Source organism: Homarus americanus, unplaced genomic scaffold (genome assembly GCF_018991925.1).
Source record: "Homarus americanus isolate GMGI-L3 unplaced genomic scaffold, GMGI_Hamer_2.0 scaffold9847, whole genome shotgun sequence".
Taxonomy (NCBI): domain Eukaryota; kingdom Metazoa; phylum Arthropoda; class Malacostraca; order Decapoda; family Nephropidae; genus Homarus; species Homarus americanus.
In genome coordinates, this window is record NW_024721178.1 from 878,172 (window position 1) to 1,022,350 (window position 144,179).

General features: G+C 40.9%; 3 protein-coding genes and 1 long non-coding RNA gene across 4 annotated transcripts; 2 read left to right on the forward strand and 2 right to left on the reverse strand.

Annotated features, from left to right (window-relative positions):
• Nucleotides 1–21,390: 21,390 nt before the first annotated feature.
• LOC121861641 lies at nucleotides 21,391–35,621 on the reverse strand. Its single transcript, XM_042359537.1, has 10 exons — nucleotides 35,487–35,621; nucleotides 34,945–35,254; nucleotides 32,478–32,627; nucleotides 31,562–31,675; nucleotides 29,147–29,248; nucleotides 28,038–28,103; nucleotides 26,197–26,328; nucleotides 24,991–25,107; nucleotides 21,896–22,069; nucleotides 21,391–21,659 (listed from the first exon to the last, which is right to left on the reverse strand). The coding sequence occupies exons 2-10, from the start codon at nucleotides 35,192–35,194 to the stop codon at nucleotides 21,391–21,393; spliced, it is 1,374 nt and encodes a 457-aa protein (XP_042215471.1). The 5' UTR covers nucleotides 35,195–35,254; nucleotides 35,487–35,621.
• A 3,313-nt stretch (nucleotides 35,622–38,934) lies between these two features.
• Nucleotides 38,935–45,771, forward strand: LOC121861631 (CD209 antigen-like). The gene is made up of 5 exons (XM_042359521.1): nucleotides 38,935–39,577; nucleotides 40,198–40,353; nucleotides 42,585–42,704; nucleotides 43,391–43,558; nucleotides 44,169–45,771. The coding sequence occupies exons 1-5, from the start codon at nucleotides 39,238–39,240 to the stop codon at nucleotides 44,411–44,413; spliced, it is 1,029 nt and encodes a 342-aa protein (XP_042215455.1). The 5' UTR covers nucleotides 38,935–39,237; the 3' UTR covers nucleotides 44,414–45,771.
• Nucleotides 45,772–48,623: 2,852 nt separating this feature from the next.
• On the reverse strand, nucleotides 48,624–54,531 carry LOC121861635 (lithostathine-like). Its single transcript, XM_042359531.1, has 5 exons — nucleotides 54,358–54,531; nucleotides 51,732–51,949; nucleotides 51,226–51,357; nucleotides 50,933–51,103; nucleotides 48,624–50,338 (listed from the first exon to the last, which is right to left on the reverse strand). Exons 2-5 carry the CDS (start codon nucleotides 51,925–51,927, stop codon nucleotides 50,076–50,078), a joined length of 762 nt encoding a protein of 253 aa, XP_042215465.1. The 5' UTR covers nucleotides 51,928–51,949; nucleotides 54,358–54,531; the 3' UTR covers nucleotides 48,624–50,075.
• LOC121861636 lies at nucleotides 52,960–119,272 on the forward strand. The gene is made up of 9 exons (XR_006088052.1): nucleotides 52,960–53,392; nucleotides 55,572–55,748; nucleotides 64,089–64,175; nucleotides 79,944–80,102; nucleotides 80,196–80,374; nucleotides 96,790–96,927; nucleotides 99,799–100,030; nucleotides 115,274–115,402; nucleotides 119,052–119,272. It is a non-coding gene; the product is annotated as an uncharacterized LOC121861636 (long non-coding RNA).
• Nucleotides 119,273–144,179: the final 24,907 nt, after the last annotated feature.

Below are 144,179 nucleotides of genomic sequence, written 5' to 3' on the forward strand. Positions count from 1 at the left end.
AGGAGAGGGGAGGTGAACCAGCCTGCAGGTTGAGGGGAGGTGAACCACTCAGCTGGGTGTGGGGAGGGGAGGGGTGAGCTCTCCAGGGTAGGAGTTATAAGGAAGAGTTTCAAAATTCATAACTTTTATTTCCCAAAGTTTACAGACTAGATTTTAAATGACTTGTGGCCGGTGTGTCCATGAAACATTCTGATTCCATTACTTTATACTGTGTAAGGCCCAGTTGAGTTGTTTTTATGCACTTCTCCTATCAGTGTTAAGACGCCGTCGCCTCTGTAATACTGTCACCAGATGTCTCAGAAATGGCGGACATAGGGCTACATAACGCAACCAAAATGTGGCCATTAAACTGTCACTTTTTAATGTAGGTCAGAATGCGGATTCTTAAAGGTTCGTACGTTAAGCTTTTTCCGTCTAACTGGTTATGAGAGAATGCATTTAGTTCCGGTAAAGTCTCAGCCCAATTTTACACCATTTGGGCAGCAATTTTTGAGTTGCAGTTGCTAGCCGTTAGATACCTGTGAACATACACTCGGCTGTTGTAGGTCAAGTCTTAATAAACCACAGTCCTACTTGGCTCCACCTTCGCCTAATTTAACTTTTAGGATTAGGGTCCAAGGTTAATGGTTAGGTTAATGCTCAATACGATTATGGAGTATTTAAAGGTGGGGCCCATTTGACTAAACCGAATTCCTATCAAGGGAGCATATAGGGTGTCTCAGAATAATGTCCCTGTCTCCCTGCCTCCCTCCCTCCAACTCACTGTGTCTCAGGGAGCAAGCCCTGGAGGGAAGGGGGCAGGAACCTTTTCTTGACACCCTATATTAACGTTAGCATCCTTGAGAAGTATAGTCGGGCCTTGCATACACTTTAAATGGAGTAACTCACAGATCACTAAATGCCTAAATGTGAACCATGACAGAATCGAATCCCATTTTAAACAATTAAATTCCATAAATCAGATCTGATCCCTTTCTCAGACGATTAAATGACAGTCATATTTTAACGATGACATGTTATAGATCCTCAGATGCCAAGTACTAGATCACAAGCCCTTAAAGACGATTACATTCCATATATAAGACCGCCTGAGCTTTTAGACGATCAGATCTTGGATACTCAAACATTCGCACGTCTCTCTCTCTCTCTCTCTCTCTCTCTCTCTCTCTCTCTCTCTCTCTCTCTCTCTCTTTGTGAGGATATTTGACTTCAGCTAAAATGGTGTCGCCTTTTCACTGAGACTATACGTAAATAGAAGCCTGCCCCTCTCTCTCTCCCTCTCCCTGAAGCTTTGAGAATTAGGACCAAAATGTATTCTTTTGCTCGATACAAATTTCCTTTAGGTTTAAGACAAATAAATTGATAATGGAAGAAGCTGGTATGTAGTCTAGGATCATTGAGAAAGCTAAAGAAAAAGCTACACCGTTGAAGCTAAGAGGGCAGCTGAAGGATCTCTGTGATCAGTAGAATCATTTAAGAGAGCGAAGTGGATAGTTAAGAATGATAGTTCAGCCATTAAGGGAGGTTTAATAGAGGCAGTTCAACCATTAAGGAAGTCTAATAGAGGCAGGCTATTAACGGGGAATAAATCACCAATGGGGACCAGACCACTAAGGGAGCTTCATCCATTAACAAGGGGGAGGAGACAAATCCATTAAAGGGGGAGAAGAGACACATCCATTAATGGGGGAGAGGCGACACAACCATTAACGGGGGAGAGGAGGGGGAGAGGAGAAACATCCATCCATTAACGGGGGAGAGGAGAAACATCCATTAACGGGGAGAGGAGAAACATCCATTAACAGGGAGAGAAAACATCCATTAACGGGGAGAGAGACACATCCATTAACGGGGGAGAGGAGAAACATCCATTAACAGAGAGGAAAACATCCATTAATGGAGAGAACACAACCATTAACAGGGGAGAGGAGAAACATCCATTAACGGGGGAGAGGAGAAACATTAAGCCCCCTCGTGTAAAGGAGACAAAGAAAGGAAGCTTTAAGGGGAAACTTTACCGAAGTCTTGATTCTTGGTAGACCTTGGAGAGAGAGAGATATATATATATAAAAAGGAAGGAGATAAAATAGTGATAGGAGTTGTAAGGCGGGGTGAGAGAGAGAGGAGAAGAGAGAGAGGGAGGGAGGGAGGAGGATAAAAGAGAGGGAGAATTGTGAGCCTGAGAAAGAGAGGTGAGGTAGGAGAGAAGGGGGAGAAGAGAAGCGAGTGATAAGAGAGAGAAAGGGAGTGTTGAAAGGCGTAGAGAGTGATGGAATGGGGAAATGGTTGGAAGGAAGGGATGGCGGAGAGAGAGAGTAGGAAGGAAGGAAGGAAGGGGAGAGAAAATACGTCACGACACATAGGAATCAATTCGTCAAGTAATAACGCTGAGTGAGGGAGGTAGTTGATTGGTGGATGGTTGAGGAGGGTGGTAGTTGATTGGTGGATGGTTGAGGAGGGTGGTGGTTGATTGGTGGATGGTTGAGGAGGGTGGTGGTTGATTGGTGGATGGTTGAGGATTGGTGGTGGTTGGTTGATTGGTGGATGGTTGAGGAGGGTGGTGGTTGATTGGTGGATGGTTGAGAGGGTGGTGGTTGATTGGTGGATGGTTGAGGAGTGGTGGTGGTTGATTGGTGGATGGTTGAGGAGGTGGTGGTTGATTGGTGGATGGTTGAGGATGGTGGTGGTTGATTGGTGGATGGTTGAGGAGGATGGTGGTTGATTGGAGGGTGGTGGTTGATTGGTGGATGATTGAGGAGGGTGGTGGTTGGTTGGTGGATGGTTGAGGGTGGTAGTTGATTGGTGGATGGTTGAGGGTGGTGGCTTATTGGTGGATGGTTGAGGAGGGTGTTGGTTGGTTGTGGAGGGTGGTGGCTGATTGGTGGATGGTTGTGGAGGTGGTGGTTGGTTGTGGAGGGCGGTGGCTGATTGGTGGATGGTTGTGGAGGGTGGTGGTTGGTTGTGGAGGGTGGTGGTTGATTGGTGGATGGTTGTGGAGGGTGGTGGTTGGTTGTGGAGGTGGTGGTTGATTGGTGGATGGTTGTGGAGGGTGGTGGTTGATTGGTGGAGGGTGGTGGTTGGTTGTGTAGGGTACAAAGGTGGTTGAGGAGGGTGGTGGTTGATCGAAGGAAGGTAGATGGTTAAGGATGATTGGTTGATGAATAGGGTTGTGGGTGGTTGGTTGAAGGAACGGCGATTGTGGTTGAGATGAAGGAGGATGGGGTTTGAGGGAGTTGATGGTGATGGATTGATGGAGGGCGGTTGACGGGGAGGGCACTGGCACGAGGGGATTAATTTACTGATAATGATAAATGCAATTGTGGTTTTAGAGGTGTCATATTTTGCTTGTGTGTAGAGAGAGAGAGAGAGAGAGAGAGAGAGAGAGAGAGAGAGGTTATTTGGGAAGTTGGGGGAGGGAGATAAGAGAATTGGTGAGAATGGAGAGGTGAAAAATGTGAAGGAGGGAGAAGCATGGGGGAAGAGGAGAGGGGAGAGGTAAAAGGATGGAGTAGTGAGGCGCAGATGAGGAAAGAAGGAAGGAAGGAGAGAGGTGTGGGGGAGTAGGAGGGATGAGATGGGATTCGAGGAGGTGGCTGAGTGGGATGGATGGGCTGGGATAGAAGAGTCCCTGGGGATTGGTGGGGGAAGGAGACGGGGATAGGTGGAGGAAAGAGAGGGGGTATGTGGAAGGATGGGGGGGGGATTGGTGGAGGAGGGGAGGTGAATAGTGGTGGAAGGTAGTTGGGAGGGGGGGGTAGTGGTGCGGTACAAGGGTGTAGTGTTCACCCCGTCACACACTCCTGTAACCACAAGAAAATTTTCACATGGTTATGGCCACACTTGCAAACATTTCACCATAACGTAAATTGGTTTTTATTGATTTACCTGAAGAAAAACTCTGCTTACAGCGTAAATGTAATTTAAATTTAATAAGCTGTAGAAATGTCAAAAAACTCACATCACCGTCAGTTTTAACCATAACTTTCGGACAAGGTCTCTCTCGGGTGTTACGCGCTGTGTTTATTTTCACCGTATCCTGGACCCTGCGTGAGGTACAGCATTGTTATCCACGGAGATAAAACAATAATAAACGACCCCGAGGATTATACCCCTATTACTCTTATGACACAAAGATGGGAAAAAATACTTAAACTTGAGAAAACGTGACCACAGGAGAAGGTTAAAACTGGGTAACGCTGTCTCTGCGGTCCTGGTTTGTTGTGATTACTTTATCCGTATCCTCTCCCCTGACTCTGGCCTTGGCTTCCTCTGTCCCTCTTAGTTTATGTTAAGAGGATCTCCAAACATAACTCAATCAAGACTTGTAAGAATTTGTTGAATATGGGAATATGATTATTTGAGGCGTTGTTCGTAGCCCCTGGAGGCAATATGTAAATGACAGTATCAGAAACCTATACCGGATGATTTAATATGGACGAAATTTGATGCGGTGAACACGAAGTTTTAGATTTTCGTTCAAAGTTTTGTAGCCGGTCTGTCAATACGTCTTTCAGGCCACTTTTGTTTTCGAGAGTCTTGTTTATCGACGTTTTAAGGGCGAGGAAGGTGGAGTATAACGCGGCCAGGAACTTTTTATCTTATTGAGGAGGATTGTAAGATTCACCAGAGGCAGGAATTAATACACACTCTTGGGTTGGCAACAGCGAGAGAAGCCACATGAGGATTAGTTGTTAATCCCATATATGAGACATAACCAGTCGATCAGTCAAATTCTTGGGTGTGTTTAATCAGATGGTTGGGTTATTATCAGTGTTTGTTTGTATTGTTGTGTTTAAAACGGCAAACACCCGTCTAGTTTGGAATTTAATAGACGTTAACCATGAACATTGAGTGTGTGTGTGTGTGTGTATGCGCGAGTGACAGTAAAGTAGTAGTAGTAATAGTGTGTGTGTGTTGTGTAGTGTAAATTTTTGAAACGTTTCTATATGTGTGCGTCATTTTTTTTTTCATGTATACTGTATGTGTAAGTATATTCATGTCATTCCATTGTTGTATATGACATGAAGATATTCTTGGCGTGTTACATGACTCATATTAAAGCCACTATAAGTGAAATTGAAAGGTGTAAGTCAAAATGACTCCCCAGTCTTAGTCTTAATCTGATCTAACCATTGGGATTGAAGTTCATTAGGATTGGGGTTGAACATAATTAGATCTCATTAAAACTTAATCCCATTAGATTTGATGATCATTAAATTGGAACCCATTAAATTTTGGGCCTATTAGAGTTCGAGGTCATTGACATTGGGACCCATTAGACTTGGAGGTCGTTAAGATTAAAAACCCATTACAATTAGAACCCATTAAGGTCTTCTAAGACTGGGACCCAATTAACCAGTCCTTAATTTTGTACACACATAGTACAGGTCTGTGTACTGTATTCATTGCGACCCAGAACGATTCGTTGGCTCCTAAAACCACCCTATGTTACCCAGAAAGACCCAAGGTGACCTAGAACGAACGGCTCTTGTCTCCCAGAACGACCCAATATGACTCAGAACGACTCCCTGTCTTCAGAATTACTCCGTGTGACCCAGAACGACCCAATGTGACCCAAAACGACCCAATATATGGCCTAGAACGACTTAGTGTGATCCAGAGCGAACCAGTGTGTACCAGGTGTGTGGTGTGGTGTGTAGCCGGTGTGGTGTGGTGTAGGCGTGGTATACAGTGGAGTGGTGTGGTGTGTAGCAAGTGTAGTGTGATGTGTGTGTGTGTGTGTGTGTGTGTGTGTGTGTGTGTGTGTGTGTGTGTGTGTGTGTGTGTGTGTGTGTGTGTGTGTGTGTGTGTGTGTGTGTGTGTGTGTGTGTGTGATGTAGGTGTGGGTATATATACATGGATAGATGTACACATAAACCTCGCCTGGATTTATGGACCTAAACCCAGACATTAACATCTATCTTGGTGACACACGGATGGTATTGCCTCTCTCTCTCTTTTTCTCTCTCTCTCACTTCTCTTTTATCTCCCTCTCTCTGTTTCTCACTCCTCTTTTCTCTCTCCCTCTCTCTGTCTCTCTCTCACTCCTCTCTTTTGTCTCTGTCTCTTAATCCTCTCTTCTGTCTGTCTCTTAATTATCTCTCTCTCTCTCTCTCTCTCTCTCTCTCTCTCTCTCTCTCTCTCTCTCTCTCTCTCTCTCAGTTCCTTCTTCCTTCCCTCGTATTCACTTCTTTCCTATTTCATCTTCTGATGATCAACTCTCCCCTCATTCCTCCACTTGCCTGTTCCTTCTTTATTGGCCTTGCACCCTCTCCCTCCCTTCGTCTTTAATGCACATATTCTTAATTGAACATTCTTGTCTTGTTCTTTCTTGCATATTCTTTTTTTTTTTTAGTCTGTTCTTTAACCTAGTTTTCGTTTACTAGTTATCTTCCGCGTTTACTGGAGGGTGGGGGCAGGAATGCATGTTTTCCACCTGTCCTTGAGCTGTGAATATGTGACCTGGGGTAAATACAGTAGATATTACCTGAAGATTAGACACCCTAGTTTATATTACCTGAAGATTAGACACCCTAGTTTATATTACCTGAAGATTAGACACCCTAGTTTATATTACCTGAAGATTAGACACCCTAGTTTATATTACCTGAAGATTAGACACCCTGACGTTACTTGGGGGATTAGGATAGATTATGTTAGGTTTGGTAAGGTTAGGTTAGATTAGGTTCTAACCAAAAGTCCTACATTCGTTTACCGTAAGCAAGCTCTCCTGTATTGTGTTAATGCACTGAGCTAAATTAACCAAACACACACACACACACACACACACACACACACACACACACACACACACACACACACACACACACACACACACACACACACACACACACACACACACACACACACACACACACAAATCTTTCCTCTTTAGCATATCATTAAGAACTGCCGTAAATATTAGGTTAAAGGTAAATGAAGACTATGGATCATAACCAGTACAGACAAACAACAAATGAAGGCTTTAATTGGCAGCGTTAATTAGGTGAGAGATTTTCACGTCGAGTAGAAAGAAGGGGCTGAGGGAGAGAAGGGGTCGAGGGAGAGAAGGGGTTGAGGGAGAGAAGGGGTCGAGGGAGAGAAGGGGTTGAGGGAGAGAAGGGGTCGAGGGAGAGAAGGGGTTGAGGAGAGGAATGAGGAGAAGGGGTCGAGGAGAGAAGGGGTCGAGAGAGAAGGGGTTGAGGAAGAGGGGTTGAGGAGAGAAGGGGTCGAGGGAGAGAAGGGGTTGAGGGAGAGAAGGGGTCGTATTCCTCTGAAGTATTTCCCTTTATCATCTCGGTAATATCATATTTATTTATTTGTCTTCTGTAAAATATTTCTCTCATAATTTCAGTAAATAGTTTAATCAATGTCTTTAAAATCCATAAATTCTGAAGATATTTCGTAAAGTTTAATCAATATCCGGTATATACAATACCGTACAGAGATATGATTGATGGGCTCTCACTCCTAACGATAACAGGTATATCAGGACCTGTTATGAAATTTTGATTCTAAATTCGTATCCTAGCAGAAGTCATCATTTTATTGCGTCTCTCTCTCTCTCTCTCTCTCTCTCTCTCTCTCTCTCTCTCTCTCTCTCTCTCTCTCTCTCTCTCTCTCTCTCTCTCTCTCTCTCTCTCTCTCCTCCACACACACACACACACACACACACACACACACACACACACATGACCTTTTCTACTTGACCTTTCGTTTCCTCTCCTCACAGCCAACTCATTGTTACTATGACGACACAGGAAACTCTTCTCGTCTCTCCCTCTCTCTTTCCCTCTCTAACTTTATCTTCGTTTTCCCTCTCCTCCCTTTCCCCCCTTTCACCTCCACCCTCTTCTCCTCACTCCTTGTCTTTCCCTCTTTTCCCTTTACCTCCCCCCCCCACCGACTCCTACCAGCTTCACCCTCTTTTCTGTTCATCATTTTTCCCTTTCCCCTCACGTTATTTCCTCACTTCCCTCCTCACCTCTTCTCCCTTCCTCCTCCTCCTCCTCCCTTTCTCAGCATAGTCTCCCCCCTTATTTAATTCTTCTTTCTCATCGCTCTCTCATTAGACCCCAATTTTCTCCCAATTCCCTTTAATTTTTCTCTCTTCCTCATTTTCCTCTCCATCTCTCCTTTATCTCTCCCCCCTTTCCTTAGTTATTAATTTTCCATTTTCTTTCCCTTCTTCTCCTTTTCTCTCCCTCTGCTTTCCTTTACCTATCTTTTCCTTCTTCTCTCCTCTCCTCTTCTCTCCTTTCCTCAGTTCTCTCACCATCTGTTACGTCTCCCCTTTCACCCTCCCCCCTTTTTTTCTTACATGATTCCCTTTAGTTTTCTCCCCCTTTGTTTCCCCTCGTCCCGGTCTCCTCTTTCTCCCTTTGTCTCCCCTTGCTTCCCCTCTCCTTGTTTCTTGTCTCTCCACACACCCCCTCTCCCCTCTTTCTTTGTCTTCTGTTATTTCCTCTCCCTTTTCTCCCCTCTCCCCTTTCTTTCCCTATCCTTATTCCCCCACGCCCCTCGCCCTTTTCTCCCTACCCTTTTCCCTGCCCTCTTCCCCCATCAACACCATCTCCCCTGGCAATTCCCCTCCCCCCCTCCAATCGTCGTTCGTGACATCCGCCTCCTATAATCCCCCTGTGATGTCACGCCCTAGCCTAGACGAACCCCACAGCGACGAGCCAACTGGATGCTTCGTATCCTTGTTTCAGTGTATGTTTGTTTTAGTGTTTTTATAGCTTTGAGTGTTTGTATTATGTTTGTGTGTGTGTTTGTATAGATTTGAGTGCTTGTTTGTATTGTGTTTGAGTGTGTTTGTATATGTGTGAGAGTATTGTTTGAGTGTATATGTGTGTGTGTGTGTGTGTGTGTGTATGTGTATTGTTTGTGTGTTATGAATGTATGTGTCATGTTTGAGTGAGTGTATGAATGCTGTTTGTATGCCCCAGACTAGAGAGTAGGTTATTTTGTATTAGTATAGTTTTTAGTTTGTTTGTTGTGTGTGTGTGTGTGTGTGTGTGTGTGTGTGTGTGTGTGTTTTGACTGATTTTGGTGTCTGTTTGTTTGTTCAGTATGACCCTCATGGCTACATAAGCAAATGAGTTAGCAATTTCTATTACGATTCAATTTACTTCAATAAATGGAAAGGTTGGGTCACTTTTAAGAGTAGACCTCACCTTATTTCACCTGATGATTAGAATACCTTGTTAGGTTATGTTAGGTTAAGCTAGATGAGGTTAGGTTAGGTTAGGCTAGATGAGGTTAGCTTATGGTAGGTTTGGTTAGGTTAGATTAGGTTAAGTTAGATGAGGTTAGTTGAAGTTAGGCCAGACTTGGTTAGATTATGGTTGGTTAGGTTAGATTATATTAGCCAAGTTTGAATTAGCGTTAAGGGGGTTACTCATCAGGTAAAACAAGCTGGGGGTGTGTAATCTTCAGGTGTTCCGAAAGCGTAAAGGGAAAAAAACTCAGATGGAAGAAAAGACAAAAAAAAACCTTAGGTAAAAAAAATGGGTAGAAAAAAAACCTTAGATAGAAAAAAAAGGTCAATAAGCCCTGAAATGATAGAAATGGCACCAGTGAATTCTCCTCTGGCAATGCTTCCTTGGGCGACTCACGTGAGGAAATTTATTCACGGTTGGAATTTTCTTAGTGACCCTTGTGTGAATCTCTCTCTCTGGCAATGCTTCCTTGGGCGACTCACGTGAGGAAATTTATTCACGGTTGGAATTTTCTTAGTGACCCTTGTGTAAACCTCTCTCTCTCTCAGGGTATGGGGGCTGGGGGTCGGGCTATGGTTGCAAGAATGGGTGGGGAGGGGGTTGGCAAGGTGGGGATGGGTATGAGGAAGGGCGGTGGGAGTGGGGGAATGAGGGCAAATGTGGGGTGAGGGATTTGGACATTTGATGGATGGGAGGGCAAAGAGCGTATTGGAGAGGTGAGGGATGGATGGGGGAGGGGTATTAGAGTGTTAATTTCAGCTTTTACTGACTTATGGAGGCAATAAATGAAGGTGAATAAATAAGAGCAGGTGATTATTGCCCAAATCGTATGAAATATACCTTCTACTGTAGAAAAACATCCATCATTCGTTTAAGAAAGACACACACACACACACACACACACACACACACACACACACACACACACACACACACACACACACATGCACACACACACACACACCAACTTAAAAACAAATCGAGATGGTTGCTTTAACAATATAATAATAGGTAATTATATAGACAAGGGAATGTACACAACTCCAGACTGACTACGGAGAATATTACAGGATATTCCAGACATTATTAAGTGTGGTGGTGGTGGTGGTGGTTGTTGTGTGTGTGCTATTGTCTGTGTGTCTGTTTGTCTCTGTGGTGTGTGTTTGGGTGTTTGTGTATGATGTGTGTTTTTGTACGCGTGTGTGTTCGCGACAGAGAGAGCAGACGAAGAGAGAAAAGGGAAATAAAGGAAGGGGACAAGACATGGGAAGACAAAAGAGAAAATGACGGATAAACAGAGAGAAAACAGGTGGGCTGGCAAAGAGAGAGAGAGAGAGAGAGAGAGAGAGAGAGAGAGGTGGCAGCCAGACGGGAGAGAGAGAGAGGTGGGCAGCCAGACGGGAGAGAGAGAGAGAGGGCAGCCAGACGGAGATAGAGAGAGAGAGAGAGAGAGAGAGAGAGAGAGAGAGAGAGAGAGAGAGGTGGCAGCCAGCACGGAGAGAGAGAGAGGTGTGCTTGGGACGGAGATAGAGAGAGAGAGAGAGAGAGAGAGAGAGAGGTGGCAGCCAGACGGAGAGAGAAACAGAGAGAGGTGGCAGCCAGACGGAGAGAGAAAGAGAGAGGCGGCTGCCAGACTGAAAGAGAGAGGAGACACCCAGACGGAGAGAGAGAGAGGGGCAGCAACTAGAGAGGTAATGAAAACGAAATGGGAGAGAGAATTAGAGAAAGAGGTTAGGTAGAAACAGACAGAAAATTATGTAGGCAGACAGGCAAAAAAAGACAAACAACTAGACACCCAGACAGATAGATAGACGGGAAGACAAATAAATACATGGACAGGCACACAGACAATCATACAGTGAAATACAAATAAAGTATCAGACAGACAACTAGACACAAACAGAGATTCAGACAGACATATACAAAAAAGCGAATGAGGATAAAGAGTGAGACAGATGGAGAGACAGACATAGACAAACAAACAAATAGAGAGAGAGAGAGAGAGAGAGAGAGAGAGAGAGAGAGAGAATATTGATCGCCTCTCTGCTCTTTCAGGTCACGGCGCGCGTAGCCAGAATGCTTCGCGGTATCCCAGAATGATTCGTCATTTCCCGAAAGGTAAAATACCGGAAGTTTTCACGCCGGCCCCTCATTCTTCAAGTTGATGTTTATACACCCATGAATGAAGACGACGATTCATTTTACATTGCGGATGAAGAATGGATGTGTGTGGATGTATTGTGTGGGTGTATGTGTGTAAGTGAGTGTATGTTGTGTGAGTGTGTATGTCTATAGAGAGGGTTATTCACTATTTGGGTTAAATGAATAATGTCCGTGAACAAAAATGTTTTGAGGTGGGTGGGTGGCCGGGGGGCACTAAAGCTAGAATGACATCCATACTGTGAGTGGGCTAGAGTGGGACAAGGGGGATTGAGTGGGCAAGGGAAAGGGGGGGTTTGATGAATGAAAGGGGTGGGTGAGGGGTGTGGCCAAGAGCGGGCAGGATGGGTGGGTTAGGTGATGTGGACAAGGGTAGGTAGTGGATGAGTATGGAGTTGTGGCCAGGTATGGGTTGGGTGGGGGGTAGGGAGGATGTGGGCAGGGTTGAGGGAAGTGAGCAAGTATGGGCAGGGGTAAGGGAGATGTGGGTAGGGTGGGGTGTTACAGGGTTGTGGGCAAGAGGGTGAATAAGTGTAAACTGGACTGTTTGGTAATGAGTAGGATGGATGAAAGAATGGGCAATGTGTGTGCGTGTGCGTGTGTGTGTGTGTGTGCGTGTGTGTGTGCGTGTGTGTGTGTGTCAAGATAGGTCAAGGATAATAAAGGAGGGGGACTAGGATGGGCCAAAGGAGTGTTAGGATTGGACAAGAGCGATGATTAATGTCCAAATGGGGTAAAAATACTAAGCAGTGAATAGAAGTGAGTATTACGTGCAGGTAAAGACAACAAATGTGCGACAAAGGCAGGCAGACAAAGCATATAACACAGTCACCCCTAAAATAGAATAAAAAATAAACACGCAGGTTAAAGAAAACAGAATATTCGCTCTTTGCAATTTTTACAAGTCACCTGTTTTGGAATAAGTGGTTGAGGGAGGGTGGGGGGGGGAGGGATGTCTTAACCTGGTGTGTGTGTGTGTGTGTGTGTGAACTCATTTATCTTATAGACCTGCATTAGTCAGCTCTATGAACGTCTCTGAACGAATTTATTAACTGACAGGTAAATTTCCCAGCTCTCATGGCCCAGTCATGCCATGGACTTACTCTCTGCAGCTCCCGCCCAGCAAACACTAACCTCACTACCGCAGCTTTGAGTGACTTTGTTTTATTTACTTGATTACTTTTTTGGGGGGGGGGCAGTAAAACATACATACGTTTCCTATATTATTTTCTGCGTTAGGACATACAGATATAGTTTTCTTGGATTATATTATGACATACAGACACGCCCGTGATTTGCGTTGGGTCATAAAGATACGCTCATTATATTGCGTTAAGACTTCAAGACATACTGAACGCTCCAGCCTCTATTGCGTTAGGACACCCAGGCATACAGACACACGCTCCCTGAATTGCGTCAAGACATACATACTGTACATACATACATACATACATACATACATACATACATACATACATACATGCATACATACATACATACTTGGATACGTATACGTGGCAATGATGGGAGTCTTGCGTGCTAGACTGACTTACTTGCCTTGTAATCATTACCTCTTATTTACACGTGAGTATATAGCGTGTGTGTGTGTGTGTGTGTGTGTGTGTGTGTGTGTGTGTGTGTGTGTGTGTGTGTGTGTGTGTGTAATGTTTGTGCCACTATGGGCGTCATGTAAGTGTTTTAGCTTTGAGGCAGCCATTTAAATGCGTCCAACACCTCCACTTACGAGGAAAATTCAACGTAGGAAACTTGGAGTATATTATTTCACCTGAAGATTAACCTAACCTAACCTGAACTAACCTAAGTGAAACGTGATTACCTTAGCCTAACCTAACTTATTCAGACCTAAGTCAAACCGGATCTAACTTAACTTAACCTAACCTAAGTAACCTATTCAAATCTATTCAGACATAGTCAAACTTGATCTACCTCATTCAAAGCTAACCTAACCTAACCTGTGGGACTAATCTTCAGGTTGATGGAAACTTGTGCCAGGAATATAAAAACGTACGGACTGATCAGAAATTTCAATCAGTCAGTCAGTCAGTCAGACACTTAATCAGTCAATCGTTTATTCAGTCAAGCTAAGCAGTCAATCACTCCCTCCACCCCCCAGGCCCTGTCTCACTCCCTCCACCCCTCCCATGCCCTGTTTCACTCCCTCCACCCCTCCCATTCCCTGTTTCACTCCCTCCACCTCCCATACTCCCTCCACCCCCATCTCCATCCCCCCCAGGCCCTGTTTCACTCCCTCCACCCTCCCATACCCCACCCTCCACCTCCCATGGCCCCACCCTCCACCCTCCCATGCCGTCTCACTCCTCCATCCCTCCCATGCCCTGTTTCACCCTCCACCCTCCCATGCTGTCTCACTCCCCCCTCCACCCCCAGGCCCTGTCCACCCCTCCACCTCCCATACCCTGTTTCACCCTCCACCCTCCATCTCACCTCCACCCCCCATGCCCTGTCTCACTCCCCTCCATCCTCCCATGCCCTGTTTCACTCCTCCACCCTCCCATGCCGTCTCACTCCACCCCCCAAGGCCCTGTCTCACTCCTCCACCTCCCATGCCCTGTTTCCCTCTCCACCCTCCCATGCCGTCTCACCCTCCCCCCCATGCCCTGTCTCACTCCTCTCCATCCCTCCCATGCCCCCAGTTTCACTCCCTCCACCCTCCCATGCCGTCTCACCTCCTCCACCTCCCCAGGCCCTGTTTCACCCCCTCCACCCCTCCATGGTCACTCTCCACCCTCTCATGCCGTCTCACCTCCACCCCCAGACCCTGTCTCACCCCCTCCACCCCTCCCATGCCCCTGTCTCACTCCCCTCCACCCTCCCATGCCCCTCTCTCCCCCTCCACCCCTCCCCATGCCTTTTCTCACCCCCCTCTCACACCTCCCATGCCCTCTCACTCACCTCCCACTCCCTCCCAGTCCTCTCACTCACTCCCCGCCACACACACACACACACACACACACACACATAAACATACAAACAAAACAAAATTACGCTTATCACGCCGCTCCCTCTTCAAAATAGCAAACTAAAAATTCATCCATTTGTGTGAGCACCTTCAGGCTGGGGGCGTTATAATTATCAAATTGTTACATCGTTTTAACAATTTAGAACATGAGACCAGCTGGAGCGAGAGTAGGTCACGCGTACGAGGGCAACAAACCCACTGAAGGCCAGCCCAGGGTGCCAGCCAGGCCAACTTTCAGTGGGATGGAGATTCGTGTCATGACGTCACTGATTAAGTCTCCGCCCCTTCTTTGTACCGTCATATAGCTGCGATGAGCATGTGTGTGACGTCACGGATTCTGTGGTGAATTTGGAGGAGAGAGAGAGAGAGAGAGAGAGAGAGAGAGAGAGAGAGAGAGAGAGAGACACGAGTCATTGGGAAGTGAGGGAGAGGGGGAGGGCGGGGTAAAATATGGCACCCTGTATTGTGCTTCATTTGCTGACGCCATTAAGATCTCCGTAACGTAGTGATGATGGAGTTGATGAAGTAAGGCCAGACACATTCATAATAGCAAGTGTTAGAAATTACTTTAAAATTCAGATCCATAAGTTTAAGTTTTTAATTTTTTTAAGGGTATTAGCCCAAACGGGCACAGGTCACTGACCCACATTGGGGCCTGGGGGGTGGGGGTGAAATGTAATAATTATTCACATTAAATAAAATTTATAATAAAAAGTAAAATAATAATGATAACAATGATAATAATAACACTGTAATAATAATGATAATAATAATAATAATAATAATAATAAAGAACTATAAAGAAATACAAAAAATAGTGAGAAACGTTATATGTATATTGTGTTGTCAAAGTAAGAGAAACAATTGAGACCCTGCAATTGTGTGTAAATGAGGCAGAAATTCAGATCAGCAACCTGGGACTTGGTCACAATTTTCGTGGTGCCATATGGCAGCAGGGTCTACCATTAGACAATACATTATGCTTCCAATATCTTCCCAGGCGGTAGTACCTCCCTGTTTAGTAGCTGCCTGCTGGCAATAGTTAAAAGTCCAGACCCATAGTTTAAGTTATAGCTGCACAGTATTCTATACCAAGAGACCATCAGCGGTATGCCGGTATTAAATGTTCAACAAGAGAATACCGGCAACATACACAAGCTTATAGAGTGGAACCTTTCTTGAGAGCGTGTAAATCTTAATAATGATAAGGGTAAGACTAAATAATGATAATATATAAATTTAATTACATGTACAGTATATTCTCTCTTATGTGTAAATAAAATACTTGTTTTTTTAATAGGTTTTATTCTTTTGTTTGGTTATCCACTTATTAATTTCTTTGAGTATCTTCAAATTTATATTTTACAGTTTGCTTGATAGAAGTTTTACCAATAAAAAATATTTCAGGTGTAGTTCCATCTCTAATTGAAAATTGTCAGAACAGGTAGTAAACTGGTATGGGCAGCACAGTAACCGAGCCAGACAGTGTGGTGTAGCCGTTGGCAAGATCGGGCCAGAATATAGGCAGACTGAGGCTGCACCTACAGTATAGTGGAACTCTTAGCCTGTAAACTCTGAACATTTTGGTGCTAAATTTGAGCAGTTATACGAGTCCAACCTCCTGGCCTTGTGTTTCATCAAATAACTTCCTCATTGACCGGTGTACTTCAAGACATCCTAACAATTTCCTTTAACTAGCTTCTCCAGATTGATGTTTCGAACGTCCGACTCGTAGTATTCTTCTCTTATATATGTTGATATTGATATTGAAACAGTTTATTTAGCCAGAAGAACACAGATACAGAGTCGATTAAAAATCTTAATATTAACATGGCTGAGCCAGTTGAGAGCCTGAGCTCTCTTGTAAGCACCTGATAATTATATATTGTACATTTATCTCAAGGAAGTATTATGTAACATTTAAGAACATAAGAACATAAGAATGGAGGAAACTGCAGCGGGCCTATTGGCCCATACTGGGCAGTCCCGTTTACACCCAACCCCTATTGCTCATATGAGCATCCAACCTATGTTTGAAGCAATTCAGCGTATTCGAGTTAATGATGATATTTGGTAACTTGTTCCATTCATCCACTACTCTGTTTCCAAACCAGTATTTACCTATTTCATGCCTAAATCTAAATTTGTCTAATTTAAAACCATTGTTACGAGTTCGCTCCTGGTTGGATAGTTTGAGTACCTTTGTAATGTCCCCTTTGTTTAGCCCTGCCTTCCACTTATACACCTCTTATCAGGTCGCCCCTCGCTCTACGTCTCTCAAGGGAGTGCAAATTAAGATGCTTTAACCTGCCTCTATACTCAAGGTTCCTAATGCCCGGGATTAGTCTTGTCATTCTCCTCTGAATTCTTTCCAAGGATTCAAAATCCATTCTGTAATACGGTGACCAGAACTGAATTGCGTAATCCAGGTGTGGTCTCACAAGAGCAAGATACAGTTTTAGGATGACCTCGCTAGTCTTGTAACTAACACTCCTTTGTATGAACCCAAGTACTTTATTAGCCTTGTTACGAGCAAAAACACATTGTTTACTTGGCTTAAGGTTCCTACTTATCATTACTCCTAAATCTCTCTCGCAGTCGGATTTCTTTATGGCATCGTTGTTCATCTGGTATCTGGTTTCCCTGTTTACATCTCCTATACTGAGTACTTTACATTTGTCGACGTTGAATTTCATCTGCCATTTTTCAGACCATTCGAAAAATTTGTTTAGATCTTCCTGTAGTTTTGCCGAGTCCTCGTCAGATTTGATAACACGTCCTATTTTAGTGTCATCAGCAAATTTACTTATGTTGCTGTCAATGCCGATATCTATGTCGTTTATGTATATAATAAATAATAATGGTCCAAGTACTGAGCCTTGGGGAACTCCACTTGTGACGTTGCTCCAATGGGACTTAGTGCCGTTAATGCTCACTCGCTGTTTCCTGTCCTGTAACCACGCCCTAATCCATTTAAGGATGTCACCTTTGATGCCATGAGCTTCTACCTTTCTAATTAGTCTTTCGTGGGGGACTCTGTCGAAGGCTTTGCTAAAGTCGAGATATACCACATCATAATTGTGCCCCTCGTCCACCTATTCGAAAACTGATGAAAAGAATGTTAATAGATTAGTTAGGCAAGAACGTCCACTTGTGAAGCCATGCTGGGAATCATTGATCAATCAGTGCTTCTCCAGGTGATTTCGAATAGAGTTTGAAATGATTGCTTCCAGTAATTTGCCTACTATTGATGTTAGACTGATTGGGCGGTAGTTAGAAGATAGTGATCTATCCCCCTTCTTGAAAATCGGTATTACATTCGCTATCCTCCAGGATTCTGGTACTACATCTGTTTTTAATGACATGTTAAACAACTTTGCTAAGGGCATACTAAGCTCTTCCTTACATTCCTTTAATACTCTGGCAAATATCTCATCGGGCCCAGGTGACTTATTAGGCTTTAGTTTGTCTATTTGCTTACTAACATCGTTACTAGTCACTACTATCTCACTTAATTTGTTTTCTTCACTATCTCTGAATAGAGTCGGTGCCTCGGGTATCATGTTTAAATTTTCGGTGGTGAAAACTGTTGAAAAATATTTATTCAAATTATTGCTCATTTCTCCGTCGTTATCAGTGAGCTCGCCGAAGTCTGACCGTATTTAGTATCATCTGGAATAGTACACATAGCATGGTGGTAATAAGAACATATCAGAATGGTACCACGGTTATCACTTCGATATTTAATTATTTTATTTTATATATTTTTTTACATTTATATTATAAGTACAGTATATACATAATTTACAATGGAAATTGAAAAACATAAATATGATAAGGGAGGGAAGCAGTACAACGTGGGTTGTATTAAGGCGGAACAAGAGGACCGAGCTGTCAGGATTATGTCTAGTTGGCAAATATATTTTTCGAAATGTTAATTTCTTATCTATCTACTTGATAGATAGGAAGGGAGCGTAATATTTGCTCGGATGGGTGGGGGTAAGTTGTTCCACACCTTCACACCGTGATATTTTATGGAGGGCCGGGACTGGGAGGAGCGCATAGAGGGTGGCCTTGGTAGCTCTAGGTGCCTTAAGTTGTATCTCTGATTATTCCGGAACCGGAAATAATTGTTGTCAAGCAAGTGCTTAACAGATTTGTAAACAAATGGGGCACAGCAGTAGGTGCTAATATCCTCAAATTTTAAAATTTTCAATTTAGCAAATTGTTCGTTTGTGTTTTTTTTTTCCCAAGTAGGTCATTGTCGGCACAACTCTCTTTTGTGCAGTAACCAGGGATTGGGCTTTTGAAGAGTCAGAGGCCCCCCATAGTGTGTGACAGTGTATCAGGTGTTGGTAAACAAGATCATAATAGATGTCTTTCATTGCTGTGAGAGTGAGTGACTGTCGAGTGTGATACATGAACCTGTGTTGCTTAACAGCAAACAATGACATAGTCCTCAATGACAGTACCTGCCTCAACTTCTTCAGATTGGGCAACTTTTTTTCTCCAACCTATTCAGTATTTTTTAAAAACTAATTGAACTCTTTCTCTTACAATAATTGTAGGAGAATTATTCTCCATATCACCTTAAACTCATTCACCCACCTTCTTCCTTACCCAACCTTAAGACTGGCCAATCTATACCATAATTCCTCTTCTTCCCGATACAAATATACTGAACTATATATACAGTTACTCTTTTTCATCCAGATCTAGATGAACATCATCATACAGTTTTCTTTCTCCTCATTTTTTTCTGCTGATCCTGCTGGACAGCTTCAGCCCAGTGTTAGTTTGGCCTCCACCGCCTTCAGCAGTCTGTAACCAACACTTGTGTAGTTGATGAGACTATGTCCTCACACTACATTCAGCATCCAAGCCTCCAGCGACTTTTCGGCTTCAGGGCAAGGGAGGTTGTTTAAATTCTTTGTCTTCCTCCTGTTCAGATATGCCCCATGTGTGCCACTCCGTGGATTCTCCCTGAAGTTCAAGTTTGTCCATATTTTAACGAAAGGAAGTACTTAACCCCCCGTGTGGTTCATTCTCTTTTCTTAGAGAATGTCTCCTCTCAGAGGGACTATCCCTGTTTACACTGAAGGCTGTAAGTCGGATGCAGGGAGTGTGTTTTACGGCAGAGCTGTTGGGTGTTTTACTTGCCCTCAAGTTTATTCTCTTCCAAGCTCATAGCGATTTAATTTTTTTTAGCGATTTTCGTAGTGTTCTCCAGGCCTTAGATAGTGTCTCATCGCCACATCCCTAGTTATAGATATTGTACAGTGGCAGTTTCTCAGCCAACGTCGGGGCCAGAAAGTCAGTTTTTAGTGGGTTGCGGCCCATGTGGGGGAGAAGGGGAATGAGCATGCTGATGCTGTGGCAAAAGCAGCTGCTTCTCTTCCTGTAGCACATCATTCCCCCTATACCTGCTTCTGATATGAAGCTAGTAATAAGAGCTGTCATCCACTCAAGTTGGTAATGCAGGTGGGATGTAGTTGGAGCAAACAAGCTCTGTGACATCCAGCCTGCACTGGGTGCCTGGGTACATCAAGGACTATCATGCCGCCAAGAGACTGCTTTGGCCCGCCTTCGTATTGGCCACATACGGCTGACTTCTGATTTTTTAATGGGGAGGGCGCCCCCTCCCCATTGTTGCTTCACGCTCTCTCTTTTACAGGTATTTTAACGGGCAATGTTCGGTGGATTTGGCATCCTGTGTACCACCGACAAGGCCATGGGCTCGTAACACACGTCTTTCCCGCCAGCGCCCACCGTTTCTCTGTGGATGTCGGTCACACGAGAGTAACACGTTATAGTACCTCCTTCTTTCCTCACACAGCCAACTGTGGAATGCTCTGCCTTCTTCTGTGTTTCTATACTTATACAATCTGTCTCATTTCAAAAAGCTGGTTTTCCGGCATCTTCGTGGTGTAGATTAACACAGTACAGTATAACCTTTTTCTTCTCTATTTTCAATTTGTTCTGTTTTTTTTCGCCCCCCAGGCCCCGTTGTGGGTCGTTTGACCTGTGCCCGGGTTGGCTAATTCCGGTAAAAACTGCCTGGTCCCATTGACTGTTCGACACCTCCTGGTGGAGTGTCCCAGTCTCAGAGATCTTCTTAGAAAGCGCCTCTCCCAATGCCCGGTGGGGTCCATACTAATAATAATAATAATTAACGGTTTATTGAAAGAGCTTGGCAGCCAGAAGGCTGAAAATATACAGTTACATATTTGGGGAATGGGTTTCGAATTACAAATAATATACAAGTAACATAAGTGATACAAATAAGATATATAATAACTAGATGGGGAAAAGCTCAAACTACAGTGCATTTCGACATAGTGACAGTGCAAGAAGTAGTATTTACTGGGAGTGAATACACTGGTTTATTACAAGTTATTGATAATTTTTACAATGGTTGGAACTGGGCTGTTCTTATAGCGATCAGTTCGTGCACGTATGGGCTGGATGCGTTGTGGTGTCGAAGAGCAATTCTCGGGCTGGGGATCTCAGGTGGTAGTAGGAGCCGGTGTCGAGGATGGTGTAGAAGCTTCTTACCAAATTTGCAGATGAGGTCGTGGTGATGGTCAGTGAGAGTCGAAAGGGTCAGTGTGTTGAGCTCTTCTTGATATGTGGAGTAGGAAGGGGAGAGAATAATCTTGCATGCCCTCTTTTGCACTTTTTCTAGGTGTTTACGTTGTGTGGCATTTAGGGAGGAAGACCAGGTAGGAGAGGCACAGGTGAGCTCTGGTGCAGGCGGGGAGTGGGTAGTGTGGAAGGGGACGTCCTCTTCTTCGTTGAGGAAGCCGGCTCTCTACACAAGGTTTGAGTTTTATCTCTTAACGTGAATTTTTTTTTTTTTTATGAAAGTTCTGTTATTTGTTACTTGTGTTTTTTACCTTTGCAATACAGTATTTGATTTTAGTCTGTTACGCCTTTAATTTAATGCGGCGACATATGTCCTAAGCTGTTATGTCGCCAGGGATGTAATTACCACAATACCACAATCAATCAATCAATCTCACAGATGAAGCCCAAGTTCAAGCCACAATCGGCGTCGTCCAAGCCCAAACCTGAGACGGTGAGGCAGTTGCTTTCTCCGGTGTTTCCTGAGGGTTGGCCCTTCAGCCAGCCGTGATCCACCTCGACCTCTGTCAGCCAGTACCAGGGGGCACCGTTCTGCAGTTCGGATTCGTAACTCGTATCACTGCGAAGTGGATCTGGGGTTGCCTCCACCTCGTGTTCCCTCCCGCCCACCCACAGTCTGTCTGCACGCTCACCTGTTCACCAAGGTGGGTGTTAGTGCTGGTGGATGGCAGTTGTGTTAGTGGTGGGTGTAGATGTTAGTGATTAAAGCAGGAAAGCAAAGATTTTTGACCGGGTGAATCATTTCATATAAACATAAGAGATCCAGAAGTACTGTACTGCTTAAAAAAAACACCCACATGAACTCGAACTTAAATCAGGACCATGTGACTCACTAAGGTAACTCACCAAAACTGTTCAAGTGACTCACCAACATGATTCCTAACGGCGAGGATGAAGGTGAGAACATTGCTGGGTACGGCCAAGTCCCCGCCGATATTCCTGCAGAGCTTCCTGCCTTGATCCCAGTACAGCGTTTCTCCTGGCTTGCTGATGTAGAAGCATTCTTCCTCTACTTCGATAAAATATTCAGGACACCGTGATGCTGAAGTGAGCAGTGAGGTGCATGAGTTGGTGGTTAGATAGCTCAATTTTTTTATATATTTAAAGATCAGTTTACTGGTTCAAAATTGGTATTGCACTAATTCTTGGGCCCATAAACGTTTGAAACATCTTCTTTACACACACATACTTAATACTACTACTACTACTTTTTTTTTATAACATGACCTCCAGTCTCCCCCAATCCACACCTTCGCCGCCATTTTATTACCTTAAAGTTAAATATCCTAATACATAATTAGCTACCCGAGCTGTGTTGAGTTAGTTGAGCAGATCTATGCGGCATTCAGTGACTGTTGCCTCATAGTCATTATCTGGCTTTGGGGCAGATGCTTTCGTTCCCGTGAGACAGAGCAAAGCAGACCTAAGGAGAGAGAAGGACAGTCGACATCTTATCCAGGCTGTAACATAACTTCTGGGCTGCTGCTTCTGTTCGGATAGCACCTCCGCGAGTCTGGCGTAGAAGCATCTTGAACTTGATCCCATCCCACCAGAGGAGTGAAGCTGCCCTAATCAACGTTCTGAATTCTCTCCCCATATCCCCTTATCTTGTATTTCTCGTTCCTCCTGTGTGCAGGATCGAGAACTAAGTTACGGTGACATGCGGCCATGGGATAAAAAATCCTGATGTCGAAGAAGGCTCGCTGTCCCAGCATCCAGAATCCTCGAGCACTGACGTCAACACGGGCTTCGTTGGATGTGTTTGAAATCCTTTGTTGGAAATTCTCACCGTCCAATGGAAGGAGGGTCGGTTCTACCCTGACACCACGACAGATTTCCTTCAACATATTTGCTGTGAGATCCCTTACTTCGTCATGCATATGAAGCCCCCTTTCTTGCACACTATGGCGTGATCGACGTCAAAGGAAGAGCCACACACGCACTTGGGAGGGCAAACCTTCTACTGGCCTACCGCACCTTAGAGCATTGGCATCTGTAAATTCTTGTTTATTGAGACAAACTATTTGCCCTTATCAATAACGCAGTTAACCAGTTTGAGGCGCCCACCTCCTGAGCTATAGCTACTTTTTTTTTTTTTAATTCTCTGGTACTTGCAGCTCAGTTGCTGCAACTTATCACTTTGACCGTGCTGTTGTTCTGTCGTAATGGACCGTTGAATCTTGTTTACTTGGCTAGTATCACGCTATCTTTGGCTGGTACTGTAGATTTTCCTTTTTAACAGCATTTAACGACTCATCTTGAATAATATCTACACATGTTACATCACAAATATTTAGAGCTGATGATGAAACAGATTTTCTTTCATTTTGCCACTCATCTAATGCTTCTATTGTCCTGTTAGGCAGGGAGGCAACACTTGCGGCTTTAGCCCATTTGTCTACCAGTTTATTAGCTTCTTCCTGTGGATGAGGAAGATTAATAAAATTACTCTTTTTTCTTCTAATTTTGTTAATATATCTGAAATTTTTACTCTCCCCAATGTACTGTGCAAAGTCTTGCCAATATTTCTCTCTTGCCTGCCCACATACTTTGGCTATATCCATGAAGATTGCCCTATCTTCTTCTCTTCTACCATTATTTATCCACTCTTTATGTGCTGCCCTTAACATTTGTGTCCATCCCTTTAACATTTTGTCATTAGTATAGAAGTGTTTCCTAGCCCCATGTGTCTTATCATTTATCTTTGTCTGTGTTGACTTCGTTAAATATCTTTCTATCTCCCCAACTAAGTCATTATAAAAGCTATCCATACAGACTGGTGTATAATTTTTGTACCATTTCCCTATATTTTGGGTAAACACTTCTGTGTCATCATTGTTTAGTTTCAACCTCTTCCTCCTATATCTCACCTGTCTCTTCCCTAATGGTAATTGAACATACACAACAAAATGATCACTGACCAGCTCCCTCATTATCCCACATTCTCCCTGGACTCCCTGACTGCTGATAAGGAAAACTTAATTTAACCTTCCTCCTTTAATATGAGTCACTTCCTTATTTCCTAACAAGTATGCATCTACATGATATAAAAATTGCTAAAGTTGTACACATTTACTATTAACTCTCCATTGTTTCCAGTCTTGGATGTCGAGCATTAAAATCTCCTACAGCCAAAGTTGAGTCCAAAAACATGCAATCTGGTAGAGAGTTGAGGTCAAAACAGCCTCCAGAAATATAAACATTTGATATGTTCAATTCTCCTTCCTTCAAATATTTTATATAGACACTTTCTATTCCTTGTACTCTACTCGGGTTTCCAACTAGTTCCGCTGGTATGGCCTTCTTAATGTATATTGAAACCCCTCTTATTCCTTCACCCTAATAGAGATGAAATCCCTTAGATCCAGACAGCATCTGATAAATAAGGAATAGTGCTTACCTACAATGACTGAGACACTAGGTGATGGGTGTGTTGTCACTCAGTACTCAAAGTATCACTGCATAACATCAAAGCCCTGTATGACAATGTTTTACGCAGTACCAAGAGGGGTGGGGGTTATATCACTTCTTAAAGGTTCTTATTTATTGAACATCTTCTATTAAGATTGACAATTATACTTCAAAACAATAAACCTATTTTCCTAGCTAGTCAAACAGGGGTCACATAAATTACAATACATTTCGTGAAATGGATAAAACCTTAAGTGTACTCACTGAGATCTATCCTGCCATGTTGGGGACCCGACCACACTCACGTCTGTCCTTCACTAACTCTAACCAGACTCTGTCCTAAAGCAAAGACGACTTACAGGACACCACATGGTCATGATGTCAAGTCTCACAGGTTCTTCTAATTGGTTTAGGCTTAAGGCATTCACACTCACAGGTCATTGCGATTGGCTCACACTTGGTGGGAAATACTCACTAACTCATAACATTGTTACAGTAGTAGTAGTAGTATTGCAAAAATCATTACCATTGGTAATATTAACCATCACTCACCAGGTGCGTCGGGGGAGATTTTAGCGGTGGACGAATTTAGTTTCTCCATTATGCTGTAGAGGTCCGCCTGAAGCTGCATGACCCCTATGGCTGTGTTCTGTGCCAGCTCCAGTGCCTCTGTCACCAGGGAAATAAAGAGGTAAGAGTTGGCGTCAGTGTCGGTGTGAGCTGGTTAAGTGGGTTCCAGTCCTAATAACCCATAACAGAACCTAAACCATTAGGATTAAGACCCAGTCCTAATGGTTCATAATTGAAATGGTTAGGTTGATGGGTGGGAAGGAAACTCAGGAAAGAGCTAAGTTTCCTTATTTCTCTAACATTTTGGGCAACACAGAGCAGGGGCGGATCCAGGAATATCAAAGAAGTTGTGGGTGTGGCGAGCACAGTGAGTCCACCCATCTGGGTTTTTTTGGGGGGGGGGGGGCTGTAACCACCCCCCTCCCAAATGTTTTTTAAATTCTTACCAGTATCATGGGCATTTTGAGGCCATTTTGAAACTATGTGCACTTGATATTAGATATTCTGAGATCAATAGTAATTACAATTACTATACAAAAATGCCTGAGTACAAGACTACATTAAAGAAAAAGTATTGGAACTCCCCCTACCCCCTCGGATCCGACCTTGTCAAAACCTATCTTCAGACAGAAAACATCCAAAGCAATGTTGCATGACCCTTCAGTACTGTGTTCATCACTCTTAGGTCATTATACTTGACCGTAACCTCACTGAACTTCACGTTACACCGGTACCATGTTGAGACGCGTTTGTATCTTACCCACCACGAATTACTACCTAGAGCCTACCTCCTACTCACTCCACCAACTATCACTACGAACTTAACCACCACTGCTCACCACTTGGCGCGTCTACCGCCCTTCATTGAAATGTTAATGTTTATGTTTAATCGTAATAGTGACTCAGTTGAACCAATCCTTCAGGGCATGTTGTATTTATACATTTGTCTAGCTGGGATTAAACCTATCTGGGTAGTAGACACATATTTCAGTGGTGTTAATACGCGTATGCTGATATGTTCTTTAAATCATGCATTTGGTGCCCGTTTATATGCATGTATCCCTCCCTTGAGAATTTCATTGAATAATAACCATAGCAGATGGAGCATGAAGAGGCAACAATAATAGACTCATACAGAAGTTCCAGAGAATAATAGAACAAACATTTGAGTTCAGTAATGAAAGTTACCTTCAGACTGTTTGGTGGCGGTGTTGGAGAAGTTTTGGACGTAGTATGTAAGGTTGTTTAAGTCCTCATTGATGGCGGTCCTGGTCTCGTTCACCATCTGCACGACTTCCAGCCGCACTGTTGTCATCGAGTCTGCAGATGAAGTTCTCAGTACAATTGATGTTAGTAAATTATCTGTCGGCCACCATATCTATAACTAGACCAACTTGGGAAAAGAAAGTTTGTTTTTCGATTGTTCAAAGTTCTGAACTGGCTAGATAGAGGCGTATGGGGTAGGGAACTTGTCTCAAATTACCACCTTTCGGCAATTTTTATCCGTCTTTGATTATTTTCATCAGTTGTTTGGGTTTTTTTTGTAATTTTCACCCAAATTTAAGTATTGTCAACACGTTTTTTATTACAATTGTTTATCCTGTTTTGGCTTGGGTAATTCAGTTGATGTTTTACTGTACAGTATATCAAACGTGATGTCAGAATGTCCTTTACAATACTCGGCGGTTTCAGGCAGTACTATAGCATTCATAATCTGATCTTACACAATATTTTAAAGTTTATATCTGCATTTCAGTAATTCTCCATCTGATCTAATACAGTAGTATATTAAGGTTTCAGACTGTACTTGAGGATTCCTTGTCTAATCCTATTCAGTATTTTAAAGATTTCGGGCTGTACTTTAGCATTCGTAGCCTGATATTATATAGTACTCCAGGCCTCATCTGACTAGACAGTAAAATATACCACAGCATTCCCAGACTGTTGAAATACAATATTCCAAGACTTCAGCTGATCTTACATAATAGTCCAAACTTTTCAAGTGATCTTACTGAAGACTTCAACTGATCATAAACAATATTTCAAGGCTTCAGCAATACCTCAAGGACTTCAGGCAACTTTTTTCGTGGTAACTAGCGAAGACAAGCAGTTTAAGATCATCAAACGAAAATCGACCTTTAATTTTGTGACGCAAAGTTCTGTCTCACTTTTAAAACGTTTCGGTTACTTGGGAACTTTTTATTCCTCAACTACTCCAAAATTTTATGTCAAGACAAATCTTTCCGCCAAATGAAAGTTTTCTTGGCTTTCTTAAGAGGGTATGTCCTCTGGGCTATACATTTCCTGAACGTTAAAAATGATTTCCGTGCGGCTTACACTCTTTTTCACTTCCAAAGTTGTTTGCACATCGTTAGAAGTATATGTTTATTGTCGTCCTTAATTATTCATGGTTAAAATTATTATATTTATTGATGTATTCAGTTATTCATAGACAAGGTTTTGTACTCGTTAAAATTATTTATTCATCAGAATCACTTATATATCCTGAAAATTATTAAATCGTCGTTCGTGTTTATTTATGCATTTCCAGATTATTTATTAATAATCAAGTTATGACTTATCCCTAACTTCACACACCCAGCCTTGACCTCCCCTAACTTCACACACCCAGCCTTGACCTCCCCTAACTTCACACACCCATCCTTGACCTCCCCTAACTTCACACACCCATCCTTGACCTCCCCTAACTTCACACACCCAGCCTTGACCTCCCCTAACTTCACACACCCAGCCTTGACCTCCCCTAACTTAACTTCACACACCCAGCCTTGACTCCCCTAACTTCCACACCCAGCCTTGACCTCTAACTTCACACACCCAGCCTTGACTCCCCCACACAACCCTCACCACACCTACTTCTCCCCTTGCCTTCCACACACCTCCAGCGCCACACCCAGCCTTGACCTCCCCTTTACTTCAATTGCTAAGCGTTGACCTCTTCCTGGACTCCAAGGATTAATTAGGTCACTCTTGACTTCTCCCTGAACTCACATGTCCTTTGCCCTCACCTGCGAAAAGGTCATTCTGCTGGTTTAACATCTGGGTGACCACCTTTGTCGTTGCTTCCTTGACCCTGCGGGTTATAAACACACGTGTATACGATTGGTTCTCCAGTTAAAACAGTTTTAAGATCTTCTGGAACATATTAACTGATAATGATATTGTAAAACACTTGATGAATTGGAAAATGATATGGTAATTGACTTTATTTACGGGTATTTTTCATTATGATTATAATCGTTGTTATTGTTGTTATTTTTAGTGGGTTTCAGCAACTATGGGTTTTTGCCTGAACAACAAACAAGATCAATGGTTTTAAATTTATGAAGATCTGATGTTATTTTCTATGAGCAAACAATAATTAATTATTTTGACGTTGAAAATCTCCCGTCTATGAAAATCGAAACAAATATGTCATTAGTTTCGTACAAATTATAAGGGAAATATAATAGGTAATTTAATGGTGGCATTTTTGAGGAAAGATTTTGCACTTTCTAGCGTGCTGTAAGTTAGAAGAAGAGTTATGAGTAAAGGAAATAAGATTAGTGGACAGGTTAATACATGATCAATCTGCTACAAGATGTTGATAAGGGAATACTGTGTGAGTTATCTGGTAAGGGAATAGGTTGAACGTTTTAGAGAGAACAACTTTTGAAGATGTTGGAGAGAGAACACCTTGCAAGATGTTGATAAGAGGATACCTTGTAAGATGTTGGAGAGAGGATACCATGGAAGATGTTGGAGAGAGGATACCTTGTAAGATGTTGGAGAGAGGATACCTTGCAAGATGTTGATAAGAGGATACCATGCAAGATGCTGGAGAGAGGATACCTTGCAAGTTGTTGATAAGAGGATACCATGCAAAATGTTGGAGAGAGAACACCTTGCAAGATGTTGATAAGAGGATACCTTGTAAGATGTTGGAGAGAGGATACCTTGCAAGATGTTGATAAGAGGATACCATGCAAGATGCTGGAGAGAGGATACCTTGCAAGTTGTTGATAAGAGGATACCTTGCAAAATGTTGGAGAGAGAACACCTTGCAAGATGTTGATAAGAGGATACCTTGTAAGATGTTGGAGAGAGGATACCTTGCAAGATGTTGGAGAGAGGATACCTTGAAAGTTGTTGGTGCCAGAGGTGGTGAGGTTGAGTGTGAGGCCGCCCAGGTCATCACTCACTGCTTCCAGCGCTCCCATCTGCAGCGCCACCACCAAGTCTGTTGTTTGCAAGGAAAACTCTAAATTAAGCGGAATACCGACTAGTTTGTATTCGCTCTCGTTAGTCTTGCATGTCCGCCTTCAGTCGTTACAAATTAGCACTACAGTAATTATCATCCATGAAATCAACCAGCATTATTTTTTTTTCTCATTATTATAAGACTTCAAGGTGAGGCTTACTTTATCTTGACCGTTTGACCAATTTTAGCTTTTCTACATTATCGGTCTTCATTATTTACAGGTAAACTTCCTGATCAAATATGACCAATCCTTGGCCACGTTTTACACAACTTTATCCTGATACCATTATGATCATAACGAGGCTGTGTTTATCGTCAATGGATTTGTGTCTATCTTACTTGACCTCTATCTGACTTTACTTAATCTCTGCTTGACTTCACTTAACCTTTACTTGACTTCACCTAACTTCTACTTGACTTCACTTGTACTTAACTGTTACCTGACTTCACTTAACCTCTGCTTGACTTCACTTGACCTCTACCTGACTTCACTTGCTCCCCCGTGACCTCACCTATAACAAGGTCGAGCTGGCTCATCATCAGTGTCTCCTCGAGCCGTGAAAAAAATTGCAGGTATAAATTTATTAATTACGGTAACCAACTACAGTAACACTAGTACAGGGACACACAGATAAGTGCTGGTACAAAGTTGTAAACAATAACACTACACTCATGCGTGCTACTGAATCATTGTAGATTATTCTGTGATATTACGGAAACTAATAAAAGTACCGTATATGTAAAGTTGAATAAATACTTTTAATGTAACCGAACACAAATCAGGATAGTTATGCATTATTATATCAAATATTTATGCATAACAAAATTAAAGGTACAACAGCAACTACTCATGATGAATGTACTGTACGTTGTGCAGGGAATGAAAAAAAAACTCTTAACCTCTGTCCTATCCATGAACCTTGAGACTCGTGAACCTGTGAATCCGAGACATTTACACAGTGCGCCCAACAATGTGTGATGTCTCGGATTCACAAGTTCATGAGTTGAGCTCAGGGTTCATGGATGGGACGGAGGTTAAGAGTTTTTTTCATTCCCTGCACAACATTTGAGCGATGGGGAAACTATCGAAACCTGCTATCAGGCTGCCAACACCAAGAGGATAACCAAAAACACAGAATGGCAAATAGCATGAATTAAATAATTCCTCGGGAGGGACGCCCTCTGGCTTATATAACGAGGTAAGTTTTTCCTCAGCATCATATCAATAAAATCAGGAGCACCTCGAGCACATGTGTTCTAAGTTTAGGTATAATCTATTTATAAAATGAATATGGTAGGTGACAGTTTTTAACCCAAAACATGAAAAAGAGCATTATTCCAAATATGATCCGATTCTATTAAGGAGTTAATACAGCGTGGGTTATTTTTTTTATCAGTAAACCCAGGTCTTTTTTTTTTTGTGCCAACGATAATTTTACTAAATATCACGTTCTTGTACAGTCGTAACATTTGTGAGTTTCTTGATAAAAGAAAACAGTAAAATGATCACAGCAATAAAGAAAATGTGTAAGGTTGAAAACTTGAACCAAATGTTGCTGTCTAGACAAACGTAAAACTCAAAATAATTTAGACGAAAATGTAACACTGGGAATAGTACTTAAGGACTCAAGAGGGCGATGGATTCTGATGTTTAACAAAGAGGCAGGAACAGAGTCCAGATGATCAAAGTTTTGGTCGTTGAAATTTCTTGGTAAATGAAGATAATGCTTAAGAAATCACTTCATTGGTTGACTGAGGATAAAGTACACAAATAACATCTAAAATATCATTTAAATTTCACTTAGACTTTCCCTTAACTAGATATGTTGGTGAAATTAACTTACTGTACTGTATGTACAGATTTTCTCCGATAATTTTGTCTTTTATGTGAACGTCTTTAGTAAGGGTTGAATCAGTAAATCAGATGTCAATACAGGACCTTACTTTAGTACTTATCCACAGTCAGTCTGTTAGCATTTTCATCTCATTTCTTCAGTAACTATGGCTGTCTATCATACAAATCATTGAATATCTAGAACATGGTTGATTACATTACTGTGTGTACGGTTTATTACTGTACTGGTGAGGAGCATTTCGATACATTTCTATTCATGTCTGGATTAAGGTGCTACCAGTACTGGGTGTATGTAACTAGGTTCAAAAGTTCATAGACACATTACTCCTGAAACTATAAGGGGAATTACTAGACCTATCCTTTATACAGTACTTAAATTTATACTCACCCTTTTAGTCGAGGAAAAAACCCTGATTTTTGTGAGACATAGTCATTACCTTGTAAGCCGCAGGTGTGGGAAAAGTTTAGGTTATGAAGTTCATTCCGTAGAGAGGTGACGTTCAAGCTGGCGTTGACTAACCTCTCACCCACTGCCTGTATCGCCTGTTCCACTGCAGAGGACACATCACTAAACACCTGAGACCGAATTCTCAAACACTCTTAACTTAAAAGTAGTCTTGTAACTGAAGATTTAAAGAAAAATATAATTAAACTGGTTCACTAACGGCTAAAATCACGTCCAAATTACAGTCTCAGTGTAATTTGGACGTGATAGTAACCTTGCAGGGGGTGAACAGACCACAAAACTATCTCAATCCTTTTTCTTCTCATAATCAAAGTAGTCATCCTCATCCCCCCCCCCCTCCCTCCTCCTGCATCTTAAGTATTCCCCCGTTCCTCCACAAAACCTCATTCTTAACCAACTTTAATCCATTCTGTCAATTCCATCATATCTTTAGGTATGCATTAAATCACCTCAAGCTGTTTATCTCTTCTAATCTTTGTTTCCTCTAAACGTCCATTTTTCCATACCATTCATTCTTCCCTATACACCCTTCCATTATACGGGTATTTTCCTTATCCTGTTCCTTTACCAAACATCTATAAGCTCTTCCCAACATCCATCTCTTCTCTTTTCCCATATACAGTACCTTAAAAATCATCCCTATTTCCATTTTCTTTTCTCAGAAACATAATCCAGACCCACACATGAACCATTCAAGCATACTATTCTTCCTCCTTCACTTCATTTACCGTATTTCATCATTGTTCTTCAGTTCTTCCTCAAAATCTTTTCTGTCCTTTCCTAGTACCAAACCCTCCTCCTCTAGATAACTTAAAACTTCCCCGATTAATCTATTTCCTCCCAAGATACTTCATAACCCACCCAACTAGGAGACGACCTATCCCTACCTTCGCCAGAATCGGTGATGTTGGTGATGAGGTTATTGTTTTTGTTTATTTCTTTGCTGAGAAGCTTGAAGCCTTGTTCCAGCTGATTCAACAGTTTTACCTGGAACTCCATCTTCATCTGTTCTTCCTTCTGGGACTTATTTTCTTCCTCTGAAACATATAGTGTATTAAAAATTTTCTTCATCCTTCCAACCATTGAACTTGTGTGGGTGGAAGAATTATTCAGGAGTAAAACACTGACTCCTACAATCTCTGTCATGTAATCTTTCAAAGTACGTTTCAAATGTTTTCTGGTCTGGTGTCCCTTAAAGTATCACTTAAAGTCTATAGAATACAATTTGGAAGATGGGAACTGAAGAAGATTTTAATTATAAATATAAGAACATAAGAGTAGAGGAAACTGCAGCGGGCCTATTGGCCCATACTAGGCAGCTTCGTTTACACCCAACCCCTATCACTCGTATATCTGTCCAACCTATACTTGAAGCTACCCAGCGTGTTCGAGTTAATGATAAATTTCGGTAACTTGTTCCACTCATTCACTACTCTCTTTCCAAACCAGTGTTTATCAATCTCGCGCCTAAATCTAAATTTGTCTAATTTAAAACCAGTGCTACGAATTTGCTCCTGGTTAGATAGTTTGAGTACCTTTGGTTTATCACTTTTGTTTAACCCTGACTTCCATTTATACACCTCAACCACATGGTCCCCTCACTCTACGTCTCTCGAGGAAGTGCAAATTCAGACGCTTTAATCTACCTCTATACTCAAGGTTCCTAATGCCCGGGATTAATCTTGTCATTCTCCTCTTGAGTGCTTTCTAGGGATTCGGTATCCATTATGTAGTATGGTGACCAGAAATGAACCGAGTAATCTCAAGTGAAGTCTCACAAGCTCAAGATATAGTTTTAGGATAACCTCGCAAATCTTGTAATAAACACGCCTTTGTATGAACCCAAGTCCTGTACAGTACTTTGTTAGCCTTGTTTCGAGCAAATATGCATTGTTTTCTTGGTTTAAGATTCCTAATTATCATTACTCCTAAATCTTTTTCACAGTCGAATTTCTCTTTAACAACATTGTTCATCTGGTATCTGGTTTCTCTTTTTACATTATCCTAGACTAAGTACTTTACATTTCCCACATTAATTTAATCTGTCATTTTTTTAGACCGTGGGAAAAATTTGTTTACATCTTCTTGTAGTTTTGTGAAGTCCTCGTCAGATTTAATTACACACCCTATTTTAGTGTCATCAGCAAATTTACTTATGTTGCTGTCTACGCATATATCTATGTCGTTTATGTATATAATAAATAGTAATGGTCCAAGTAATGAGCCTTAGAGTACTCCACTAGTGACGTTACTCCAATCTGATTTAGTGCCATTAATGCTTACTCTGTTTTCTGTCCAATTCCATGAGCCTCCACTCTACGTATTTGTCATTCGTGGGAACTCTGTTGAAGGCTTTGCTAAAGTCGAGGTGAACCACATCATAATCGTGTCCATCATCCACTGATTTGAAAACAGTTGAAAAGAATGTTAATAGATTTGTCAGACATGAACGCCCACTTGTACTTCTCGAGGCGATTTCGAATTGAGTTTGAAAGTATTGCTTCCAGCAATTTGCCTACAATTGATGTATAACTAATTTGACTGTACTGTAGTTAGAGGATAGTGATCTATCTCCCTTCTTGAAAATCGGCATCACATTCTCTATCCTCCAGGATTCCGGTATTATACCCGTTTTTAACATGTTAAAAAAGTTTGCTAAGAGCGTACTAAGTTCTTCCTTGCCTTCCTTTAATACTCTGGCAAATATCTCATCAGAACCTGGTGACTTATTAGGTTTTAGTTTATATATTTGTTTACTAACAGCGTTACTAGTCACTACTCTCACCATTTGTTGTTTACGTCTCGCGGAGAAGCTCTGACCACCTCCGCCCCCCCCCCCCCAGTGCTCCGTTACCTCCGTGTTCACTTCTTAAGCATCTACAATGGGAGTTTCTTATTGGCTATAAGCGAGAGAAGAATTATTATTGGGCAAGAGTTATTTGTCTTAGCAATGAACAATGCGTGGGTGCTTCGGGGGCGGAGATTTGAATTTTCAGTACCAGATATGGCTGAACAGGCTGAAAAACTGTGTTGACATTGTGATAGAGATTATTTTACGTCAATTGCTGAGTTTCATCAGAAAAATAGTGAGGCCATTTCATTTTTTTAGAAAACACGGTGTATTACCGAACAACGTTACTTGTCCAATCAGTGTACACTGCGTGAAGAACACATTTGGCTTGATTCTTCTTCAGATTAAGGTAAGATGTGGGGGCATAAACAAAGTGCTTTGGCACTCATATCCTTGCTACTAAACTTTCGCAGCTAAACACTTTGCAACAAATTTCCCTGCAACCAAACTCCTTGTAAAAATATTTCTCCTGACGACCTTAGAAAACTCAGTCGATCACTCACCTTTGTTTTCGCCGTCGACAAGTTGTGTCACCAGTTTGTTGAGTTGTATGATTGCCAGCTGGTTAGAAAAGGACGTCATACGGAGATAGTCGTCGAGATCGCGAATGCCAGCTGTTTCAAGAGTCTCCTCTACGATGGTGTTGTCACTGTTGCCTGGCGGCGACGTCATCGGCAGGAGGAGACTATTGAGCAACAGCTGGTACTGGAGGAGTGGGTTCCCCAGCATTTGGTGTGAACCCGGTAAAGTCATGGTGAATGGGGTGCGTATGTGCTTGTCTTAGACTTTCCTGATGTTTGGCTTCACTAGAGACTTGGGGTTGAATGGTTTTAGGTATGTCAGGTATAGTTGTGCATTTATTGTTGAAGAACCTCTTTTGTACTCATGTTATTAATGGCAAATGAATTTAGATCTAGAAATTGTTTTTTTTACCTGGAGTATATATCTAAAGAGTCAGATATTTGTTGATGTGCAGTGTATAGAAGGGTATTTGGTAAGTGTCTAGATGTATGTCTTGTATGTCTGAACTCGGAAACATGCATACCTCGAGACTGTAGATGGTCTGTAGTTTGGAGTATTCCCGGGTGATGTGGCTAGGGTATGTGACTGGAGGGTAAAGGGTGCCAGAGTGGGTGTGCGGAGTGTCATTGCACAACCGCAAGTGCCACACCGCGCACAGTAGTCATATATCAGTGCCATTGGTACACAGGAAGCTTATGCTGTGGCATGATAGGAAGACTTAGTGCAACTCTCTCCCTCTCCCTCTCTCTCTAGTGTTTCTAACAGTTTTTCACTACCTTCAATAAAATACGTTCTCTTTTTGTTTAAACTTTATCATTCTGTTCACTCATTTTCTCTCGCCTTTGTTTTTGTAACAGTCTTATTATTCTGCCATTTTCTATTTTATCTCTTAAGATATAGTAAAGGCTTCCAATATTGACTTCTATTATTTTCTTCAACTAAAAACTTGGGAATAATGTAAGACCTTTATCTGAAGAGAAATATACTGTATAGCCTAAATCATTTCGAAACTGAAACCGATAACAGAAAAATTCAAGTTAAAAGGTGAAAGTGTTGTTCATTTAGATATTTTATCGGGGTAACATTTTCGTTCGTGTACACTGTTTATTACGTTTGGATATTCCCGCTTTTGTTTCCACACATCGTCTTGTATTGCATTCCCTATTAATTCTCCCCTACTTTGAAGCGTCTCTAATCCTTGATCTACCCCACACACCAGATGCATAGGAGTAAAAATCAAAGAATAGTTGTTGTTTTTATAAGTCGTATTTGGTCTCTCACACACACACATACTCACGCTTATAAACCCTTCCTCTGTATGGTACAAGGTGGCCGGATTGGAGAGCAACACTGACTATTATTTCGCGTCATTGATTATTTCTGTCTCATCAGGTTTGTTGTGTAAATAAAGGCATAAATAGAGGAATTTACCAGGATAAACATTGATCATTACCTTTGAGTTTGTAGGTTTTCTTTTCAGGACACATCAGGTAAGGCAGTGAGAAAGATTAATTGAGAACGACTGATGAGAGTCTTGTGTTGTGCTGAGTCGTAACGTGCGTGAGAAAAGACTTACAATAATTATTTATACCTGTACCTTAATTTTCTTGGTTATGTTTCACTGATGAAGCAAAATAAAAAATAGAAGTTAAATGACATTTCAATAAAGCGGTAGAGGGTTGGGGATATATATGATATTCTATTGAAGAACGAGTGAACTAGATTTTTTCCTGTAGATGTGGTGAGGGGGAAGGAGAGAGAGAGAGAGAGAGAGAGAGAGAGAGAGAGAGAGAGAGAGAGAGAGAGAGAGAGAGAGAGAGAAGAATAGAGAGAAGGTGGGAGAACTGATATTTATGAGGAAGACCAAATGAACTGGACTGTATATCCTGGTGTGTGGGGCGGGGAAGGAGGCTCAGAGGTCGAAAGGAATAAAAAACTGAAAACTTATTCATAGAAAATACCCAATGAATGGGATTTTTTTTCCTTGGATGAGAAAGAAAGAGATAAAATTATAGGACGAGAATGAGAAAGAGAGGAAAAGAAGAGGGAAATAAGGAAAGACTTAATAATCGGATTTTTGTTTGATGGGGGCTTGGGGACCGTAGTCAGTTGGCGGGGAGGTTTTGGTGCGTATTACGAGTCATGTAGGCGTTTGTATGTTGGAACTAATACACCCTCCCTCCCTCCCTCCCTCCCTCGTCCTTCTCTCTCTCACATTACCTCGTCATTGCTTCCCCTTCTTGCTTCTCCACCCATCCCATTTCCGCCATGCCCTCACTGACCTATTATTGACCGAACCCCCTCGCTGAGGATATTGGGGAAGGAGGGGATCACTAAGGACATGGAAGGAGAAGGGGTTCGCTGAGGACATGGAAGGAGAAGGGGTTCGCTGAGGACATGGGGGGGGGGGGGCAAGTAGAAATTTTTTCAATGGGTTTTTACTGAGATTGTTGTTGGTTATGGTGGTAATATGAATAATGTCATTTATTAACATTCTTTTCATCAGTTTTCGAATCGGTGAACGAGGGGCACAATTATGATGTGGTATATCTCGACTTTAGAAAGCCTTCGACAGAGTCCCCCACGAAAGACTAATTAGAAAGGCAGAAGCTCATGGCATCAAAGGTAACATCCTTAAATGGATTAGGGCGTGGTTACAGAACAGGAAACAGCGAGTGAGCATTAATGGCACTAAGTCCCATTGGAGCAACATCACAAGTGGAGTTCCCCAAGGCTCAGTACTTGGACCATTATTATTTATTATATACATAAACGACATAGATATCGGCATAGACAGCAACATAAGTAAATTTGCTGATGACACTAAAATAGGACGTGTTATTAAATCTGACGAGGACTCGGCAAAACTACAGGAAGATCTAAAAAAAATTTTCGAATGGTCTGAAAAATGGCAGATGAAATTCAACGTGGACAAATGTAAAGTACTCAGTATAGGAGATGTAAACAGGGAAACCAGATACCAGATGAACAACGATGCCATAAGAGAAATCCGACTGCGAGAGAGATTTAGGAGTAATGATAAGTAGGAACCTTAAGCCAAGTAAACAATGTGTTTTTGCTCGTAACAAGGCTAATAAAGTACTTGGGTTCATACAAAGGAGTGTTAGTTACAAGACTAGTGAGGTCATCCTAAAACTGTATCTTGCTCTTGTGAGACCACACCTGGATTAGGCAGTTCAGTTCTGGTCACCATATTACAGAATGGATATAGAATCCTTGGAAAGAATTCAGAGGAGAATGACAAGACTAATCCCGGGCATTAGGAACCTTGAGTATAGAGACAGGTTAAAGCATCTTAATTTGCACTACCTCGAGAGACGTAGAGCGAGGGGCGACCTGAAGAGGTATATAAATGGAAGGCAGGGCTAAACAAAGGGGACATTACAAAGGTACTCAAACTATCCAACCAGGAGCGAACTCGTAACAATGGTTTTAAATTAGACAAATTTAGATTTAGGCGTGAAATAGGTAAACACTGGTTTGGAAACAGAGTAGTGGATGAATGGAACAAGTTACCAAATATCATCATTAACTCGAATACGCTGGATAGCTTCAAACATTGGTTGGATACTTATATGAGCAATAGGGGTTGGGTGTAAACGGGACTGCCCAGTATGGGCCAATAGGCCCGCTGCAGTTTCCTCCATTCTTATGTTCTTATGTATATAGACAATGCAGGTACTTTATAATGTTTAGCATGTGTATAAACAGTAGGTAAACTAGGTATACGGACCGCGGAAGTATACCGTTTCCAATGTACCTGGACAGTGTAGGTATGCAACAATAGTAAACAGTAAAGTAATATGACCGAGGAAAACCACTCCATTACCTCCTCTTGTCACTCCGCCTCTTTTTATTAGTTGGATGTTAATTCTTAGCAGTGTGTGTGCACTGAGCGAGGTCGTTGGCGTGTGTGCTACGTCACTGTTTTTCTCGGTACCACAGCAGAGCCAGCCGGTTGGAGCACTCCGCCTCCCAGCTACTATTGAAACTCCACGTCTGCTACCACTTGCCTGCTGCTTGCTCCCTGGCACACATTTTGAATCTGTTTACACGTACCCATTTGAAACATGTGAAGACGCATTTGGAAACTATGTAGACGTACGACTTTGTTTGCTGTATCAACGTAGGCCTTTATATGCAATGTAGGCGGAGACCTTTGGATGCTGTGTAAATCAGGCATTTGGAAACTGTGTTAACTTTCTGCAGGTCGTTGCAAAGACTTGAGTTGTTGTTTTTCCCTGTCTGCCATCATGAAAACCCGTGTGATACCTCCTCCCAGGCCCCAGTTTTTCGTCCAACCCTCCTTCAGTCAGATTCCTTTCACTCCTTCCCCCTACAGTCAGATCCCTTTTGTCCAAAGCCCTTTTTTGACTGAAGCGTCACACCTGCACCCTACTTTTCTGGACAACCCGCTGCTGTTGCCGAGCCTTCTGCTGATTCTAGGCTTTACCGGCCGGCACCTCACCACCAACCTGACCACCACCCTCGCCGACAAAGACAGCTTCCAGAGGCTCCTCTTCAACAACCGCCGTACCGTCGACGACATCAAGTACAACCTCACAAATATCAACTATCATCACCGACACAAAGGTACGCGTGGGTTTTAAGATTCACACACACACACACACACACACACACACACACACACTTACGGTATTCTCTTCCCCTATCCCACATATCAAGAACAGCTCAACACACTGACCCTCTCGGCTCTCTCTGATCATTGCCATGACCTCATCTGCAAGTTTGGTGAGAAGTTTCTGCACCACCCTTGACATTGGCTCCTGCTTCCACCCGAGATCCCCCGTCTGCAAATTACTGTTCAACACCACAACTGCTTCCGGCCCATACGAGCACGTACTGATCGCTAAAAGAACAGCCCAGTCCCAACAATTGTAAAAAATTTCAGCAAATCGTAGTCAACCATTGTGTTTTTTCCCAGCCAATCTTATAATTATTATTATTATTATTATTATTATTATTATTATTATTATTATTATTATTATTATTATTATTATTACAGTATATTTTCGCCTCCAGGGCCTTGATGTGGGTCACTGACTTGTGCCCTGGCGGGCAGATCTCGAAAAAAAGTGATTTATTCCACATTTATGTTACTGTATATTTTCAGCCTTTTGGCTGCCGGGCTTTTACAATAAATCGTTTATATATATAAATATATTATATATATATATATATCACACTTCTAGGAGCCAATTGCGAAGAAACCCCGAATTTGTGTAAAACGCAACAAATAAGAGATGAGCCAGACAGCCTTTCCTCCGGGTTCTTGTCTCTTCAGGAATCTGTTCTCGACCTTCAGAAAACTTTGACCCGCCGCTTGCACAGGAAAGTGCCCCAAAAAGGTGAGTAGATGTTTGTTAGGGAAGTCCCGAGAAAGTTAATTAATTTTTATGAAGGGGCAGAAGATTTCGTTGATATTTTGAATGTTTGCCTTCTTGAGGGAGCTAAGGAGAGAGGACAAGGTTAACCAGTGACTCAAAGTCAGTTATTATATAATTTAAAGTATCAACCCTCAATTTCCATAAGCGGGAACAGTTCATACTACTGTACAGTATACTTACAATTGATTTGTTGGTCACTTGCATTTTATTCCTGAATATATCCCTCAACTCCTTGGAATATTTGACCGTTTTTCCTTCTCGTATTTGTCAGTCAATATGTTTATCAGTCCGTCTGTCTATTCAATTATTAATTTATTTATTCATCAATCCATAGATCCATCCATCCATTTATCTGGCCATCCATCAACCCATCCATTCATCTGTATATTGGTCCAATCATCAACTCATCCATTCATACATTAACTCATCCATTCATACATTAACTCATCCATTCAAACATTAACTCATCCATTCATACATTAACTCATCCATTCATACATTAACTCATCCATTCATACATTAACTCATCCATTCATACATTAACTCATCCATTCATACATTAACTCATCCATTCATACATTAACTCATCCATTCATACATTAACTCATCCATTCATACATTAACTCATCCATTCATACATTAACCCATCCATTCATATATTAACTCATCCATTCATACATTAACTCATCCATTCATATATTAACTCATCCATTCATACATTAACTCATCCATTCATACATTAACTCATCCATTCATATATTAACTCATCCATTCATATATTAACTCATCCATTCATACATTAACTCATCCATTCATACATTAACTCATCCATTCATACATTAACTCATCCATATATATTATCACAGTATTTATCCATGCATCTTTTACACTCCGCCCTCCACATTCAATACCCGTAGGCAAGATTTTTATTCCCATTCAACAATTACGGGAAAAGTCGCTCTCTTCACCTCTGAGAATAGGAATTTTTCATGTGAGCTTTCTCTAATTGTCTTTAAGCTTTCTTTAATACAGTATCTTTAAATTTCTTTGACGTACAGGGGACCTTGGTTATGAAAATTCCCTTACTTAGAAAAAAGCATGATTTCTTTTTTAGTTTTTTTTTTTTAAGAATTGTATTGAATTTTTATTTTAAATTACTTTTTTATATATTGCAGTCCAAGAGGTTTTTGTATTCAAGGGTAGAAATTGTCTTAGATATTTTTATTTACTTATTTATTTATATTTTATTTTTTTATTTATTTTTTTTTACAGCAAAGATGCACCTTGAACAGATATACCTTAGGGTTTTATATTTTGGATGGAGAAATTAAAACTTTTTATTCTGGAGTGAAAATTTCTGTGTATTTTGGCTTTGCTTTGGAGGGAAATATGTTGTGTCTGGTTTTGCCGGTAAAAAAAGTCGAGTCAAGGGATTTTGTGGATTTTATGTTTTAAATGTAAGTGTCTCAAGTGATTTTTTGTGCTGAACGTAAAAAAAAATTCTTATAGAGGAAATTTTTTTTTTCTTTTAGACGGTTAAAAATGTTAAAACAAACGCCTTTTGTTTGATGAGAAAAAAATTTTCATAATTTTTTTTCTAAAGGTTAAATGTTTAGTACTTGTTGTTCTGAAGAGAGAAAAGTTAACCATAAAAATTTTAATTTTTTGTGAATTTTTCTTTTCTTTCATTTCCGTGTAGGGACTAGCCAGGCCAGGCAGAGTGATGTGTGTGTGTGTGTGTGTGTGTGTGTGTGTGTGTGTGTGTTCATGCTTTGTTATGTCTGTCTCTCCGTAAGGAAATAAAATATTTCACACACACACACACACACACACACACACACACACACACACACACACACAGAGAGAGGCTCCTTCACTGGTGGGTTTACAGGGGCTCGTCAAATAAACATTTCACAAATCATTACATTAAGATATTTTAGCATTGTTTTACTCTGATTCCATAATGTGTTTACTATTGTGAGTTTCCTTCTGTCGAATGTAAACAAACACAGGGCTGCCACACTACACAAAACCTGACGAGCCCCTGTAAACGCACTAGTGAAAGGGACTGTACGTATACTCAAATACTGTCTGATTATTCTAGCATCTCCAGTCACCATCCCCTTATCTGATTATTCACTCATTTTCTCTACACCACTTCGGGACCCTCTTGATGTGTCTTGCCTGTGAAGGTGGAGACATGAACGAAATCCTCGACCACATGTTGCTAGACCTGGAGACTCGGAGTAAGGATCTGGAGAAGCGACAAGCAGACGGGATGACAAGGCACCTTAGACACTCACAGGAACACCGTCAGTATTATTATTATTATTATTATTATTATTATTTTACTCTTCTCGGGGTTCATGATAATAGAGGTACAGGTAATAAGTGGGGTTGTAGGAGGGTGAGGAAAAGAAGAAGAAGTAGTAGTTGTAGTAGTTGTTGTAGTAGTAGTAGTAGTAGTGGTGGTGGTGGTGGTAAAAAGTTGGTCTCGTGTACGATAGAGAGCAGGAGTGATAGCTGAAGTAGTAGTTGTAGTATTTATTTAAAACAAATAATGATATTAATATGCACTTACCTTGGCTACAGCATCATTTTTTATATTTGTAACCATATGGGAATAATTGTACCATAGTGTACTTTTATTTTGCGCCTACATATTTATTTGTACTGATATCTTTAAATAAGTAATCTTGTCTGATTATGGGACAATGTATGATGATTATGCTAGTGAAAGTGAAATAAATTAAAAAGAATTGATGTTAGTGAAAGCATTCAGAGTAGTGCCTTAATTATTATTATTATTATTATTATTACTACTACTACTACTACTACTACTACTACTACTATAGTACTATTATTCCTGTTAATATTATCGTTGTTTTTATTATTGTAATCATTGTTACTATTATTATTATTAACCTTCTTTGTTCCCCTAACTGAGATGACCTCTACCTGTCTCCCTTACTGAGGTAACTTCACGGTCTTCCCACAGTGAGAGGCTGTAGAGAACCATTCTTTGTGTTGGGTGGTGAGTGCTTCTACCTGAGCTACAAGAACAAGCTGTCCTGGCACGACGCTAACTCATCTTGTACCATGATGGGCGCTCACCTAGCCGAGCCCGGTAACCTCCGTGATCTGGCTGCCATTCTCCAGAACCTGCGTGAGTACCCTCTGTCCCTCCTGCCGGGTGCCATTCTGAAGGATTTTCATCAATATACTTGTTCTAGAATTTTAGACTGTCAGTCTCATCTAAACAGATAAGTGTAGATCTGGCGCTTAATTACTTGTTGAACTAAACTTTAATTGGCAATTCTTAGCTTTACTAGTGCACGAATGGTAGTCTTTAGCTCTACTAGTGCCTATAGTGTAATTCATAGACCTAATATTGCCTAATTAATTCATAACTGTTAGTGTCTAATTTGTAAATAGTTCTTCTAGTACCTAATTGGTAGTTTAAAGATTCCTTTTTTGAATTGGGAGTTTAACATTGTCTATCTCCCTAATTAGTAGTTCACAGCTCTTATGTATTTTAATTGGTAATTATCATCTATATTTCTCCCAATTTGGAAATTAATGTACCGGATGTATCTTCAGTAAATCTCTGATTGGTATGAAACATCTAACCTTCGACCTGATTGGTATTTAACATCTGTATAGGTCCTCTCTGTTCAATGGGTAGTTTAGAGTTCAGCCCCCCCCCCTCCCCCGTGGCTGATCATAAAGGTGGTACAGTACAGTTATATACAGTACGTGGTACTTGTTGTCCTCAGCTACCAAGTTAAAGCGGTGGTGGGTGGGAGGTTCTGACGAGGCTCAGGAAGGAGACTGGCGGTGGTTGTCGGGTCGACCAGTGAGTAGCAGTGACTGGAGGGAAGGTCAGCCCAGCAACATCAGTCTAACCAATGACGTGCAGGATTGTCTGGCCCTGGCGATGGTGAAGACCCAAAGCCCTCCCCTCGATGATTACTCCTGCTGGAAAAAGAGGGCCTTCATCTGTCAGCAGGACCTGGAATAGCTTGTGTTTTCTTCTCATTGCTTAACGTCTTTCCCTCTTTTATTTTTTCCATTTTATTATCATCTTCGATGACTGTTCCTGTTGCAGGTAGATGGATTTCATCTGTCAGTTCACTTCGAGTGTTGACTTAAAAAAATATTTCCTCTTTTTCATTTCTTCTTTTATTATTATTTACTTGAACTACTTTTCTTGTTTGAAGAAGACGATGGTCTTCGTCGGTTATCCAGATGCCCATTGCTCACCTGGAATAACCCTTTCTTTTTTTTCCTTTTTTCTTTTCCCTTTTCATTTTCTTCCTCCATAATTTCTCCCGGTGAAAGGGAACTTTCATCAGCGAGCTGTATAGTGGCACCTTTCCTTTCCTCTGCGTGCTGATGCTGTGGCAAAAGCAGCTGCTTTTCGTCCTGTAGCACATCATTCCCCTCTACCTGCCTCTGATATGAAGCTAGAAATAAGAGCTGTCATCCGCTCGAGTTGGTAATGCAAGTGGGATGCCGTCGGAGCAAACAAGCTCCGCGATATCTATCCTGCATTGAGTGCCTGGGGACATCAAGGACTGTCACAGCCGGGAGACTGCTTTGGCCTGCCTCCGTATTGACCACACACAGCTGACTCCTGATTTTTTTTTTTATGAAGAAGGCACCCCCTCCCCATTGTGATAACTGCCTGGTCCCATTGACTGTTCGACACCACCTGGTGGAGTGTCCCAGTCTCATGGTTCTCGTAGTAAGCACCTCTCCCAATGCCGGGTGGGAGACGGGTCTTAGCGTCTCTGGTTCTGGCGGAGGAGTGGGTAGTGTGGGAGGGGACGTCCTCTCCTTCGTGGAGGAAGCCGGTCTTCTACATAAGGTTTGAGTTTCATCTATTCACGTGTTGAAATGTTTTTTTTTACGAAAGTTCTGTGTTATTTGTTACTAAGTTTTTTACCTTCCAATACAGTATTTGATTTTATTATTTTAAGCCATTATTTTTATCCGGCGACATATGACCTAAGCTGTTGCGTCGCCAGGGATGTAATTGATCAATCAATCTGCCTCTTCGCGGTATTAGCCAAGAAAAAAAAAACTTTATTTCATAAATAGCGTATTCGACTTTACTTTGATTTTCCAAATGTTTTAGCAGGTATTTCTTGAAGTCTTAGGAAAATAGACATTCGTTTATTTGAAGATACGATGCAAAGTAGCCAGTATACTTTTAAATCTTAATTTAAGAAAAGAATAAACAAACGTCTTTATACTAAGTACGTGTTGTAGAAGACTTCTAACAGAAGAAAGACTATTTTAGTTAGTGTTTAAGCACTTGAGTGAACTGCCATATTGTAATTAGCTGGTAAGAAAGTAAATAAAAATAAATAATGATTAGTTTATTTATATCCACGGCCTATATGGCAGATAATTTTTTTATTTTTTTCCGTTATTTCATGATGACCTCTTAGCCTTGGCTTTACAAGTAAAGGTTGCCGGGTTCCAGTCCCGTCTCTAGTGAAGGACTGGTTTCTCTCTTCTAGTCTTACAGTTCCACATTCATCATTATTAAAAAGACTATACTGTCGGGTGCACTTGTCCATGGTGGAGCAACCCTGGGGTGGATTAGGGGTAACTCACTAGCTGCTGAATGATAAGAATTAGGAGATCAGCACCTGTTCGGCCATCCTGCTTGATTACAAGGAAGTACTTAGGTGCAAGAAGAGGGGTTATTTCTACTATGGTTTGGAATTAATCCTGGGCTGGAGGCAGTGATAGTATGGTCGTCGTGTTTGAAAGCTGAATGAATAGTGGACGGGGCAAACTGGTGTCTGGTCCTGCCGTTAATGTGCTCTTCCCTCCCACCAATCCTACCGTTAACCTGCTGTTCCTCTCATCTGCCTGTTGACTTGTTGTCTTATCATACCGTTAACCTGCTGTTCCTCTCACCTGCCTGTTGACTTGTTATTTTATCATACCGTTGCACTTGTCTAATCCTGTCGTTGACCTGTTGTCTCTGGCCCTAATGACTCCCTGAGTCTCCTTCCCTAATGCGTCTCGGTATGATTTTTTTTTTACGGGGATTAACCCACCCAGGCACAGGTCACTGACCCACATCAGGGCCTGGGGGGCGAAAATGTAATAATAATAATAATAATAATAATAATAATAATAATAATAATAATACAGTAATAATAATAATAATAATAATAATTATTCATAGTAAATTAAATTTATAATAAAATAAAAACAAATTTGAAAATAAAATAATAATAATAATAATAATAATAATAATAATAATAATTATTCATAGTAAATTAAATTTATAATAAAATAAAAACAAATTTGAAAATAAAATAATAATAATAATAATAATAATAATAATAATAAAGAACCATAAAGAAATACAAAAATGAAGAAAAAAAAGATCAAACTTGAGAAACAATATATGTATGTTGTGTTGTCAATAGTAAGAGAAACAATTGAGACCCTGTAATTGTGTGTAAATGAGGCAGAAATTCAGATTAGCAACCTGAGACCTGGTCAAAATTTTTGTGACTCCATTTGGCAGCAGAGTCTACCATTAGACAAAACATTATGCTTCCAATATCTTCCCAGGCGGTAGGTATAGTACCTCCCTGTCTGGTAGCTGGTTACTACCTACTACCATTGCGTGTGGAAGCCACAGCAACGTGTCTAGGATGTTACATCATAAAGAATAGATTCTTATATTGCCAAGAACTCGTAATACTGCACCAAAAGTATAATTACTAAAATCTTGAAAATTCTTATTTGTACCTAAAATACTTAATTATGTAGCTTAAATTTGTATCTTTACTAATACTGTATATCTTGTTCATACTATGTAATTTTTATACTGTATTCATTAACTCTCATATATCCATATAAACTTTTAACTGTTCAGTACAGACATCAGTGTTGTTAATATGTAAATTCTTACCAGTTATTACTAATATCATTTAGAGTTACGTATCATATATATATATATATATATATATATATATATATATATATATATATATATATATATATATATATATATATATATATATATATATATATATATATATATATATATATATATAGTTAGTTAGTTAGTTACTTAGTATACATCAAAGTAGACAATGACTTTTTTCCGCCATGATATTTTCGTTTTAACAAATCATGTGAAGAATCACATGAGTACAGGTACTGTGCTTAGACCGTAAATTTTCATGGGGTTCACCATTGACAAAAAATCAATCATTAACCTAAATCACTCCATTATTATAACTAAAGGCATGAATACCGATTATTCTTGGCGAAGAGAATGTATGAGTCAGAGGTAGAAGGTTGGAGGGAAAAATAAGGTAAAGGAAGAGATAGGTGGATGGGGTGAAGGTCGCGTTAGAAGAGAGGGGGATGGAGGGAGGGAAACGGCGGTACAGGTGAGTTAGGAGAGCATAAGAACATAAGAATGGAGGAAACTGCAGCGGGCCTATTGACCCATTCTGGGCAGTCCTATTTATACCCAACCCCTATTGCTCATATAAGCATCCAACCTGTGTTTGAAGCTATCCAGCGTATTCGAGTTAATGATGATATTTGGTAACTTGTTCCATTCATCCACTACTCTGTTTCCAAACCAGTGTTTACCTATTTCACGCCTAAATCTAAATTTGTCTAATTTAAAACCATTGTTACGAGTTCGCTCCTGGTTGGATAGTTTGAGTACCTTTGTAATGTCCCCTTTGTTTAGCCCTGACTTCCATTTATGGCGTCGGGTGGTTATGGGGATGTCTGGTGTTAGGCTGAAGGGTGGCAATAATTAAAGGGAGAGTCTGTCTTTACTCTTAACTGCAGCCACCTTCCAGGATGATGAGAAAAAGGCACAGTAATCAGTACAGTATAATGAATAGAAGACCACTTGAAGAAAAATATATACAGTATGTCCACAAAAGAAACATACATACGAGTGATTATGATGCCGATAATGCTACATATATATATTTCACATAATAGTAAATATACAGTGTACATATTACACATATATTCTATAGTTACACATATAATGCATAGAAAGAGTTTATATATGTTACCTATCAACTATCTTATGACGGAACACATAGTTAAATTCAATACTGTATATGGAAATTAAAGTATATTTAGAGGCTTTGTTGTCATTATCTTGCTATGAAGGCGACACATCCTGGTGGCTGAGTAGTTAGGTTAATAAAACAATGAAATGAGAATTAACAAGTATCTTTTAACCAAATAATAATAAAAAAATGCGCAATTAGGTGAATAGAACAATGGTTATTTTTTGTAGTATAATGAAAATACAGTACAGAACATGTAGTATATAAGAATCTAGCTACAGTAGAGTTTTGTTTTAAAGGTGTGTGTATAAAGATGACAGTTAAGTACAGTAGGTAAAAATTACACCTTTTAAAGTATGGAAAAAAACTATTAAGGTATGTAATGATAAAACTTATAAAGTATTGAAACATTAAATCTAAAAATATCTAAAGATAAAACAATTATGACGACAAAACTTATAAAAGTGTATACATAAACATAAAAATGAGTGAAATGTTAAAACACATCAGCTGAAAGTATTAAAGATAAAACAAACTTATCTCATGAAACCACAAAAACAGTTCTAATGCAAATGTAATGGAAAAAAATTACAAAATTATACAAAGATCAAAGGGGAAGGTTGTGCAAAGGTCAGTCATCTCAGTGTAGTGCATAACTCAAAATTTTCCTTCATACACTAAAAATATATATAAATATGGAACCCAATATTTTGAGAAAATAAAGATTAATATTACTGAAAGACGTGACATGATCTTGAGAGTTATCAGATATCACATGACTCGTCAAAATACTTTTTAGCTTTATGCATAGAAATAATTTTATTCATAAGATATACAAAGGATGCCTGATCAAGACACAGAGTGAATTTATACGTGTCTTAGATCGTCCTGCCTGTGGTCGTAGAGGTAAAGTGGTGCTGGGTTAGGCTGTCTTGTGTGCGGAAGTCGGAGAGCTAGAGCTGCACCTTGATATTGCTTCACCGTCATCTTGTTAGTCTAATGATAATCTCATAACGTTAGCATGTCTCCCCATCTCCACAAAGCGTTGACTCATATGCCAAGGAAATCATAAAAAAATCTCCCCCTGTCGTTTTGCATATCCCCTCAGCATTGTTTGTTTCATCTCCTCACAGCATCACCATAACTTCCTAAAAAATCATGCAATTTACTCACAGTATTATTGCATCTCCCCATAAAATAAATTCATTTTCCCTCAGCATCATTTCATATTCGAAAATTGTTGTGTCATCTCCTCACAGCATCATTTCATCTCCCTACATCATTTTGCCTCATTACAGTTGAATGTGATCTAACCTACAGAATCATGTAATTTGTCTACAGCATCACCTTATATACACCAAGCATAAGTTTATCTTCTCTACACATATACTGTACACCCTATGTCACTCCCTCTCTCCAAAGCTGCTCCCCTTTCCTGTACCTCCCCAACATCACCGCACCTCACCACATCATTCACATTACTGTACCTAACTCCCTCAGCATCGCTACATCTCCCCAATACCACTCCTCTGTACTTGCCATATACCTCCGGTGCACCATTCCTCTTCCCTTCAACGTAACCAACAACGCTTCTCATCCCTACATTGGATTTACTTCTCTTTCTTCTCGTTCTTTAATCCCCATAGCCTTCTGACAGATGAAGGTGGCGTGGTTGTAGCAAGGACTGTCATGAAGTGCAGGATACTCGTCTCGACTTAGTACCACGCAGTTCTCGTTGCCGCCGTTCGGTTGTCCTCTCGCCCACTCCCTCGTCGACAGAGGAGACTTGGACAGCCACATCCAGTTCCCGTCTGTGCTCACCTCGGATGCACCCAACCAGAAGAACCGGTAGGTGTCCTCAGCTGGTGATGAAGGTGGGAGGAGATGTGTTAGGTTTATTTATACCTGTAGCTTAGACAGAATTTAAGAATTAGATTATTCCATACTTGGCATTTCTCAGTCCCTTATAAATTTAACACTGATTTACCGATATCTCTTGCAGTCAGATGATATGTGTCAATCTCAAAACTGTCATGATAACTCCTAAAGCGTACGAACCTGCCCATGACACGTGTTTTTAATTGGGTCGGGTAATCAATAGGCTTTGGTTAAACTTCTCAATTCCGAAATATACTGGACCCTTAGCGTGTTGATACTTATTGACTTTGTAATGTTTATTTCTGAGCCTTGGTAGAAACTGTCATTACGGAACATCCACAACTTACAGAACAGCCCATAGACATACGGAACATCCACAACTTACAGAACAGGCCCCAGACTTAAGGAACATCCACAAAATATAGAACAGCCCCCGACATACGGAACATCCACAACTTGCAGAACAGCCCCCCAGACATACGGGACATCCACAACTTACAGAACAGCCCCCCAGACATACGGAGCATCCACAACTTACAGAACAGCCCCCAGACATACGGAACTTTCTTCATACTTACGGAACTTGTCAAGAAGCATTGCTCTGAGTTTTTTTACACTACGCGGCTGGGCCAGATCAGCCTGTAGACTCTGACAGAACTTGCGCGCCTCACTCCAGCTGACCTGCCTGTACTTGTTGACGTAGAAGCATTCTGATCCATGCTTTGAAAACGGTGGCTCGCACATCTCTTCTGTAAGACGGTGATGAAAGGGATTATTTCAGAATTAACAGCGTTTTAGAAAAGATATAGAGGATTAAGGATATTTCGGGTTGGATTTACTGTTATAGTTTATTTTAAGTCCTCCTCCTCACCTTCCTCTTCTCGGTCGTCGGCCTTATGGTTAGCTTCGTTCAGTGAGAGGGTGTTGTTCTGGACGGCCTCTACAAGCTCCTTCAACACCTCCGTCAGGTTACCCGCCCTCTCCTGCACATCCAACTCTGAACCTGCGGTGAAAAGTGACATGTCTCAGTGTTTCAGAGGTCACGTGTTCCAGGAATCATTTCACCATGAACTTTTCAGGTGTATAATTTTAAATTAAGCTGCACTAATCCTCTTGACCTTGAAGGCTCATGACTGCAAATATCACTTAGACTTAAAAAAAACTTTAAAAGTCCTTCGTACAAAATTCCCTTGACTACAAAATTAGTTTTGATCATACAAAGATCTACTGGAGATAGTAAGACTGCAAAAATTATCATCTTAAAATCTCTATGAACTGAAAAATCCCAGAATCCTAAATACCCAATTGATATAAAAAACAAAATCCTCCTGACAGTAAAGGCCCCCTTGACTACAAAGTTCCCTTGCAGAAACTTACCATCCCCGGGACCCGGTGCAGGGCTCGGGTTTCGAGTGGAAGCGAGTGTATCCTCTACCTCTCTAAGGATCTGAGCCAGGTTCTGAATGGCTGTGATGGTCTTCTGCTGTAGGTTGTCCCCGGAGGAGATATATTGTGCCTGAATTTCCTGGAGAACAAACACTTGGAGCACCAGGATTAAGATCAGGACCTTCATCCTCGAAGTGGTGGTGGGGATCCTGTTGGGCAGTGAAGAGACTTACATTTTAATCTTATTACTGATTCATTCAGATACAAATATATGTACAGAATAGTACTTCGAAATTTTTGTATTACAGTATACATATAGCAGAGGTCCAGGGTTCGATTCCCGACTAGTGAGGTTTTGATTGTACAGAATCAGGACCCAAATCTCGCCATTTGCTAATGTGACCGTCATGCTCTTTGCAGTAGTGGGCGGATATTTTTTTAACTCAAGATATTGGCACACCCTCCTCCCCCCTCAAAAGCTCAGGCAGTTATTTCAAACAAGGTACAGTATTGAAGGCGTGCGGGGATACTATTATTTGACTTAAGGAAACCAGTGACATTGAGAATCTGTTTACATTTAGAAATTGGCGACCTGTGGTATAATGGTCAGCATGCTCTCCTCTCATGCGAGTGAACCCGGGTTAGATACCCGGGCAGGGTGAAACTATAGGCAAGTTTCTTTACGCCATTTACCTCTGTCTAACCAGCAGTAACTGGGAACCCGGATGTTAATCGATTTGCGAATCGTATTCCGGGGTAATGGTTAACCAGTGCAGTTGGCGAATTGTCCGGTCTTCTCGGACTATTCCTTGACACTGGGTCATGCAGCTCATTAACTCAGGGTGTGGTTGTGTTGGCGACAGCTTCTACACCTAAAACAAATTCACGCCTAGGTGGCCCTTTGGCCGGCCATCCTCGTTACACGAGAGGCAACCATGATTACATTTAGAAATTGAGATGGTACACTAAACAGTAATTTATTTACCCTTACGTCCATTGGTAGAGGTAAAATTGTTAATATATTACACTGAGGTCAACAAAGCATTCTAAATATTACGTAATGTATATTCGAAGTCGTGGAAAAAATAATAATGAATGAGTTTTTAAAAAAAAAAAAAAAAAAACATTTCTTAATTTCCCACGTTTGTTCGCTTCATTACGCAGCGTTGTGTTAGAACTCACAAAAATATTTTTGCTGTTTTGCATTAGCTTTTTTTCTCGCAGGTTTATAGAACTTAATAGTAAACTAGGTCATGGTATTGAAGTGACGCTGATTAATATAAAACGAGAAGTAGTATTTGTTATTAGTTATTATTTTCTGGGTACGTTGGAACAGTCGTGCTACTATTTCATGTTCACGTTTCCTCGCTGGTTAAACTTAGCTGTTTTATTTTCACCTTTTATTTATTTATTTTTCATATATGTATTTATGAAAATTTTAAACAAGATGAAAAAGATAAACATGGACTAACAAGTGTTCTATATTGCAGTCTCGTGTTACTGGTGTTTACACTTTGCTGTATATGTGACATCAGGTTTGAGTATTACTCCAAGCTAGACCAACACGAGCACCTATCAGTTAAATTCAAGAGCCTGCACCTGCTAACAGTGCGCAACACAGAACTGATCCACCGCCCGACCTGTTAAGTACAGTAAGTTGCCACTTGGTGAAGAGGAGAAGCTTAGTAAGTAAATAATACAGTACTGTATAACTGTGTCGACAATCTACAGACGCCAGCCGCAACAAGAGCTACACCATGATATTTCCTAACAAAATCAGTTGTTGTTCAGAGGGACGTATACTCACGCTCTTTTGTCGTAAACTCTAAAAGATTTTTATGTTAAAACTAGTTTGCCTATAACTAACTTTTTTCAAGTTTGTTCTTATATAATTTTGGCTTCATAATTGTATATAGAAGTGAGCGTGCGTCTGTATATGTACATATATTTTGTGTAAACTTGTGTGTAGTTATATTATATGTACGTGTTTGTGCAGGCATTATATGGGCGGGTCTGTTTGTATGAGTGTACACATGCAGTAGGCACACCCAAATTACTCACAATTTAAGGGTAATTTCATCTACACCAATGGTTCCCAAACTGGGGGGCGTGAGGTTGATAAGGGGGACGTGAAGCCGTGTGAAAAACATATACTAGTACAGTATACCGACATTATTTTTTTCTTTATAAGGAAATTTTCAAAAAAATTGTGTAACTTTATTTTTTCTTAGAATATTTCAATCATCCCCATATTTACGAAACACATGGATAAATTAATTAAGAGTTGATTTAGAAAGTAATATACGGTAATTACTAGTACAAGGTGAAAAAATAAGTAAATGTTTATTAAATTTATTTTAAAAGTGGGAGGGGAGCGTGATGGTCTGGTAAGAAGCAAGGGGGGGTCATGTGAAAACGTTAATGAACCACTTCTCTACAGTATGGTTGAATATATGAAAATTTACGAACTTGCACATGACTGGCCCCACAAATAATACCATTACCTATACCTTTGTGCTGGCTGATTTTTGCACCTTACTGTACTTATCAACTCAACAGTGTGTGGAATAAAACTGTACCATTATTCCATATACTGTATTGTTTAAACAACACTCACCTTCGAGAAGCTGTGGAGTTAACAAGCACTATAGATACTGCTGATTATTCCTCTTCAATAAAGTTTTCTTTCATGTAAGCCAAAATAAACTGCTCCAAGGCGAACAGCAGCCTTACAAGGACGTGTTGGTGAGATTCTGTAGGGTACTGTGGCGTGGCAGTGTCTGAAAGAGGGGAAGGGTTCTACCCTGCGAATCTGGCAACAGGTCATTCTCAAGGACCCCCATTCATGTCCCGGTCTCTGCTTTCTGGCCACGCCTTTCACCTTTTTAAATTAGGCACAAATGGCCCCCACGATTCTCGTCATGGTACAGTGGAATTATACTTATATATGATCTTACATGTTGTCTTTAAGAAAAAATCTATTTAGCCTAACAGATGAATTAATAATAAGGTTATATCGATGGTATCCGTAAAGCTAAAATGAATAACCGCATTCAAGTTTAATCCCCCGAGACAAGGCCACAAGATATAGACCAGTCCCCCGGGTTACTTACAGCTACAATACTTTTGTAGGTTCGTGGTGTTCACAATGTCTTACTGTAACACAACCAACACACAGCGAGAACGTATCATAACCAGTTACACGACCAATCCTCTTCTTATATACTATTAAAACAGAGTTACCTTTGTATGAAAACTACTGGACGTAGATAAAAAAAAATGCAGAACCAAACGAGACCTAAGATCCTTTTACTCGCGTTTACTTAAGCTCCGGATAAAGAAATTTCTCGAGGTTATCGAATAATTTAATAGCTTGGCGAAGACGACAGAGCGCTTGAGATGTTAAGTTTCCCTTTACAATACATTGACCTAGTGAACAGTTCATTTTAGAGCCCATATTTGTACTAGTGAAGAGAACAGTATCCGGGGATGAGGGTGTAACACGGCACTTGTTGAGTAGTGGTGCTCTGCTCCATGGATGATTGTGGTGGGTGGCTGTGTTGGATTGTGTGGGGTGTGTGCTGGATTGTGTGGTTGCGTGTTGGATGATTGTGTGGTTGTGTTGGATGATTGAAGGGTTATTTTGAATAATTGTGAGGTTGTGTTGAACGATTATGTTACATCTGGTTGTATGATGATTGGCTAAGAACTGAATAATTATTTTACATCAAATGACATTCAGTGCAGTAAATATCTCACGACTCCTTAACTTTGTGCTGTATTTAGTGGAAGATAATTACCGGGTACCTCATGTTTACCGACTATTTCCAGGGGTAGAAGAACCTCCAGAGTCAGGCGGAACAAGGAGGTCCTCATCAGGTGTGGCAACAGAATCTTGAGAACTGATCCAGATTAGCTGTGGACAGTGTTATCCTCGCGTTCTTGGACATTAATACAACTACTTTTTTAAAACCTATTATCGATAAATAACTTCTTCATTTTAATCAGGTGAGACATTTGTGTTTTTGTGGACGTAATTGTCTTTAGTTTGTAGGGCTCACCTGAAGAACTTCCACCCCAGCTTATTTCACCTTAAGATTAACCAACCACCCAAACGTTAACCTAACCTCATCCCTCCAAATAGTGTTAGGGTGATTAATCTTTAGGTGAAATAAGCTGAGGTGGAGATTCTTCAGGTGATCTGTTTGTAGTGTTTGGGTGTTGGGGTAGGTGGGGTTGATGAGGGGAGGAGGAAGAGGAGTGTACGAGTAGGTTTGACGAGGGAAGAGGGAAAGGGGTGGGGTGTCCGGGTAGGTAGGGTTGACGGGGAGGGGGGGATGGAGGAGCGGTGTCCGAGTAATAATAATAATAATAATAATAATTAACGGTTTATTGAAAGAGCTTGGCAGCCAGAAGGCTGAAAATATACAGTTACATATTTGGGGAATGGGTTTCGAATTACAAATAATATACAAGTAACATAAGTGACACAAATAAGATATATTATAACTAGATGGGAAAAAGCTCAAACTACAGGGCATTTCAACATAGTGACAGTGCAAGAAGTAGTATTTACTGGGAGTGAATACACTGGTTTATTACAAGTTATTGATAATTTTTACAATGGTTGGGACTGGGCTGTTCTTATAGCGATCAGTTCGTGCACGTATGGGCTGGATGCGGTTGTGGTGTCGAACAGCAATTCTCGGGCTAGGGATCTCAGGTGGTAGTAGGAGCCGGTGTCGAGGATGGTGTAGAAGCTTCTTACCAAATTTGCAGATGAGGTCGTGGTGATGGTCAGTGAGAGTCGAAAGGGTCAGTGTGTTGAGCGCTTCTTGATATGTGGAGTAGGAAGGGGAGAGAATAATCTTGCATGCCCTCTTTTGCACTTTTTCTAGGTGTTTACGTTGTGTGGCATTTAGGGAGGAAGACCAGGTAGGGGAGGCATAGGTGAGCTTGGGAAGTATGAATGTTGTGTAAACACTGAGGAGCTCGGGTGCAGGAACTCCGAGGGACTTGAGTCGGCAGAGGAGGTGGAGACGGAAACTGGAGGATTTGACAACTTCACTGACGTGTGGTTTCCAATTTAGTTTGTTGTCTATGGTGACGCCGAGGAGCTTCGTGGAATCTACAACCTGGAGTGTGTTCGGACCTAAAGTAATGGAAGGAGGTGGGACAATGTCGGAGGAGAGGTTGATGTGCACAACCATGGTCTTGGTATGGTTGATGGTGACATGGTTGTTGGTGGCCCAGTTTTGGAGACTTCAATAAATCCTGAAGGGCGATATAGTCGGGAGCAGAATTGTTGACGCTGATCCCAATGGTGGAGTCGTTGACATATTTCCAGCGAGCAGGGGTTTCTCTTAGGGCATCATTGATGAGCATAAGGAAGCAGAGTGGTCCCATCTTGGTGCCTTGGGAGACGCCACAGGTGAGTGACTGAAAGGTGGAGACAGCCCCTCGGAAGCGTACAGCTTGGCGTCGGTCACTGAGGAAGTCTGTAAGCCATGGTATAAGACTTCTCCGAAGCCCGAGGTCAATAGCTTTGTTGATGATTATATTGTGGTCGACTAGGTCGAATGCTTTCGTGAAATCAATGAAGGCGACAGCTACAGACGTTTTTCGTTTCTCGAAATGGCGGTATATGTAATCGAGAAAGCTGACAAGACAGTGAGTGGTGGAGGAAGTTTTCATATTGCCAAATTGCTGAGGGTCTACGACTCCTGCAATATCAGCATAAGCCCAGTCGAATACAAAACTTTCACAGATTAGGCTGGGTATTGGGGTGATTGCAATAGGTCGTAGCTGATTTAAGGATTGTGGGCTGGTTGACTTGGGCACTGGTGATACATAAGAGGTCTTCCATTCAGCTGGGCATCTGGCTTGACTGAGAGAAGCATTGATGATGGAGCATTGGGGTTTAGCAAGCTCCGGGGAGAACTCCTTGAAGAGTTTCATTGGTAAGTCAATGGGGGTGGTAGAGCGTTTTAATTTTAGTTTGTCCAGGCGTTTTGCTATTTCAAATTCTTCTACTAAGTCAGTGGGAAGGGGGGCTGGTAGGTAAGCAGGGAGAGTGGTTGTGTCAAGCCGGGGGAGCGTCTGGCATATAGTAGCGAAATGGTTATTTGTTTGCTCAGCTGCGTCAACATTAGTGAGATGGCTGAGGAAGGGGAGGGGGTGTGTCTTATTGTTTAGTCCACAGAGTTCTTTAAGCTTACCATACCATTGACTGATGTTGGTCTGCTTCAGGTATTGTAATTTGGTTGGGTAGTGGGACTTCTTTGCAGTGTGTCGGGGTGTGTGTGTGTGTGTTGTTAAATAGAGATAATTGTCCAATTAAGCCATAAAACGTAACTGACGTTTTTTGCTAACTATTTTTTAATTGGTATGGCTTGATGGAAATGCGTTCATATATGGTAAAATTGTTCGTGTTTATTGATGATGTCGCATACTACCATAACCTAACCAAACTGTGCCTAAATTATGTTTGGGTTGGTAGGGTTAGGTTAGTAATGATACTGTTTATTTCTAGTTTGTATGATCGTCTGGTGTTTTTTTTTTTTTCAGAATACATGATATAATGATTTTTTTCGGAAATGGTATAAGAAATACACACACACACGAGGTAGAGAATCAAACTGAATATTGATACGTTGTGTTTATTTCCGTAAATAATCAACCTTCACGATTATTGTTAAACTTAACTTAGCAAACAATACTGAAATTTTGAGTTAGAGAAACAGTATAACGTATTGGCAACACTTCAGGTATTAATTAGTGTATCTACTCTTATTAACGAAGTTGTTCTTAATTTACATAAGAACATAAGAAAATAAGGAGTCTGCAATAGGCCGGTTGGCCTATTTAAATAAAAATCCCAAGGATGGTGCTAAACCGTGAACGTTCCCTACAGCTAGTCTGGAACACGCGCAGCATTCAGAAATAGTCACTCGCTCGCTGGTATGAATGGACGGCATTCTGATCACCAGCCCAGCTCCTCCCCTTTGCACTCCTACAATATTCTCATCCCGCTGCTTTGCTCAGGGGCTTATATCCAATCCAAAAAGTGTTTATTATTAGTCTACTTCCTTCGTGATACCACACGATTTGTTACTGGTTCTTCATGGGCAAGTGAGCCCAAGGAACAATCACTTGGACACTGGTACACCATATTTAACCTGGCGCTTGTCCAGACTGGCAGAGATTCTTACTAAGTCTCGTTAGAATAATAAGGATTTAAACACTATTACAAGTTGATCTCTCTTATTTTGTTGTCTTAACACAATAGATTATTTCCACGGAGGATTTTTATGAACTTTATTATATGATACTCGAATTAGAGCACCTCCAGACTTAACAAGTACAGTAATGGTAACTGGTATCTGAGGTGGCATGATCCTGCCCACGGATACTCTACTTGCATGGCGAGTCTCTGGCACCATTGTTACCATGCACACGACTGGGTCACCACTTTTTCTTTTATGGATCAGTCATCAGTAAGCCCTGTCCTTGTTATAAAGTGACCGACATTTGAAACACTTATTTCCTGTCTCCAGTGTTCAGTAATTTGACCGACAAATTACGGTCTTTATAATTTGTCCAAAGTTTTAGCAGTAAAAGCTGGCACTGTCCTCTCCGACCTCCTGCCTGAACCAATCAAAGCAAAACAAGTCGATTTAAAGATAATTGGAGGATGCCTACTAAAACCTTTGTTGAAACCTTGATCCAGAGAATTCGCCTGTCACATATCTCGTTCTCAAACTTCTTCCAATTCTATTTTATGCTGACAAATATCACCCTGTAACCCATTCTACTATCTCAGCTTCATTCAATATTCCAGAATCTGATTCTTATTATTCTTTTTAAGAACTATTCATCTCTGTATTAATCCGGTAGAGTATGAATGTAACTCCTCAGTTTTTAGGTTTATCTTCTTGAATGGTGACAAAATTTCCTAAACTTGTAATCATTTGGACTGAATTATTTAATCATAGCAACATTTTCAGATTATTATTATTGTTGTATTAACAGAGGGGTACAGAAAATGCTATTATATTTTTTTTTACTGTTGCAAGGAAACATTGTTAGAAGAATTAATAGGAAAGGGAAATATTTATGTATTGCAACAGAAAGGAAAGTTCTGCTTGTTGATTCTCTTTCCTTATGTCTGTTTTGAAGCATACAGTCATTAGTGACACGCACGACCATTGTACTGTACGTGCAAACCTTGCTTTACAGTACAGTATTAACTTTTACCACAGCAATTAAGATATATATATATATATATATATATATATATATATATATATATATATATATATATATATATATATATATATATATATATATATATATATATATATATATATGTGTGTGTGTGTGTGTGTGTGATACAGTATATGATTTTTGACAATACCTGAATTGATTCTTGACTAGGTCTTAGAATATATTTAGCAGGTCTGCTCATAATTTTGATACTTGAGTAGATTCATTTGTCAGCTTCAGATGATTTTGGTAGTGTTGTACGCAATGTACCTAATTTTGAAAATGGTTTTGAAAGTTATTTATGCAATTTGGAAAATTTGGGTAATTTTGGAAATGATTAATTTTGACGATTCAGAGGATCTTGGCATTTACTGTACGTGCTTGGATCATAATGAGTAAATGATAATGCCTTGGTTGATGAATTTGACTTTCTGAGACGAATTATTTTAGCAGCTCTTCAGATTATTAGCGTCGCTTTTAGACATCCTATTGTGGCAATGTGCACCTGACTTATTTTGATAAAGGTATAGTTAGTTACTGAATGTAAATATATTAATTTTTTATTGAGTTATAGACTGTATAATGTATATAACTTTGTATATGACATGATGGCTGTTTTATTATAATTTTGTTTTATCTCAGTTTGCAGATTGTTTAATGATTATAATACAAATTCGTAACTGCTTTTGGTAAGAGTTAAAATATATAGCATATACATTATACACACATCTCTTACCATAAAACGCACACACACACACAACCCTGTTAGAAAAAATCTACCATGAACGCATCCCATTGTTGTGTCAAGGACTTCCTCTGTTATGTACAATACGTCACCTGTTGGTCTCTGTCTCCTTGTTAAATAATCTGAAACGTTAATAGAACAAACACACAAATACTTTTAGTTAACCGAAATATATCTTGTTATATAAGGTGTTTAGATCAATATTTTGTAATTACATTTTTAACTTGTGTAGGAAGAATAGAGGTTTTTTTAATACCCTCGAATCTCCACCCCATTTTATTTTCACCACACTAACGCTAACCTAACCGAACCTAACCTCCCAAGTAGTGTTAAGGTGGTTATAATCTTCAGGTGAAATAAGCTGAGGTGGAGATTCTTCAGGTGATACCCTTTTTTCATCCGTCTGTCCGTCTACAGTATCTTGAAAAAGGTTAACACAACTATTCCCACAGTTTCCATCGAATTGACTTTAATCTTGGACGTCACTGAAACCACCACACACAGAAGTGCATTTTGTCTGGGTGTTACGATTCGATAAACTTTTAAGATTATCAATGAAGTTCAAAGTTCAAAATTTTGTCTTGAGCATCGGATACGTCAACTTTTAGCAAGACTGTACAAGGATGTGCCATCACTACATAAAGAGCTGTTCCTTTTCTCCTTATGTCTGCCTTGTTCTCATTACCTCCTTTAACTCCTCTTCACCCTCCTTTCCCTTTCCCTCTGCCCACCATAAATCACCGTCTTGTCTAACACCACTTTTACCTTCTGCTCCTTGTTCCTTTACGCCTTCCTCTTCTTCCTGTTCTCCCTTAATCTCCTTCATACCCAACCTCTCCTTCTCTCCTCCTTTAAATCCATCCGATCTCACACTTCCATTCTCCTTCCCTCTCCTTTTTTCCTCCCACTCCTCCTTAAATCCGTTCGATTCCACACTTCCTTCATCCTTTCCTCCCACTCTCCCTTAAATTTCGTAACATATATCTTACGCCCTCCTTCTCCCTAAAATTCTTATCCATCCTCTCAGTTTTCCTCCCACCGCCTTACATCACTTTGTACCCAACCAACCTCTCCCTCCCTCCACCTGTGGTATGGTCAACACACCTAGTTGGCACCATGCCAGGTCCCATTATCCCTAACTAGTATACTGAGCGTATTCTCAGACGTTCGTACAATAATTTTTCTCTTCGTCTGGTGTGACTATTATCTGTTAATTCATCTGTTTTATCCATTCGCCAGGCTTGCAGGGTCAGTTCTGGTGCCCTTATTATAGAATGGATATCAATTCACTGGAGTCGGTGCAGCGAAGAATGACGAAAATGATTCCGGGACTTAGAAACCTTCCATATCAAGATAGGTTAAAGAAACTTAACTTGCATTCCCTAGAAAGACGAAGAGTGCGGGGAGATATGATAGAAGTATTTAAGTGGGTGAAAGGAATCAATAAAGGGGATATAGATAAAGTTCTTATAATATCCGAGCAGGATAGGACTCGTAGCAACGGATTTAAGTTGGGTAAGTTTAGGTTTAGGAGGGAGATAGGAAGAAACTGGTTCACACATAGGGTGGTGGACGAGTGGAACAAGCTTAGCAACTTTGTAGTAAGTGCTGGAACGCTGGAAAGTTTTAAAAGGAGGCTGGATAGATTCATGGATGATAGAGAGTGGTAGTAACTCTCGACAGGAGCTGGCATGCACAGGCCAACCGGCCTATTGCAGACTCCTTATTTTCTTCTGTTCTTATGTTCTATAGCAGCAGACTTGTAACGCGTATAGATTCTAAAAACACTTTCATCGCTGTCAGCAGAAGCGATACATGTTTACAGTATATGTAAAATTATCGCGAAATATCATGTCGTTTCCCACTCTATTGATTGATCCAGTGTATTTCCAGCTCCTCTCTTACCAACTTCCTAGTGGCGATATGACCGAGCATATTTTGCTGAAATTCAGGTACAGTGTGTAAATTTCGTATGAAAACGCTTTCTACAGTTGTCCATTCACACTTCCTTAATACAGTTTCTCCCCTCCCTCCTTTGGGGTTTTTAGACCACAAAATCTACTCAGTTGAAGAGAATTTTAGAAAAAAAATGCATCACTTCAATTCAGAATTATCCTATTTCTATCATAAATTGTTGTATTTAATTACGCTGGAGGCGTTAGGTGTACAAGTATTTGTTTCTTTGGTTTGTATGGGAAGCGCGAAAAAAAGGGTGTTTCCCATAATGCGCTTCCTTATTTCCCATCAGCACTCGGAAGTTTTTAGTAAGCAAACTCCGTCATCGTGGCACACCTGTTGGGTTAGAGTGTTATTTTTTATTTTTTATTTTTTTTTATTTCCGGTGCCCTTTTCTATCAGTAAGAACTGTAAACAACTGGCACACTCGTAGTATGTGGTCGTAGTGGTCGCTATTTTGGTTGTACAGCTGGCTGGCTCCCGGCACGCTCGTCAGACATCTCAGACCTCACGTGCCAGTGGCCCGTGCACTCACCAACACCACAGCTCTCAAGGTAGTCACCCTTCCCAAGTTTTGTCCGTAGACTTTGTTCCATTAGTGAAATTTTACTTTCTTACGCATTTCAGAGACTTATTGTTGGATGTTGTTGTTTGGTATCCTAAATAAAATGATACATCCTAACCTAACCTAACCTAACCTAACCTAACCTAACCTACTATTACATGGTGTGATTTAGGAAATAGTAACGCTTATGACGTATCTTCAAGTTTAACATGTAAAGGTTTATTAATAAGTTTTTCGTTGGTTGAATAGGTCTCCTGTCTCAAGTCATTAGCGCAAAAGAAAGATTAGCCTCCAGTTTGTTTTACATGATTAAAACATCCTAACGCTACTTGGGGGTTGGGTTATATTAAGCTAGAATGGCTTATGTTAGGTAAGCGGTAGTGTGATTAATCTTAGGGTGAAATAAGCTGGTGCTAATCTGCAGGTGATTTAAACGTTTTGTCTCTAAACCTAATCATTATCCAGCTATGCTACCTGACCTTTCTCTTCTCTAAATCTAGTAAACAAAATAATGACAGCATCTTTTTATCTACCGATGCTGTTAAATCTAGTTGATATATATAATGTGACACTAAGCCTTCACATTATTTTTGGATTACTTCAAGATCTTCCCCTATCTTATTCCACCTGAAGATTAACCACCCTAATGTTAAACTTACCTAACCTACCCCCCCCCCCTTTCCCACCAGGTAGCGTTAGGGCGTTTAATCTTCAAGTGAATGACCCTGGGGGATTAATCTTCAAGTGATCCTTATTGTTAATACCGTAAAATCATCACCAGTTTCTTTTAGAGGTTTCATTATATCTTTTCTTTCAGTGCCTATAGTCGAGAATTCCCCTGCTGGCGTGAGTGAGTGTCGACTTGCTGCAAGTATGAAGACTACCAACACCTTCAGCATAACAGGTAAGACCATATTCAAGGATATTGTACTGAATAACTGCAGAATATACCACCGAATAGTTTGTGGTAATTTCCTGTGTAGTGTGATTTAAAGTTTAGACGCCTAGATGCTATACTTACTACCTTGATGACTTAAAACCTTTGTCTGATAATGGAAAAATAAAAAAGTAAGGTTGGATGAAATAAGAACCTGTATTTAAATATGAAAAAAACCTGTATTCACCTTAAGATTAGCCCTCAGCTTATTTCACCTTTAGATTAACCACCCTAGTGCTAACCTAACCTAACCTCCTCAGATAGCATTAAGGTATTTAATCATCAGGTGAAATAAACTGGGGGCTGATCTAAAAATAAATTGATAATCACTGGGAGGAAGAAAAATGTTGAACTCTTGAGTATGAACCACATGTCGTAGCAAAGCTCAATACCTCTTCAACACTCCATATGAACAGTGATATATATATATAGTTTGGTAACCATTAGGCTGTCAATACAATAAGGTCTGAAGAGGTACTGTACCATAAATTAGATGTTGAAGGTAGGAAAATTATCAGATTGGTTTAACAATGGCAGTGTGCGTTCTGTAATCTGGTAAAGTGAAATATACAAAAATATTTTATTTCAATTTATTAGGTGATGTGTTAATAAATGTAATTCTTACAGTAACCATGAAGGGGATATTGCAGTACGTTTAACTTTAATAAGAGAATCGTTTAAAAGTCCAATGTCCTTGTCGCCATGCAATCTGGAAGGAAATTCGACATTGAAAAAAATGTCTTGCGGTATTTGGCATCCGTACCACAGGCAGGCGAGCATTCAACCCGTTTGTAACAACATTAAACTTCTTCGATACTTAGAACTTATAAGTGCCCAAATGTAAAGCAGCTTTTTTTTAAAGCATTCAGCCCCAAACGTAAGCATGTCGGCACAGCATCATACTTACTAATAGGCGACATTTAACAATGAATTCGAGTTATGGAGGTTTGTGGGAGCAACTCGCAGCGGTGTTGTCATTGGTGTTCAGACTGGCGAGCGCAAAACCCCGTTTACTCGAACACGGTTGATTTGACCTTCACTCAGCACCGCTTTCTATATTTTCCACTTGTTTGGTTGTCATTTATCCCCCATCCCCTCCCCCTTCCCCATGCCCACCACCAGCTTTCCCTAGTGAGGTCATAGAGGAGCATTGACAGCAAATGTGGTTAGATTCATTATGGGAGTCATGCTGTCAAGAGCTAACCTACAACTCAGGATTTTTTCTCAGATCTTAAGTACACTAGTCACTTGTTGCTCAATATTAGTTGCTTCAACACCACCAAGTCGTGAATTCGTACTAGACATTAAGTTAGGTTTTTATGCAACTGTAGGGCTTTTGAGGTGTGTTGTAATATTTCAGATTTTCAGGGTTAAAGTACAATACATGGCATTGAAACCTAAATTACCTACGTGGAGGAATTTTTCGTTAGTCTGGGGAAGGTGTGTAGCAAAAAATCTCATGGCGACATATGACCTAAGCTGTTGCGTCGCCAGTGATGTAATTACCACAATCAATCAATCAGTCTCATAGTTGAAATTGGTGGATATGTTCAAAAATTTCATTGATTAACGTTATTGTTATCCAAAATACATTACAATATGTATATAAAACGATCAATGGCTTCGTTAACCCTACCTGGGGATTAAGTTACGTTAGGGTGTTTTTTTATAATCTTCAGGGGATCCGACAGTGAGGGACCACAAGTACTCAGTAATTAAAGTGAATAAATGTAAAATATGGAAACAATTACTGCATACAATTTATACACTTAAGGAACTAAAATCCGATAATGGAAATAAATTGATATGAACGATTCTAAAAATGCAAAAATAAATTAAGTGGGGCTCTTTATTTTAAGCCAGTGTTACAACTAGAGTTACACTATTGTCTAATGTGTCCGTTCTGCTTGTTGACCTCTTGAACACTAAACTTGCTGAACGCTGGTAATTTACTTTTCCTTTAAAAGAACTTAACACTTCAGAAATAAAACACCACCAGTTAATAATAAATACACGAATGAGTAGTGATACACAATAAATGAATAATGATCAATAATAAACGATTGATGATAAATAATAAATGAATAGTAATAAATAAATAACAAAGGGTAATAATAATAAATGATAAACGAAGGGAGAAAATAGTACTTGAACATTGATTGATAAACGAATGCTAATAAATAATGAATAGATAATAACTATAAACTAGTGAATAATAATAATAAATAAATAACAAATACACAAATGAATATACAGACCCATTGTCGTTCTTATGTACAGGAAATTGAGGACCACGGCCGACTCGATGAACTAAAAGACAAACCACTTTTTTTTTTACGCCCTGTACTGTGGTGATGTACTTGAGGGACTGGACATGAGTGTGTGTGTATCCTCAGGGGGGTAGATTAACTGATAAAGTGACCTATATTCAAGCTGGGTTTGTTTAGTAAATCATTCATATTTACCTATAAAGACTGTGAATATAACTCGCCAATTAAAGGGTCACTGAATAAATATTGTAGAGGTTGCTAAAAAAAACAGCTAGGTTGAGTGGCAGGGGTTGAGGGGTGATGGAGGTTGTTTGGGGGTGGTAGAGAGGGTTTTTGAGGTGGTGTTGGTGGAGAGGGATCGTTGGGGTGGTGACGGAGAGAGATTGTTGGGGGTGATGGTGAGGGTTATTGGGGTGGTGGTGGTAGGGTGAGGGTGGTTGTGTTAGTGGAGGGGTTGGTGGTGGTTGTACAGCCATTGTCCCATTGTTCATGTCTTCTTTCACTCTCGTTTTTACTCTGCCCGCTTTTTATTGTTGTTGGCAAGCATGTTTTATTTTATTCCTTTTTTTTTGTTGTGTATTATTGTTTTTCTTGTTAAACAGTGTTGGCTTAGTTTTTTATTTATCGAGGAGAAAATAAGTCATGAATATATATGCTTTATACAGATTTGGGTCCCTATAGAGTATAAAGGTGATCTGTACTGAAGTGATGAACATACTGTGAGCCTGTGGTAGTAGCGTGAAAGGCGTTTTAAAAATGTACATGTGAATAAATACTTATGAGTATTCAAAAGAAATATTTGTATAGTGTGAGGACTTTAGTATTTAGATAATGATGATGTTTTATATAAAAGTCTTAAGGTCAGGCTTCTCAAAGATCCTGTAAAGTATATGTAATTTTTTGTTGTAGCTTAAGAGAGTCAGATTCTTGGGTTATTGCCTCTTTATTTACGAAGAAAATTCAAATTACGAACCTTAGGTAATCGGGATTGAACTTTGTGTGCGTGCGTGTGTGTGTGTGTTTATGCATATAATACATATAGTGTACAGTATTAGGGTTAAACCTCCCTCCTAACCTCACAAGTCAAGGTCAGTTGTACAAGTGAAATAGTACATCTTATAAACAAAAAGTTTAATTGTGTTATAACGTGGTGTACGAGTTGGGTATTGGCCAAGAATGAACCGTTTTGATTTTGAAGGTCAGTGGTAGAGGCCCCAGCTGAGGGGTAATAACCTGGTGTGAGTAAGAACAGTATCTCAAAAAAAGGGGTGGCATTGGGGACTGAGTTTAGCCCAAGAGAGATTTAATTTTGTAGCTTAGAAGTCAAAGGTGAAGGTAACAGTTCAAGATCAATTGCTCGATAAAGTATACGAATCCTCCAAATTTTTATGAAACGAATTTTGATGGTTGAATGTTAATGAAAACATGTACATGAAAAAAATAACTAAGGATCACCTGAAGATTCACCTCTTTCCCAGCTTATTTCACCTGAAGATTAACCACCCTAACACTACTTGGGTTAAGTTAGGGTAATAAGGTTAGGTTAGGGTGGTTAATCCTCAGGTGAAATAAGCTGGGAAAAGGAGGGGGGGGGGATCTTCTGGTGGTGTTAAAATAGAAACTGTGCATTAAGGTTCACGGTCGTTGCTCAAGGTGGTCCGATCTTTGGCTTAATGACCATAAACGGGCTGACCGATTTCAGTGTAACAGTAACTTGGTTGATACTTCTGATGATACTTTCTTTACCCAAGGTAGAGTTCTCTTTAAGGATTCATGTCATTTGTCTAGATTAATACTCAAGGTATACCAAGATTATAACTCGGAAATGGTTAGAACAATATCGGATCACCTGAAGATTCTACCCCTCCCCCCTCCCGTTCCCTTCCCTCCAGCTTATTTCACCTGAAGATTAACCATCCTGAAGATTCACCCCCTCCCCACCAGCTTATAAGAACATAAGAATGGAGGAAACTGCAGCGGGCCTATTGGCCCATACTGGACAGTCCCGTTTACAACCCAACCCCTATTGCTCATATAAGCATCCAACCTATGTTTGAAGCTATTCAGCGTATTCGAGTTAATGATGATATTTGGTAACTTGTTCCATTCATCCACTACTCTGTTTCCAAACCAGTGTTTACCTATTTCACGCTTAAATCTAAATTTGTCTAATTTAAAACCATTGTTACGAGTTCACTCCTGGTTGGATAGTTTGAGTACCTTTGTAATGTCCCCTTTGTTTAGCCCTGCCTTCCACTTATACACCTCTATCAGGTCGCCCCTCGCTCTACGTCTCTCGAGGGAGTGCAAATTAAGATGCTTTAACCTGTCTCTGTATTCAAGGTTCCTAATGCCCGGGATTAGTCTTGTCATTCTCCTCTGAATTCTTTCCAATGATTCTATATCCATCCTGTAATACGGTGACCAGAACTGAACTGCGTAATCCAGGTGTGGTCTCACAAGCCCAAGATACAGTTTTAGGATGACCTCGCTAGTCTTGTAACTAACACTCCTTTGTATGAACCCAAGTACTTTATTAGCCTTGTGAGCAAAAACACATTGTTTACTTGGCTTGAGGTTCCTACTTATCATTACTCCTAAATCTCTCTCGCAGTCGGATTTCTCTATGGCATCGTTGTTCATCTGGTATCTGGTTTCCCTGTTTACATCTAGCCTGGAGATTAACCAGTCTAACCTAAGGAAGTCTAAACCAAGTCTAGATAGCGTTAGGGTGTCTAATCTTCAGGTGACCCCAGTTGACACGATGAAGGTACCTCGAAAATGGTTAAAGTCATTTTGATAATACAGTACCGTACCTCTCTTGTAGGTTGCCTGTTGATAATAAGGAATTAGTCATGATAATTTAGGTCTAAGGTTAACTGAAGGTCAGATAATAACTTTAAAAAATGCTTTGACTGTGTTCTCGTTTCCTTTTCTTTGTAATCCCCTAAGAAATACTGTCACGTAATAAATGATCTTTTAACCAATGACAAAACACTCTCTCTCTCTCTCTCTCTCTCTCTCTCTCTCTCTCTCTCTCTCTCTCTCTCTCTCTCTCTCTCTCGTGTATGTCTCCCACTTAGCCTTTCCCTCTTAATCCTCTAAGCATTACTGTGGCTTCATGGACGATCGGTGAACCAGAGCTCATGTTACGCTGCCCACGCTCAATACTCCACACTTTATGCCAAATTATTAAACTCATAAATCAGTTGCCAGGAAAGATAACTCAAGGGCATGTAAGAATGAGCCAGGTAGATCCACATCCCTTTAAAGAGAAAACCCGTGGATTCGGAAGTGTTTGTGTTAACGGGGTTGAGATATCAATAGGGTCACGGAGTCTGTGTGACGTTCATGGCGTTCAACCTCAATATAACAACAACTGTATCCCAGCTGTGATGGTATTTAGTCACACGGTGTGCTCCTCAGTTGCTATATGTTGTTTGAATGTTGTTTATGATATCAAACACGAAGGTTATGTATTATTCTTATTAATTTCTTTAAAGTTCTTTTTCTCATCGGGGCTACACTTCACATTGGTGTCTGGCAATGATGGCTACTTGGTGTGCACTGCCAACGATTCAGTTTTTTTTTCATTGCCAAAAACAAATATCATTGGCTGGTCATTCGCTGAATTCATTAGATAAAAACAGTTTACAAAATTACATATAACAATAGAAGTAATAAGTTCGAGAGAGAAAAGAATGTACATGATTAATAATAGTGATAATTGGTAGGTGACACCTGAACCACCAGCTGATGCGTGTTGTCCAATGGTGTGAGGCCATGTTGGAATTTATATAATTTTTTGTTTTAAATATGGTTGTACTTTATATGTATATACATCATGTTTAATTATCCATTGCCTTAATTTTGAAAAGTTAATATAAAATTTTGAGGTAATGTCAGCTTAGAAATGATTAGTGAATAGTTTCTTTATCCTGTTTATTTTTGTTTATCTATTTCCGTGATGTGAGAGTTTCCACAACTTACTATGAATTATGTCAGGATGGTAACATCAGATAAGTAAATAATAAAACCACAAAATTAATAGATAACTAAACCAAACATTTTCAGGAGTAGCAACATTCTTCAAGGTGCTTAAACAACTCGGGTTTTTATTTAGTTTAGTGGGTTTTTTTAATAAGGGACAGGGGGAAGAAATACCACTCAATAAAATTTTAGATCTGAAAAAAAAATACTTGACATGACTAAGATTGATCATTGTGGCGCCGCATTTAACTTTTTTTTTTACTACTAAACGTCACTAGAAACGTAACCCCGTTAATGTGGTGGTGGTGGCGTATCACAACCCCATTATTGTGGTGGTGGTGGACCAGTTATGTCTTGAAAACCCTAATGAATACTTCCAACACTGAACAACAACAAAACAACGACAAAAAACAAGAAAAACAACATTAATAATAACCACGACAAGAACACCACTAACACCATCGTCAACAGCAAAAACACAACAACAACGTCATACCACCAAAAACAACTACACAACAGCACCACCATTCAACAATCACAACCAACAACAATAAGAACTTCAACACACTGCCAATAACAAAAACAACAACAACAACAAAAATCTCATACCTCAAACAACAGCATCCATCCATCCCTATCCTGCACCACTTTATCTCCAACACACTTCATCCATCAATGCATCAACCACAACCAAGTCATCCACCAACACCCACCACAACCAGCACACATTCGCCCACACCAGCCAAAATCCCTCCCCTTTACCCTATCCCCCCCCCATGTCTTCCCCTCCCTCTTATCCACCCCCTCCATCATCCCCCTGACCCTCCCTCTAATATACGAGTCTTTGAATGACCTTGGCAGTGTGTGGTGTATGTGGTTTGTTTTTGTGTGTGTGTGTTGTGTGTGTGTGCGTGTGTGTCTGTGTGTGTTGTGTGTGTGTGTGTGTGGTTTTTGTGTGTGTGTTGTGTATGTGCGTGTGTGTGTGGGTTGTGTGTTGTGCGCGTGTGTATGTTGTAAGTGTGTGTAGTTTGTGTGTGCGTACGTGCAGGTCAGCGTAATTACTATTGATTTGTAAACATAAAAAGTAAATTGACAGTGACACACACACACACACACACACACATCAACAGAGTAACTGACTGACTCACATATATTAACAGATAGACTCGACTCAGATTGACAGACAAGTTGACTACCTGACCCAGCTTGGAGAAGGTCGTGCCCGCAAGTGCTCCCGTTAGAGACCAAGGAAAATGGCCGCCTTGGATCGTTGTGTCTTGGGGGAAGAGGAGGGGAGTGTGGGGAAAGACGACCCATGGCTCACCGATAGAACACAGAGGGTCAGCGTAGATGGTGTTAAATCTGAGTGGGGCCGTGTAACCAGTGGGGTTCCCCAGGGGTCAGTACTAGGCCCACTCTTGTTCATAATCTACATAAACGATCTAGATACTGGGATCAGCAGTGACATAAGCAAGTTTGCGGATGACACCAAAATAGGGCGGCAAATTAATTCAGGGCAGGATGCAAATGCATTACAGGAGGATCTAAATATACTGCAGGGGTGGTCTGAAAAATGGCAAATGAAATTCAACACCAGCAAGTGCAGCGTACTTAATATTGGAAGAACAAATACTTATAATGTATACAGCCTTAACAACATCAACCTAGAGAAGTCGACTTGTGAAAGAGACCCAGGGGTACTTGTAAGCCCGGACCTACGGCCTAGAAAACAGTGCGTTAATGTTCGAAATAAGGCAAACAGAGTATTGGGTTTTATATCTAGAAGTGCAAGTAACAAGAGTGCAGAGGTCTTATTGCAACTATATCTTGCGCTAGTCAGGCCACACCTCGATTATGCGGTTCAGTTCTGGTGCCCCTATTAAAGAATGGACAAATTCACTAGAGTCGGTGCAGCGAAGAATGACAAAAATGATTCCGGGACTTAGAAACCTTCCATATTAGGATAGGCTAAAGAAACTTAACTTGCATTCCCTAGAAAGACGAAGAGTGCGGGGAGATATGATAGAAGTATTTAAGTGGGTGAAAGGAATCAATAAGGGGATATAGATAAAGTTCTTATAATATCCAAGCAGGATAGGACTCGGAGCAACGGATTCAAGTTGGATAAGTTTAGGTTTAGGAGGGAGATAGGAAGAAACTGGTTCACAAATAGGGTGGTGGACGAGTAGAACAAGCTTAGCAACTTTGTAGTAAGTGCGGGAACTCTGGAAAGTTTCAAAAGGAGGCTAGATAGATTCATGGGTGATAGAGAGTGGTAGTAACTCTCGACAGGAGCTGCCATGCACAGGCCAACCGGCCTATTGCAGACTCCTTATTTTCTTATGTTCTTATGTAAGATAAATAAAAAGACTTGACTTGCAGATTAAAACACAGACTTAACTCAGAGTAAGAGACAGACTGACTCACTCTTCAACAGATAGAATTGACTCACAGATTTTTAGACAGACTGACTCACACAATGACAGACGCAACAAAGTGAGTGCTAAAAAACAATTTCTCTGACACGGATGCCAAGTGACTGGTGCCAAGCTTGTTGGAGGGGGGGGGGTGTTGTGAGTCATCCCGCCCTCACCACGCCTATATCACGCCCACTTCACACATGTGTCACGCCCACACCACACCTATGGTTCTATTTTATTTTGTTTGAACCGTGCCTCTCCCTCCCCCTAAACACACACACACACACACACACACGGCGGAGAGAGATAATGTGTTTACCTATTAGACGACTTTGCCATTTGTCTAAGCAATTTTTTTTTTCTTGCCGCGAAAATTAGTCAAACAGGCGATTTTTTTTAGCTTACGTCACTTATTTTAATATATAAACATTGTTGTGTAATAAAGTTACAAATGTCGTTCTTAAACCAGATCCCAGATTGTAAACGGGTCGTACTCTTAAAATTTCCTCGTAAATGGGAAAATAAGAACATACTATGTAACTGGTTGTATTGAGCTGTAACATAATGATAGATTCTCTTAGGTTAAAGTTTATTCGTGACTGAAGTTGTAAGAAAGCATCTCACCATAACCCAACCCCCAATCCAACCCAACCCAACCCAACCCAGCAACCCAACAACCCAGCCAACCCAACCCAATCCAGCAACCCAACCCAACCCTAACCTAACCTATTCTAGCCAAACATAACAATACCATACCCACCTTAACTTTTCCCCCACCCCCTCAGTAGCGTTAGGGTTGTTAAGTATTCGGTGATATAAACTGGGAGGGAAGGTGAATCTTCAGGTGATCCTTTGAGAACTTCTCGAGTGTATGATTTTTTATTAATGGTTAGAGCCTCTGTCAATGGATGAGAGAGAGCTTTTAGGACCCGTGCGTGCGTGTGTGTGTGTGGGTGTGTGGTGTGTGTGTGTGTGTGTGTGTGGGTGGTGATTTGAAGTCAGTTCGTTAATTAAGGGTGATGGTATCTATTAGAAACAGACAGATAGACTATCTTTAAATGTAGATTGTTACTTAAAGTTGACGTACAGTAAGAGAGAGAGAGAGAACGTTTACAGGTGAGAGAGAGAGCCTTCAGGTGTAGGCAGGTGAGGCGTCTATTGGCTAGTATTGACGCTGTATAGAGGTCAGGCCCATAATGTCAGAGGTTACACCGACTCAATTCTCCTTTTCGATATTTTTTGTTGAAATGAAAAGGCAACATTTGGGTTGCCCCTGTTCAAATGTTTGCCTGTCTATCTTTATAATTATCTCCGTTTACTTATCTGTCTGTCTGTCTCTTTGTCTATCTGTAGGTTTGTCTATTGATCTGTCTGTCTGTATGAATGTCTATCTGTCAGTGTCAATTTTATAAAACCCTCTCTCATATGTGGGATGAAGCATGCACTGTATGCAGTGTCAATTTTATAAAACCCTCTCTCATATGTGGGATGAAGCATGCACTGTGTATGTATGTATGTATGTATGTATGTATGTATGCATGTATGTATGTATGTATGTATGTATTCATGTTTATGTACAACCATCAGCACACTATCCTCTTCTTCCCAACCCCCTACTCTACCCCCTACTCCTGTATACAATGGGGGGAGGGGAGGGGGGAGGGGGCATAGATTGTTGGTGTGGGGGAGAGAAAGTAGGAAAAGGGGAGAGGGAATGGGAAAGGAAGAGGGGATGGAGAAGAAGAGAGGATGGGAAAGAGAGAGAGGTACCTGGGAGGAAAAGGATGAGAAGATTATAATGGAGAAGGAGGGGAATAAGAGAGGGAGAGAGGGTGAAAAGAAGAGAGGAAGGGAGGAAAAGAAGAGGAGGGATAGAGACACGAGGAAGAGAATACGGAATCTGATAATAGATAGTGGAAAGGAGAGAGAGAAAGAAACAGGAGGAAAAGAAGAGGGAGAAAGAGATGGGTGAGGGAGGGAGAGAGAGACAGGAGGATAAATGATTTCTCTGCCTTTTGTATTATTTCATTTTTATTGTTTTGTCGTCCTCTTCTCTCTTTCTCTTCCATCCCCCTCTTCTCCCTTTCCCCTCCTCTCCCATCCTCCTCTTTTCCTTCTCTTCCATCCTCCTTCTTCTCTCCCTTCCTTCTCCTTTTCTCTCATCCCCCTCCTTCCTTCCGCTTTCCCCCTGTCTTCTTTCCTTCACACTTCAGCCCTTTTCGTCCTTCCATTCCCTTCCTTTTCGTCCTTCCATCCTTACACCTCCTTCCATCCTTAAACCTCCTTCCGTCCTTCTCTATCCCTTTCATCCTTCTTTCCTTCCATCCCCTCCCCAACTCTCCTCTTTCCTCTTTGTGTCTTCCTCCCTCCTCATTATTCTGCCCTTCGTATTTTTCATCTTATCTCTCCCTCCCTCCCCCACCACCTCTCCCTCACCCCATCACTATTCCTCCCTCCTCTCCCACCACCTCCACCACCTCTCCTCCCCATCATCACTATCCTCCCCTCCCTCCCCACCACCTCTCTCCACCACCTCTCCTCCTCTCCCTACCTCTCCCTCCCTCTCCCCACCACCTCTCCCCCCTCCTCCACCTCTCCCACCTCTCCCTCCCACCACCTCTCCTCTCCTCCCTACCTCTCCCACCCTCTCCTCCCCACCTCTCCTCCTCTCCCCCACCTCCCTTCCTCCCCACCACCACCTCTCCCCTCTCCACCTACCACCTCTCCTCTCCCACCCTTCTCCCTACCCACCACCTCTCCCTACCACCCCTCCCCTCCCCTCTCTCCCTGCCTCTCCTCTTCCTCTCCCCACCACCTCTCTCTCCTACCCTCACCCCTCCCTCCTCCTCCTTTACCACCTCTCCCCACCACCTCTCCCTCCCTCTCCCCACCACCTCTCCCCCTCTCCCCACCACCTCCCTCCACCTCCCCCACCCACCTCTCCCTCCCTCTCCCTACCTCTCCCCTCCTCCCCTACCACCTCCCTCCCTCCCCCACCCTCTCCCTCCCCTCTCCCCACCACCTCTCCTTCCCTCTCCCACCTCTCCCCCCCTACCACCCTCCCTCCCTCCACCACCTCTCCCTACCCACCTCCTCCCACCCACCTCCCTCTCCCCACCACCTCTCCCTCCCTCTCCCTCCTCCTCACCACCTCCCTCCCACCTCTCCCTCTCCCCACCACCTCCACCACCTCTCCCTTCTCCCCACCACCACCCCCCTCCTCCCACCCCTCTCCTCACCACCTCCCTCACCTCTCCCCTCCACCTCCTCCTCACCACCTCTCCCTCACCACCTCCTCCCTCCCTCACCCACCTCTCCTCTCCCTCCCACCCACCTCCCTCACCACCTCTCCTTCCTCTCCCCACCACCTCCCCACCACCTTCCCCACCACCTCTCCCTCCCCCTCACCACCTCCCTCCTCTCCTCACCACCTCACCTCCCTCTCCTCACCACCTCCCTCCCTCTCCCTCTCCTCCTCTCCCTTCTCCCCACCACCTCTCCCACCACCCTCCCTCCCTCTCCTCACCACCTCCCTCCTCACCTCCTCACCACCTCTCCCTCCCCTCTCACCACCTCTCTCCTCACCACCACCTGTATAAGCGTCCTTGCATCAGTCTTGTTTCGTCATTCATGCCGTTCACCCAAGTTTATCTCTCACCTCCCTTTTGTTTCTCCCTCTTATCTCTTTTTGCGTTTCCTTTGTCTCTCTCGGTTCTCTCCCCACTCGCCTCTCTACCTCTCTCTCTCTCTCTCTCTCTCTCTCTCTCTCTCCTCTCTCTCTCTCTCTCTCTCTCTCTCTCTCTCTCTCTCTCTCTCTCTCTCTCTCTCTCTCTCTCTCTCTCTCTCTCTCTCTCTCTCATCGCCTCTACTATTTATGTCTGTTTCTGTATCTTTAACTTTTGTCTCTTCTCATCCTTTTCTCTTTATCCTGCTTAACTCTTTGTCTCTTATCTCTCTCCTCTCCTTTGTCTCTCCTCGTCTTTTCTTTTCTCTCTTGCTTATCTCCGTCACTTCTCATCTCTTTCCTTTTCTCCTTTATCTCTCATCTTTTCTTTTCTCTCCCGTTTATCTCTTCGTCTCTTCTGTTCATCTCACCCCTTTGTCTCTCCTCTCAACTGAAGTCTCCATTATTCTTCATTTCTCGATTCTATTGTCTTGTGGTGTCCTTGTCTTTGCATTTTTTCCTCTTATTCTTCTTCTTCTTCATCCTCCTTCTCATTGTCCTGTGTCCTCCAGGTCTCTTTCGCATCATCTATAAATTCTTAACCTTAAAAAAAAATAGAAAATAAAATAGTGATAATAATGTACATAAATAATAGGAATTGTCGTGTTGTCGTGTCTTGTTACTCACGGTTATTAAAGGCTGTTGTTATTGTCGTTTTTGTTGGTAAAATAGAGTACTGATGTTATTGTTATTTCTTTTGTTATTGTTATTGCTTTTGTTATTGATTTGTCATTGTTATGGTTGTTTTTGTTCTCGTTATTATTATTTTGTTATTGATATTGTTGGAGTTATTGTTATTTTTTTATTATAGTTGTTATTATCGTTATTATTATCGTCGCGCTTTATCGGTAGTCATTAATATTGTTAGTACCGTTGTCATTATTGCTGTTGTCATCATTACTGTTATCGTTATCAGCGTCATTATCAACATCATCTACAAATTCATCATCATCATCGTTATCACCATCCGCCCTTTGTTCCTGCATAAATTAATTTGCTGGGAGTTTATCAGTTCCTGTGTTGACATTTTACAGGATGGTAAATATTCTTCGTTTATTCAGATCAACAGACTATTAGGCATCCCCCCCCCCCACCCCCTATTACCCCAGCTTGTTATTTTACCGTAAGATTAACTACCCTAATGCTAACCTAATGTAACCACACCCAACCTAATCTAACCTAACTTCAGATAACCCAGTCAAACCTAACCTAACCTAATCTAACTTAACCTAACCCAGTCTAATCTAACACGTCCAGGTAGTGTTAGGGTGGATAAGCATCAGGTGAAATAAGTTGGGGGGCCTAATCTGTAGGTGATTCAATTAGTCTCCCTTCGAAAGTAAAACCCATGAAACTCGTATAAATAACAACAATGAAATACGTATGTTTGTAGCAAGGGGTTGGGGGTCTGGTGTTGAAGCGTGTTGACCTTCGTAAGACAACTACCGGATAAGCATTGGGCGGATCAAGATGTACAGTTATGGAAACCTTGAATAGATACAGTACAGTATTGGCCTTAGTTCTCCTGATTGACTGTAGATATGGGAACACAGACGGTTGCTCTCGACCAGAACGTGTGTAAATAATAACATGAAGTAAGGGATCTCATGACGATTAGGAACTCCGCTTATTTCACCTGGTGACTAAACACCCTAAACCTAACCTAACCTCCCCTTTTGGCATTAGGGTATTTAATTATCAGGTGAAATAAGCCGGGTTCTTAATCTTCATGAAATCCCAAATAAGTTAGTAACGTTGTTTAGGGAACTCTATATCTGCAAGGGATACTGTACAAATCATCCATCTTGTGGGAATATCGATAATTTATCAGGTGTGGGGCAGCAGCTGTCCTTTGTGTCGTTCTGGGGTCATCAACCACCAAGCCACTTGTGCAACACGTCTGAGGAATTGGCACGTTGTCTGACCCCTTTACGTTCCAGTTTGTGATTAAATGTATTTATATATATTCTCTGTAATTCTGCCTCAGTTCTTCTACACTCAGTCTCATTTTAATTTCTGAACATTACGCATGTCACCTTGTCCTGCCCACCATAACTAACATCCCATCTCGTAAAACTCGTGAGATTATTTCTGAACCTTTTTTTTTTTTTCGAAAGGTTCCTTGGTGGTCCTTGAGCCCATAGGTTTATACTGTGTTTTCTATTAGTTTAAACAAAGTGTTTCTAGAAAATCGATGATACAATGAATAATGAAAATATACATTGTAGAAATATGGAAAATGTACGGTGTTATATTGTTGATAATTATATATTACGGAAAATTTACATATTGCCGATAATCAAGAATGTATACTGGTGAATATTGATGAACATGAATAACAAACAAGACCACAGTTAAGTGATATAGAACGTTATACATGAATAGTGAATTAGTCTCGTAACACAAGATATATGAAATGAGTTACGGTACTTTAAAAGGTACAAAAAGTTATCATGTAATCAGCACTTTTTACTACAGCAGGAGTACTTGAACACTTCATAAATATTTAATTACGTATTAAAACAGGTTATTATTAAGTTAGAAAATATCAACACAGACACTTAACGGAACTATAAATAAACAAGAACTTTATCGATAGTTGCACTTTACGTTGTGTGTGTGTGTGTGTGTGTGTGTGTGTCTCAATCAGAAAACAAAATCTACAATGTAACCCCAAAGTAAAATGCCATATAATTAATCTCAAAGTAAAACGTCTCTGTTAACATTTAAATTATTAAAAAAAAAACAGTATATCCAGAGAAGATTTATTCCTTAATACAGTCTGAACTTCAACATTATGAAAAACTTAAATGATTAATTAAGAAACTACATAAAATTTTTGGTTAGTATAGTACAGGTAACTAACGCTCCCGTCTGCCGTGTTCCTTATCAATAAATGAGATCTTTGAAAGTGGCCTTGATCAAATATATCGAAATTTATGTCATTTCCTGTTACACGTGTTACTAAAACTTGGTTAATGTGTTGCTGCCTTGCTATTATTATTATTATTATTATTATTATTATTATTATTATTATTATTATTATCATCATCATCATCATCTTATATTTAATTCGTGATTTGGGGTTCGACGTATTAGCTCTTCATATTACTGCCTTCATATCTTGCTATATTTCCCAATCATTGTCTGTTACCTTTTACAAATGACTGGGTATTGCCATTTATACCCAATCAATGTCTGTTTCATGTTACAAAGGGATGTAGTATTGCCATATACACCAATCAGTTTCTGTTTCATATTGCAGGGGTTTTGTATTGCCATATCTGCCAATCAATGTCTGTTGCATGTTACAAGTGGTTTAATATTACAGATGGATGGCTGTTGTGTCGCTGCAGGTCATCGAGCCAACATAGGTACTTTAGATATCAGCCGTTTCATTTCTGGTCTCTCGAGGATTTCACCAACATGAATAACACAGAACACACAGTAAGCTTCCGTCAACTACTAAACACCACAACATAACGCCAGAGTAAGTAAATATTTAAAATCATCTTCTCCCAATTATCAAACCAGTAAATATGTGTCAGAATTGAAGTATTATAGCCCGGTTCTTCATACTCAGCTACCAATGAAGAAGTCAAAATGTCTGAAGGTATACGTGGTTCATCCCCGACGTCACCTGGAGCTTATTGAAGAACAGGAAGTTGGTTTGACGTCATCCTCCCTGATCATTGCTCCTGGATATCTGCCCCGATCATTTAACAAGAGCTACGGTAATCAACACCAGAAACCCGATGTGAAGTGAGAGATTTTATGCCTTCTGTCCTCACTTTTAAACCTATGTTCTCTAAGAAAGTCACTGTGAAAAAGAAAATAATGGATCACTTGAAGATTAAACGCCCCTAGTTTATCTTAAGATCACTTACCTTAACGCTAACCTAACCCACTCACGTATAGCATTAGGGTGTTTAACTAATAGATGAAGTACGCTAAAGGGTTAATCTTAAGATGATCTAAAATATAAGTAAGCAGATTTTTTTTACTGTGATGGGTCGGTGAGTGGGGGGGGCACCAACCTATCCTCCCAACTCACTCCAAGAAGAGTTAGTAGTAGATGTGGGTGTGATAAATATAGTGCTTGAATCAAACCCACGATTTGGAACTCTTAAAGGCTGACCTTGAGCTATATCTCTTGAACAGTTGGTAAGCTCCATGTGGGTGATGCTGACAGGTGAGGCGGCAGAGGTAAACCAGATTAGGTGGGACTGTGTTGTGGGAGTACGATAGCAGAGCGAATGCCATAAGATTATAGTTATTTAAGCAGGAAGAGGTGTACGTCCTTATTTATGTCTATAAGGGGTTTAGTGGGCTTAGCATGACATAGGAGGTTGGTATACAAGACACGATTCACCATTAGAGGTAAAAGGACCATTTATGATAAAAAAATTATTCTGGGAAAGATTTGTTTCCTATATTGCTCCACTCATAATATTGATCTGTACGTTTGTTTCTTTAATATATTGGTGAATGCTATGGAGCTATCGTCTGTAAACTATAGGTTTTGGGTTAAGTTGGGTCAAGTCATTAATTGCCTTTGGAGTGATTTTTACCCTTATTTCCCGTCAACTCAGCGTGTCAAAGACTAGTACAATATATATTTGAATTTGATTACAGTATTTAAAAAGTATCTTAACTTTAGGTAATATAAATTGTCTTGATAGTGACTAATTAATACGGATTATAAGATAAGGATCACCTGAAGATAAGCCCCCAGCATATTTCACCTGAGGATAACCACCCTAACGCTACCCGGAGAGGATAAGTTAGTGTTAGGGAGGTTAATCTGAAGGTTAAATCAGCAAGGGGGGCTAATCGTTACGTCGCCCAAAAACTACAATTTAAACATCATAGTCTTCACGTTTAAAAAAAATAATGTATCTGTAGAATCACCTGAGTACTTTGATCGTCAGTGTCAGGTCGTACATGACCAATGACGAGAATTACGAGCAGCGCTAAAAGGACTGCATGCCTCATTGGTCACACCTCTTGGACGACTGATGATATTAGCAGATAATTGACTGATAGGTGATATTACACACACACACATACACACTTTAATAATAACTTCCTTGCCCTCCAAATATCAGGTTAATGTTCTCTCTCTCTCTCTCTCTCGTGGTTCAATAATAACTTCCTTTCCCCCCAATTATCAGGTTAATATTCTCTCTCTCTCTCTCTCTCTCTCTCTCTCTCTCTCTCTCTCTCTCTCTCTCTCTCTCGTGGTTCAATAATAACTTCCTTTCCCTCCAATTATCAGGTTAAACAGACCATATCACAGACGGTCATCTCTCGCCGATATTGCTTACGTATACACTTCACTCTGGTGTATGGTGAGGTGTAGTGCACTTATACAGGGTTGTAGGTATGCAGACTGTACTTAAAATATATGCAATACCTAGTGGCCGTCGAGTTGGCATCATCAATGTGCAAGCGTTGCCATCACACTACCTCATTTATCAGTTTATTTCATTAGTTCTTTTTATATCAATGTCAATTAAATAGTTTATATTTTACCCATCGGCATAATAGTTTTATGAAATGGAGTAACTCTGATGTGCAGTAATGTGATAAGTCTTTTAATTATTTAAAGCTCGTTGGCAATATCCTTGTTTACACTTGCTTGAGGTAAAATCCCCCAAGATGTGCATCTTGCCACCAACACATTCATAAACTTGACTAACAAATATATTTAACCTTTTGGTGTAAATGTGAATATCAGGACACTAATTCACTATTGAAATTTATTATATCATGAAGAACTTAATGAGTTTGATCTTGTTGAAACACCTGGCGACGCTTGGCAAGGCTCTGCCAGGTACCACGTGACCAGCTCGTCGCTGATATGATGACGTTAACCCCAATATAGCGACCTTGTCTTCATTCAAGCACTAAAGTTCTCTAAAGTAACTTACGTTAAATGTCGAGGTCACTGACAGTAGCCAAGCAAGACGCTACGACCGGGGCTTGATGATATTACCTTGTAAATAATGACGTTGGAGAAATATATAAATTAACAATAGATGTTTTTCTTCGTGGCTGTGATGTACGGCAGTCTTGCCAGCCTCACCTCTCATCTGTTAATTAAAATAAATATATTTCATAGACTTTAAATGTATCGTCATATGGTCTCTGATTACAGTGTATGCTTAATTATATTCAACAAATTATACACTAAATGGTGTAGCTAATGATTCAATATGTAAAAAAAAATATTCAGAAATGTAAAAGGTAAGTGTCCGCTGTGGGGTCACTATTAAAAATAAGTCTTAAAAAGTAAAAATCATGATAAAAATAATTTTTGATTATACTAATAGTAACAACAATTGTAATAATGTAATTGAAAGGAAAGGCAGTGATAATTGTAATGCAGCAGAATATCTACACACAGCTTCGAAAATAATTATTGTGTACCAAAATACATGTTAACAGTAATAACTACAGTGCCGGGTGGTGCTTTTTGAACAGTTGCGGCCGTGACCATTTACCCCCAAAAGCATATCAACCTTACAGGGTGCCACGCGAAGATACTACTGTATTATGGCAAGATTGAACGTGGCATTTTTTTATTGGATTTTCAAGATCTTTTGCCCACATAATTATATAGTTGGATAAATACAGACGACATTGACTGCCCTTCTCAAGCTATCCTATCGACATTAGTCACAATATTTCATACTGCCATTCTCATAAAGCTTCACCAGGTCACGTGAAGTTGAACCCCGAACGTTATCCTAACCGAACATACTTAGTATAACGTAACCCCCTTCCCCAGGTAGCTTAGGGTGTTTTAATCCAAGTATAATTAGCTGGGGGGTTAATCTTCAGGTGATTGTTTGTGTTAGCTCCCGTGAACGTCACCTCCATCTTATGATGTTTAAACTTACTCATTAACTTTGAGTGCGTCTTGCTATCACAGGCGCCGTCTTCATGTCGCTGTTTGTGTTCCCAGTGTGAGGGTGGAGGCAACGTCAAGCTACTTAGGTATGACAGTGCCACATTTAAGATCATATACATACACCCAAGAGTTATAAGTCAAACCGGTCTAGCCAAACTTATTATACAGTACATTGAAAAATTGGGACTGTGCCAATTTGTGATGGTTTACTTTGGCTGAAACCTTTTGTGACTGGAGACCCGATATTATTGGTTAAACTGAGGCCCATTTGACAAGTGACCGTCTCTATACCTCGTCCTACCTTGAACACTATAAACAGGAGAAACACTAATGACACACCACAATACAAGTGAAGTAAAAGGTTACTAGACCAGTCAGGAACTAATACTTTCTTGTCAATCATGAGGTGAGTGAGAGTTAGACACCGCGTCGTGAATACTCCCCCCACCCCACAACCCCACCCCACCCACAATCCCACCCACAATCCCACCCACAACCCCACCCCCGTCACCGGCTGAATATATTACGAGTCGCTTCTCTACCTGTCGTGTCATATCGCTTCTAGCCGTCCAAATAATAGTGATACTCTCTTCCAGTACACGTCTTTCCCCCTCCGTATACCTGCAGCTCTGTATTATATATCAGGGATCAACGCTAAAGACTTCCATGGTGGCGGCTGGCGATGGGGTGTATTGTCTCAATGGCCTATGTTTACAAGACCATCAGTAATCGGTCAAATGTGCATAATTCTTATCAACCGACATAACAGCTACTATCTGGTAACTATCTAAATATTTAGGACTAATTATCGTTCATCACTAATAAATCGGATAGGTACAATGTTTAATGTTTAGGACTCAAGTACTGGGAAGTGAAAATCATGTAGAGGGACTTATTCACTATTGGATGGATTTCTGGGGTACTTCGGGGGTGAATCAGTGACCCTTAGGACAGGAGGCCAGCGTTGTATCCACTGGTTAAGTGACTCCATAGCAACAGAGGGAATGTGAAGGAAAGGACGACACAAGAAACACTATGAGAACACAACAACAGCAACAATAAGATAGAAAGAGAGAGGGAGATAAGGAGAGGAGGGAAAGAAGAAACACTTGTAACAGAATGTCACTACAGAGAGACAGAAGGAAACTAGAGGCAGTATGACAGAGTAACAAAGAGAGATAGAGAGGAAGGAAATATGAGACGCCGAGATAAAGAGGAGGGAAGATGAGACACAGACAACACAGTATCACTTCGTAGCAACAGAAGAGAGAGAAAGAGAGAAGTAGATAGATAGATAGAGAAAAGGAGACCACTGCATCATTCATTACAGTCGCTCAATATGTAACATGTTCGACATCTTTTTGCGTGGAAAAGTCAGCATTCAAGGACAGGTCGGCCATGATAGCGAGAGTGAAGTGGGATGGGTCAAAGAGGGAGGGAGAAGTGAAGTGGGATGGGTCAGAGGGAGGGAGAAGTGAAGTGGGATGGGTCAGAGGGAGGGAGAAGTGAAGTGGGATGGGTCAGAGGGAGGGAGAAGGGAAGTGGGATGGGTCAAAGAGGGAGGGAGAAGTGGCGTGGGATGGGTCGGGTAAGAAAGAATGGGAAAAGGATGAAGATTAATGCAGGATGAGTCAGGTAAGGTGGAGAGTTGTGTAAGATGGACCAGGCAGGAAGGGAGAGTAAAGAGGAGGAGGAGAAAGAAGGTTATGGAAGATGAATCACATAGGTAGGGAGAGTTACGTGGGATTGGTCAAGTAAAGGAACGAGTGAGGGGGGAGAGGGAGGGGTAGTTATGAGAGATGACTCAGGTAAGAGGAGGAAATTGAGGAGTGAGGGAGAGCTAAGTTGGATGGATCAATGAGGAGGAAGTAAGGAGAAGGGAAAAGAGTAAAGAGAAATAAGAGAGAGAGAGAAGCTGTGTGAGTGACCCCTGGAAGCATCTCTGGTCTTGGAAGGAGTGGACGACCATACAAGGCTGGTAGGGGGGGGGCATCAGGGGCGTGGTGAGGGCGTGTGTATACATGGCCTTAGATGCCTGGATGCGGGGGAGGGAGGTAGTTTAAGGAAAGTGTGTTTGTGTAAGAGAGAGGGGGGAGTTTGAAGGATTGGTAAGCAGCTGTGGCATTTGTAAAGCTAAACAAGTGTGAGCTGTGTTGAATATTGAACAGGTGTTTCCGTCCGTCCATTCGTCCCAGGTACAACCCACAACCCTAGTCTCAGTTTCACAACCTCCACCCATAATAAATATTACTTTCCATCCATAACTAACATTTAGTAAGAACTTCCACCCATAACCATTCCCCTCCTTCTCCACCCACAACCAACCCCCTCACCAACCAACCTCTCCTTCTCACAACCAACCCTCCTCTACTCAACCAACCCTCTACTCACAACCAACCCCTCCCTCTACTCACACAACCAACCCTCCCCACAACCAACCCCAACCAGCCTTCCACTCCACAACCAACTCCTTTCTCTTCCACTTCTCATCCAAGCATGATGGGACAGGGGCCAGCAGACCACAACACACCCACATGGATAGCCAACCCCTACGAGTTAACTTGTCGTGATACATTAGTCATGGGGAGAGTGTGGGTGGCGGGGTGATGATTGCTGGGAGTAGAGGGAGGGAGATAACGAGGGGTGGGGGAGGAAATGCTCGATCTTAGGAAAGGAATAGGAAAGAGATAGAGGGGATGGAGGAAATAAATGCAGAATAAAAGGAATATGAAGGAATAGAAAAGAAATGAGGGAAGGAATTACAGGATAGAGTATGGGGGTAGAAGAAGAGGGAAAGAAGATGGGGAAGAGGAGAGTAAAAGAAAAGACATAAACGGTGGGGGAAAGATGGGAAGGGAGAGAAGAATGTGGAGAGGTAAGGAGAAGAGAGAGAAAGAAAGAGATTAGCAGAGGAGGGAGAACAGAAAGGGGAGGATAATGAGGGCACTGAAAGACAGAAAGAAAAGATGGGAGGACAAATAAAGATTGAGAAGAAAGAGAAAGGTTAGAATAGAGAGAAAAAAGAGATGGAAGTAGTAGGAAAGAGAAAGTTGAGAGGAAAGTTAAATAATTTTGCTAGGAGAAGAAAGATAAGAGAAGAGAAAGGTAGGAGGAAAATAGAGTCGAAAGAAAAAAAGAGAGAATGGGAGGAAGAAAATGTGAGAGTAGAAGAGGTGGGGGTGGGGGAGGAGGAGGGGGGGGGGTGGGGTGGGGGTGTAGGAGGGAGGGTAAAGGGGGAGGGAGAGTAGAGGTGGGGGAGAGAGGGGGGGTAGGAGGTGGGGAGAGGTAGAAGGGGGTGGGGTGTAGAGGGAGGGGGGGGGAGAGGTGGGGAGGTGGGGAGAGGTAGAGGTGGGGGGGTAGAGGGAGGGATGGGGAGAGGCAGGAGGTGTAGGAGAGGGGGTGGGGGTGTAGGAGGGAGGGGGGTGGGGGAGAGAGAGGCAGGGGTGTGAGGAGGGGGGGGAGAGAGGTGGAGGAGGGGGGGGAGAGGAGGTAGAGGGGTGAGAGGAGGGGGGTGGGGGGAGGGAGAGGTGGGGGTGTAGGGAGGAGGGGGTGGGGAGAGAGGTAGAGGTGTGGGGTGGGAGGAGGGGATGGGGGAGAGAGGTAGAGGTGGGGGTGTAGGGAGGGAGGTGGGGGCATGAGAGAGGTAGAGGTGGGGGGTGTGCGAGGGAGGGGTTGGGGGATGGTCACTTCCCTACACAACCGTCCCTATATGACGTTTGTCTCTGTATAACGGCACCTGTTAAGCGACCATGTAGGTATAGCCTTCACCTTGTATAACAGCTACCTGGATAGTGACCACTTGTATCACCCATCTGTATAAACGACCTCTCTATAGCGTCCATATCGACCGCTTGTTAGTAACGAACTCTGATAAAGTAACGTTATCCTGTACCCTAATAAGTGATCAGAATATTACGGCAATAAGGTTGAAATACCTGTAACAAAACAACAGAATTTTGTCTCTAGCTCCAGGTCATTAATGTTTCCAAATGGTAACTTTATCCTCCAATCAAATTGAATGTCCTTTGAAAGCTTAAAGATAGAATCCTTACCTTTGTAGTTTAAATAATATTGACAGGTCTTTGTAAGGTTCAAAACATGACCATTAATTTTATCTGATAAATATTCTAAGATCATTAGTGTGTTTTGCAATAGAACTTAACCAATAATTTTGTTTGCTGAAAATAATTTGGAATCATTAGTTGATATTTATTCAAATACATTTTTTTGGCTTGAAAAAAATAAGAAGACTTTGAAATCTAAAATGCTTATAGCTAACGTTTATTGCATACTGGAAGCACTTCAGAAAGATATATGACCTGTCTATTTGTATGTTAAAAAAAAAAATAAAAATATTTGGGCATCATTTGAAAACTATGTCACACAACCCGTAATTTTGCGTGATAAAAATAGAGAAATTACATTAAAATCCTTACAGAAAGCCTAAAGCCGACTTGGCAACTTTTGGAGATAGTAAATAAATTTTCGCGTTGGTCTTGGTAAAGGTTGCCGCCTCACACTGCTGTTAGAGCCATTTGCAGGCAGTTTTAACAATAGAGGCAATCATTGTAATTTGAGAAAGGTTAAAAGCACATACTAGAAGGTTAGGCGTTACTTAGGATAAACTTAGAAAATTTTTGCTTTCCCCGAGATAAGTTTTTATAACAACAGAAACGTTTTTTACTGTTGAATTATTATGTTGTGTTTAAAAAGTCTGTGTATAGTAAACGAGGTTGGGGGTTCGTAGTAAGGAGGTGGAGGCAACACACCCTGTACCAGGCAGCGCGGCGAGGCGTCTGACCCATGTGAAACACAACCTACTCTTTTATTTACACATTTAAAAAATAAAATAAATTGGATACTCTGGACAAAGACATCTGGTCTATTGGATACAAACTTAATTTTATATGTAATTGAATCGATCTCATTTATATAAACCGATACAGACGATACTTGTGATTTGTATTTGTGGTTGTCAGTACTGCACTGTACTATTAGTCTATCACCTATATAAAGTTTGGTTTAGATTAGCTTGGTTTAAGTTTCTGAGTTACGGTTAGGTTATGACATGCTTAATTTAGGGCTGATATACTGTAGAATGATACATACAGTATTTTGATAATAATAGGTTAACTTTTTATAGTTTAATGTATCTATTAAAGGAATAAATAGAATCTATGAAAAATAATGATAATAAGATAATACAGTAGTAATATTATAATAATTTGGTAAATGCTTCGATGTGACCTAACAATTACCCTACTGTCCAGAGGAACACGAGGAAGATATAGATTAAAATTATAATTATTATAATTAACATCCTTACTCCGGTGATTTTTGTCCAGAAGCAAAAATATGTTCGACTAAGGACCGTATGTTTAGTTTACAGCATTTTTAAAGAATGTAGCAGACTAATGGTGTTCTACAAGATTTATTAAGTATTTTTTCTTTGTGTCTAATTTGCAGTGAAACGGAAAATACAAATTTAACTAAACACATCATATTTTGAATATATTTGAAAAAATTTAAGCGGTGCAGAAAATTTATACTCAGCGAGACAAGCTTGATTACTTCTTGCAAAATAAGCTTGATTACTTCTTGCAAAATAAGCTTGATTACTTCTTGCAAAATAAGCTTGATTACTTCTTGCAAAATTTATCAGAAATACAATATAATTTTATACCAAGCCTCGTGTATTGTTTCTGTCGCTTTGTAAAGTTTGCACAAGTCAACAAAACATAAGAACCCCCCCCCCCTCAGAAACATTCATTTGATTTCAGTAAATATAATTTTACCGAATGTTTCAATATGAATTTATAATTTTAGAGGAAATCATAACATGTATACTATATATAACTTTAAAAGCGCTATACTGTACTGCATATATATACTGTATACTGTATTATTTGATCGGGAAATACTATATATAATTTTAATGAGTTATGAATATTGTGTGTGATGCAGGAAGTCTCTCAGGAGTGTTTTATGTGGAGGTAAAGTAATTGTCTTGGTACTTCTTCTTCCACTGTCTTTCTCACCACTAGTTTTTATATTCCTCTATTTCTTGGTATTCTTTTATCTCTCCTTCGTGACGACTTTCTCCTCCCTCCTTCTGAGCCATCATTCTCATCATCAATTATCAAGTTCATTATTATCCTGATTGTCACCATCTATCATAATGAATCACTATTAACTAGTCACCATCGTCAGTTTCATTCTTTATGTTATCTGTTGTCTTATGCACCGCCACGTATATTGAAGACGTATATACTGTAGTATGTCCTTTACCCGTCTGTCTGTATGTATAAACTGACTTTTAACAAATTCTGCCCTACTGTTAATATTGCTGTAATTCATATTTTGCATCACCTGCAGAATCTCCACCCCAGCTTATTTCAACTAAAGATTAACTACCCAAACGTTATTTAGGAGGGATTAGGTTAGGTTAGGTTAGGTTAGGGTGGTTAATCTTTAGGTAAAATAAGTTTGGGTGGAGATTCTGCAAATGATCCCAGATAATTCAAAAGACTGACGCAATACTAAGTTGTCATCAACTAGACAAAATCCAGAGTTAGTTGACATAAACACGGTGGTTCCTACACTTACACACACACACACCTACACACACGGATGTCGCACTTCCTCTGACGTAAACACTCCGTCACGCCATCGCCTTCTCCTCCTCCCCTTCTTCCTTCCTTCTTAATTACACGCAAACCCATTTCAGGTTTTCGCATAACTAGTGGTGTTGCGAAGGTTTGGTTTCCATCATAATTGGTGATATGAGGATGTTAAAACTTGTCCTTATTTAGTGGTTTGAGAACGCCAGGTTTATTTCTTAGCTTGTGGTTTGAGAACGCCAGGTTTATTTCTTAGCTTGTGGTTTGAGAACGTCAGGTTTTTCCCTTAACTGATGATGTGAGAACTGCAATTTTTTTCCCTCAGTGGGCTCAGGGATAGGGCTAATACAGGTGTTCTTCAGCCTTCATAATTGTCATCCCTCTTATATCTACGGTAATGTTGTCCACCTATCTTATTCCGGGGCGTCCCATTGGTCTTCATGTTGGTCTCCATCCGAAAGCATTTTTAGCACCTTTTTGAGAGATTAGGCACCCCCTGTTTATGGTTAACTACCCTAACACTAACTTAATCTCGTCAAACCTAACATTAACTTAGATCTAACTCATCGTAACACTAATTTCACCATATCTAGCCTAACATAACCTAACCTAATCTAGCCTAACTTAACCTAACCTAATTCTTATCGATAGCTTTAAGGATGTTTAATCATCAGGTGAAATAAGCTGGGGGGGAAGGGAGACAATCCACACGTTTTCCTATTTTTGTGTTCATGCTCCTCATTTTGTTCTCTTCATATGTCAAAACCAACTTAAGCTGAGGCATTTGCTTGACATATAGAACAGACTCCACTCATCGAGAGCATCCTGGCTACTTGTCATACTTGTTGTATAGTTCAAGCTGCTACTGTTCCGTGGATCGATATTGGTCTCAGCTCCGGCGAATAGGTCAGTTACTTGACCCTGTAGCTCCTCGGGGTTATGTATAGAGGTATGAGTGTAAGGGAAGCGAAGGCCTGTCTTTTTTTTTCTTTGGGGAGTGACTACTGCTGTGAACAGATTGTCTGGCTTGTTTTTCTTTCATACATACATACATACATATGTGTGGGTGTGTTTCAGCAGGTTAAGACAGATTAATGTTTTCCTGTCTGTTAAAGAGATATATTCTTATTTAGGGATTGTGTAACCAGCTGCCATAGTTTTGTGATTTCTCGGGATGTTGAGAGAAAGACACTACAAGAGGTGTTGTAGCTGACTGAGAGTTTTGTGTTTTTTTGGTAGTATTGGAGAGATGTTCTCTTTGGGGATGGCGGAGCAAGTTGACACAGTTTTGTATTTTTCCGAGATATTGGGAGGATATTCTTTTTGTCGTGCTGTGTATCAAGTTGACACACATTCGTATTTCTCTGGAATACTGAGAGAGATAAATTTACTGAGAAGTGCAGATAGCTGACACAGTTTTGTTTTACATGTGATAGTGGAGTCTACAGGTCACCCGTGTATATTCTGATGGGCCTGCGCACACACACACACACACACACACTTACACATATGATCGATAAAGGAAGAAAAAATTGGGTGCCTATATCTTCCATTATTTATTCAGGGAGGAACCTCTGGCCTTGCGCATATGAATGATCATCACCAAGAAGAAAGTCTATTAAGGCCTCGTGCCGCAGTTTTCGCCTCTGAGGCCTCATGGTTACGGGTTAGAACAGCATGAGAGGTAACGTTTTTGGTACTGCTCGTGCCTGGGGTGATAGTATAAGGGAATATTAATGTTAATGAAGAGAATAACTGAGTGGATGATGAGGGTGACTGTGATTGTCTACTGTATTGACACGACTCTACACGTGGCTTGATGACACGGTACATTATGTTTAGGAAATTATCACATACAGTAGTTCTAACAACGCTAAAATTAACACTTACACGTGACACAAACTTATGCGTTAGTGTGGGACTCCTTGATGGCTAAATTTCTTCACGGGGGAAAAACAGCGTCAGTTAGTCATTGAGAAACGGCAGGAAGTGTGTTGATTAAAGCAGCCAGCAAATATACCTATATATCCCACCTCACTCCTGCACCGGATGGGGTTATATAGAGGGGTGGTGCGTGTGTCTGACATTGTTAACTAAATTACCTGTACCACTAATAATGAATTTTGATGGGGGGGGAGACGTGTGGTCATGAGGTAACAGGACCCGGGACGAGATTGATGATCAGTATCTTAGTGTCTTTAGCAACTCCACTATTCCCACGAGTCCATCCATAGTGTAAAAAATAAGAATCACCTAAAGATTAGACACCCTAGCTTATTCTCCTTATTGATTGAAATACGCTAATCAAACCTAACATAATCTAACAGTCAGGGGAAAAAATAACGTAGGAATCATTGCAAATCGGACAGGAGTTTCAAGTACGTCACATGGTCAATAATATGAAGAAATTGAGGTGTGGTGAAGGTATCGAATCCTCACAGATACGAGAATCCATCAAAACACGTCCACCACCCCACCAAAAACTAATCATTGATCCACTCTGGTAACTTTTCGTGTGCGATCCTGCTGAGCAAACTTGTGTGGGGTGGAAGTATGAGAGAGTACAGACGGACAGCTGCAAATCAATAGTGCCTCCTAACCATCACCATCATCACCCCCATAGTTTCCACCCCTCGTCCCCCCCTCCCCTTCTACCTCATCTCCCCTCCTCGACACTTAACTATGATCATTATTATTCCCCTAATTTCTGCCACTTCCGCTCCCTTTCACCCCCATCCCTTAATTATCGTCATTGTCTCCCCTTAGTTTTCACACTTCTCCCCTACCACTTAATTCTCATCATTATCATCTCTTAGTTTCCACCCCCATCCCCTACCCTCTATTCTCCATCCCACCTCCCTACACCCTCTCCTGTTTCCGGCTCCCCACCCTACTCCTGTCATCACCATCATTCCTACTTTACCTCCTCGTCCCCCCCCCACCCCCTCCCCCCTCCCCAATCATTAGTATCACCCCAAGTGTCCCTTCCGCCACAAAAACACGCCTCTCCCCGCCCCTCCGACAGACACACGTTTCCCCTCTCTCCTCACCCTCCATTCCCTTCACCTTCCCTCCCGGCCATGCACCTGCTACCAACTCCTCCCCCCTCAATGCGCACGATACCTCCTCCCATCCCCAATGCGCACGCTCCCCTTCCCTTCCACACCACGCACACATTCTTCCCTCCATGCACTTGCTCCCCACCACCTCCCTCCCTTCATGACCACACACACGCCCCCCCCACACACACTGCCCACTCTCTCCCTACAGTAGGCCTACACAAATGCTGCCCACCCTCTCACACACACACACACACACACACACACACACACACACACACACACACACGCAAAATCCAACCCAATTCACGTGAGTAATTACTTGGTATTTTCTTTGTTTCTTTGTCCCCGACCGACCATTGTACGCCATCAGGTCACGCTCCAGCCTGTGTGTCTGTTTGTCAGTCTTTGTTGGAACGTGACTCTGTTTGTTGACGCTTGGTTTGTGTGTTGGTGTTCGTCTCCCTCTGTTTTAATGTTTGTTTTATCACTGACTGTAACGAAGTCATCTAATATATTCAGGTTGTGTGTGTGTGTGTGGGGTCAGAGATAGAGAGATCGAATTTCCAGAGTTTCATAGCATTTTTCCCCCATAACTGTATATAAGAGAACGAGGAAGTCTTAGTGCAGTTCCGACGCCATTAAAGCCATTAACTTAATGACTCGTCCTCAGTCAGCGATTTAAACGTGTCTGAACTCCCAGGTAGAGGGCTGGAATTAATGAGCAGCCTGTAATTTTTAAGGCTCCCACAGGTGTATGACTTGATTTAAAGAACATAAGAAAATAAGGAGTCTGCAATAGGCCGGTTGGCCTGTGCATGGCAGCTCCTGTCGAGAGTTACTACCACTCTCATCCATGAATCTATCTAGCCTCCTTTTGAAACTTTCCAGAGTTCCAGCACTTACTACAAAGTTGCTAAGCTTGTTCCACTCGTCCACCACCCTATTTGTGAACCAGTTTCTTCCTATCTCCCTCCTAAACCTAAACTTATCCAACTTAAATCCGTTGCTCCGAGTCCTATCCTGCTCGGATATTATAAGAACTTTATCTATATCCCCTTTATTGATTCCTTTCACCCACTTAAATACTTCTATCATATCTCCTCGCACTATTCGTCTTTCTAGGGAATGCAAGTTAAGTTTCTTTAACCTATCCTGATATGGAAGGTTTCTAAGTCCCGGAATCATTTTTGTCATTCTTCGCTGCACCGACTCTAGTGAATTTATATCCATTCTATAATAGGGGCACCAGAACTGAAGTAATTGTTAACTGACTGTATGAAGTGACTGTACTGACTTTACTTTCTAACTCTGCTGTACTAACTGGATCCATAAATAACGAAAGATGACAAGGCTAACGACCACACTGCCAGAGAGACGAAAGGGGGCATAACTTTCCAGAATATGGTAGGAAATGATGATATTATCGAACCGAGATCTTGTTGGGTTACATCACTTCCCAAGTTTGTTTGAGATATATTTATCTTTGTTCAAGCTACTGTACCGCTCACACGCAGAGACGGATGCACGGGCGTACTGGAGCTATTTCTGTTTACTCCATCGCTTGTATCCTGCGTGAGTGAGGACATTCATAACTCAAAGAGTGGCTCAGCTTTATCAACCACAGGGTAGTGGAGATGTTTCTTAATTTGAGAGTAATATTTTTTTTTAATAGATTAGATATTTTTTTATGTCGGAGCTTGACGTCATCGTGTAGTGACATCATCAGTGTATCATTCATCTTCGTATTTATTGTAACTATTTGTGTTTTCATAATTTCTTTAGGAAATGACACGCGTGAGGTATAGCGAAACGGCCAAACTGAACACTCAAGCCAGAGAAGGTTAACCACGCAAATGATAAGAGACAGGTTAAAGCATCTTAATTTGCACTCCCTCAAGAGACGTAGAGTGAGGGGCGATATGATAGAGGTGTATAAATGGAAGTCAGGGCTGAACAAAGGTGATATAACAAAGGTACTCAAACTATCCAACCAGGAGTGAACTCGTAACAATGGTTTTAAATTAGACAAATTTAGATTTAGGCGCGAAATAGGTAAACATTGGTTTGGAAATAGAGTAGTGGACTAGTGGAACAAGTTACCAAATATCATCATTAACTCGAATACGCTGGATAGCTTCAAACATAGGTTGGATGGATATATGAGCGATAGGGGTTGGGTGTAAACGGGACAGCCCAGTATGGGCCAATAGGCCCGCTGCAGTTTCCTCCATTCTTATGTTATATATATATATATATATATATATATATATATATATATATATATATATATATATATATATATATATATATATATATATATATATATATATTATCATGTTGAATTCTCTGTACAGTATTCTACTGACATAAATATACTTTTTTTTACTGAAAATGATTAATGAAGTGAGCTCAATTTACCAGTATTTAATGAGGAGGGAGTTCGAGGAAACCTTCTTGACTTTTTGAGTATTAATCAGATTGTAATTTTTTTTTTCAGTTTACTTCTTTCGTTGACTGCAGAACAAAGAAATTCTTCACCGGTACACAATGACATGACGTCCTCCGTTATGCTGATTCGTCATACCGATCAGCCAATCTCAGCGTTCCAAAGCACTAACCACAAACAGTGTCATCATGTACTCGAGAGATTGGGCGTTGTTATACATCAATAAAATCCTGGAATAGTGTCATGTGTGGTGGCCAATCGTGCATTTCTTGGTGATGACGGCCAGTAATTCAAGCAGTCATAACGTTCCCTGACAAACCAATGGCTGATAAATGTAAATTGTATTTCCTGTGTTCGGCAAATATATATCGTGACATTTAAACTGAAAATTGTCAGGATAAAAATAGCCAATGTGTTTTTTTATTCTGTATTTGCTGTGTTGAATAGAATACAGTGCGAAGTCTAAAAATGGATTATCACCACAGGCATAAACATATCTCCGGAAGCCACGACAGAAGCTGATTAGCCAAAACAAACTGTACAGCTAAACAGTAATATGTAACTACGTGGGTTAGGGAATAATTATGCAGACCGCACCGAGTTTAATCAATTATTGCATAACCAGCCATAATGATGTTTGCTGCAACACGTAATCAGTAAGAGAGATTTGTGCAGGAGGGAGACAATATTTATTCCACATTTTGTCCGTATATCACCTTTCTTTCTTTCTTTCTTTCTTTTTTCTTTCTTTCTGTGTATTTCATCAAGATACATTCTTATTTCGTCGACTTTCATCTCATTGTTACTAAATAGGATTAATTTCTTAGACCTTTTGTAGTTTCTGAAGATTTAACCGTCATACCAAATTTCATTATCCTTCGAGGTGTTGTTTAGTGTGTGTGAGCTCGTTAATGATACACGCAGACTGACACAGGTACGCACACGATTTACACAGACCCTTAGACAACGACACAGCTCCGTATAATAGCACACACGCCTTCACATAAACAGACTCATAAAACGTGTACAGATAAGCACGTACTCTCTCTCTCTCTCTCTCTCTCGCGTGTGATATTTTCTTTATGTTCACTAAAAAATTTGATCGAAAATTGATAAATGTTTTTATTTTACAGACCAGCACGCAGCAGACCAGTTAGGACTCATCTGACGTCATTACAAAAGGAACCAATTAGAACTCACCCGACGTCAAGACTCAAGGAACCAATTAGCACTCACCTGACGTCAATACTCAAGGAACCAATTAGAACTCGGTAATTACTCATACATCATAAACCCTCAAAGAGATTAATTAGGACTCATACCTGACGTCAATATACGGAGGTTTTCAAATTCACTCCTCCCCCACCTCTCCCTCTCCCCCACCTCTCCCTCTCCCCCACCTCTCCCTGTCCCCCACCTGACCCTGTCCCCCCTCCTCCCCCCCCCCAACAAGCCGCGGCAGAACTGATGGGCGTCGGGACGTGAATGAAGGCCGAGCTTGGTATTTAACTAACCACAAGGTATGTGTGTCCTTCTAGCAGGGATTGAGGCTTTCAGAGCACAGTTACGTAGACCCTGGCAACAAAGAAACAAATTAGTAAACACCAACAGATATGATATGCTATACTGTATACTGTACTGAATAGATAAATTTAACTATATACACTAAGTCGATAATATACTATATATACAGATAAATTAAATAATATAGTTCTGAATTTCAAACGTAAGGCCACCGTTGATAGATAAACAAATAGATGCAGTAAATAATTTTTTTTTTTAGATTTACTCTGTGAAAAAACTATTTACAGGTTCTTTATGTATATGTTACCCTAGATTTAGTATAACTTCATATAATTAATAAATAAAAATTTTATTTAAACAAGTAAAAATATTTATATTAGATTTCTAGTTGTATCACTGTCTTTTTTAATCACCACTACGTTAATTAAACTTATCCCCCTTCTAGTTAAACCATCAGTCAACCACACCAGACGTCGCCCCTTACTGTTATACCAGCACCCACGCTACCACCCCACCTTGTTCCCTCATCACCCACGTAACCACACCAGACGTCGCCCCATACTGTTATACCAGCACCCACTAGCACCCCTACACCCACCTTGTTCCCTCATCACCCAAGTAACCACACCAGACGTCGCCCGTACTGTTATACATCACCCACGTAACCACACCAGACGTCGCCCCATACTGTTATACCAGCACCCACGCTACCACCCACCTTGTTCCCTCATCACCCACGTAACCACACCGGGCATCGCCCGTACTGTTGCCTGTAGCACCACACTACCACACCCACCTTGTTCCCCTCATCACCCGTAATAACCACCAGACGTCGCCCCGTACTGGTATACCAGCACCCACTACCACCCCACCTTGTTCCTCATCACCCACGTAACCACACCAGACGTCGCCCGTATGTTATACCCGCCCACGCTACCACCCGCGCTTCCCTCATCACCCACGTAACCACACCAGACGTCGCCCCGTACTGTTATACCAGCACCCACACCACCACCCACCTTGTTCCCTCATCACCCACGTAACCACACCAGACTGTCGCCCCGTACTGTTATACCAGCACCACGCTACCACCCCACCTTGTTCCCTCATCACCCACGTAACCACACCAGGCGTGGCCCCGTGCATGTTATACCAGCACCCACACTACCACCCCACCTTGTTCCCCTCATCACCCACGTAACCACACCAGACGTCGCCCGGCCTGTTATACCAGCACCCACACTACCACCCACCTTGTTCCCTCATCACCCACGTAACCACACCAGACGTCGCCCCTTACTGTTATACCAGCACCCACACTACCACCCCACCTTGTTCCCTCATCACCCACGTAACCACACCAGACGTCGCCCCTTACTGTTATACCAGCACCCACACTACCACCCCACCTTGTTCCCTCATCACCCACGTAACCACACCAGACGTCGCCCCATACTGTTATACCAGCACCCACGTAACCACCCCACCTTGTTCCCTCATCACCCACTGACACCAGGCGCTAAACCCCTACTGTTAAACCTCTGCCTATTCAAGTTAACTATTCACGTAACCACACTTATGTCTGTCCCACACTGTTAAAACCACTACCCATTCTATTAAGTCATTCCTCCCATTTCTTACACCACTACCTACCCTTTCTGACAACTATCCATATTACTACTCCTCCCTTGCCCACCTTCTCTGTTAAACCACCGCCCAACACACGAGACTTTTCCCCTATATTTTTTTTTATAACTATGATCCACACAATTAAGCCACTGCTCCTGTCTTTTTAAACTACTTCCCATATCACTAAACACTTGTGAAACCACCACCAGACGCTCCTCCCCCCAGTCAGACCACTAGCTGTTAAACCAGGACCATACTTCCGCGAGGCTCCAGACAAGGTCTTTAAGTGGTACGTGATCTCTGGTCTTCCACACGAAAGGAGAGAAAGGGAGACCTGGATTCTCAAAGGTTTTACACGTTAATTTTTTCCATTTGCAGTTGTACAAACTCGTCTCAGTGGCTCACTTAAAACTACGGTACAAAGATAACGTCCAAAAGTGCGTTAAAATTACACTGAGACCCAACCATGACTGTATGTTGTCTCTTCTCAGTTTAAGGGAAAATAAACCACTTAGAAATCAGACGAAGGCTTGTTTGTGTAGAAGCAGGTTCTCTGCTCTGCTTCAGGCCAATTTCACCGAGAGGGTCTGAGTAGATGTGTATTTACATGAATCAACAGCAACATTTGAAGTTCCACTTGCTTGACTTTACGACATGTTTTACCTCCCTAATACATCTTTTCTTCGATTTCTCATTGTATCTTTATTCCTCTCTAAAATCCATTTGGTCAAGAGCATGCAAGAATATTTATCTCGTAAACTCAAATTTTCCTAAGATTTTTCGGGGTATTTGATTTTTTTAAGAACAATTATGTGTTCAAGAAAGTTTATTGATCCAAACAATTTCATGTAATTTTTTTTTTTACGATTTCAGGAGATTAGCTTCACTAACGACATGTGTAATAGAAAAAAGTAAGATTTCGATGGCTTTTCTTGACCTCTTTCACTAATTTTTTCTGTACTTTCAGACTGAGATGTGTTTACTTTCAGACTGAGATGTGTTTGTCACGTTGGATCTTCAGAAGACACTCAGGAGCCCGAGATATATTTATGAAAGCCCTGCCCTTGAGGTGAAGGATTTGTCCCATGTTAACAGCGACAGTACGAGCAGTCAGCAGCGTCTAGCAGTCACCTCCATCCAGCTGTATGAACTTAGGTGTGGAAACTTCTCCTGGCATACGTTACCCCATCTCCTGGCTTCATTACGCTAGTTTAAAACTCAGTAAGTCAGATTTTCCTTCTCACACACACACACACACACACAATTTCTTTCTTTTACTTGCAGGAGTGGGACGCATTAGAGACGTTCGTGCTTCTTACTAGGTTTTGGTGGATCCATCTGGCCATTCTGTCGCACTCTCAACATCAAAGCTCGCCATGCAAAGAGGGATCTTCCTCCTTTACTCCGAGTCTTGCCTGAAGAATCTCTCTCTCTCTCTCTCTCTCTCTCTCTCTCTCTCTCTCTCTCTCTCTCTCTCTCTCTCTCTCTCTCTCTCTCTCTCTCTCTCTCTCTCTTTCTCTCTCTCTCTCTCTCTCTCTCTCTCTCTCTCTCTCTCTCTCTCTCTCTCTCTCTCTCTCTCTCTCTCTCTCTCTCTCTCTCTCTCTCTCTCTCTCTCTCTCTCTCTCTCTCTCTCTCTCTCTCTCTCTCTCTCTCTCTCTCTCCCCTCTCTCTCTCTCTCTCTCTCTCTCTCTCTCTCTCTCTCTCTCTCTCTCTCTCTCTCTCTCTCTCTCTCTCTCTCTCTCTCTCTCTCTCTCTCTCTCTCTCTCTCTCTCTCTCTCTCTCTCTCTCTCTCTCTCTCTCTCTCTCTCTCTCTCTCTCTCTCTCTCTCCTCTCTCTCTCTCTCTCTCTCTCTCTCTCTCTCTCTCTCTCTCTCTCTCTCTCTCTCTCTCTCTCTCTCTCTCTCTCTCTCTCTCTCTCTCTCTCTCTCTCCCTCTCTCTCTCTCTCTCTCTCTCTCTCTCTCTCTCTCTCTCTCTCTCTCTCTCTCTCTCTCTCTCTCTCTCTCTCTCTCTCTCTCTCTCTCTCTCTCTCTCTCTCTCTCTCTCTCTCTCTCTCTCTCTCTCTCTCTCTCTCTCTCTCTCTCTCTCTCTCTCTCTCTCTCTCTCTCTCTCTCTCTCTCTCTCTCTCTCTCTCTCTCTCTCTCTCTCTCTCTCTCTCTCTCTCTCTCTCTCTCTCTCTCTCTCTCTCTCTCTCTCTCTCTCTCTCTCTCTCTCTCTCTCTCTCTCTCTCTTTTGTTATGGTCCAGAGCAATTCTCCTTAATGCCTCAGGATTTTGTCTCCCCTGCAGTGATTCAGGATATTTTTTCTTTTAATTTAATTCCAACACTGGGAAATAAATTTACTTTAACCCATTTTTTTTAGGAAGTTTCTTTGTCAAAAATCATTTAATTAAGCCACAGAGAAATGTGGGATGATGTGAAGATTAGCCACCCCAGCTTATATCACTTGATGATTAAACACCCTAATGCTACCTAGGGGTCTTAGGTTATGTTAGTCCTAGGGTGTTTACTGATAAGTGATATAAGCTGGGGTGGCTACTCTTCACGTGATCCGAAATGTGTTTACGTAGACTCAGTTTGTTGATGGCGTTCTTTTGACCAATATCAATCCAATTAAAACACTGGGATGTACATCAACACAAACCCAATTACAGGTAGTTGTTGTAGTGTATCACATGAAGATCAGCCACCCCAGTTTATTTCACCTGATGATTAAACACCCTAACGCTACTTGTTGACATAGGTTAGGTTAGCGTTAGAGTGATTATTCATAACATGTAAGAAGCTTGGGTGGCTAAAGTTCATGTGAACCTCTAAGTTGTGCCTTTGTTCAAAAATCTCGTAAAAAAAATAAGCAAAAATTTCACTTAACAAAAATTCTTGAGGAGCTGTTCTTTGTTCACAGTGATATCGGTGAGTGTTGGGAGACAAGACCCCAGGGATCAAGGGAGGGGGGGGGTCTACAACCTATATTAAACTAAACCATTAAACATATGGGATAAACCAGATGATTATGTGTAATGAGTATTAGTTTTTGTTGTATCTTAGTAGACAATCTCCCGTAACTCCTTCACTACGGGGACGCCACTTTTGATATTTTATTTGGTTAACGTTAGACGATTTTGTTCAGCAGAGTAAGGACCCCGTATACAATGGTTCACATAATTTTCTCTAGCATGTGTGTGTGTGTGTGTGTGTGTGTGTGTGTGTGTGTGTGTTTGATTTTGTGTATGGTTGTGTACTTGTGTGCATATAGTTATCTGCTTGTGATGTCTGTTTGCATGTGTATGGTTGTTTGCTTGTGTGTGTGTGTATAAGGATGTTACAGGTGTCTAGTAAACGTGTTCTACTTCATGGTTGTCTACCTGGTTGACTCACCTGGCTAAGAGGAATGTGAAGGTTGGTGGTGGTGGTGGTGGTAGGGAGAGGTAGAGGGGGTAGCATGGGAGAGGGGGGTGAGTTATATGAGAATTTGTGTGTGTGAAAGAGAGAGAATTTAAGATAATATGTAAAAGAAAATTTGTGTGAGAGAGATACAGTGCCTGTCAGCATCAAACACACACACACACACACACACACACACACACACACACACACACACACACACACACACACACACACACACACACACACACACACACACCAACTAATAATTTCACCTTTTCCACTGTCAAGGTCAAGCAAAAGAGGCGAGAGCTGACTCACCTCCCCTGCCATTTAACTTCCCAGTCCTCTTAAGAACATAAGAATGGAGGAAACTGCAGCGCCCCTATTGGCCCATACTGGGCAGTCCCGTTTACACCCAACCCCTATTGCTCATATAAGCATCCAATCTATGTTTGAAGCTATTCAGCGTATTCGAGTTAATGATGATATTTGGTAACTTGTTCCATTCATCCACTACTCTGTTTCCAAACCAGTGTTTACTTATTTTACGCCTAAATCTAAATTTGTCTAATTTAAAACCATTGTTACGAGTTTGCTACTGGTTGGATAGTTTGAGTACCTTTGTAATGTCCCCTTTGTTTAGCCCTGCCTTCCACTTATACACTTCTATCAGGTCGCCCCTCGCTCTACGTCTCTCAAGGGAGTGCAAATTAAGATGCTTTAACCTGTCTCTATACTCAAGGTTCCTAATGCCCGGGATTAGTCTTGTCGTTCTCCTCTGAATTCTTTCCAAGGATTCTATATCCATTCTGTAATGTGACCAGAACTGAACTGCATAATCCAGGTGTGGTCTCACAAGAGCAAGATACAGTTTTAGGATGACCTCGCTAGTCTTGTAACTAACACTCCTTTGTATGAACCCAAGTACTTTATTAGCCTTGTTACAAGCAAAAACACATTGTTTACTTGGCTTAAGGTTCCTACTTATCATTACTCCTAAATCTCTCTCGCAGTCGGATTTCTCTATGGCATCGTTGTTCATCTGGTATCTGGTTTCCCTGTTTACATCTCCTATACTGAGTACTTTACATTTGTCCACGTTGAATTTCATCTGCCATTTTTCAGACCATTCGAAAAATTTTTTTAGATCTTCCTGTAGTTTTGTGGAGTCCTCGTCAGATTTAATAACACGTCCTATTTTAGTGTCATTAGCAAATTTGCTTATGTTGCTGTCTATGCCGATATCTATGTCGTTTATGTATATAATAAATAATAATGGTCCAAGTACTGAGCCTTGGGGAACTCCACTTGTGACGTTGCTCCAATGGGACTTAGTGCCATTAATGCTCACTCGCTGTTTCCTGTCCTGTAACCACGCCCTAATCCATTTAAGGATGTCACCTTTGATGCCATGAGCTTCTACCTTTCTAATTAGTCTTTCGTGGGGGACTCTGTCGAAGGCTTTGCTAAAGTCGAGATATACCACATCATAATTGTGCCCCTCGTCCACCTATTCGAAAACTGATGAAAAGAATGTTAATAGATTAGTTAGACAAGAACGTCCGCTTGTGAAGCCATGCTGGGAATCATTGATCAATGGGTGCTTCTCCAGGTGATTTCGAATAGAGTTTGAAATGATTGCTTCCAGTAATTTGCCTACTATTGATGTTAGACTGATTGGGCGGTAGTTAAGAGGATAGTGATCTATCCCCCTTCTTGAAAATCGGTATTACATTCGCTATCCTCCAGGATTCTGGTACTACACCTGTTTTTAAGGACATGTTAAACAAGTTTGCTAAGGACATACTAAGCTCTTCCTTACATTCCTTTAATACTCTGGCAAATATCTCATCGGGACCAGGTGACTTATTAGGCTTTAGTTTGTCTATTTGCTTACTAACATCGTTACTAGTCACTACTATCTCACTTAATTTGTTTTCTTCACTATCTCTGAATAAGTCGGTGCCCCGGGTATCATGTATAAATTTTCGGTGGTGAAAACTGTTGAAAAATATTTATTCAAATTATTGCTCATTTCTCTGTCGTTATCAGTGAGCTCGCCGGTGTCTGACCGTATTGGTCCAATCTTTTCTCGTGTTTTAGTTTGATACATTTGGTAGAACCCTTTGGGGTTTGTCTTCGCCTCCCTTGCTATCCTTACCTCATTATTCCTCTCGGCTTTCCTTATCTCGGTTTTAACCCTACTCGCCAATACCCTATAATAATCCCGGAGGTGAATTTCGCCACGATTTATCCTTCTACCTATAGCCTTCCTTTGGCCAATGATGTTCTTTAAATAATTATTTATCCATTAAGGGTCATTGTTGTCTGATCTGAGTTTTTTGTATGGTATGTTCTGCCTTTGTGCATTAAGTAACTCACTATTTAAATTGTCGTGGAACTCGGCAATCTCAGATCTCGTTATCAGGTCGGTGTCATCTGTCAGGTTCACCGCCAAGCGTGACACCCCCTCTCTCAGCTGCCTCTTTAAACTGTCAAAGTTTGCCCTTCTGAAATCTGGTACTTTAGTGGAATTTTCCTTACGTCTGCCCTGAAAATCTAACTGCAATCTAATTTCTTTGTGATCTCTGTTTGCAAGTTCGTTCCCTACCTTGACATTGCTAATGAGGTTTTCTCTGTATGACAGAACTAAATCGAGTATATTATTACCCCGGGTGGGTTCGGTTATATGTTGACTTAGAAAACAGTCCTGGATCGTCTCGAGAAAATCCTCTGATTCTGAGTTACCTGTAAGGTCAGTCCAATCTATTTGGCCAAGGTTAAAGTCGCCTACTATACAGACTCCTCCCCTTAGCCCCTTTCCACCCATTAGATAATCCCCTTTATTCTCTTTGCCATCCATTAGATACATCCCTACCTTCCCCCTTACCCATTAACCACAGCCCCATTTCCCTCTCCCTATTAACCACATTAACTTCATTTCCTCTCCCCATTAGCCACAGTAACTTCATCCCCCCTCCACAGTAATGTTATCCCCCTCCCATTAGCCACAATAACTTTATCCCCCTTCCCCATTAGTTCCACCCCACCTATTACCATCCCATTGCACCCATTAGCCACACCCTCTTAACCTCTCCCTCTAGCGCCCCTTTAGGCAGAGAAGTTCACTGGCCAATTACACTTCAGTTTAGCAAGGGTCACCCAGCACGGGGCAGGGAACGGTACTTCTGGATGGGGATCGACTGGTCATGTTAGTTAGGGAGTGTTTAGTAATGTTAGTTAGGATCTGTTAGTTATGTTAGTGATGGATTATTTACTTATTTTAGTTATTCCCAGATTTTTACTTTACTTAAGGATCTCGTAATTACTTTAGTTTAGTTTAATAATTCAACAGTGTTCAGTCCTAGTTCCTCGAAAGTCAAAATAGAAAGCTGGAATTCTGAGGAAATTACTGTGACGTGGCAACACAACCCCAGGTAGACCTACAGTAGTTGCCAGGCGTCACTAGCGTCCACCTGCGGGTTATAGGGTCCATACACTCGAGGCTCTTACTTTTAACTTCTTCCCTGACCTCAAATGATGGTGTGACTACTTTTAATTGGTTACTTTAAGAGTTAAGTACTAATTGATTTAAGTATCTAAGAGGTTAAAATATTCTTAATGTAATTTTTTGTGATTAGAACTAGCAGAAGATACGTCATTGAATTGTACTGGAGACTGTCTTGTAAGTAGATACGTTCTTTTATCATTCATTTGTGAGGTACAATTAACGTAGGAGCCTTTCTGACTCCGGTACCAGAGACTTAACCACAGAACTGCGCAGTGGAGCGACGCCCGTGAGTGGTAGTCCCCCACCTCCCCAACATCCACCCTGTAGTTTCAGAAGTTTGTGTGTTAAGGTCTCCCTTAGCTGGTGAAGTGAGGAATACATTAAACTGGTTTTCTGAAGCTAAGGTGCAAAGATGGAATCGTTAATTTGATTCTCTTAATTTTTCACCTTCAGTAAATTGTAACAGGAACAATATAGTATTATCACACTGAACCCCTGAAGGTTCTACGCGAAGGTAACGGCTTAAGTATCAGAATTACCACGAGATTCAATTGTACAGTAATTAGATGCTAACTCATACTTTAGTTATGAGGAAAATGCTAAGTTAAGAATCATCTGGAATTCGAAACCCGTTCTTGACAAGTACCTGAGGCTTCCGTCGCCTTAACATATCCACCACAGAATTGCTAACGATATCCCCGAGGTTGGCTTACGGACGTGCTGAAAGTTTTGGCCAGTTGAAAAATACAGTATAGCATCAGGGTAAATAATGGATGAAAGTTGTTAGAGGATTTACAAGAGCCATAAATCTGTCTTTGTCAGTGTTGGGTGAGAGCATATATGAATGCATCATTGGAGCATGTGGGCGATTCGATAATGGTTGGAATACTGTACTCTCTTTAAGGAAGAGACATTCTTGTTGCCTTTGATGCTGGTTCTTAGTTTGATATCATCTCCGGACGCTGGTGACATGTACACGTGACATCATTCACACACACACACACTATAATACATCAAAATGTTGAACTAAGTTGGCGTACATCGCTTGTCAACAAACGATTATTGCCAAAACCTACCAAAAATTTGTCACTTAAATACCAAAGATGAGACCCCTGCCAAGAGTGCCAGCGAAACCGGTTGTAGATATTTATTTGGAGGGGGCTCTACGCATATTACTCAGTGTTAGACGCTGCAACAACACATTAACATGTATCTTGATGTCAGTCGACAGTAGGCTGGCATTTTGATTATTTTGCCACATGGGTGGTCGCTCATCATAAGTTGTGGGGTGTAGAAGGGGCTGTATGATAAAGTATTAATCTTCTCTAACTCTCAACCTAACCCAATCCAGTTTACCGCACCCTAACCTAACCTATTTCCCTAACCCAAAACACCCTAACCTAATCATATACAGTCCGCTCCGGCGTAACCATACTTCACTCAAACCTAACTTTACCCATTCCAACCAAGCCTAACCCAGCTTAACTCAATTTACCCGGATTTTGGAAGTTTAATACAAAATTAGTTTGGTGGTGGAAATACGTCTACTGTATATAGTATTAGTGTTATGGAATTTTGTTCATGTGTCGTGGAGGACATGGCTGATACAGAGGTAATAAAACTACAGTAGTGATAACATATTTCTTTATATCTTAACCCGACATCTGCTGCTGTTAGTGTCGTCATTACACACAACAACCGTCAAATAATTTCTTATAGCCTACACATTTGTATTCGGTTATTTCTATTTTTTGTGTGTGTAAAATGTAAAGTAACGTGTGTAATATAATCTAGAAATTAAGATATACAGTCTCGGAAATTACAAGTCGCTCACACTAAAGAACAAACGCGTTAGCAATAGTTAGCAGTGAAAATATGTGTAGAAATATACCGAGAGTCTACAATCGTCGGATCAATTGAGCGCTTTTGTTCATATCATAGTGAAATAATGATTAGTTAACATATATTTTATTACAATATAGCTTACACCACCCGCAACCCACACCGTATAGCATGTTGGTCTGGCTCCTGCTACAGCGACTCGCCCACTGACAACAGCTGTTTCTAGCAGGGGTGGTGACTGGGGCACCTCTCTCTGGGTTTCGTCACCTCTCAATAAGTATCGTTTTCACTCGCTATCACCTCTTTTAACTCCTTTAAGCCTTCGCTATTACCAGTTCTTGAAGTCAACATAAATACAGTATGTCATTTTTGATAATGTTTATCTGATGAATAAGTAATTAGCGATGTACAATAAAGTATATTTAGACAATATACGAAAAGTAAACACTAGAGTTCGATCGTGTTGAGTGGGCCTGTATGTGTATCCTCCCATGAGCTTTACGCAAGCACTTCACAAGGTCAAGTATAGCCTAACACCTTCCTTGGGGCTCTTAACACATACTTTCAGCATTATATAAGGCATCATAGAGCCCATAATACATTGCCCGAAACATACAATTTCTTTCATACGAATTCCGGCTCTGTTTCCAAACACATTAAAGGCGAGAGTTTAGTGCAACACTGCAGTTGTGTTTATTATTAACCAAAAGCAGTTATAGAGCGCGTGAGATTTAATCATTTAGACTTGCCTTTGGCAAGATTTTCACGTTTACGTCCAGGTGCAAGAGAGGCGATAGTGGCTTGCCAGGTGTAACTCCACCTGTTATCTTCACTTAGCGGGCATGAGGGCTGCCTCCACCGCACACTATTTTTTTCGCCCAATATTCAAACTCTACAAAAACAATCCCTTATCTGTATTTTTACTTATACCAGACCAGTTATGTTAATTTTTTAGATTTTTTTTTTAACGACATGAGGTCTCTCTGAAGGCTATTTTTAACTCCAGTATAACATTTAAAAAAAAGTTAGATAGTGTGTATTCGAGAAGGCAAGTGAACATGCCCGGCCTGATATCGCCGACCAGTGGGAAACGAGTTTTATATATTTGCTGGTTTCTAATTGGTCGGCCTGGCATTGACCAAGCAGCAACATGAACGTCGAGCTATCAGACGAATGTTGGTGTGTAGCAATTGGACGTAGCTTCAAAATCAACTTATTTTTCATCCCTGATAGTTTATGTTACAAATATCGCATTGGTATTTAGAGTAATGCATCTCGAACCATTCAAAACATCGCATGGAATAGTTTAAAGAAAAGGTTGTCAATTTAAAGAAAGAATACAAATAATAGACATCTCCTGGTTCTTACGCCGCAGAGATGCCCCGTTCACGGACACTTGTTAGATAGAGTTGGATCCTCTTAGGCTCTTGCCGTCGCTTGGATGGAGGATTCCCGCTATGCTCTCTTATGGCGAACGGTGTCTCCTGACGCGGCCGGTAAGAGGGTTGAACCTTATCACAAAGTTAGAGCAAGATTCTATAAAGGTGGCATCATTGCAGAGGAGGAACTTCGAACAGCTGACAAACAGATAGACGTGGCGGGGCAGGTTTTTGTTAAGTGATGCTTGGAGACTGTAAAGGCTTGGCTAGCAGGAGGGGGTAATCGTCTTCCTCTTCCACATGCTTCTCTTACTCTTCCTCCTCCTCCATTTCTTTGTTCTGATATTTTACCTTTACTCATTCTACTCCTTTTTCTGACCCTTCATCTCTCTCTCACAAGAGAAATTAATTTGCTGTGTTTCAATTACAAACTAAGTATAAACAAGAAGTGTACCCAGAGGTGTAATGGTGGGACGACCAAATGGAGGCGTGAGACAGACTTATCACCTTACTCTTCACTGACTCCACCTATACTTCCCTCCTACCTCCTCCTCCACACATTGTCCCTCCACCTATCACCCCTCCTACTACCACCCTTCTCCACCCATCATCCCTCCTACTACCACCTTCCTCCACCCATCACCCTCCTCCACCCATCACCCTCCTACTACCACCTTTCTCCACCCATCATCCCTCCCATTTCTCTTCTCCACCCATCACCCCCTACCTTCCCTCCCCCCCCATACGAGTTAGTCAATTAATTCGTGATAAGTTGCAACTTTTGTTAAACCAAGGAAAGGGCGTGGGCCAATCCTGATAAAGGTGAGTGGGGGGAGATGGTAGAGAAAGAGGGAGGGATGATGAGTGGGGGAAAAAGAGTGGGATAATGGTTAAGGGAGAAAGAGGAAAGGGTGTTGGGTGGGGGAGAAAGAGTGGGATGTTATAGAGAAATCCGACTGCGAGAAAGATTTAGGAGTAATGATAAGTAGGAATCTTTAGCCAAGTAAACAATGTGTTTTTGCTTGAAACAAGGCTAATAAAGTACTTGGGTTCATACAAAGGAGTGTTAGTTACAAGACTAGTGAGGTCATCCTAAAACTAAATCTTGCGCTTGTGAGACCACACCTGGATTACGCAGTTGAATTCCGGTCACCGTATTACAGAATGGATATAGAATCCTTAGAAAGAATTCAGAGGAGAATGACAAGACTAATCCCGGGCATTAGGAACCTTGAGCACAGAGACAGGTTAAAGCATCTTAATTTGCACTCCCTCGAAAGCCGTAGAGTGAGGGGCAATATGATAGAGGTGTATAAATGGAAGTCAGGGCTGAACAAATGGGACATTACCAAGGTAGGCAAACTATCCAACCAGGAGCGAACTCGTAACAATGGTTTTAAATTAGACATTTAGATTTAGGCGCGGAATAGGTAAACATTGGTTTGGAAATAGAGTAGTAGATGAATAGAACAAGTTACTAAATATCATCATTAACTCGAATACGCTGGAAAGCTTCAAACATAGGTTGGATGGATATATGAGCAATAGGGGTTGGGTGTAAATGGGACTGCCCAGTATGGGCCAATAGACCCGCTGCAGTTTCCTCCATTTTTATGTTCTTATGATGGGTGAGGAAGAAAGAGTGGGATGATGGATGAAGGAGAAAGAGTGAGGTGTGATTGGTGGGGGAGAAAGATGTAGAGTGGGAGGGATGTAAAGCTGGTTTCTACTCGATAACCAGGAGGACATACACAGGTCTCTACATATTACCCTCACTCACTGCTTAAGGGGACGGAGCTCTAATCCGGTTAAAAGTGGACATTTGATCCAAGAATATGTCAAGAGTTACATTGGCGACGACTGCCTGGTCAGCGATCTGGGGGGTGCAGGGAGAGTACCGTGGCGTGGGCGGGCTCGGGGAGCTGGTCAAAAATTCTTCAGTCAGTTGGGGAAAAAAGGTTCATTGTGCTGACGAAAGAGTCCGAGTAACGAGGATGAATATAACGTCCACCAGATAACAAGTTAAGGTTATACAGTATAACAAGAATGACTTAGCTTTGATCGTTGGCTGTATTGAATCTAACATGAAAAATATCAAATACGTGGAATGAACATCCATCAGACATGTCAAAAAGAAAAGTAATTGGTCTAAATAAATGCAGTTAAGAAAAAAATGGTAAAAAAAAAGAAAAACATAAATTCGATTAGAACTATAATTTCGACTTCCAGTAGCTGACAAAAAGATGGAGACGGTATTGTTAAAAACGCGAAGGTTCTGTCGCTAAACATAGGGCAGGGTACAGCGGCTGAAGCTCACGAGTATGGGTCTGACCTATAATTATAGACCAGTTAACCCAGGGGTAAGACCCGCCTGCTAATTGCACACACCGTGATTAGAACCTCGGGCTGAGTGTGCTTTCCTGATCACCCGTCCACTGCCTGGTCTTAATTACCGACCCTGTGACCTTTAACCTGTGTGTGTGTGTGTGTGTGTGTGTGTGTGTGTGTGTATGTATGTGTGACCTTTTCCTCTACAACAACACAGTCATCAAGGTTGACATTTGTCTGCGTTAAGCTCGACACTCCATTAATTAATTATAGTCACACACACACATACACACACACACATACACACACACACACACACACACACACACACACACATATACACACACACACACACACACATACACACACACATACACACACACACACACACACACACACACACACACACACACACACACACACACACACACACACACATACACACACACACACACACACACACACACACACACACACACACACACACACACACACACACACACACACACACACACACACACACACACGGACATAGCAGAATCACATCCACTCGGACAGACAATTTGGTAGATAGATAGATAGACACAGATGGACAGATAGATAGATAGATAGACAACTGGGATAGAAGTAGATATATAAAACAGACATAAACAGATACTTAGATAGACACAGAGACATACATTGATAGATTGACAACATATACAGAAAGATAGACTGATAGATATACAGATAGACAGACAAACAGGTTAATAGATAGACGCAAAGACAGGGACAAGCAGACAGTATATAGACAGAGACAGGCAGACAGATAAACACAAAGACAGACAGGTAGAGCAGAGTGTAAGCTGCGTCATGGTGGCGTGGCGGGGGTCAACTTTCACTTCCTGCAATTATTCATTATTTATCTCATGTTCTTGTCCTTCCCCTCCCTCCCTCTCTCCCTCTCTCCCTCTCTCCCTCTCTCCCTCTGTCTCCTACCCTCCCTTCCTCCCTCATGTTCACTCACTAGAAACTGACGCGAGTATTGTCGTCTTTGTGTGTGTGTGTGTGTGTGCCAACGCGTGTTTTTGTGTGTGTCTGACTAGGTGTACATGTGTAAGTGTATTTGCCAACTTCTGTTTGTGTGTATGTGTGTGTGTGTGCGACTGTAAGGGTACTTGTGTAAGTGTGTTTTCCAACTTGTGTGTGTGTGTGTGTGTTTGTTTGTAGATGGATGTATTGTGTATATGTGTGTATTTGGGTGTATATATACCTATTTGCTGTATGTGTGGATATGTTTGTATGAGGGTGGATGAACTGTAAGTGTGTCTGCTTGTGTATGTATACAAACTGAGAGTCAAAAAGCAGCGCCGTCAAGCGTTACCATAGCAACCGTCATTGTTTGTGGCATGACTCATAATGGTTGTTTGTGTCACGTGAGTTATGATTGGTCAATCTGGTGGGGTTGTTTGTCACGTGAGTTATGATTGGTCAATCTGGTGGGGTTGTTTATGTCACATGACTTATGGTTGGGTAATCTGGTGGTTGTTTGTGTCACGTAATTCATGATTGGTCGAACTAGTCTGCCCCCGACACACACACACTTGTTGGTTAGTAAAAACATTGCATATACAACACTTAACACACAGCTCCAGTTAACATTGATATAATAATCCCAGTCGGTAGTAAACATCTAGATAATCCTATCAGGCAAATTTACCGGCTCTCCAATCCTATATATCCAGATTAGGGTTCAGGATTAGGCTGCCACTGTGATGAATGTGTGTCCGCAGCTGTTACAGTTACCACACATGTTAAAATCTAACCTCCATCTAACACAGTTTGTGACGCTTTACTCTTTGTGTTTATAGTTTATGTTGAATATTTTTCATTAGTTATTAGGGATCACCTGAAGATTACCACACCTACCCTATGTTACCGTAAGATTAACTACCCTAAGGCTAACCTAACCTAATCTAACATAGCATAATCTAGCCTAACCTAACTTAATCTAACCTAACCTAACTTAATCTCCAATGTAATGTTAGAGTGTTTAATCATCATGTGAAATAAGGATGCTTCATGTAATCTTTATTAACCTTATTAATAGTTGTATACTTTATTTGTATTGTTTTAAGTCGTATTAATCACTGTATATATTTTTGTCACTATTATTATCACTATTGTTATTATTTCATCTAATTATTTTTATTTCTGGAACATTAAGATTTATTTATTTACTTATTTATTTATTTTTATTTTTAGGGGGAGGAACTTGCCTCTGTGTGTATGATAAACAAGTGTCAATATAGTGTGAGTGACGACACCTGCACACCTGTGGCACTGACAGACAGATGCACATATTCACTCGCACACAACAGAAATACATGACAAGAAAAAAAATGAAATAAATACATACAAGTACAGTACACAACAATAACAAATTCATACAAACAGATAAAATAAACACAAATACAAAACAAACGCTTACAGATACAAGATATAAACAAGATGGAACAAAAAAGAAGACACAAACAATGTGAAATACAAAACACGAATATAAGTGAAGACAAAACACACAAACGTATACAGATAGATACTACATACACAAAATAGAAACACACACACACACACACACACGTACGCACGCGCGCGCGCGCACACCCAGTAACCCTCCTCACATACACAAATAACCCCAGTCTGTACAGAACAATTAACTCTCCCTGGTGGTCGTTAAGGGGAAACGATGGTTGGGAGGGGAGGCGACTGCAGAACGCGGTTCTGTGCAAAAAACAGGTGTGACCTAGAGCTGGGTCATATAACAACGGGAAAAGGATAATCCATTTAACGCAGCCTAACCCCACAAAAAATATATATTCAAACTTGAACCAAATATACAAAAACTATGGATGGAATTTGGAAATTTATTGCAATTTCTACGAAAATAATTTGACTTTCAACACCACAGTTTTGTTGCACGGTTCAGTTGTACCACAGAACCGGGACTTATAAAAGTGCCGGGTTACGTCGAAGTGAAGGGATGTACTTTATCGTGAAAATATAGAGACTGATTTTTATTCAAAAGATAGATCACAACATCGGGTAATAAATATACAGTGTGTGTTTTAGCATCGAGGATTAAATACAGTACTGTACCTGTAGCCAGTATATGAACAAGCAGGCGTATAGACTTTACTCTTCATGTTTAAACAATTTGATTCAATATTTTTGTCATGAAGTAGAATACAGTATTAAAAACTACAGTAAGCCGTTTATATATCAATACAAACCTGCTTTTAAAGGCATTAATTACCTTCTGTGACCTTGTTTGGAGAGCCAATACCTGTGTTAATTACCGTCGATAAAAACCCTTGTTGATAGGTACACTACCAATTAAGGCCCTGGCAATTGTCCCTTTATGCTCTTTTGATATGATGAACCCTTATTTGTGAAATTATGTTGAATGATTTCGTGAATTGATGTCGGACCTTCAACCCAGTGAGTGTGAGGCGTACCAATTACCGCAAATATATTATAAAGTCAGTAGGCTCTCAATACCCATTTATCCTATTAAGCATCGTGGATCTCTAAGCTTTACTCCGTTAGAGACTTGCGATGCCAAATAGGAGGAATGATTATGAATTTTTGACTTGAATCATCCTTAGACCCACGACTACATTATCCTCTCACACAACCCAGACGTAGTGACAGCATAACCCGCCAGTGCCATCCGATACACATTGCTGACAACTCCACAGGAACAACATGATTCATCGATTCCGTCTTTTTTTTTTCGTAAGATTTCGAAACTCAGGAACACTGAAGATCATTTTTCAGGGTCTTATTTTTATGAATGTAGGATAAGGGGAAAGATAATTAGGGGAAGAAGAATGGATGGAATGAAGGGAATAGAAGTGGGAGAAATGACTGAGAATTTCGTGTATTGTTGAGTGTTTATTCAGGAGAAATTATTATTATTATTATTATGATTATTATTATAACTCGGTAACTCAATACTAATAAAGATTTTCTCCTCGCAAGCAAAGGGTCTCGGGTTCAATTTCCTGCCAGACTGGAGGGCTGGGTACCTGCCTTGGACACACACCCATAAATGTGGACGCTACATGGCAGGTCATGGTCAACCCTCTCATAACCAACACTCAGTCCAAGGTACACGAAAGGCCTTAAAAGCATATCCTAGATCCTGTTTTCTTTTTCAGTGGTTCACAACCGGTAGGGCATGAGTGCTACCCACATTGTACGCTGTGTTAGCCGTAATAGTCTTGTTTTACAACTTTAAGCTGAGATTTTAGTTATAAGATGGTACACAAGGGGGCGAAGACAGGTTAATGGTACGTGGCATAAAAGTATTGTTAGCACTCGATTGCGTTACCCATGACCATTAACATTCTTGTACGGGACGAGGTAAATAAAAATATAAAAATTAAAAAAATGATGCTGTACTCTGTTGGGTACGCTACCCAATGGTGGATCGACCCATGGGGGACCCTAACATCCTATCAAGGGGATGGGGTAACCCACTAGCTGCTGAATGCCAAGAATCAGGGGATCAGCTTTGTCCGTTCATCCGCACCATGAGACGAAATGGCTTGTGTGTAAGAGTATTTTTATGTGCTTTCAACCTTATTTTAATTTTATTTATTCGTATATTTTCTCTCACCATAGCCATTTATTAGAGTTTTACTATTTCATATAAATTTTAGTAATGGGTTTTCACCTTTCTCTTGACCATATATACGGTAAAAAGAAAATGCCATAACTATCAAGCAAAAAAGTAATAGTGAGGAAGGAAATACACGAAGTCGAGCATCAGCAGTGGGGTGTAGGTCCTCGAGATCTTTATCACACATTTACACCACAACCGTGCCAGATTTTCTAGGTTGGGGGTCAGGGGCCAAGGACGATGGGGGGATTGCTCGATATGGAGGTACAATCATGAGGGTTGAGTTGCTTTCTACTGTTGTACGTATTTAATGATTACAAGTTTATCCCTCCAGGAGCAATATGTCAGGAAGTAAGATTGCTGAATGGTGTTTTAGAGTTAATATTGAGGAATAATGATCTATATACTGTAGAGCAGCTCTGTTTAATGCTTTACTATAATAGACATTTTTTATTGGTTTATGTGGTTTATGTGTGTGTGTGTGTGTGTGTGTGTGTGTGTGTGTGTGGATAAATTTATTTATATCATAATAATGTTTTATATATGTAGTTTTATACAATGAAACAGTATTTTATGCACTAGGAAAATATTTTGTGTTGCAGAATCTTGTTGTACACTATTGTATATGATTTTATTTCGTATATTATATTTATTTATGTGTGTGTGTGTGTGTGTGTGGTTTAGTACTAAGTCATTATCTTGTTAATTGTAGCAGAAAAGACACTATACATTATGAAACTATTGTCATTATTAACTCTTGTTGGGTCATTATTAGACAATAGTCTTAACTGAAGTGTTCCTATAAACTACCTTGCTGTCTGCAGTGATTTGCGTTATTATTTTTGGTGATTTTTATTGAGAAAGTTGCGTATGTTATTTACCGTACAGCACAGAACAGTATTGCAATATGAGTGATAATTGTGATGATTACTATTACTGTACATTATTCTTATAGTTTTAATTATTATAACATATTAGTACTATAAATATTATTACTCAGATACAAATATTATAAATACTGTACTCTTATTCAAATACTCTATTACTAAAGGTATCTGGATATATCTGTAAATACTATTACACTATTTAGATACAAATATATAATATTATCATTTAGGTAGCACTTGTTTATGTCTTTCTTGTGCTGGGAAAGTACTGAGGGTAGAACTGATTATCACTTGAAAGGATTTTATACGTAGTTAAAGTAATAGCGAAGCTCATAATTATCATTGCACTAGACATCGAGTGAAGGGAGAATGTGTACGTGAGTCTTCTCTTGTTTCAGCTCACCTTACAGTACTCGGTAAAAGGCGTGAAAAGTCGTCAAAAACTGTGGAGTACAAATAGAGAGATATATGTGGAGAAATAGAGAGAGAACCTTAACAAAAGATACAATTAATGGCATATTACAAACCGTGACAAAGGTATTATTCACCTGAGGTTGTTAATGATATATCTGGCATCTTTAAGGGGGTATTAGAATGCTGAGTGGAGTATTATGGTGAAAATAATATCCGTCCCTCCCTCATGGTGCCTCAATTTGGGGGGAGTGAGGGAGCAAGTGGCGTCCTCTGTGACTCCTCCACCACCAGCACCGACCTTGACGAGCCTTTCTGATAGACAGTGAACATCATAAGTGTTGAGGGTGTCATTGTTTGATGCTTTTGTGCATGGGTTGATATTTTTCTTATTTATATGTATTTAAATATACAGTACATATTTATACAGGCAAGTCTTTACCTGGTATGTTGGAGAATTGCCGAACATGAGCTAATTCCTTGATAGTTAGCATCAGCAGCTAGGGGTTTACCTAACCCCTTAGCAGGGGTGCTGGAAGTGGCCTCCATCAGACCTCAGTGCTGGGGGAAGTGAACAATGACACCTCACGGTGTCACAGTTCCCGATTGGTGTGTCTCTTGAGAGACTGGCGTGGTTTTTCTTGGTTAGACAGTCACCTATCCAAAGTGACAACCCCATCTAACATTGTTAGTTAAGGAAACACCCTCACACTATGTGTGGGTGGATTAGGAGGCCTTAGTGACCAGTCAACTTAGTAAACAAAATGAACAGCCATCAAGTACACAATGTGTGTGTGTGTAGGAACTTATATTTTCCTTACACTTGAGTTGATGATAATGAACTTCATTATAGTCGTTTAGTTGGGAATGGAATAAGAATGGTTTGTAGAAATATTAGGGACCACCTGAAGATTAGCCCACTGAGCTTATATCACCTGAAGATTATACACCTCAATGCTATTCTAACCTAACCTAACCCCTCCCCCCCCCCAGGAGAAATAAGCTGGTGTATTTTGTCATATCCCTCGACAGGCCTCTCTCAGTTTCTTCCTGCCTCACCTTCCTCCTGTCCTTTCTTTTTTTTTCTTTCATCATCCATTGTCCTACTTATTTCCTTCACTATCCCTCTCTTTCCACTTTCTTCCTCCCCTCCAGCTTTTCATATTCCCTTCCATTCCTTTCTTCATCTACAGCCATCCCTCCAGCCTATCTTCTTTTCACTCTTTCATTCATCATGTTTCCCATCCCATATCTTCCCTCTCTCCCTCCCTCTTTATACCTCAACTCTTTCTTTCTCCACCTCCTCCATAGCAGAGGAGTTGGTTGCCAGCCAAGGGAACACTGATTTCTTTTTCTTTTCAGCCAATACTGTAGGTCAAAGTCAGAGTTCAAAATCGAAGTGAGAATTATTATGTGATGATCAAATATCGTATGAAATATATACCTGTATACTGTACATTTCAATTCCATACAGGTTAATAGCACCAAATTTAACCTCAACATTTTATACATATTGTCAATACCTTTTTTATATATCATTGCCACATCCTGAAGCCAAATGAACTTTTTATATCTAAATAAAATTTCACTTTAGTGCCGTACTTTTCACTGTTAGTCTTCGAGATTAAGATTATTAAATTTTAATTTTAATGAACTTTAGTGTATTTTTCTCAGTTCACTTGGTCGTCAATATAATTTAAATAAAAATTAACACTAGTTCTTCTCACTGCTGAGTCGAGGTCATGTATATTTAACCTTTGATATAATTAAACTTTGGTTCTTTTCACTTATGGTTTATGAAAACTTCTGAATATTTTACTAAACTTATTTTTTACAGTTCACCTTCGATGCATTACACCTTTAGTTCCCTCGGCCCAGAAAATCTAATTTAAGTTTTGAAAAAATTCGCCTTCACTTCTTGACACTGGCATAATGCGCCGCCCTGAAGATACTGCATACAGGTAATGTGACTTTGTTAACTTCAGTACGGTAGGATATCACCACATCTCACAGCTGCTGTACGAGAATACGATGATATGTTTCTAGGATTACGTAAAGCTTAGCCCCAGTTTATTTTACATGATCATTGAACACACTAACGCTACCTTGTGTTGGTAGTTAAATTAGGTTAGGTTAACATTAAAGTGGTTAATAAAGTTGAAATGAATTAGGGCTAATATTCAGATGATCCTAATTCTCCAGTCAATTGAATTCTTTAATTATCTAGGGACGTGATTATCTGAGACCCGAGTTATCCAGTTTTCAATTAACCGGTAGTTAATAATTGAGGTTGTCGGTTACCGTTGCAGCCTCCCTCCTGGTATTCATACAAGCAGGAACTACAGTATTTCACATGTACCAGGGTCCCAGATACAGGTATATTTAAAATATTAGTTACTGAGTCGAGATGTATTTGAATAATTAGTTCTCGGTGTCCAGGTTTACATTTATTATTAGTTCCTGTATTGGTGGTAAAATATTGACCGTTCTTGTTAAGGGATGACTTATGTTTTAGGCCCTATTATTATATTTTTCTTGAATACGTCGAGTTATTTGTTTGTTCACTCAGGTTCTTCAGTTTGTTTATTTATTTGCAATCTTTTCACTTATGTTCATTTGTTTGGTTTGTTCTTTATCCTAGATGTATATACTGTATATTCAGTATATAGAAATGTATTGATATGTATATAAACACTCACGGGTATTAATATGTACATTCTCAAACGGTTATATATTTTCAGTCCATATACGGTATACATATACAGTACAAAATATTGCACACATACAAGGTACAGATTCACAGTATATTTATAGCGACATACATTATATATAAGCAAAAATATGGGGAATGTGTCAAATAAATTACATCATGTCAATTTATTTTAATATTTATAGACTTTGTAAATTCCTAAACTTTATTTCAATAAAATTTTCGATACGTATTTTTTTTCTTACCTTGACCACAGCAGCCTCTCCTCTTTAATCCTCCTCCTCTTCCTCTTTCACCTTCTTCTCTTTCCCTCCCCTTCTCCATCTTCCTCCTTATCGTTCTCCCTATTTTCCTCCTCATCCCCTATCTTTTCCACTCTTCTTTCCTCCCGTCCTATTCATCATCCTTTCATATAATATTCCTTGTTTTTCTCTTTTCCTCTTCCTCTTCCTTCCTATTCCGTTCTTCTCTTCCTCCTCTACACCTCGTTCTCATTCCTTATCAAGTTGTTCCTCCTCTTCCTTAGTTCGTACGGCCTCTCAAGGATTTTCTGGTTACTAGAAACGAGTTTAAACAGCATTTACCCGTGATGTGAGTCTCTCTCTCTCTCTCTCTCTCTCTCTCTCTCTCTCTCTCTCTCTCTCTCTCTCTCTCTCTCTCTCTCTCTCTCTGTCTCTCTCTCTCTCTCTCTCTCTCTCTCTCTCTCTCTGTCTCTGTCTCTCTCTCTCTCTCTCTCTCTCTCTCTCTCTCTCTCTCTCTCTCTCTCTCTCTCTCTCTCTCTCTCTCTCTCTCTCTCTCTCTCTCTCTCTCTCTCTCTCTCTCTCTCTCTCTCTCTCTCTCTCTCTCTCTCTCTCTCTCTCTCTCTCTCTCTCTCTCTCTCTCTCTCTCTCTCTCTCTCTCTCTCTCTCTCTCTCTCTCTCTCTCTCTCTCTCTCTCTCTCTCTCTCTCTCTCTCTCTCTGAGCACCAAACAAACGCCACAGCTTATATATATTTATTTACACTTCCTGTATGACTAGACAACACACACACACACTCACACACCTGTGCAGCATACACCCAAGCTGTAATGTAAATTTTCTGTATCTAGATGTATGTTGTGTATACGTGACGTCGATTCCCGGATCTATAATTCTCTCATACGTGACACATACACGGGTATACTGTGAAAACTTTATGTGTTTGTTTGTATACCTACTAGATGGAGTTAGATTTTGAATGTTTCCAGGTGCTACTACACACACACACACACACAGACAGATAAATTTTGAATTCTCTACCTGTTGCTGTTAACTTGGCGCCATCGATTTCCGAGGCTACCTGTACCCCTAACGTTGTTTCTGAATTGATAATGATACTGAACGAAAACCCAATAAGGTCTCCCGCTCAGCTGGCTCTGTAAACATTAGCCTCTTACCGATACCTGTACGAGAATCTACACCTGTTTACCTGGCGTCCTCAATTCGGGGGGGGGGGGATTACCTCTTCCTATAATATCGTTTCTGAATTGAGGGTACAGATAATACTAAAACGAAAGCCTAATCAGGTCTCCCACTCAGCTGGTTGTGTTAACACGAGTCTCTTACCAATAACCAATAACCAAGTATTGATCTGGGAATTTTAATCGTTAATTAAGGGTCTCGGCCCTCCCAGTATAATATTGGTAATCATTATCAGGAGTTCTCTGTGAACTTTGGGTTTGGTGAACACCGTATATAGAGGTCGTAGGAACAAGACGCCTCAGTGATCTAATACTTTTTTATGTTTTTAGTGTTGTATCTGACTAATGTAAGTGAGAGAGAGATAAGGCTGAACACTTTCTCTAAATCAAATATTAAATATACCCTGAAAGAATATCTACTTAAGTCTTTGCTACCGCATAAGTTTGAGTATAACGGTATACATATCTCTATAACTTGTTTCAGTTTGCAGTCATCACGTAGATGGTCCTGTTCCAGTAATGATCGTCGGCGCCAAAGTTCGGATCTCGACCGCCTGTATTGGTAATATTTTCAACTTCAAACAAAACCATTCAAACTGTTTCTGGAAATTTGATGGTAAACTCGCCCCATTTGTGACTAATTTCAAACGATTGAACTATTGGTAAAAACTGTAAAGATATATTTAACACTATTTGGAGAATCTGTATTGGTTATTTGGGATCTTACCAACCAAACACAACTTAGCACAAACACCTGATAACTTTGGACCCATTCCAACAATTGATCATATATTTTCTCAACTTATAAATTCAAGCTCTCTCTCTCTCTCTCTCTCTCTCTCTCTCTCTCTCTCTCTCTCTCTCTCTCTCTCTCTCTCTCTCTCTCTCTCTCTCTCTCTCTCTCTCTCTCTCTCTCTCTCTCTCTCTCTCTCTCTCTCTCTCTCTCTCTCTCTCTCTCTCTCATTACTGTATAAAATAAATTTGTCTACAAAAATGTATGCCGCATTTATACGCTGTGTGAAGAGCTTGTGTTAGTAATTATCACTCTGCAAACCAAGGGTCATAGACTGCTTGTTGATGTGTCATTTCATTAGGATTTCTTTTGAGTTCACATTTCTGAGTCTTAACAGTGCTTGTCCAGCTGTCTCACTGATCTAATCTAACTTGATCTTAATATAACCCAAACTAAACCAACTGCGCCCTGACCTTGACCTAAACTAACTTAACCTAGCGTAGAATAATTACATTTGGTTAGGTTGCAACAATATTTTCTTTTCTCACGGCTGAATTTCTGTTTAAGGTAAAAAGTATCAGCTCAGGGTCTTTGAGTGAGGATATTCCCTGATGACAAGCAGACCACAGTCCTCAGAGGCGCACTGTTCTTTACGCTCCCCTACTGAGAGATGTGTCGGTGAGGTATATGGCTGTGTATACTGTACCTATGGGTTTATATGACGCATACATATATATATAGACAATAGTGTCCATTCAATAATTGTATAAAAATAATATTCATTCATATAGACACACATATACAGTACATTACATATATTAAGCTATACATGAACACACATGTATACTTTGTTCACACATAACACATACTTATAAAGTAAATGAACATGTGCACATAATTATCATATTCATCTCAAACACAACCACATAAACACACATAGTTCATTCACAGGAAAAAAAAGACTTATAAGTTCATACATAGAGTAGACATGCATACAACTGTCACCACACACACACTGAAGCCATGCCTTAATTGTTCACATTATATCTTGTCGTACACTGGTATCTGTTGCTGGATCTGAATTAAGTCACATTAGTGTTTGTTTACATGGATCAGCTGGGTCATGACGTCACACCCTAATTTGTGACACAAGTCCAGCTGTCGTAACTGGATCTTTGAGCCACCGAGCACTGACTCAGTTCATAATAATAATGATGATACTAATAATAGTTTCAATGTATATAGTTAAAATCACATGAGAAAATGACCACAAAGAATTGGCCATAAGTTCCATCAACTCGGGCTGACCAAATAAGCTTAATAGTGAGTGAGTGAGTTAGTCAGTATTTGTAGTCATAGCGCTGCTGATACAGATAGAACATAAAAATATAGGTCGCCAGCAGGTCTTGTGTTGTGGTGGTTCCACGTTTAATTGGGGGTAACTAGTCAATAATTCTTCCATCACTAACAGGCCTCAACCTAACCAGTAGGACTAAGGTCTGGTCTTCCTAGGTCTTACTTCTAGTGGGATTCTGCATATGGGTTTTAATTCCGATGGGGACCAGGATTAATTTTATGGGTTATGGTTGGGCCTAATTTGGCCTGGTACTTATTAAGACCTACAACTTCGTAACAGTCGTAAATCTGCTCGTTATACATTCAGTAGTTAGATTACGTTAGGTTAGGATCTGTTAGGACTGGGGCCCGTGTGTCTCAAAGTGACCTTGTAATTATCATAAGAGACTTTGGTTTAACCTTGGAAATGAAACAGGTGTGGCACTGAACACCTATGATATCCACCTCCTGCCAACACTGTGTGCGTGTGTTATATAGTGTACTTTGTTCTTGTGTGTGTGAGTTCATTTATCGTATCCTCATGTGGTCGTGTAAGATAGTGTGTTACTATGTATTTATGGTGTGTGTGTGTGTGTGTGTGGTGAATATATAGTTGTTTACGTTTGACCACACAGAGAAGATTCATTCTCATTTCTAATACATAAGAATAAACGCCTCACAGCCTCACATTAATTACTTCCTGAGACATATTATCTTCATTACGTTGCTCCAGGGTTGTTGCTTTAGCTTAATAAGGCCTTACAGCAATGAAATTAGATATTATAATCGTGAATGGGGCTCTGGATTCCCTCCCTTCCCAGACCAAGATCTGTAGGGATCATCAACTAAGTATAAAAACCTATGTTAACGAGTTCGGTCTTAATGCAACCAATACAGGTCTTTGAGGTTCGTGTACTGTTTGTTCCATCCCTCACAAAATTGAGAGAACAGAACAGATAATATACTAACTGTGTATTAAAGACAAGTATAATCAACAATAGTAATCTTTAACATGAATGATGATAACGTTGATATTAACAAGAAACTCTTCTAAAGAAATATATCCACATACGGAATACGTGCACAGATGTATGTAGAAAGGATATAAATGTTAGTCAAAGGAGGGTTCTGATTAGTAAAGCTAGTGAGTCGGGTAATTCATTAGTAGAAGCACGACCGCCAAGATGAGAGTAACATTTGATCTCTTAGTAACAGTGGTAGTACAGTAAACGGCGGGTGGCAGATGAGGCAAGATATATATATATATATTCACAAGTTTTTCTTCCTTATTCTGTTTGTACACACACACACACACACACATACACACACACACACACACACACACACATACACACACATACATTCAGACGTCACTCTTTCAATATTTGGCGATATAAGAGGAACTAGATGGGTGGGAACAAACGTGGGCTGGAAGGCAAAACATTTTTTCGGCGACATATTCGAGGATTTGACTAAATTTACGATCATTTTATGCCCTGACAAGTTTAGGTCCTGTTACGACCGTGTCGAATTTTTTCTATTTTTTTATATGTAACATGCTCCCATGTTCCATATTATTCCTGTAATGATGTGTTAAATTTACTATTATATATTCTAGTCACCTTACCCTGTGCTGTTAAAGTTTTAACTGTCATTATTTGTTCAAGCCCATCTTATTTCTTTATTTTGTATTGTAACCAGCATTCTTTGTTCTCTAACGACCATCTGCATCGTTAAACGACCCACCGGCGGGTCGCGTGGCGGGAGCCGACCTTATATATTGGACCCACCAACTGACTGAGTCAGTTCAGTCCTCTTGTCATACAGTACACATCCTTTGAGTGTCACTTGTTACTTAAACTTAATTTATTTGTGTTGTTCCTGTTGCCACCAATGTGGTATATCTATGTGAGTACCTATTTATGTCTCTGTTTGTGTCCATCAGTATTTGTTTAGTTGTATTCAAGTAATTCAGTGTTGTTTCACGTTAGTTAATTTCGGTGTTAGTTTTTATATGTTTATGCAGTGTTAACGTAATCCAATGCTTACTTTTATTCTTTTGTTGTTTCGATGTTTTGTATCATTTGTGTCTTAAAAGTTTCGATGGTGAATCAATTTGTTGTGACAGCCTACGAGGCTCTTTATTGTGTTAATATTTAATCAATTAAATTCTTAAAGGTTTACTTTATTTATTTTTATTCTCTTTTAATTTACTTCACTTTTTGTTTGGTTACGCCTCGAGCCTGGATATTTAAGTAAATTAAGAGACGGCGTAACAGTCCGTTGAAATACGTTATGTTCTTGAATGTTTAAGTTCAGTTGACGTGTTTCATGCCCTAGAATTTTATGTGCACCTGAAACAATTCCTTCATAAATTTAGGTCCAACTGAAATGCTTTACTTTATATTCTTGGGAGTTTCGGTCCAACTGAAACATTTTATTTAATACCATTAGACATTGTAGGATATGACTGTAGCGTTAGCGTCATGTTCTTTAAAAATCATGATAAGTTAACTAGGAGTTATATTTAGACCATGTTAAATAATTATAATAAAGCAAGTTTGCTTTATTTTCGTGAGCAGACAATAAAAGTCCTTGATAAGATAATAAAGGTTTATGTGTATGATAAACACAACAAACATGACGAGATAAACCCAAGGATCATGACGTGTGATAAAGAGAACTTCCCCAACAGTATTGTCAAACATAGTCAGTAAGGTAGAGTTGAAGGCTAGAGTGATGTACTGTTATATCAAAGAGGTGGCTGGCAGCGCTGTGACTCGGGGTTCACTGCTCGGCTGAGAGGATGAAAAAAAATAGCATTAAAAACTATGAATAAGAAAGACAAAACTTGGGTGTTTTACACATACATACTTAACACACATTATCATCATCTGTACATTGTTGAAAAGTTTTTCACCACGTGAAACATTTACCGAATCCAGAATCCTTACTCACTACTTCAAACATTTTTATGCAACTTATCAATATATCTTTGAAACGGTTTAATAATGAACATCCACTTATTTGTCATGTATTTCAGGCATTGTGGCTATAACTACCTCCCTGGACCCATAATTCCTTGCAAGTGCTTAGATGTAGGTCAGAGAGGCATCTCTTGTCACCCGTGAATTAACAGTCTTCTCTTGTACAAGGCACAAGGTAAGTTCCTCTTAAGTGTAGGGTACAGTGTCGTCTGAGTCACCTCTTGCGTGTGTGTATGTCGTGGCTGTCATGTTCTCACCTTGACTCTCACCTGGCGAGAGAGAGCGGGTATCCCCTCCACAACTGCTCCGTACACACACACACACACACACACACACACACACACACGGAGAAAATAATATATGCATGAAAACCAAGACTCACCATTGTTTTTCCATGACCTTAGGTGGACTGAGGAAGGGGAGGTGAGGAGTAGGGGGTATGAGAGGGAAGAAAGGAGTTGGGGTGGAGATGTACTGAGAGTTACAAGGGTACAGAGATGGGGATGTATGAGGGTGAGAGGGTGGTAAGGAGGGAGAGTAGAAGAGTGTGTCAGGAGATTAAGGGGAAGTGTTCCAGGCAGACGTGGGAGGGGGAGCAGGGGGGATACATGAAACAGAAAAGGTGTGCGGAGGGATACTGAGGTATGATGTGTGAGGGAGGGAGGATACAAGGGAAAGAATGGAAAGGTTGGAGGGTGGAATATGCGTGCGTGTTAGGGGAGGGGAGAGGGAGGGAGGGAGGGAGGAAAGGTTATCAGTGAGAGTTGCCAAATCAGGATGCGGGAGAGGAAGAAAACTCGGAAATAAATTTTTATTGTTTCAACCGACAGGTCAGTCAAGCCTGCCGTGAGGGAGACATCATTCCATATTTGTTTGTATTGTAATTTTTGTTACGACCAAGGTTAAGGCATCATCATACTGTCACCACATGGGAACTAGTTGACCTGTACAGAATATGTAGGAGGCACTGCAGCCGAGTGGATACTGTATAACACTCATCTCTTAACCCAACGGTCAAGGTTCGATACCCGCGGCCGGTCACTTGAGCGGGACACCCACTGTCGACCCAGCTGCAGAATGGGTACCTAACCTCACATTTTGAAGACAGCGCCTTGGCCAGGCTGTCTCTTTGTGTACCATAGGCTTATCCATGAGTGTGCTATATCTAAAATATACTGCCCGTAACGGCCCATCACGCCTAGGGAACCCATTTTCACTTTAACTATTCAAGTGCACAGTAAACCTTAATCTGTCCTTATACTGATTGTGTAGTGTGTAAAGTGGGGGGGGGCGCTTTATTTTGTGATTTTATTTATAAATAAATCAACATTACTTGACATAGATGCTTTATAATATCATATTTTCATCTTAATTAAAAACTTTTCACGTGTGAGAGGTTAGATGGCGACTCTGCCAAATCATTCCTCTGATAACAGCCACGTACAGTATATGGTAAATGAATTGTGGATTGTTCACTTAAGTTGTATTCGGTTATTTTATAAGAAAATATTTCATTTCAGGGCGTCAATTTTTAAGGTCATTTTCTTCATTATGTTTGTGATAATATCTTTACACGTGGCACCAGTGGACACGACACTTGGCAATAATGAGGAACAAGTTGGCACGCCAACACGTAACACCTGGCAACAGTGTACCGCCTCACCCCATACTACTCTAGTATTAGACTGCCCGGGGGAGTGTTTACCTGAGTTTATGGCGTTAAATATGACGTTCACAAGGTGGCCTTGCCCACCCAGCCCAGAGCCGGGCGCCAAGTAAAGTACCTACCCCCCGACCACGACCGTATTAGAAAGTTTGGCGACTGTGTGTTTACGAGCACCACACCAGCTGATATTTTCTTTCCAAGGGGAGGTTTTTATGAGCGGCACTCTTGTCAGTCTCAGACCAGAGTACGAGTATTGTAAATAAATGTTAAATATGTATTTTGGATAAGCTTTTTCTAGGTTTGTTTAAGTTGCGTTAGGTTAGTAACCTTCTAATGTTGGTCTAATCACCAGCTGCTGGAGGGCGCCCATTAACTAGGCTCTGATTGGTTGAAAGGCATGTATTTTGACAATTTTCAAGAAGGCGCCAGACAAAACGAATCACTCAAACGTTATATAACCCTCCTAGGTTAGGTTAGATTAATGAGGCTAGGTTAGATGTGGTGGTTCCTGTAGTGTACACCTGAGAGCCAAGACGTCACTCTCTCGTAAGGAAACTGACAGCCGGTGCCTCCTACCTGCCACTCCTGCTACAAGTCGGCTAATTAGTTTAGTAGATGTCCCCGTTCCTCATCTTAAGTCTCTCTCTCTCTCTCTCTCTCTCTCTCTCTCTCTCTCTCTCTCTCTCTCTCTTATCTGTTCCTCTTAACTTCTCTTCTTCTCAAAGGTTTCCTCCCTCCCTCTCTCCCTTCCCCACCAAAATCAATTTATCTCCAACGTAATAACAGAAAATCACTCGTACACTCCCGAACTTAATCACCCGACTTTGGTATTGGTGGTGGTTGTGATGGTGGTAGTCGTTGTTGTGGTGATGGTGGTGGTAGTCGCAGTATTAATGGTGGTAGTTGAGGTTGTGGTGGTGATGGTTGTCGTAGGTTTGATTATAGTAGTAGTCATGGTTACCGTAAGTGCGGTGATGGTGGTTGCGGTAATGGTAATGGTGATAGTCGTGGTTGTGATAGTGTTAGTGATTGTTATGATGGTAGTAGTGATAATTGTTGTTGTGATGGTGATGATAGTGGTGGTGGTGGTTGTGAAGGTGATGATTGTTCTTGTAATAGCAATGGTAGTGATTGTAAGTGGAGTTCAGTGATTAAAACGATAGAAATGGTCTTGGGTTAACCTTTTACTTTTAATTTTGTTATGATAGTGGTATGAGAGAGAGAGAGAGAGAGAGAGAGAGAGAGAGAGTATCCACCAGAGGTCCTGTATGACATTTACCATAACAAGTTGACTCATATAAGCTGTCCAAGGCGATACCTGACTTGGATGTCGAAGCTAAGAGAGGAGGTCGGACCATGAGCAGCTAAGAGTTATTTTCAGTTGGGGGGGAAGCAATTTCGGTGAGGATATAGGAGAGAGCAGTAACAGAGAGTGTGATAGGGGAAGAGGTCGTCTGTCCCTGGTGAGATTTGGGGGGGAGGGGGTGTAAGAATCTTTGGGCAGGACAGGTGGGAATTTAGAGAAAGATTAGGCCCGTGGGGGAGGATGGGAGACGTTGGGAGGGGGTGAAGGTGTGGTCGGAAGGGCCTCGAGGTGAATTAAAGGAAAGGGGTGGTTACAAACACTCCAGACCTTGAAGTGGGCGTGGTCACCATACATCAGACCTAGAAGTGGGCGTGGTCACCATCAGACCTAGAAGTGGGCGTGGTCACCATACATCAGACCTAGAAGGGCGTGGTCACCATACATCAGACCTAGAAGTGGGCGTGGTCACCATACATCAGACCTAGAAGTGGGCGTGGTCACCATACATCACCATACATCAGACCTAGAAGTGGGCGTGGTCACCTTACATCAGACCTAGAAGTGGGCGTGGTCACCTTACATCAGACCTTGAAGTGGGTGGTCACCATACATCAGACCTAGAAGTGGGCGTGGTCACCTTACATCAGACCTAGAAGTGGGCGTGGTCACCATACATCAGACCTAGAAGTGGGCGTGGTCACCATACATCAGACCTAGAAGTGGGCGGTCACCATACATCAGACCTAGAAGTGGGCGTGGTCACCACATCAGACCTAGAAGTGGGCGTGGTCACCATACATCAGACCTAGAAGTGGGCGTGGTCACCATACATCAGACCTAGAAGTGGGTGGTCACCATACATCAGACCTAGAAGTGGGCGTGGTCACCCATACATCAGACCTAGAAGTGGGCGTGGTCACCAACATCAGACCTAGAAGTGGGCGTGGTCACCATACATCAGACCTAGAAGTGGGCGTGGTCACCATACATCAGACCTAGAAGTGGGCGTGGTCACCATACATCAGGGTCACCATTCTCAAATGCTCGTACTTAAAAGTTACGACATAATTTAATGTACGAATCTTTGTGAATTCCGATGAGGACATTTTACTGGGTGAGCGTGACTGACAGTGAGACATGAGACTGTGTTATTATACCTATTTTTGTCGGGTTCCGGCCCTGACTCGATTCGTGTACTAAAAAAACTTGCAAGATGTGGTATGGCGAGTGAGACTGAGAGTAAACAACACCTTTTTTACTTGTTACAGAGGAAACTTAGGGAGATGTATTTAACCTTTGACTTCATATCCTGAAGGTTATCTTGGGTCTCCATATATTCCTGACACAAATACTCTTTGTTGTCAGAGTAGAACAATGAGACTATGTCGAGAATGTGTCTTGTCACTGTCCGATTGTCTGACTGTCTAGACATGCGGTATAGTATAATGTTGAGAACCTGAAATAGTTTTATATTCACTTTTCATAGAAATTTGTAGGAATGTGCTTTTAGGTTAGATCTCGATTTGAACTTCATTTTAGCGATCATTGTTTAATATTACCTGTTCTTTGTGGAGTGACCAGAACAGAGACAATGTCACATTTTGTATCGTGGAGTGATGGTCACGTTTAGCCTTAACACAAGTGCTCTCTCGTACATTATATTAAGTGGGAAGGAGGAGACTCTGGTTGAGGAGGTTTATCATCAGCAACTCTACGACGGTTGAAGTAACCATAAACAGTATCCAGAAAGTCTAAGTCTAAGGGAAAGAAAGAGACTTGTTGTGGTAGTGAGAGGCAACGCTTCCCTGGTGTGGCCCAGATGACGACACTCAGATGAAAAAAATTATACCTTACGTGTTGCTGAACTTGATAAACATTTTGTGAAACGTGACAGTGATATAATCTCCCCTCGTGAAGAAGGGATCTGTGGAGTTGGGTGTCTGCAGAGAGATGAACGGTTTTTTAGGAGAAAACTTGTTAACGTAGAAGGGTAAACTGTGTTAATCCACTTATAACTTTGTCAAGGGTTTATGTATTATATTAGATCCTAGCAAGAAGTTCACAAAATGACTCGTAAACTTTCTGGTCACAAAATCCGCAATAAAATGGAAATGAAATTCTACTAAAAATAAACGTAAGATATTTGACATTATGTTCATATTACTCTACAGTAATCTTCAACTGTTCCTTCTTTATGTATTCTCCCAATTAAAATTTCCACATTTAGTTAAAAAAAACATTAAGTTAAATATGTTTACTTATTGTTCATCATTCTTGAGTCATAATTGTAAACTTATACATTCATCAAGTTGTTTTAGTGTTGTATTTACCAGCCAGTGAGTGAGAACGAATACTGTTAGCAGAGACCGTCTTCAGGGTCCAGTAAATTGTAGAAGAACCAAGTTGAAGATGTTAACTTAATATTGTATTTTATTCTTCCTAAGTCATTGTCTTAATCTTGAACGTCCTTCAATTTGTTTTAGGTCAAGTATTTACCTTCCAATAAGTGCATATAAAAGCTGCTATCACCTGTCCATCTGCAATTTCTTGTTAGTGTTAAATAACAATTGGAAAAATTTTGTCATTGTTGAACTGCCAAATTTATATATCTAATAAATCTTAGTTTGTTTTGGCATAATAGTTAATGCTGGATGAGCGAAGACGACTGCCATCTCCTCTTTGTTTTCTTTTAAAATGTAAAAATTTATCGTTTAATGTGCTATCATGTTTATCCTTCCTTAGTCATGTTCCTAATACTTTCTGTAGTTTGTTTTGGTTTGTTTTACGTCTTCACAAATGTAAGCAACAGCGTCCTTGTAACACTTGCGAGGAGAATGATATGCTCCTCTGGAAGATAAATTTAATAAATGTATAAATAAGCGCTGGACAAAAGAGCTCACCATCCATTTAAAAAGTGTTTACTGCGTGGAGTGAGCTGGAGGTAATGTCAACAAACTCCAAGTGCGTTTTAGAGGTACAGTAATTAGCACTACAACATGGCGTATACTGTACTGTCACTCGCTTAGTTGGACTGATGTTGGTGACTAGTGTTTTGGCTGACACCCCCCCCACTTCTCTCTTTTTTTAAAGTCCTTCTGTTGCTACGCGTAGAATATGCACCCCCACACACTCTTACGTTGAGTAGCATAAGGGAACTCTTTAATAAGGCGTAATGCACTAAGACGAGTGACTAGAATTGATCAGATCTGTTTGTAGTTAGTGAAGATTAGTTGATACGCGCAGTAGTGCAATGGAGCGCCTGTAGAGGGAGTTGACTTTGAACATGGCAGTGTTGTGTGCGGGGGGGATGACACCGGACAGGGGTTGGCTGGGTTTAAGACAGGTGATTACGATTAAGACATACCCGGATTTGGTTGGAAAAATTATCTCTCATTCAGTCAGGAAAGAGGGCATGGAGTTGAATATTGCAGCTTAAAGTCAGGTTATTTGTAGACATGACTGGTTGTAATAGGTGATGCCATTCAGTTGCGTGTATCAAAGATTCTCAAAAGATCTGTAAGTTAATACTTTCTCCTTGGATGGTGGGAGGACACTGCCCCCAGGTGCGGTTGAGCCTCATTATAATTTCAAGGGCATTTTGACCGCCATTACTGTGTCGGAATTTAAGTAAAATAATTGGATGCTTTCTCACATCTGCAGTGATGAGGAAAATTTGCGCTTGGACTTTTGAGAATTTGGACTCAAGCATTTAATGTTAAGAGTACAGTATTTAAATTATTCCTCATTATTACAGCACCAAAAAATAAGTGAAATATTTTAAATTACCGCGAGGAAGTTAGTGACACTGAACAGTAAAAATTTCAACCTGGGGACGGCACCTCAACATCACCCAGTCGTCTTCGTTACATGTGTAGCCAACTATATTCAAAATCTCCTCAGCAGCTGGAAGTTTGTGGTGTGATGCAAGGGGGAAAAAGGGCCATAATTTATTAAACATGACATTATTATAGGTTTCATACGGGCGTGCCGACTCATTTTATGCGGCAGTAAAGTAGTTCAGTATACATTATTGTATGTTGTTGTGAAGAGGACGCTCGTAATACTCCTCCGTGATGTGGTCGAGTCTTCAGGTTTTACAAGACAACACTCGACTCTCATAGAAGGTGTTACTATCCACGTCAAGTTATGTCGTGTAGAGACGCGTCATAGCATTTATATTGGGATTATTTCAGAGGTATAGAGTCGTACGATACTGTTTTGTGTGTGGTGTGTGTGTTAAAAAATCTGTGTCATGTCAACATTGACCCCTGAAATGACCATTAAACACTTGTAGATACCTAACCTACGTGAAATAAACTAAAGAAAACAAAATCCCCAGGGCCGGATGAAATTTTCCCTCGAGTCTTGAAAGAGTGTAGGAACATATTAGCGGACTAGAGTCGGTGCAGCGAAGAATGACAAAAATGATTCCGGGACTTAGAAACCTTCCATATCAGGATAGGTTAAAGAAACTTAACTTGCATTCCCTAGAAAGACGAAGAGTGCGGGGAGATATGATAGAAGTATTTAAGTGGGTGAAAGGAATCAATAAAGGGGATATAGATAGTTCTTATAATATCCGAGCAGGATAGGACTCGGTGGAACGGATTCAAGTTGGATAAGTTTAGGTTTAGGAGGGAGATAGGAAGAAACTGGTTCACAAATAGGGTGGTGTACGAGTGGAACAAGCTTAGCAACTTTGTAGTAAGTGCGGGAACTCTGGAAAGTTTCAAAAGGAGGCTAGATAGATTCATGGATGATAGAGAGTGGTAGTAACTCTCGACAGGAGCTGCCATGCACAGGCCAACCGGCCTATTGCAGACTCCTTATTTTCTTATGTGCTTATGTTCTTATGTAGTTGTGTGCCAAGCCTCCCTAGCCAGTCACCAGTGGGCAGGTGAGTGTCAGTAAACCTTGCCATTACGAACACGCGCAGCAGAGTTAGTTCCCTGTCCCGGTGACGTGCCTGAACCTGTCAGTCAGTTAGTTCTTGCTACCCAGAGTGATACAGTTCTTGCCTGTTAAGAAAGTGAAACCGTTCGCATTTGTTTCTTGACTTTGGAAAATTAAAAGGTGTGTGTTATTAAAGGGAAAAAGATGTACCTGTTTACAAAGTGTAAGACCTGGGTGCACTTGAACGAAGAAAAAATAGAAAATAAGTTATTTACTACTGTACTAAGGAAGTGCAAGTTAATCGATCCCACTTATAAACCCGAAGGGCGTGACGTCAGAAACATTAAAGCAGGTGCCAGCCTCGTTCTCTTAATCGGCGGCACAAAGATAGAGGTTAAATTTACGTATGTGTATCCCGAGTTTGGGAAAAAAATAATGTCTGAATTTTTTGAAAGTCATAGCCAGGCCAAGTGTTTTCCCACGGTGCAGTGTTTGGAAATAAATAGAAAAGTGAGAGTGTACCTGTTTACTGAACACTGTTTATTTACAGACGGAGCCTGCAGACACAGTAACAACTTCACTAAGCAGGAGCATACAAATGAAAAAATACAAACACAGGATTACGTCGTTCGAAGCTGGGAAAAGTAAACAATGGAATTCGTCTCTATCTGAGAAACAAACAAAGAAGCAGCCGCTCACAGCTGAGAAGCGTAAACAAAACAGGATTGTTCAACATCTGTATTTCAGGAAATTTCTCTGATTAATTCAGGTACTGTGATAATTTTAGTTAAAATTTTTATCTGATCTTGCATCTTATACAGTACTTTATTTATATCTTATATACTCTTGTACAAATAGGTCGTGTTTTGCACTTTCTGTCTGCATTATTCCTCATGAATTGGTTATCAGCTGCGTTAGTGACTTTTTTATTTTTTTTTATTGGGCACTCCCCTACATCCTTGTGTAAGGTGAAGCGCAGAAGCGTTTACAGCGCCCAACAGGGAAGCATGCTAAGTTCATGCTTGCCTTTATGTGTCATGAGTTAAGGGCTTAGAAGCCTGAAGAGTCAAGGGCGTAGTTAGTGACCATCTGTAGTTACGAGGCGCCTGTGGTGTGAGCAGACCGGGGAGCTTGAAATTTTTTATCTGGGTCAGTTAGTCCACCAGGGTACCCTGTTTGTATAGCCGTAAACCTCTTGGGTCAATACATATATTTTTATAAACCTTCCCAGTATTCGGAGTCATCACAAGTCCTCAACACCAAATTCAAGTCGTCAGAGGTCAAGGTTACACTAATCAGTTTTCAGAATTTGGGGAAAATTAGTATTTGATCCATATCGACTCCCAACTGTACAACTAATGGCCTATTATACTAATCGGATGTACTATTGTGGATCATTGTATTCGTTGTATTTTAACCATACTGTTAGCATCGCTTGGGTCACTTGAAGATTAGATACCCCGGTTTATTTAACTTGATTAAAAACTCCAACCCAACCCAACTCACCTCAACCCATCCTATCCCACACCACCCCACCCTATCCTATCCCACCCCAACCCGACCCATCCTATTCCTACCTCTACCCAACCCATCTTATCCCATCCCATCCCAACCCGACCCATCCCATCCCAACCCAACCCATCCCAAGTAACGTTAATGTATTTAATCATGTGGTGCATTAAACTGGGGTGTCTAATCTTCACACGTCATCTCGTTTTTATTCATCCAATACTGTACAGGGAAACATATTCATTAGCACCTGTCCTGAGGTAGGTATTTCCGTCACGGTCAACTTCGTCTGCAGGACTAGATTGAAGGCAATGTTAACTTGATAAAACTTCTTTGTATAAATCCTAAATTCCTTGAGTAGGTGTTGTAGCTGTTTGGATTTGTTCTATTTTTTCATTATACGCCAGAATATATTAGTAAGAACAGCCAGGTGTGAGCTAAATAATGTGAGAAGCAAATCATCCTTAGATATTAAAGTGAGTGAGTGAGTATGTATGAGGATTAACCTGTAAGAGTGAATGAGTGGAAGAGGATGTAGAATTCATAGGAGTCAGGTTGAATGGAGGAAGGAAGTTACCATTGTACTTGTTATCACGTGACGTCACATCAACACCTGCTAATTCATCCTCTCTTTCATGTACCACAATGCACTCACTAGCTTATTCATCCTCCAACTCATTCTCTTTTTTTCACTCATGCAGTCCCTCCTCCTCCTCCTCCTCCTCCTCCTCCTCCTCCTCTCAACCAATTTCAAAAGTTCGTAAATGAATTTTTCCAGTAAATGAAATATGAAAACGTATCGACGTAAAGTAAAGTCTCTGGGCAATTTTGAAGCCATTTTAGCTGAGATCCTTGTGTCCTAGCTTAGACGAGTCAATTGTAAGATGCCTTCTCGCGTCTCCACTTTGGGTAAAAATCTATTGTACGGATTTCTAACACTGAAACCACGCGTTTTCATCCCTCCCCAGAGAAGATGAAGGAGGGAAACTTCTGGGAAAGACCTCGTGTAGAGTAGGGAGAGGAAGGCAGGAAAAATAATATTCAAAGGTCAGTCATTTAGATGAAAGTAATTACATCCTCCCTTTACGTTATCCCTACTTCCTTCCTCTATCTTCCAACTTGCTTTCTTCTTCCTCTTTCCTTTGCGTTTTCGTTCCCAAGACAAGAAGCTAAAGAGGAGGAGAGTAGGGGTGGGTAAGTGGGGAAGAAGAGTAAGAGTTTCCTTTACTCCTCCCGTCCTTGAATAATCCACGGAACTTCTTCAATGCCCCTGGCGATAGTGGAGGAGCCTGGCGTCCTTGAGGAAGGAGGGTGTGGCCCATAGAAAGTCCCTCAGGATGTCCCTCTCTCCTTATCCTGCAGGTGGATGTGGCGTGGTGATAATAGTCACTTTTGTTTGGGACATAAGAAATTCCCGGGCGGATTGTGGGTGCTGTGATGTTGAGTTCAATGATCACTGTAGGGGTGAGCATGGTAGTGATGGAGGTAGTGGTTGCCGTGGCGGTGGGGGGGGTAGACTAGTAGTGGTTGCCGTGGCGTTAGGGGGAGTAGTAGACTAGTAGTGGTTGCCGTGGTGGTGAGAGCAGGAGTGATGGTAGTAGAGGCAGTATTATCAATCGTGTTACTTCCGCTATTACTGTTGTCCCTGGTGGTGGTGCTACTGTTGCATATAGTGGATGTTACTGTTACTGCTGATTCTGTTGCCTTCCTTGCGCTGGTGTTTTGTCGAATCCTCTCTTGCTTGTTTTTGCTGCTGCGACTGTTACTTCTGCTACTTTTCTTAGTTGTGACTGAAGTTGGAATCCTGTCTCCACCAACATCTCTCTCTCTTCCTCTCTCCTTCCTCGTTTTACACAACATACATCACATTCCCACAATTATCCTATCCTGTCCTGTTAACCTATTTAACTTGTGTTCTCACATTATCCGTAAGTTTACATCATTTATTGCCTGTTTATCTTAACCACCATCGTCTCCTCCTTCCACCACCTAGTTAGAGCGAAATGTGTACTGTATTGTTATTCTGTTTTCGACTTACACCTCGCCCCCTTCCGGCTCAAAAAAAAAATCGCAACTACTACGCCGCATCACATTGTTGCCATTCCTCTTGCATTATTTTCTTATTTACAGTCATAAAGAGTGTTTACTGTTGTTATTTTGTCGGTTCTTCATACAATTCGTGGTAAAATTGTTCCAGAGGCTGCTAGAAATTCTCTTGTTGACGATTGAATTGCAGTATATCGGTTTAGATGTCTTTAAACGAGCACCTCCACTAACCGCAACTGTGGAAGAGAGTGGGTGAGGCGAGGCGAGGCGAGGTGCCATGTGACGGATATTACTTCTCTGTTTATAATCGTAAGAATATAATCAATCCCAAAGAGTTAGAACTAATTGTGCTGTGATATGATTTTCTTAGCTTTGTTTTTAAATGCGTAATTGCAGTAGTTTGTGCGTAGTTGCTTTGAGCAGATTTGATAATGTCGAAAGTAGTTTATATTTTGGAAGACTCAAAAGTTCGCGATTCTCCAGTCATTAAACCATTGTCTTGTGGGGTATGAGTGTGATGGACTCCTTGGGAAGGGTCAGTCTTTTTTACAATAATTCTGTTTCTTTTTAATTGTTTTAGCTTCTAGGTGTTTATTGACTCGTCGACTTCTGTATTATTTAACTTCCCTTATAGGATGTAGGAGAACTGGGTTGGCGGGTGTTTTTAGTTGACAAAGTTGGCAAACTTTTGTTTCGGTCATATTTATGTATCTAACTCATTATTTTAGGCTCGTTATGTAAATCTCGTCATTTGATTAATTTTGTTCGTAAGAATTAATCATTGCGACCGAATATATTATGTACACAACGGCCTGTATATTAAGTGTAAACGTATAGGGGTATTATAATGTACTGTATAGGGTTGAATGAAGCGACAACAAGAACCCAATTATAATTGGGTTCTTGTTGTGGTAGGGAAGTGTCGTAGCAAAACACATGTGCTGAAGGAGTTGAATAAATGACAACGAATGGAGAATGAGTCTTGGGTAGCTCTTGGTTCCGCCACCCGCAAAATAAATCTGGAAAGGGTTTGCATGAGTGAAATATATCCTGTACATTATAGAAGCCAACAGGTAGTGTATAGTAAGCATTGACCATCTCGCCCTTGGCTGCGTCCCCAGTAACCTCCAGCGAGTCATTCCATCAGACACTATAAAGAAACGAAGTGTTTTTTGGATCACCCGAAGATTAAACACCCCAACATGTTTCCCTTGATGATTAAACAGCTTAATCCTGCTTGGGGGTTAGGTTAGGTTAATGTTTGGGTGTCTAATCTTAAGGTGATCCAATTTTTGTATTATTATTATTTACAAAGTTAAGAGACAGGTCACTTTTAATAAGGTTTTGTGAAGTGAATAACATTGTTATCTGCTTCGTGAATGATGGTACAGTAGAGACCATCATAAATTAGCTAATCAGCATAACTTGAAACGGCACAATTGAGAAGATATTTACCAATCAATGAGTTTCGTACCTAATCACCTTGACCTGAGTCCTCCAATCCGGGCGAGTCATTTACCTAACCCGCTTCACCTGAGTCCACCAATCGGCATATGTTGGTACGCACGTCACGCGACCGGATTCCACCAATTAGCGCTTATGAGGGCTGTATGTTAAGTCATTCCTTACTAATGACCGCTGAGAGAGAGTGAGTTCCGTTTCATAGGAATTCTCCAGTTTGTCATTATGTATGTATTGCATGTATGTATGTATGTATTATGTACAGTATATTATATGTATGTATATTGTATGTACGTGTTTATATTGTGTGTACTGTATAACCTCGGATGTTGGTGGTCGCGGATTCTTTTAACCTTGAAATTCCAGTAAGTTGAGGGATCGATGACATCCTGGGGCTCCTATGAAACTTTATCTTACTTAGTTTGTCCTGGAAAGGCAAGGGGGAGGGAGAGGGAGAGTAAGGGGTAGTGAGAGGAGGGAGGGAGAGGGAGAGTAAGGGGTAGTGAGAGAGGAGGAGAGGAGTAAGGGGTAGAGGAGGAGGGAGGGGAGGAGAGTAAGGGGTAGTGAGAGGGTGGAGGGAGAGGGAGAGTAAGGGGTAGTGAGAGGAGGGAGGGAGGTGAGAGTGGGTGGAAAAAAATAGAGAGAGGAAGTGAATGTGTATAAGAGAGTAGACGAAAGGAGAGTTTAGAGTACTGTATGTATGGGAAGGAAAAGAAAGAGATGAGAGTAAAGGTGTATAAGAAGAGGTTGAGGCAGTGAAGGAGAGAGAGAGGAGTAGGGGAGAGTGAAAACATGTAAGAGAAGGGATGAGGGAGATGAAGAGGAAAGAAGATTGAAAAAGTAAACGGGAACAAGGGAGAGAGAATGGGGGAGCTAAAAGTGTATGTGTGTAAAGGAAGAGATTGATATGGTAGAGTGGATGAGAGGAAGAAGGGAGGATAGTGAGAGAAGAATGTGAGATATGAGGTAAATAGAGAAAACAATGGAATAAGGAAGTAAAAAGTGATAGAAAGAGAGGAAAGAAAGTTAGTTATGTCCTCCAGTAAGACCCACTTGACTGGCTGGAGGTTATAGTGGGTCCCAAACACAAGATTGGGGAATGTTTGACCTCTGTAATTGGTTGGGAACACCTACAGTAAACAACAAACATATTTAAAGTACAGTATTGATTGTGAGTTGTACCGAGATGTCAGTTTAGGGAGTTCCAAGTGCTGTTTGGGGACTATAGCAAGGTACTGTATTGTATATTTGTGCCAACTTTCATCTTACTTGATCTAAATACGACCCAACACGCCAACAGCATCTCGTAAAAAGGCGGAAATTAAGAGTGAAATATACAGTAAATTAATTGACCGAGAGTTGATGGAGTGACTATTGATTATTTACGAGAAGACAGGAAAAACAAAAGTGTCTTCCTGATTTGTATGAGACATATTAATGATGATGATGATTATTAGGTTTATATGCCATTTTATGTAGGTATTTCTTTGTGTGTGTGTGTGTGTGTGTGTGATTATACACTGAACGCCTGGGTGCACATGTGACACCATATATATCAGGCGACCGTGAGATGTGAGAAGGGGCGAGGTTGACTACTTGTATTGTGTCTCCCTCACATCACACGTCTCTCCCTCACCCCTCCTCTCCACCTCACGTCTCTCCCTCACCCCTCCTCTCCATCTCACGTCTCTCCCTCACCCCTCCTCTCCACCTCACGTCTCTCCCTCACCCCTCCTCTCCACCTCACGTCTCTCCCTCACCCCTCCTCTCCACCTCACGTCTCTCCTTCACCTTTAATTACCTCCCCTAACGCCCCTTTCATATCTCCCCCTCTCCCTCACCTGTACTTCTCCCTGACCTCTTCACCTTAGACCCCCCCATTTAATCTCGCCCTCACTCTTCTCCCGCTGCACCTTCACCTATCATTATCCCCATTATATCCCCCCCTCCCTTTACCCCTATTCCTTCCTTCCTCCATACCCTTATCTTATCCCTTCCTTAACCCTTCTTCCTCTCCTCCCTTGACTCACCCCCTTCCTCCTCTAACCCACCATTCCTCTCCTCCTTAACTCCCCCCTCCCTCCATAACATCTCTCTCCTCCTCCTCGCCTGCCCTCCCCTCAACCCACCTCTCCTCCTCCCCCCACTTCCCTCTCCTCCTCCACCCATCTTCCCTCAGTCCACCTCCCCATCTTCCCCTTTCCACTCCCAGGTATAAAAACCATGGTCTTAAATAATAATAGTGAACATTCCACCCCTTCTGACCTACCACGCCACTCTCAATAACAAAAAAATACGAAAATAAGGCTGTGTAGTGTGTATGTATGTCAGTCTGCGTGTGTGTGTTATATTTATTATAGGTTGGGGGGTACCGGGGAGGAGGAAGGAGAAAATGGGAAGGAAAAGGAGGTGGAAGAGAAGGAAGGAGAAGGGTAGTAGGAGGAGGAAGTAAGAGTCAAGTCGATTACGTTATTCAAACTGCCATGTTATGTATCAGTTTCACATAATATTTTCAACGGTGATCTGTGTTTTAATGATTACTGAATCTTTCAAAGTAATAGATCTTATAGATGTTTTTCTACATGTGTCACCGTTTTCGGACGCGGTGCAGTGTTGCCAAAAGCCTCTGGAAATTTTGATGCTCCTTTTTCTTATTATTTAATCCATTGTCAGGAATAACATGCAATCATTTTAGTGGTAATATATTGAAATACTTGTGGATGAATTTTCATATTTGTCTAGAATTCTAAGGTTTAATTTATGTCTGTTTGTTTATGTATTGTCGAAAAACTACAAAAAATATGAATAAATAACTCGTACAGACAGTGTTGAGGTACAGCAAGATGACAATTACGGATCAGCTGTTTTAGTATTGTTATTATATCCAGAGATCTCGAGTCACAAGTCAAGAATATTTTATACATTATTTAGAACCATTGTCTGTGTTGTTGTTGTTCGTTGCTGGAAGGTTTATATCCCCCTATAGGATGTTTCAAAAGAGGATCGAATTTAATCCGGGTTTTATAGAAGTAGTCATTGAGATGCTGTTATGGTTCACGTTATCCAGCTTGATACTGGGTCTGTCGGGACGTTACCTCCTGACACTGTTATTTATGTTTGTTTATCGGATCACCTGAAGAATCTCCACCCTGGCTTATTTTACCTAAAGAGTAACCACCCTAACGCTAACCTAACCTAACCTGATCCCTTATAAATAGTGTTAAGGTGGTTAATCTTAAGGTGAAATAAGCTGGAGTGAAGATTCTTCAGATAATCGTGTTTATTTGTCACTTCAAGAACAAAAGTACAAATAAAAGTATAGGTAATGTGTTCAAAATAACAACGGGTTTGCTTGTCATTTTACTCACTGTAATTCAGAAAGAACTGTACAGGTCCAGGTACAGTTATTTCAAATTGGTAGCAGTACAATACTCAAGGTACTCAGGATCAACGTGGTTTATTATGTCACGTCATCTTATACACAGAGAAAGGATAAACACATTAATTTCACTACAGCTTCGCCATCCTTCACAGGGACAAGTTCTCGTTACAGGCAATATATTGGGCCTGGGTCACGGCAACACAGTTGGTTTAAGTACAGGCTTGGTCAAGGATTTGCAGATTTATCCTGTGTATTTCTCTATAAGTGGATATTGTATTCAAGAGCAAGTTAAACAGTCTGACTAAAAATACAAAGTTGGAAGACAAAATGTCACCAAAATAAAAACAAAACTCTCCTTTTAACTTGATTCGTCTTCACATTAATATACAAACTAGTGTCAGGTTCTCTAATATTTACACGTCAGTTCTTCGCCATAGTTGGTGATTTACGAATACATCTGAGTAACTCTTGTAAGATACGACACACTTGTGGCAGCCAGGATGACGTCAAAGTACCTGTGTTGTCTCACAAATCGGACAACATAGTATCCAAAATGACGTGAAAATTACACACAGACTCTACAGTTCTTGGCGCGTTCTCTCATCTCATATAGGAGAAAAAATGACACAAAAATCTTTGGAGAATCCAGGGCGAGATCTTGAGCAACACAGAAACAGTGGTGGATCACATTGTGTTGCGATTTTTTTGTTTTTCATGAATTGTGTGAACGGCAGCAGCCTACACCAGCCGGTAATGGTCCATTGTAACTGTTCACGAGGCGGAGGGTGGGAGTGAGGGAGCACACAATTCCCGGCGTCCCTGGTTCTTGACACTGAATACGTGACGTGGGGAAAAGTTGGAGATATAAGATATTGGGTAGCTGATGTAATGAATGGGTATTGGGTAGCCGATGTAAGGCATCTGTAAATTTGATCTCGTTAAGGAACCGTTGTCAGAGGGAGAGACACGACCGTCTGATATACTGAATCTAGCTTTACGAGAGTTACTTAGTTGTGTATGTTGTTTTTTATGATAATAATAATAATAATGATGATGATTCTACTACTAATACTAATGATAATAGAATCATCTGAAGGTAGCGTTAGTGTTTAATCATGAGGTGAAACAAGCTGATGCTTATCTTGAGACAATTCTAATAATAAAAAAATAGTAAAAGTAACAATAATGGTAAACACAAGCAATATAACAATAATAATACCGGCTTTACTTAAAAATAATATCCATATATGGGATAAAGACACAAAAAGGCAGAAACTGGAGAGAAAAATAGTACAGTAAACGTTGTAATAATATAAAACCATAACAAAAGTGTTTCCAGGGTACACGAGTCACGGAGTAAATACCATAATTGTTTGGGCTTTACATCTAAATCTCCACTAACACCGATATTTTAGAATAAAGTTTGTAAGCTCACAGCACAAAGGTATAGGAGGCACTTGGTTATATGCAGTTATAAAGTGGGGATTTATAGTGAGGG

Excerpts from the sequence above, each read along its gene's own strand:
- LOC121861641 (XM_042359537.1), bottom strand. The coding sequence starts at position 35,194 with ATGACTTTACCGGGTTCACACCAAATGCTGGGGAACCCACTCCTCCAG. Across the intron at positions 26,329-28,037 it reads GCAGAATGACCTTTTCGCAG|ACTCGATGACAACAGTGCGG; the intron begins GTGAGGGCAAAG and ends CTTCATCTGCAG. Across the intron at positions 25,108-26,196 it reads CGCCACCAAACAGTCTGAAG|AGGCACTGGAGCTGGCACAG; the intron begins GTAACTTTCATT and ends CCCTGGTGACAG.
- LOC121861631 (XM_042359521.1), top strand. The coding sequence starts at position 39,238 with ATGAAAACCCGTGTGATACCTCCTCCCAGGCCCCAGTTTTTCGTCCAA. Across the intron at positions 39,578-40,197 it reads CTATCATCACCGACACAAAG|GAGCCAATTGCGAAGAAACC; the intron begins GTACGCGTGGGT and ends TCACACTTCTAG. Across the intron at positions 43,559-44,168 it reads TGCCATTCTCCAGAACCTGC|CTACCAAGTTAAAGCGGTGG; the intron begins GTGAGTACCCTC and ends TGTTGTCCTCAG.
- LOC121861635 (XM_042359531.1), bottom strand. The coding sequence starts at position 51,927 with ATGAAGGTCCTGATCTTAATCCTGGTGCTCCAAGTGTTTGTTCTCCAG. Across the intron at positions 51,358-51,731 it reads TGCACCGGGTCCCGGGGATG|GTTCAGAGTTGGATGTGCAG; the intron begins GTAAGTTTCTGC and ends TTTTCACCGCAG. Across the intron at positions 51,104-51,225 it reads CGACGACCGAGAAGAGGAAG|AAGAGATGTGCGAGCCACCG; the intron begins GTGAGGAGGAGG and ends ACCGTCTTACAG.